The sequence below is a fragment of the Abrus precatorius genome, unplaced genomic scaffold (assembly GCF_003935025.1).
Source record: "Abrus precatorius isolate BTA unplaced genomic scaffold, Abrus_2018 Scaffold9, whole genome shotgun sequence".
Classification (NCBI taxonomy): Eukaryota; Viridiplantae; Streptophyta; class Magnoliopsida; order Fabales; family Fabaceae; genus Abrus; species Abrus precatorius.
In genome coordinates, this window is record NW_020874439.1 from 7774540 (window position 1) to 7918718 (window position 144179).

Sequence of the window (144179 nt, forward strand, 5' to 3'; positions counted from 1 at the left end):
AATTTGAAATAATCATTTTCAAAGATTTCCTATCAACCAATTCACACACTTCAATTTAAGTCAACTAAAATGCTGCAGAATGTGATACATATAGTATGCAATGCAATGTCAGTTATCCAGTAGAAATGTCATAGTTGACAGAGAAAGACCAATTCAGAGTATTGTCTATTTTATTCTTGAAGCAAATAATATCAAAATAGTTTCCCCAACTCTCATCTCGACATTTTCCAAAACACTACATGCTGAACACAGCTCAGTAGATAATTTCAGACTTTAAATTCAATATCTCTCAATCAAAACTCAAATTGAATCTCTTTTTTTTTTTAGGTCAAGGTAATTTTCTGCAGAATTTTGTTAATGTGAAAGATGCAATGCAGAAGTGAATCTTCTCAGAGAACTCAAATTACAGCAAAACCTAATCTCAGTATTTTCTATTTTCCAAATTGATTTAAATGCCTCGAACATTCTTAGTTACCCCTTTTTCAGCAACTTCCCCAAAATATTTAAACACATACAAAAAATCCAATCACAAATTTCAGAAATAAGGGAAGTGTACCTTGGTTGGGAATGTTGAATGATGTTTGAATGTGGAACAAGGAAGAAGAATTTTCTGAGGTGCAATGTAGAGATTGATGGTAGAGAGCTCGTAGGGAGGGAAGGGATTTTTTTGTTTAAACGCGTAAGTGTGTAATCACCCTTAGCAATATATATAGGCATGTCACGCACGTGACCACTTTTAAGAACAAAAGTGATCTTTATTTTTTTTTTAAAATTCAGCGTGATCACTATTATTCTTAAGAGTGAATGTTCCAAAGAGTGGATTTTTTTCAGAGTGGTCGCGCGTTATCACTATTGCTGAGAAAAGTGATAACGCGCAGCAAAATGATAACTTTTTTCAATAAAAGTATTAAAGCAGACATCTTGGAAGTTTACTCACTTGTGCGTAGCTACTTTTTTTCAGAAAAAGGAAGCATTCCAGAGAATTCATTTTTCCATCTGCCTCTATGTGATCACTTTTATCAGTAAAAGTGATTGTTCAGCAGAATTCCTCAATTTGCATTCTCTGCGTAGCTTCTTTCCTGCAACATAGTGACTCCTTTCATTACTCAAATTCATCTCAACTCTCAATTAACTCACTTCTTGCACTCTAATCCCTCAATTTACTGCTTTCAATTCCAAATCTCTAATTCTTTATCAGATTTGATTCAGAAAAGAAACAGTTGTAGCAACTATTTGCAGAACTTTGGATAAAATTGTAAAACATGGTTATACAAATTTCTAATTCTGCAAAAACACATTAGACATAGTGGAGTTCTATTCACATTTAAATTCGCCTCAACAGAGACATATTGGAACTCAATTCACATATCAGCAGAATCACATAGCAGAAAAACAAAAAATTTGCAAAATCTGATTATGCAGAATTTTAAACCCTTAGATTCACATTCACCTTATCACTTCTCAATTTAAGCATCCAAATGCAACTCAGGAACTCAGATGCAGCAAAATTTGCAGAACAAAAAAAAATGAATATGCAGAATTACAAATTGCAGAAACTACAGAATATTAATTGCAAACTCCTAAAACAATACAAAAATCTTAAATTGAGTTAGAAATGTGAGTTGCCTCTCACAAAGCGCTTCTTTAATGTCACTAGCTTGACATTAGTTGTTCCTCATTCAAGAGGAACCAATTTCAAGCACACTTGGGCTTTCTCAATTTGACCTCCATGATAGAATTTTAGTCTTTGTCCATTCACCTTGAACTCTCTCCCATCCTTTGGATCTGCTATTAGTACAGCACCATATGGAAATACTTCTTTCACCACAAAAGGTCCAGACCACTTAGATTTTAATTTCCCTGGAAACAATCTAAACCTTGAATTAAAAAGCAAAATAGACTGCCCAGGTTTTATATCTCTTTTTAGAATGAACTTGTCATGCAGCTTTTTGGTCCTTTCCTTATACATTTTGGCATTTTCATATGCATTGAGTCTAAACTCGTCTAATTCATGCAGCTGTAACAATCTTTTATTTCCTGCACTAACTTGATCAAAACTCAACCATTTCACAGCCCAAAAAGCTTTATGTTCTAGTTCCACTGGTAAATGGCAGGCTTTTCCATATACTAACTGATAAGGAGACATGCCAATTGGTGTCTTGAAAGCTGTCCTGTATGCCCACAAAGCATCATCCACTTTCTTAGACCAGTCCCTCCTTGAACTACTAACTATTTTCTCCGAAATTTGTTTTATTTCTCTGTTGGAAACCTCCACTTGACCACTTGTTTGAGGGTGATAGGGTGTAGCTATTCTATGCTTTACTCCATACTTCTCTAGGACTGATTCTAGATATTTGTTGCAGAAATGGCTTCCTCCATCACTTATCAGAATTCTGGGCACTCCAAATCTTGAAAAAATGTTCTTTTTGATGAATGCAATAACAGTCTTAGCATCATTGGTTCTGGTAGGAATTGCTTCCACCCATTTGGACACATAGTCCACTGCTACAAGCATGTACTCATTCGAGAATGAGGTAGGGAAAGGACCCATGAAGTCTATTCCCCACATGTCAAACAGTTCTACTTCAAGTATATTTTGTAATGGCATCTCATGTTTTCTAGATATATTCCCCATTCTTTGGCATCTATCACACCTTTCCACATAGTTCTTAGCATCTTTGAACAAAGTTGGCCAGAAAAGACCAGATTGCAAAACTTTTGCTGCTGTTCTTGAACTTCCATGATGTCCTCCATATTCTGAACTGTGACAATGCCACAAAACATCTTGCTGCTCTTCCTCTGGTATACACCTTCTCAGCAATCCATCTATTCCAATTTTGAACAACAGTGGATCTTCCCAAACATAATATTTGCTATCATGGAAGAATTTCTTTCTCTGCTGCCAATTCATCCAATTTGGAACATGGTGTGTAGCTTTAAAGTTGGCTATATCAGCAAACCAGGGCTGTGATTCAATCTTGAATAGGCTTTCATCTGGAAATTCTTCTTTAATTTGTTCCACTCCAAATGGTATGACTTCAAGTGGTAATCTTGACAAGTGGTCAGCAACACTGTTTTCTTTCCCTTTTTTGTCTTTGATCTCTAGCTCAAATTCTTGGAGGAGTAGAATCCATCTTAATAATCTGGGCTTTGCATCCTATTTTGTCAAAAGATATTTAAGAGCAGCATGATCAGTGTATACAATCAGTACACAGCCATGTACTTTGGCTGTGTACATCTCTGGTCTCTAAAAATTACCCTTGAAATCTTTTCTGAAAAGTACATGCTCATGTACACGATCATGTACCTTGACTGTGTACATCTCTGGTTTTGATGACGTACTTTAATTAACATGACCAGTAAGATACACGCTCATATACATGGGCGTGTACTTGCCCGTGTATATCTTTGGCTCTGATTATGTGTTTGATTGATGCAACCAGTGAGATACACGCTCAGATACACAGACATGTACTTGCCCGCGTATATCCTTGGTTCTGATTTTTGCTTCAATTCCCACTATCCTTTAGAACTTTCACTTCTTGATCATTTTCTTTCTTGAAATATGAACAAAATGGACTTAATAATGAATTCTCTCAAAAATTTCAATTTTCATTCATGAATTTCATTATACGACCAAGTGTGGAATGAATTTATCACGAGATTACTCATTTTTCTAATATTCTCGCTTGAGTGAGAACACTCTCGCTTGAACGAGATACAATTTTGCCTGAGTAAGCTCTATCTCGCTTGGGCAAGCTACTCCCAGCCTAAGCGAGACCCCTTTCTTGCCTGGGTGAGAGGACAGTTGGGACAACATTATCTCGTCTCGCTTGAGCGAAAGGATTCCGGAACATTCTCCTTTAGAAAATCTTGCGTCGCTTGAGCGAGATCTATCTCACTTGAGCGAGATACCTTTTATCCAAATTCCTATTTGTCCTATCCAAGAGTAGTAAAATTGAGGATGTTACATCCACCAAAAGGCTTCATATTAATAGAGATATCTACTATACTTATGTGCCTTGATCCTCCCCAATTCTAATAAATGTGAGACTTTGTTTGCACATCCAACAATAACATTTCCTTCTATCCCTACAGTTCTAAATTAACTTTAGAGTGTGGTATAATTTGTCAATACTAATTTATAGTGAACATTTCCTTCTATCTTTACAGTTTTGAATTAACTCTAGAGTATGGTGTAATTTGTCAATACTAGATTATAATGAATGACTTACGAAAAATCATTTCTTCTCTCATTCAATTATCCTAGAGATGATGGATTCCTTCTTCATTTGTCATTAATCTTACATATATTTAATTATATCTCATATCTATTTTACTAATACTATAAAGCACTTGTTGATTATTATGATAATCTTAACTCAAAGAAAATTTTATATTTCTTCTTGAGAATCTACCATTGACAATGTAAGGTAATATTGCCATAAAAATTCTAAGTTTAAATAAGTTGAATGACCATATTCATGTGTGTCATCTATGCATGTAAATTAATAAATGAGATTTATTAATATTTATCTAATAAATACTATCATATATATATTAATCTATTTAGATTATTAATGTTCTATTTATAAGAATCAACAACAGTTTAGATTAAAGTAGAAGAGACATATTTTTTATTTTTATAATCTCTATTATGATAATAAGTCTTTAATTTTAATAAAAAAAACTTTTATCAAATAAATAATTGTATCAAAATAGTATACATAGAATAAAAAAAAACTTTATTATTATAATTGAAACGAATTACATGTTAAAGTTGGATCTTGGTGATACATTTATTCCAAGAGTTTCAACTTTTGAAACAAAGTCAATTTTAGTATATATAAAATGTTATTTATTTTTAGAGATTTTATAATATTAGAATTTACTTTTTGTTATGTTACAATTATAAAAATAGAGTCAACAAAATGGGATGGCCCGATGGATTGGGCCCAAAAAACTCGTTAAATGGGCAGTTTTGAGCTTTAAAAAATAAGGCCCGAAATTATTTTGGGCCATTTTGTCCCGGTCTAAATAAGTCCGGTATCCGATAGAGCTTTAATCTAGTTGGCCCATGCGGGTTCAGACAGCCCGTATATATATATTGAGATTAAATCCTGAGTTTTAAAGAGTTTAAAAGGGAATATATTTTAGTTTCAAAACCTTAAAATTACAAGTCTAAATTATATACTTTTGCACCGCTACAAAAATAATAAAAAAGAGAAACCAATAGCCTTTTACAACTTAAAATAAATAAATAAATAATATAATACAAAAATTAGACAAAAAAAATGAGTGGTCTATTAAGTTCTTGCAAAAATAGCTTAATATGGTATGTTACAAACACTAAAAATAACAATAAAAATAATGATTTGTTGTTATAAAAACAATAAAAAAATAACATGTTACAAAAATAAGAAAAAAAAAATTATTTGAGTTATCGGACCAACCCACAGAAGCCTATATAGGGTAAGGCTTCGACAGTAAAAATATAAGTCTATTTTTATCTTGAGTTAATTAAGTCTGACCCGCTTGAACTCACTACCCGTATCAGGCCGAGCCGAGTTAGGCCAAACTGCCCATTTTGACAACTCTATATAAAAAGGTAGTAAGTGCTAAATTCTAACTAATCGCCATCATGTCACGTAACTAATTTAAGGAGACAAATCTCTTTAAATGCCTATTTTTTTTAATTTACTAAAATATTAAATTCAAAATTTTTAAAAATTATTATGAATATTTTCTATACATTAATATAATCTGTTCCTAATATTAAATTTTAATACTATTAAAGTTTTTATTTTAAATAGTTTTTAAATATTGAATTTAACGTACTATATCAATAAAAATATTACACGTTAGTTTAAATTATTCTGTTTTATTAATTTAAAAAATTTTATATCTTGAACTTATTTTTATTTAATACAAAAAGTATTCATTAATAACAATAGATATGTACATTTTTTAAGTTTCTTTTTATTTACACATTTCATTTAAATTCAATAAATTTTATGTAAATAATTTTATTTCTTTTTATTGATTGTTCTTGTATATTTATATTTTTAAAAAAATTTCTCCAAAAAATTGTTTGGTAATTTTTCTTTTTTATAAAATGTTTTCAAAATATCACTTTGAAAAGATACATCACTTTTATATTTTATTATCTCCAAATTATAATATTAAAAAAATAATTTTCATAAAATTGCTTTCAGCATATGCATCCCATTGTCTCCTAATGTTAATAATTTATTTTTTCAATTGCTTGGCTAGTCTATGTATTTTTGACGTACTACTTCAGTATTTGTGCAAGTTGGCACAGGCCGTAATTGAAAATACAATTAAAATTAAAGGTCTTGCAAGCGTAGACTTGAAAATCAATGTCGTCGTCGTCTTCTTCAGCGAATCATCGATGGATCTGCGACGTGTTCATCGATGACTCGCTTCACAAAGGAACGAAGCTTGAAGAAGAATCAAGGGAAGCAATAGAAGTTTCTCAGATAGCATTGGTTGTTTTCTCCAAAAGCTACGCCCAATCCCTTTGGTGTCTAAATGAGTTAACAGTAATCATGCAATGCCGCATAGATTACGGGCAAGTGGTTTTGCCCATATTTTACGATGTGCAACCATCCCATGTGCGTCATCACAATGGTGATTTTGGAAAACCTTTGGAAGAACTTGCAGCAAAAAGATACTCAAAGGAAGTGGTGGAACATATGTTATCCAGGTGGAGGAATGCACTCACCCAAGCTTCAAATTTGTCTGGTTGGGATATTAAGAGTCACAAGTAAATCACTGCTACTTCGGCTCTTTTTTCTTTCACTGTTAAGAAATTATACATGTATTAAAATATTATTGGTATTTTAAATTTGGGTCTTGTTAACTATAGATGATTAAAGAATTAACAATAGGAATATTTTTTAATAAAAATTATTTGTTATTCTGTAACTAAAAAAATTATTTTTGATCCCTTAATAAGTATCTTAGCATTTGGTTTTAAATTTTATAGAAGGTTATTACATAATAGAACCTTCATCTATTATAACTTATTTATTATCTTCTACGAAACAAACATTATTTATCTTTAAGAGTAAAATTGTAAAAACAAAAAAGCATTAGTTTTTCATTAATTCATAAAATGACAATGGGAAAAGAAAAAAATAAAATTGCTGTAAGTCACAAAGAAAAGAGAATGGAGGGAGTACATTTTATAGTCTATCGATTCTTATAATTTAGATTGAACTAAAGCATTTTTTTTTCCCTTTTAGTAACTCTGCTATTTTGGTCCTTTTTATGATTATTATTAAAGGAGTGAAGCTCAAGTAGTGAATCCAATTGTTTAGTACATCTAGACAAAACAACAAACATTATTGTCTACTACCGATTTTCCAGTTGGATTAGAATCGCGTGTGCAAGAAGTGATTGGTCTTGTTGGGACTCGATCAATAAGAAAAGTTAGTAAAAGTGAGATCTGGGGAATGGGAGGATCGGGTTAAACAACCACTGCCAAAGCCATCTACAATCAAATTCATCGCAAATTTGTGGACAGAAGTTTCATTGAAAATATTAGAGAAGTTTGGGAGAAGGATAGTAAAGGGCACATTAATTTACAAGAACAACTTCTTTCGGATATCCTAAAAAGAGAGGTGAAGATACGTAGTATTGCATCAGGGACAGCAATGATCGAGAAAATACTTGATTGGAAAAGGGCACTCATTGTATTTGACGACGTGACCAAGTTTGAACAATTAAAAGTCTCTGTGGAAGTTGTGAATGGCTTGCTTCGGGGAGTATATTAATTGTTACAACTTACAACCAGAGATATACGCATACTTAATATACTTAACGTTGACCACGTCTACAAAATGAACGAAGTGGATGAAAATGAATCCCTTGAACTTTTCAGCTGGATGAAAACGTAGTTGCTTATCGTGAAGGACTACCGTTGGCTCTTGAAGTTCTTCGATGATACTTATATGAGAGAACAAAACAAGAATGGAATTGTGCATTGTCAAAACTAGAGAGAATCCCCAACAATCAAGTGCAGGAGAAACTCAAAATAAGCTATGATGGTTTAGATTGTGAGGAAAAGAATATATTTCTTGACATATGTTGTTTCTTTATTGGCAAGAATAGAGCCTGTGTTACAGAGATATTAAATGGATGTGGGTTTTATCCTGAAATTGGAATAACAGTCTTGGTAGAAAGGAGCCTCATAAAGGTTGAAAAGAATAACGAGCTTGCAATGCATGATTTGCTATGCAACATGGGAAAAGAAATTATTCGACAAAGTTCATCACGACAACCTGAGAAGCATAGTCGACTGTGAGATCATGAAGATGTATTAGATGTATTGACAGAGCACACTGGAAGAACTTTCTGTCCTTACTATTTTGAAACTTTTGTCCTTATATTGATCACAAAACTTTTTTTTATATGTTTAGTACTTTCTAATTTTTCCCTAAAAATCATGGGATTCGTTATTCAGAGAGTATTTGTCTTGTAGTGTGCAATAGGTGTATGCATAGGCTATAGATTCATGCACACTTATTTTCAATATAGTGGAAAAGCAACCAATGTTCTGTTTTTATTTTCTTAATTTTGTCACACATTTTTTACCAGGGAACCGAAGCTATTGAGGGGTTGGCTTTGAGGTCGGAAAGAACTAGTAAAGTTTTCTTCGGTACTAAAACATTTGAGAAAATGAGGACACTAAGACTTTTGAAACTTGATAGTGTACAACTTGTTGGAGACTGTGAGTATCTTCCCAAACACCTAAGATGGGTCTGTTGGCAAGGATTTCCTTTAAAACACATACTAGACAACTTTTATCAGGAAAAGGTAGTTGCTATTGACTTAAAATACAGCAAGATTAAACTAGTATGGAAGGAGCCTCCGGTAAACATTACATGAAATTTTCTTAGATGACAATATTGTTTCTACCATTTGCTTCTCTAATTCTTCTTTTCAAAAAATTTATCGTGCAGATGTTGGAGAGGCTAAAAATCCTCAATCTTAGTCATTCAAGGTACTTGACAAACACCCCTGACTATTCAAAACTGCCAAATCTTGAAAAGCTCATTCTCAAAGATTGTCCAAGCTTGTCTGATGTACACCATTCCATTGGTGATCTAAGTAATTTTCTTCGGATAAATTTGAAAGACTGTACAAGCCTTAGCAATCTCCCAAGGAGGATATATCAGTCAAAATCTTTGCAAACCCTCATCATCTCTGCTTGTTCTAACATTGACAAATTGGAAGAAGATATAATGCAGATGGAATCCTTGAGAACACTGATTGCAAAAGATGCAGCTATAAAAGAAATGCCACGTTCGATAGTAAGATCAAAAAGCATTGGATATATATCCCTTTGTGGATACGAAGGATTAGCACGTGATATATTTCCTTCTCTCTTTTGGTCTTGGATGTCACTAACAATGAATCCTGTGTCCTGTATTCCTTCGTATGGGAGCATGTCATCATCTTTAGTTTCCAGAGACGTACAGCATAATATTTTGGGTGATAAATCACCAATGATTAGTAGCCTTTCAAAATTTAGAAGTGTTCGGATGCAGTGTGACACAGAGGTGCAACTATCTCAATTATTAAAAGGAATTCTGGATGACACATGTGCTGATGCAAAGTTTTCTGATCTGGGAGCAACATCGTTTGCATCATCATCACAAATATTAGGGCCTTCATTGAGGTTGCTTTTGATTGGAATGGGAAGTTACCGCCAAGACCTCAATGCATTTGGCAAGAGCATATCAAAGGTTCCATCTCTTTCCCCATGTTGTCAATGTGTACTATTTATTTATGTTTCTATTAATTAAGAGAACAGGGAATAATCTTTGCTTGGTTAAAATCTGAAGAAAAAAAAGTAATCTTGCCTTCCTTTAGAACCTTTATTCTCTTCTTTGAATACTCTGTTTCAACCAGACAGTCAATATTGTGCTCTCATGTTAAGCATTAGCCACTTGGAAATTTCTTTTCACTTTATTTTTGGTAAGTTGGTTTCATATTCATTATATTATTTTCATTGTAAAAGAAAAAGTGAGAGTTTTATGTTGAGAGACATGTTTTTCATAAAATTTCTAAACTTGTTATTGCAACAGGAATGTAACCTAACCCTCTGCAATTGTTAGACACAAAAATAAAATTAATTGAATTTGTTTCAATTAGTTACCATGTTTAAATTCTCAGAAAATTCACTAATTGAAATTCTGTATAAAATTTTAAATGCAGAAAATATCTTTTAGAATGGCATAATTTGATAAATGATTGCTTTTGTTCTTGATGCAGGAATTGACTACCAATGGGTTTACTGGTTTTTCTCTACCCAGCGACAATTTTCGTCACTGGTTAAGCCATACTGGTGACGGGAATTCAGTACTTTTCAAAGTGCCTCATATTAGTGATTGTTTCATGAAGGGAATGATTTTGTGTATTCTTTATTCCTCAACCATTGATAAAATGGAAAACAATTGTCTTATTAGTATCTTGATTATTAATTACACAAAGTGCACCATCCAGATATACAAGCGAGACACAGCTATCTCCTTTGATGATGAAGACTGGCAAGACTTAATATCGACTCTAGGACCTGATGACAAAGTGGAGATATGTGTTGCTTTTTGGCATGGATTGACTGTCAAGAGGACAACTATCTTGCTAATATATGATAAATCAATTAATGTGGATCTAGTGACTTAATCGAATCCGAAGAAAAAGCATCGAGAAGACTTAGAGAATGTTTTGGAACATGCAAAAGTCATAATATAGGATTCCCTTGATTTCTGTGTTTTGCAATATTTTTCTCCGAGCGGGAGGAGCAATATTTTTCTGTGTATTGCTATGTGCATAAAGGATAAATTTGTCATGCAATGCTACTGATGCTAAGGTCCATTATAAACTTTGTCTGCTGAGTGGCTAGGGCATAGGGTTATTTGACTTCATGACGTTCATCAGTTGTTGCTTCACAAGGACATTGTGAGAAACACTTCACTGTTAACTATTTGACTCACAACATGAAAGCTATTGTACTGTGTGAACTTTTATGTGTTAAGAAAGAATTTGATTCAAATGCTAAAATGTATCACTATCTCAAACAAATATTTTTCTCTACCTTTATTCTTCATATGCAGGGAGCAGAATCCTTTGAGGATTAACTTTGGTGTTGCAAAAACTAAGAGAGTTTTCCTCAGTAATAACACTTCAAGGAAATGAAAAAACCAAGACTTCCTATTTACTGCTTGACTATGTTGCTCACTGGAGAGTAAAGATATCTTTCTGATTAACTGAAATGGATCTGTTTCAAGAATTCCCCTTATAATATGTACCTAATAAATTTTATCAGGGAAATCCAGCTGCTATCGTTGACTTCAAATGCAGTACTATTAAACAAGTTTGGAAGGAACCTAAGGTATAACCATTTATCTTTCTTTTCAAAGGAAAAATCTAGGGTTGATTACAGTAGTAATATTTGCTAACATTTCATTTTCCTTTTTCTTCTCTAATTTTTTTCTTTTCAACATTTGTCTTGTTATAGTTTCTTATGCTAAAAATCCTCAATCTTAGTCATTCTGGGTACTTCACAAACAACCCTAACTTCTCAAAACTACAAAATGTGTCCAAGTTTTTTGCCAAGGTACTCCAGTCCATTGGTGATCTCTGTAATCTTCTTCTAATTGATTTGATAGAAATCTCCCTTGGGGAATCTGAGTTGAAATCTTTGAAAACTCTCGTCCTATTTGAAACAGAAATTTGTCCTAGATTTGGTCTCATCAACCCGGTTCTCTCTTCCCTTCCCATCTTTATGCTTTTTGTTTAGGCATAAAAGATATCGAAAATCTTCAAAAGGGCCTTCTGGGAATGTGGCTACACAGCATGCTGTGTTAGCATAAGTTATGGCGCAGGCTCGGTGATGGTGGTCGAAAGACTTGGGGAAATTTTGCACAAAATCAAAACGGGATTTATTTGTGCGTGGAAAAATCGTTGGTTGATGAGTTTATGAATCTGAAAAATTCCATCCAACTCAAACAATTTGGTCAGATATCAGCATATAAGAAGAGGCATTTGATGAATCCATCTTCATGGTTTTCTTCTGGTCATTCAAATTCCGCTAAAAGTTTCTGCTTGGTTTGTAAATTCCGCTAAAATCTTTTTAATTTTTTTAAGAGTCTTTCTTTATATTTTTTTTATCAAATAACCTTTTGTAATTTTTATTTTTCATTTCATCCTTCTAAATATCATAAATATTTCTATTTAATCCTTGTATATATCATACCATTTTTATTTTATTCTCATAAATATCATGAATTTTTCATTTGATTCTCCTAAAATAAAGGACCATTTTATAATAAAAAATATTTCATAAAAAACACATTTAAAAATTAAAAATAAAATAAAAATACATTTTTTAACAATCAAAACTTAATTAAGCACCAAAAAAAAAAAAAAAACTTCTCTTAACGAACATTCCTTTTAAAGAGAAAAAAAAGGAGCTTCTTCTACTCCCAAATTTGGAAAAACACTGGCTTATTTTTTCGCTCCTTCTTTCTACACCGAACCTGCTGCATTCCCTCTCTCCTGGAGTTCTTGGACGTAGTTCAAGCAACAATCTTTCTGCCCAAATTGAGTCAAACTCTGCTGCTACATTTTCAATTAGAACAATTGGTATGAATAGCCTCGACTCAATACCTTTTGCATTGGATGAAGCACCAAAAGGCTTCTTCTATTCGTTGCCAATATTAGATTTTTGCTATTTCTATACCTACCATTCTCTCCTACTGTCAAACTTCAACTTTGCAGGCATGAACTGTTCCTTGAGTCTTCCTATATTGGTTAGTCAACCCCAATTGGTTTCACATTCAATCTCAATATGATAAATGTGAAAAACCGTATCCTCGTTGCTTTAATTTACGTCATCATCTCAAATTTATTATGATAAATTATTAGCTAAGATATCATCTTGTATACATAAATCCAAGCAAACTGAGAAAGAAAAGCACCCCCAAACATGTATCATTAATCTTACCCATAAAACAAAAGCTTTCATGATCTTGGAAGCTCACCTTAGTTTGTTGTGGAAAACATTACGAGATTGGATTGTTAATATAGCAGCTTTTATCACTGGAAAATTCATATTGAGGAATATTTTAGTCTGTGAGGAAAAATGGAGTCACAAGTCACAACGGAAGAAAATCGGAGCATCCTAGCGGAGGAAACCTTTTCAAAACACATCATAAACACATAGCCATGTGATTAGAAGAAAATAATAACACCATCTTTGAACTTCATACTTTGAAGAATTAAAAATCCCTTCTTCAAAAGTAGTACCACCATCTCCTAAACCTTCACAATCCAAAAATGTAATAACCTGGCCACACTCAAACTTCCTTGCCGAAAACTCACTTTCTTCATGAGCTTACCCTGGATTTTCTAGAGAGCTATTATGCACAACGGCACCATTTCATGTGAAATTATTGTTTCTTCAAGGCACCCAAATTAAAGGATAATTTATTGACCATAAAGTAGGAAAACTACTGTCTTCTTGACAGTCAATCCATGTCCCAAAGCTACAAAAATCTTCACTTTATCACCAGGTCCTAAATTTGATATTATGTCATTCCACTCTTGATCATTAAAGGACTTTAGTATGCCTCTATTGTAGAGCTGTATGGTGTACTTTGTGTAGTTAATGATCAAGACACTAATACGACAATCTGCCGCCACACTTTCTAACATAGATGAACAAACAACATGCAATATCATTCCCTTCATGTGATAATCATTAACTTGAGGCACTTTGAAAAGTATTGAATGCCTGTGACCTTTATGGGTTGACCAATAAGGATAATTGTCACCTGGGAGAGAAAAACTGCCAGACTCATTGGTAGTAAATCCCTGAAACACGAAAGAAAACTTAAATTATGCTATTTGAATGAATTTGTTCATTTTTCCATTATATTGTCATTATGAATCCTGAAAGATGAAACTTGAAGATAATAATATGATACAGTGCAAATGAAAACATAGACATGATGACACAAATTAAACCAAGGTCAGCAAATAGTTTTGTAATGTGCCCATGAACAACATAAAGTTAGGACACATTTATTTTTCGATAGTAGTTTCAGAACTAATAAGTTATAACATCTCTCAACTTGTACTCTCCAATGCTTTTTGAGAAGCATATTTTCAATAATTGTTCTAAACTAAAAGTTTTTATAACTGGCACCTATGTGTATATTATCTGTTAGTCATCATGGTCTTTCTTTGAGCATTGTGTCCCATTTTCTATTTCTACATCCTTCTTTTTACTATTGTCATTAGTTTTTCCTTTTATCAACTGGTGACAGCAGTTCAATTAATTACTCTTCATCCTTACTAATTATGGCTTTTTCACCGAAGTTACTGTCCGCATTACTTGCCTCTCCCAAACACTCCTCTCAAGACAAGGCATATCCCCATCAATGTGCACTTCTGCCCAGCAAAGAAGCAAAGACAGCTGCTAATCACAGGTACCTTGAGCAAAGAGAAGAGTTGTGTTTCCAATATAACATTCCTTTCCTCCCCTCATACAAATGCTCAGATAAGAGCATGATGGTGATAACTATAGCAAAGTGTGAAGAATTAGAAGAAACTGATGGTGGTGATATCATAACATAACCATTGAGCCCAAGCCAATGTAGTATGCAGTGAAGAGGACGTGGGTAATTTGACTTGTAAAATGCTGGATTTGCCTTTGTTTTCAAAAGGAAGCACGACACATCCTACAATGATGTACTCATGATCTGGTGGAGAACACACTGGGTTTTGATTGATAGTAGAGCCAATCACAACTTCAATGTACTCGTACTTAGATGAGGGAATTGTGAATTCTCTTGGTAAGGCCCTCATGCCTTTTATTTTAGTACTCTGAGCACCCATGGATTAAACATTTATTGCATAGGGGTCACTTGCCTATACCTCCATTTTTTTTAATAATAACATCAGGATAACATATTTTACCACTAAACCCATTCATTATGCCTATATTAAGTACTTGGAAATTTAGTTTCACTTTGATCTTGCTAAACTTGCATCACATTTGTCATATTCCCACTTATCATCGTACACAACAGATATTTTTTACTAAGATTATTTTGTGTCTCTTAGTTGATAGTAAAGCTCAGGAGAAAAAAGAGAGTGAGAAGGTACCTGTGGTACGCACTTGCAAAGAGTGATGACAAATTGATGATAACTTCCCATTCCTATCCAAAGAGACCTCAAGGAATGTCCTGAGATTCTCAATACATCGGATGTTGCTTGCAACACAGTAAAAATTTCATCATATACATAATATAGAAGATTCTGAGAGCAGAATTGCACCCTAACACTTTGAAGTCTTGAAAGGCCTCTAAGAATCAATAATATATCACCCAAATTGATATTCTGCAAATCTATGGACACTAGAGTTGATGAAATGTCCCAAAATGAGCAACTACGGGATAGAGCATTTGTTTTGGGTGACATCCAAGACCAAATAATAGAAGGAAAAATATCATGTGACAATCCTTCATATCCACATAGAGATACATATCCAATGCCTTTTTTCCTTATTATTGACAAGGGGACTTGTTTTATAGCAGTACCCTTTGCAAGTAGGGTTGTCAACGATTCCATCTGTACTATATCTTCTTCCACCTTGTCAATCTTTGAACAACCAGAAATAACAAGTGTTTTCAAAGATTTCAACTTATAAATATTTCTTGGGAGATTGCCAAGTCTTGTACAGTCCTTCAAATTTATTAGAAGAATATTTCTGAGATCTCCAATGGACTGGTGCACCTCGGACAAGCTTGGACAATGTTTGAGAATGAGCTTTTCAAGATTTGGTAGTGTTGAAAAATCAGGGGTTTTTGTCAAGCTCCTGGAGTGACTGAGATTGAGAAACTTTAGCCTCTCTAACAACTACAAGAAATTAAGAAATATTTAAAAAAACAAAATGTGGAGAAGAAATGAGAAATGCAATGGTGGCAACAATAACTAGTGCATCATTAACCTTTCAGTTTAGCAAGAAAATTTCAATTAAATTATACCTGAGGTTCCTTCCAAACTATTTTAAGATTACTATGCCTTAAGTCAATAGCAACTAGATTTTCCAAACAAAATTCACTGGGTAGGCAGGTTGAAGGAAATCCATGCCAATGGACCCATCTCAACCGTTTGGAAAGATACCCATAATTGCCAGTTAGTTGTACATAGTCAAGTTGCAACACTCTCAGATTCTTCATTTTCTTAAAAGCCTTGGTTTTGAAGCATGCTTTACTGTTTCTTGGCAGTTTCAAAGCCAATCCCTTAACATCCTTTGTTCCCTGTCATGCAAAGAGAAGGGAGAAACTTAAGAAAGAAATTAATGTATCTGTACTCTGCATACTTGTACTGCAAATTACTAGACAAACACTCCCAACAATAATCGCACATTTTTCAGCCAAAAGTTCAGAAGAATAAAACGATTCAGAAACAAATAGGTTTATGATCATCATAATTGAGATCACGGAAGATGATTGCAAGTTAAAAACAGTATATAAAGAAGGTTCCTACACTATCTTCTGTCAATACATTAAGTACATCCTCTTGAAACCACAGTCGACTACGCGTTTCAGGATTCTTTTTTGATTCTTGACGAATGATTTCTCTTCCCATGTCACGTAGCAAACCATGCATTCCAAGCTTGTTTTTATATTCAACTTTTAGGAGGCACCGCTCAATCAGGACTGTTATTCCAATTTCAGCATAAAAGTCACAGCCATTTAGGATGTCTGTAACATAGGCTCTGTCCTTACCAATGAAAAAACAACATATGTCAAGAAATATCTCTCTCTCTGTATCATCATTTAAACCATCATAGCTTATTTTTAGTTTTTGTTGTATTTCATGATTAGGAATTCTTTTTAGTTTTGATATCACACTTTTCCATTGTTCTTTTGTTCTCTGATACAAACAAGACCCAATGACTTCAAGAGCTAACGGTAGGCCTCTGCAGTAAGCTACAACATGTCTTGAGAGTTCAACAAAATCTTCTCTTGGACTTTTTCCCTTAAAAGCATGCCAATTAAAAAGCTCAAGGGACTCATTGTTGTTCATTTCCTTCACTTCATAGACATAGTCAACTGTAAGGACATTAAGTATGTGTACATCTCTTGTTGTAACAATTATTATGCTTCCTCTACCAACCCAATTACGATCTCCACATAGTGCATTTAACTGGCCAGAACTATTTATATCATCAAGTACAATGAGTATCCTTCTGCTGCAAAGTCTTTCCTTGATCATAGTTTTTCCTGATTCATCATCAAGTATCTTCACCCGTCTTGTTTGATCTATGTCACAAAGAAGTTGTTCCTGTAAATCAATTTGGCCTCTAGGCTTTTCACAAGCTTCTCTAACATTTTGAAGGAAACTTGTATCTTCAAACTTGTGATGAATTTGATTGTAGACAGCTTTAGCAATTGCTGTTTTACCAGATCCTCCCATCCCCCAAATCCCTACAATACTAGTTGTTCTTGATCGCGCTTCTAAAAACAGAATCACATCTTGCGCGCGGGATGATAATCCAACAGGAAAGCTTGGAATTGACATGTATCTGTTTTCTACTTTTCTCAAAATACAGTCAACGATTTCTTTCACTAGCATGTTTTCAGACCTGCAATTACCATTATAAAACAGAGAAAACGAGTAAATTAAGAAAGATTATGAGCTTAAAATACACAATCACTGACATTTGAATACTTTTTGAAAGAAATGAAGTTCGGTAAGATCACAACCAGAAGTATCATACTATCATATTGCCTTGTACATTGTCAAGTCCTATGATTTTTCCCAACTATATCAGTCATGGAAACACTTGAGCTGTAGTAAACTTTTGGTAATTGGTATAACACAGAAAGGAGAGAATTTTACACATTTATTTGAGTTTCTAAGCTAAGATGTGGCATATAATCGGATTTTTCGAAAAAAAAAAAGTGTTTACCAGTCCCTTGTTTAAAGAATAAAAAATAAACAAAATTTATTGAATGATGTGACAATACACTTGCCTCAGAATTTCAAATACTTTCTTACATTATTTTTAGTAAAAACTTAAAATTCATTATTTTTATAACTAACCATAGCGGTTAGGAAGACCTCTAACTCAAATTCAAGTTCAAAATCCTAACTACTTAATGAAAAACTAGGTAAAAAGTTATATATATTATTTTTCTAAAATTTACTTGAAACTTTTGGCATGCCAACCAGCCAAATTTGCAGCATTTTTGAGTGCTCTCTTCCAACGCAACAACACATCGGTGACACCTGAGTACCCAATCGCATGTCCTTCGAAAGCTTCTTGAAAAATACCGGTCTGATTACGTACATCACATGGATCAACATCATGAAAAACAGGCATAACCTCCTGACCAATTGTTTCGTGGCATTCCATAATCTTTTCGAGTTCCATAAGGCACCAACTAGATTCAGCATAGGTATGCGAGAAAACGACGATACATATACGAGACCCTTCTATTGCTCGCAGTAGTTCAGGTTCTAGTTCCGTTCCCCTATCAAGCTTCTCGTCGTCAAGGAATGTTCTGATTCCGGCGTTTGAGAGGGCAGCGTAAAGATGAGACACAAAGTTCCAACGAGTGTCTCTTCCTCTGAAACTGAGGAACACGTCGTGGATCCATTGATCCAAGGACGAAGAAGACATTGATTCTGTAAGAAAAACAAAAATTATTCACAATTGGAATACAAGGTTGAATACACACACAGTTTGTCTACAAAGTGCCAATCAAGAAGTCTTCCCTCAGGTCTTCTTTAGATGCAAGTGCAACACACCTAGTCATAAGCTGTTCTTTTCTTTCTATTTTATAAATAATCATACAACCCATATTACAAACCCATATTTGAAAAGGAAAATATAGTGAAATTAATTTCTTTTATAATTAATCACATATTTTTTAGAATTAAAAATAGTGTCAATTTTACTCTCTCTTTGTAATATATTTTTTTATCAATATTTTTGTTAATTTTGTTATAAATATAAAATTTTAAAGGTAAAAGTTATTACTTAAATTTTTTTATTACTTTATATAAACTTTTATATTTATGATAAATAGATATATTTACTTTTATAAGATTTTTCTTGTTATTTTATATAAACTTTCAAATTTCTCATATATACTTATGCTTATATTTATAATTTTTCCTTATTTATTTATTTATTACTTAAAATATATAATTAAAAAACTATTGTTGTAATTATGATCAAAAAAACCCAAAGACAAAGATTAGAAAACAAAATCAATAAAACAATGCAATAACATGTAAGAAAGAGAGCTGTCATAGAGAAAGAGAAAGATTCACATAGAGATTTACGGGGTTCAACTTCTAAATTTTGGACTACATCTATGGAAGAAGCAGATCACTGACTTATTATTAGAATAATGTGTATTTATTACATCATAAGAGAACACTTTATATAAAGAAGGAAAGGCATGTATATAGGTAATTAACATAACAGACTGGTAACTGTAATAACTGTAATCTAAACACTGAATGGTCCTGAGGCATCTTTCAACAATCTCTACCTTGACTTAGGAACTCTACTTATCAGAGAAAAAAAGAAAAACATTGACTCTACATCCTCCAGTCGCAAAGGAGTATTTCCAACAGTCAACATTGAGCAGGTCCAAACAATGCATGAACTTGCTCCTAGGACCAATTTAGTGAACATGTCAGTTGGATTGTGCAAAGTGTTGATCTTTTGAACCTTGATCCTGTCTTCTGTCCTGATGAAGTGGTATCTCACATCAATGTGCTTGGTTCTGTCGTGGTGAACTTGATCTTTAGCCAAGCAAATTGCACTGAGACTATCACAGAAAATTAGAGCATGTTCTTGATGAACTCCTAGGTCACTAACAAGACCCTTTAATCAGATCACTTCCTTGGCAGCTTCAATGAGTGCCATGTATTTTGCTTCTGTTGTTGATAGAGCAATCGAAGGTTGTAAGGTTGCCTTTCAACTGATCAGACATTTCCCTAGAGTGAAAGCATATCATGTTAAAGATCTTTTCCCATCTTGGTCTGCAGCATAGTCTGAATCTAAATAACATGATATACGGTAGCTTGAACTTGAGCCATAGATCAAGCCAACATCAACAATACGTTTTAGGAATCTAAATATTCTTTTGGTTGTGGTTGGTTTAGGTACCTGCTAACCACACTGACAGCATATGCTAGGTCAAGTCTTGTGCATACCATTACCTACATAAGACTACCTATAACACTTGCATAGGGTACCTTAGACATGTAGTCCAAGTTCTCTTGTGTTTGAGCCTTAATAGTTGCTAAGAGCTGTTCTTTTGCTGATAAGGGAGTGTTGAGTGGCTTTGCACTTGCCATTCCAAACCAAAATAAAATTTTCTGAATGTAATCTTTTTGTGATGAGAAGAGCTTCTTCTGAGATATGTCCCTGTAGATTTCCATCCCTAGGATCTTAGTAGCTTCCTTCATATCATACTCTTCACTTAATAGTATCTTTTTTTATATTTTGTATGTTTGACATATTCCTTACTGCTATGAGCATGTCATCCACATAGAGTAGGAGATATATCATAGAACCATCCTCCACCATGTTGTGGTAAACACGGCAGTCATAGGAACTTCTTTTGAAACCTTGACTGGTGATGAAATTATCAAACCTTTTGTACCATTGCCTCTACCTATACAATGACCTCTATAGTTGATAGACATAATCCTTTTTACCTTGAACTACAAAACCTTCAGGTTGCTTCATTAGAATATCTTCATCTAGCTTTCCATGGAGAAAAGTAGTTTTGACATTCAATTGCTCAAGTTCTAGGTCTTGACTTGCTACTAAAGCAAGTAGAACTCTAATGGATGTCTGCCTCATAACTGGTGAGAAGATTTCATTATAGTTTACTCCCTCCTTCTGACTGAATCCCTTTGCAACTAATCTAGCCTTTTACCTTATTCCCTCAGTTTCTGTTATACCAAGCTTCTTCTTGAATATCCATTTACAACCTACCACATGTCTTCCTCTTGGCAACTTGATGAGCTTCCAAGTTTGATTCTTCTGCCGTAATTCCATTTCTTCTTTCATTGCTAGGATTAACTTATCAGAATTTATGTGATTGATTGCTTCTTTGTAGGTGGCAGGTTCACTTGAGTCTATTTCTTCTGCTGCAATCAAAGCATAAGCAGCCATGTTTTCAAAGCCGTATTTCTCAAGAGATTTCCTTCTTCTTTATGGTCTCAGATATGCTTCAACTTCAACTTTTTCTTGACCACTTATATCATTCTGATGTGAACCATCAGTGTTTATAGGATAATTTTCTGCTAAAGTTAGAACCTTTTAGGTCTCAGATATGCTTCAAATTTAACGTTTTCAGAGCACAGAATTTTAGGTTTTCGTACAGTTCTCTATAGAAATGTCAGCTAGGGCATTTTCTTCCTTCTTTACTATAGGATTTTGATGAGAAGTTGGGTTATATCCCTTCTTTCTCCTTAATTTGTAATAGAACAATAGCTTCTTACATTTTATATTCTACTGTAAGCTTTTTCTATTGAACATGATTTCCTTTTCTGCAATATATTTTAGTTCCTACTTCTTATTTCTATTATGTCTTGCTAATTTCCTTAGGGATGAGGAAGGATAAACTTATTCTTTTACCCATTGCAATGAACTAAGCATTGAATGTAACTCAAGATATAATCTTTAATCTAACATTTTGATTATGAACTTAATGCCTCTTTGTTTTACGTAAATGGGGTTGATGAAAAGGAGTTTATTACTGGAAAGTTATGAACTTTCTTAGACTGAGATCAAAATACTTGTTATAAATTATCTAGGAATAGAAGCTTATAATGATGTGGTCATTTAGATTTTAATCTTAATGTTAAACGTTTTTTATTTTATCTAAGGGATTAGGAAGCTAAATGTGTTTTAGAACCAACTAACCAAGGAATTGGGGTTAGGTATTTTAGAAACTTGATCATTAGATTGAGCTGTATTTTGGGTTATACACATATTTTATGTAAGGAAAAAAGGATAAGGAATTTTGAACTCAACTCAACTTTTAATTAAATTACAACTTAATTTCATTATCTTCTTTAGTTATATATTGCAGTTTAGTTTCATTATTAATTAGCTCCTTATATCTAAAATTTTATTTACATAGTTAATTATAGTTTACCAGTATTTGCGTTTTTTTATTTCGCACTTTAGTTAATTTTCCAGTTCACATTACAATTTTGTTTTTGACTCAATTAGTAATATTTTGTTTTTGACATTAATCCCTATGGACGATAAATCTATTTTGTTACTTCAACAATTTGGTGCACTTGTCAAAAAGTTATCAAGTTTCTAGCACCGTTGTGTAACACCTTAATTTAATTTTTTAAATAAATAAATTTCACAAAATTGAGAATAATAAAATTTCTCATTCAACAGTTCCCAATACACAGTTCGATAAAGTATTTTAAAATAAAGATGGATTACAATTTATATCAAGTCATTGCTACAAGACTAGTTCAATTACATCAGAGAGATAATAACTTTCTAAACCCTATAGCAGTTTTATCCATCCCTTCACTGAGTCTGGTGCTGATCGTTTTAGTCACCTGAAAAATAAATGTAAAAATGAGTATTCTACACTACCAAACACACACAAGCATAGAGACTCACCGTGCATACTTCCACACATTCTCAACATAATTTAAATCATTCATTAACAAACATAAAGTAATAATTTCAATATTCTATTCTCATTTATACACAGATGCGTTCACTGCATCATCAAACAAATCACACACACATGTGCTGACTGCACGTAGTCACGCTCACTGTGGCACTGTGATCACAGTTTTCCTAATGTCCTCAACCTTAGGGACTTACTCAGTTTCACAATATGGAGGGTGCATTTATGGGCGCAGTCTCGCTGTAGCGAGATTCTACAAAAAGCAGAGTGCAGTTTCTTCTGAGATTTTCACTGTAGCGAGAGAAGGTGTCGCTGCAACGAGGTATCTCGCTGTAGTGAGAGTGTCACGATCAGAGGAGTATTTGAAAGGTCTAGGGTTCAGGAAACACATTCCCACTCTTTTCTCTTCATTTCCCTTTTGATTCTTTGAACTCAAAACCCATTTTTATCGATTAAATTGCCTTCAAGGTTGTTTGAAAGTTAGATTGAAGGTTGGAATCACGTTTGGGGCATTTGGAGGTAAGTTTTAATGGTTAAGATTTTGGTTCTTGACCCCATTCTCTGTTTTCCCGGTTTTCCTTGGTTCTCATGGGATTCTTCCATGTATGTAGGACAAAATTCGTGTGGGGAGTACTTTCCTTGTTGATCTCATGTGTGGGTCTTCATTTCAAGGTAAGGGAGACTCTACCCTATCTCATTTTATGCTTGAACTCCATTAATTTGCTGTGTGATGTAATATGGATGATTGAAATGTAGGAAGATGTATGCTTTAATCAGATTTACTCGATTATGATGGATATTGAGTATAATGTGTGTGATATAGCAATTTGGTTGTGATGGGATTTGATATTAAGTGTAATTTAAATAAAAGTGGGCATACATGCCATGTGTGAATATGAATGTTATGATGTAATTAAGAATGTTGCTGAAAATGTGTGTGAATGGCATGCTAAATGCGGTTGTGAATATATTGGAAGCTATGAATGGTTCACCGATATACTGAGGGTGTAGAAGATGAGACAGTAGAAATACCTTGAGGAAGAGAGGGTGGTAGTGACACCAACAGCAAGCGTGAGTGCACCACAGACTATACACTCTCCTCCTGACTTGGCCTCTGACTAACATCTTTGTCGAGGGGCTCATGACTGCACACGAAGTATCCATGAGGCTGGAGCTAACCGACGACCACCCATGGTGTGAAACTATGATCACAATACCATAGTAAGCGTGACTTTGTACAGTGGGCACACGTGTGTGTAAAATATTACTGGTGCAGTGAGTGCATCGGTTGTGAATTGAAATTGAATGTGTGAAAAGTATTGTTTGTGGTTGATTACACTTAAGTAGAATATGTTAGAAAACTTGTAGAGCATGCAAGGCGAGTCTCTATGTTTGTGTGTGTTGGATAGTGTAAAGAACTCACCCTTACATTTATTTTTCAGGTGACCAAGACGATTAGCACTAGGCTCAGTGAAGGGATGGATGACACTGCTATAGGACTTAGAATATTTATTTTGTTTTGAAATTGAAATGTATTAATTAAGTCTTGTAGCGATTATTTGACTTAAATTGTAACTCATCCTTATTTTTGAAATACTTTGTTGAACTATGCTTTGGAAAATCATTTGAATGAAAATTTTTAATACTCTCATTTTGCGAAATTCATTTATTTTATAAATCAAATTTAAGGTGTTACAACTACACTCTGGTTTCTGCAAAATCTCGCTACAACGAGATTGCACTCAGAAATGCACCATCTTCTGTTACCTTCTCGCTATAGCGATGAGCCTCTTGCTACAGCGAGAACACAACGAATTCATGCCCTTCGCCAGTGCCTTCTCGCTACAGCAAGCATGCCTCTGCAGCACACACTTAACCTATTTATCAATCATTCTAACTCAACCACCAATCAAACATTTTCGATCAACTCAAGTGTAGTTATACACACGTATTCACATCACCATCCAACACATCTCATCATCATATAACTCAAACACACAAACACATGGCAATCCACATACATGTATATTAATAAATCAAAACATTATTGTTACAAATTCTAGGGCGTTACACATTGCCAAGGATTAATGGTTAATATCAACGTAATGAGAATATGTTAGCTTGAGTTAATAACTTCTGTTATGTTTCAGGTGTTTGATAAAGGACCTAAGTGCAACAGCTGAAACGGTTGATGCAAGGCAAGGAGAAGATCAAAAGGAGTGACTCATCTCCCAACCTTGATCAACCAATCATCAATTTGAAAAAAAGAACAAAAAGAAAAGGAAGAGTTTAGAAAAAGAAGAAACTCAAAAAGAAGAAAATTTTGTAGTAATGGCAGAAAATGTTAATGAAGTTAAGAGGACCTTGGATGATTATGCATGTCCAAGACCAAGAGGAAACTCCACATCTATTGTTCGACCTTCTATGCAAGAAAATAACTTTGAGATTAGACCTGACTTTATGAGTGTGCTCTAGCAAGAACAATTTGTTGGACATCCTTCTAAAGACCCCCACATGCACATTCAGAATTTCTTAACCATATGCGGAATGATTAGAATGAATGGGTATCCAATTGTCTCTTTTTCCAATTTCCTTAAGGGATAAGGCAAAAAGTTGGGTGTTATCCCAATCAAAAGGAAGCATAACTACTTAGGATGATTTAGAGAGCAAATTCCTAACAAAGTATTTTTCAGCCTCTAGAACAACCAAGTTGAGGCAAGAAATTTTGGCTTTTTCTCAAAGAGAAGATGAAACACTGTAAAAGGCATGAGACAGATTCAAAGAACTCTTGAGAAGTTGCCCTTATCATGAGTTACCCAAATGGCTCCAATTGAGAACCTTTGATGATAGGTTGAATGTAGCAACAAAGACAATGGTGGATACAACAGCTGGAGGTTCATTTGCTCAAAAGACTTTGAAAGAAGCATGCCAACTTATTAAAGTTATGGCATCTAATAATTACAATAATAGAGAAAGAGGTTCTTCAAAAAGAAGTGTGCTGAAACTGAACACCTTGGATGGATTACTAGCTCAAAATAAACTGATGTCACAACAGCTGAATTCCCTTAACACAAAGCTTGAAAACATGAAAATGGAAGTAAACAAACAAGTTTAGTTTATAGTTTCTTCAAGCCAAGAGGAATTTCATGAAAAATTTTATGAAGATAAAACTGAGTTTATGCAACAACAAGGGGCTGAACAAGTTAATTTCATGAAAAATATGCCACGACAACAGAACTTCAGTCAAAAACCATAGTGGCAGCAACAAAATTTTCAGTTGAGACCTGCATATCCACCTCAACAATAGCAGTTCAGACCAAATTCGAATTTCAATGTTAGATCACTAAATCCATCTTATTATCCTCCACCTACAAATAGACCAAATCAACAACAAGGACCATGGCAGCAACAAATTTCCAAAATCCAACACCAATGCAACAATCAAATCAACTAGCAAATGATCAAGTATCATCCCTTGAAAAAGCACTTGTGCAATTGAATCAAACTACGAATTTATTTATGTAGGACACAAGCACAGGAATGCCTAATCAATAGTTTTCCAGCATTTATGTTTTTTTTTTTTTGAAACTACAAATTTATTCATTATTAATTAGCTCCTTATATTTGAAATTTTGTTTCCATAGTTAACTACAGTGTTCCAACATTTACGTTTTTTTTTATTCTACACTTTATTTAATTTTTTTAGTTCACATTACAACTCTGTTTTTGACCCAACTAGTAATATTCTTGTCATTTGGTACTTGACATTAATTCCGGTGGTTGATAAATCTATTTTGTTACTTCAATGATTTGGTGCACTTGTCAAAAAGTTATCACTTGGGTAAGAGTTCCTCTATTTAGTCACAATTTGTGAAGTTAAATTTATTATTTGCACATGATAATGTTAGTGATGTCAATCAACCCTAATTGAGAACATGTATACTCATGGTTACATTCATTCAAATTTGTATATAATTTTATAAAAGATATGTTTACCTAACAATGATACATGGTAATGTAGAAAGTGGATACGAGGATCACAATAAGAAAATGAATTGAAAATTTTATTAGATAGTTCATTTGATAATACTGAGTTAGATTGGTGATTTTGATTTGATATTGAATATAACTAATAATTCACTAGAAATAGGTATTGGTAAAAATGTAATAAGTTAGTATTTATAAAATTGACAAATAATAGCAAAGAATAATTGTGTCATTATCATGTAAATGTGGTTGAAACTCCTTTTGGAATGCAAGTCCACACTATAGTTGTATTAATTGGGAACATTTATGAAGAAATGAAAAATTTAAATTTGTATACTTTTGAAACATGGAGAAAGGGAGACATTATATGTTAGGCAATTGTTTGAATATAAAGAGGATATTAAAACGGCTATAAAACACTATGTAATGAGTATAAATCAATGTTATTTTGTGGTGGAGTCAAAAGCAATGAAGATGGATGTTAAGTGTCCAAATTATACTAATATATGTCCTTGGAGAGTTAGAGCAACATTGTCCAAAAATTTTAACAATTGAAAAATTACAAAATGTGGAGGTATGCATATATGTGTTAATCCAATGATCTCTCAAGACCACCAAAAGCTAGATTTAATTTTCATTTTCTCATGCATTCTAGATAAGTTTTATTTAAATTTAACTAAGTTATTATTATAGAAATAATCTATTTTTAATGTACCAATGTTTGGAAAAATTTATATATTACATGTAGGTATAGTTGAAGAACAACCATCTATACTAATCTCATTAATTCAAGAAAAAATAAGTGGTCAATTTAGTTATAATACATGCAATTACATCCTACATTGTATAGAAGGTCAAACAAAAAGTTATTGTAAGCATATTCGGTGACTGGGATGAATTGCATGCTACATTGTCAAGATGGTTATAATACATGCAATTACATCCTCCTAAACTTGTTTATAAAATTGAAACCAATGAGTATGTGATTGAGCATTAAGTGGATAAGAAATTTAGAGTGTTTCATTGGTTATTTTGATCCTTTAGATAATATCATGAATCTTTCGATTTTTGCAAATCATTAATACAGGTAAATGGCACATTATTTTATGGTAAGTACCAACAAAAATTACTCATTGCTACAATTCAAGATGAAAATAATTGTGTGCTTCCAATAACATTTGTAATTATTGAAGGACAAAATTTATCAGCATGAGAATGATTTTTAGCTCTTATCTGTCTTTATATCATTGGAAAGACACAACTTTGTCTGATATCTAATAGACATCAAAGCATCATAGATGTAGTTTCTAATCCATATATTAGGTGACAACCTCCAAACAATTATCATGTTTATTACATTTGTCACATTGCAAACAATTTCAATTAATGTTTCAAAAATGTAAATTTGAAAAAAAAAAGATATAATAAGTTTAGGTATGATTTATGTTACAAATTTTATACTTTCATGTCTTAATTATTTATTGTTGTAGTTTCAATATTAATTTCAATACTATGTTAATAAGATATATAATATGCAAGCAAAGATTTGATGAGAAACTTCAAAGGTTTCGTAATGAATCAGAAGACATAAAGACCTAGATTGATTATAAGCAAAAATGGATGTTGACTTATGATGAGCAAAGACAATGTTATGGCCATATGATCACTAATTTATTTGAGGCTATGAACAAAATATTAAAAGGTTCAAGAAACTTGCTAATAACAACACTTGTGAAATGTACATATGGACGATTGCAAATATGAGGACTTATTCTTTTTTTCAAAAAGAAAGTAACAAAAAAAAAAAATACTTTTGTGCTTCTAAGTTTTTTTTCTTTTATATAACTGAAGAATTTCTAAAAAAAATAAAGAAGTAAAAAAAAAATTCAAGTTTGATATTCTATGAATAAATTTTCTACTTTATTTTGATAGTTTGTAAAATAGAAAAATTAGAATTTCTTAAAAAAAATAGAAAAAAAGAACTAAATATGAAAAAATTATATATCTATACAGTTGTTTATTTTGAAAATCGTGGTAAACAAGCATGTTTGAGCTTAATAATGGTAATAGGTATTGTTGTAAAATGGTGCAACAAGTGGAATGAAATGAATAAGAGCATCTTCACATCAAGTTTGATGATATGAAATACAATGAACATGGTTTAAAGTTGAAGAGTCATTTAAAATAGTGACATAATGGGGTAGTCATAAGTGAACTGTCATATTATTGTGATTTGATTTTGTGTGAATATGGTAAGTTTTAGACATATTGATTTACATACTCACATGCTATAAGCTACTTATGTCGTAGTCAATATAGTTTTTTTTGTAATAGGTTAATCCCATTTATTCGTTACAATATGCTATAAATGCTTACTCATTTGAGTGGTGGCCTCTTGAAAAAGACAAAACATTTTCACATTTAATAAATGAAAGTTGTTATCTTACGAGTATTGAGTACTGTTGATAAAGGTTTGTCCAAAGTCTATTCGTATTAAGAATGGATTAGATTTAGTAGACTCTCAACTATGACAGTGACATTGTTTATGCAAATATATTGGTCACAACTAACATTATTTTCCAAGACAAACCCAATGCAACCAAGATCATGAGTAGTTTGATGTAATTGTATTTTTGTGTTGGTTGTAAATTATTAATTTGAATATTTTAATGTGGTATATATTGGAATGTTAATCATGATGATAAGTTCAATTTGTCATATTTAATGTTGTTTAATTTATTATGAAATTTTGTTTTTAAATTATATTAAGCGTAAATCATAAATACGTTAAAAATAATAAGATATACTTATGAACTACATAATATAACATGAAAAATTACATATAGTATAGACTAAACTACAAATGGAAACAAATAATAAATACATAAAGCCAAAAAAGTCATGACATATATAATGGAAGTGAATATAAATGAAATAAGGAAAACAACAATAATATTGATTGATGTATCGGCGAGACCAAGACCCAATAATCCTACCACTTTTATATAACTTGACATATAATGTATACCTATTGCTATTAAGAGTCTTGGACTAAGGAGAATGGTTTTTTTTTTTTTTAACATGAGTGCATAGGATTATTCAACCTGGTTTATGAATACCACTATTATTCTTAAATATTGAGATACTTGCTTTTAATATATTTTAAAGTGACATGCAGTCAGGGCATAGATCTTGATTCTTCATGCACCTGATAGACAATAGTTTATAAAGATTTATGTCATACTCTTATTACTAATAATTATTAATGAGATTTTATTTTCTTCATTTACTCATAGTTAGAACTTTTAAGAAATCATAATATTAGTAAGTAGCACTTGAATAATATAGCCATACAATGTATTGATATAACTATACAAGTAGACTCCAATCTTTTTCACCTACTCATGAGCCAATTACTAATAATATGAGATACAACATGTGCTTTATCACTTCAACTATAACTCTCTTAAGGGAGGAACCCACAGAGTTCACATTCATTACATGCATGCATTGAAGAACCAATTTTTTGCCTATTTAATTTCATCCAAATAAAAATAAGAAGATAACTAATAACATAAACTTGGTCATATAAACAATCCCATAATTATCCAAGAATCTTAAAACACAATCCACGACTATCAAAGTACCAAAATAAAGTACATTACACCCACGCTACCAAAATAAAATATGAAGTATCGAATTCTCCACCATACAACAAATGGAGTCCTATAGCAGCGAAAAACAAAAGAAATAACTAAATAGCGGTCAGGACTCCTTGGAAGGGTCCCCCTCTATCTCCTTGGTATCTGAATGATCATCCTCAAATTGAGCTCAACATAGAAAATAGGATAGAAAAAGGCCATCCTCAAGATCTGTGAATACTAAAAGAAAATGTCCAACACCACAACATATTTCAACAAAGAAAAGAAGGAGTGAGATATATTTTCAAGTAAAGTAAATACGAGCATACGTCACATTAATGCCATTGTAACTTTTACAATCTAACAAAATGCAAGTATAATTACATGATGTATGATTAATGCAAATGATAACTCTTGATTTGGTAAAATCTCATTTTTATGCTTATGCGACTCTGGATCCATAACAATCCTATTGTTCAGAAGTTGTTGGGAGTTTTAATAGTCAACCTACATTTCGCATGTATGGTGGGAACTCGAATCTCCATCAATCGATCTAGCTCGACCAACAAGATAAGCCTCAGGAGAAAGTTAAGATAAAGGAGCATCGCGTGGAGACTTTTAGCCAGAGTTCTGGGGCCTAAGACACTCATAGGGCTATTGGTAAGTCACCCAACTCCGTTAAATCCCCTAGACGTCGAGATCCTCCCTATCTTTCACCAATAGCAGTAATAAAATAACCTCGTGACTTCCTTCATAGGGGAGTGGAATTTCACACATATTTGCGTTCTAAATAGTCATGCACACTTTTGGAGTTGCATTCCCTTAATCACACACACAGACGCTGGCCATATTTAAGATTTCGCATGATTTTATCAACTATTTAGAACCATATATATGTAGAGAATTAGCAAGTACTCATATTCGTGCCTCAATGCACTTTCTCTAAGTGTTCTAAGCTTACTAGCTTCATCTATTTCCTTGAGTTTCAACCATTACCCGACTAGAGTTACATTACTCATTTATTTTCAAAAAGAAAAAAACAAAGTTTTCACGAAGGTTTATTTTTAGTCATTAGATTCAATTATTGAACTCAAGGTTGAAACTGAAACCATGGCCAAATTTCTTAGAGCGCATATACTTTTATGCCAATTTATTGTCAACGTATCATCACGCATTTCCTACCCTCAAAGGGCTCAAATTCACAAATGGTGCCCACTCAGCCTGTATATGCCTATATGCATACTCATATTGGGCATTTCAATATAGTTTTTAGCTTTGCACCATTTTTGTAATTCATTTCGTAAGGTATTCAAACAAAGTCCAAAATTAACATAAAAATATGTGTTGGAAAGCTATTTTCATGTAGTTTATGAAAATCAATTTTTTGGGTTGAAACAACTCTGTACAGAGGGCGTAAAACTTATTTCTTTACACTGTTTCTGCAAAAAACATAAAAATGAAGGTTCTTACGTATTCGAGATGATTAAGGGGCAAATGATGTCGGATTTGAGCTCAGGATGCACTGTTGGAAAGATAATTCTGCACGGAATACATAGGGGTGTTGCATGTCAGGTTTGGAGATCACAGAAATAAGAAAAATAGGCTCCTTTGCTGTTAAAACACTGAAAACGTAGAACAAAGAGAGATCTCATTATTTTTACTATAACTTGTGATTTTGATGTTCGTTTTGAGTGAAACCACTTGTGTTTGAAAGCTAATTCTGTGAGGATCATAAAGGAATGATTGCATGCAAGGTTCAAAGGTTAGGAAAATGAAAATCAGTCTCCCATGTTGCTGTAACACAAAAAACACATAAAAAGGAGGAGTTTTATCGTTTTCCTTGTAACTCAATGATTCGATGTCTGTTTTTGGTGAAACAAGTTGAGTTAGAAAGATTTTTTGCTGCACAATCCAAATATGCAAAGGTTAGGCTAAACAAATTATGTTCAAATGGTCAATAAATGATCATATCAAAAAATACAAATACTTACATGATGTGTCTAAGTAGTAATTAAACCTTTAATAGATATGGGTATACATGTCGTAATCTTAATGTATCTTCACGATTTTAGACAATAAGTTTGAAGATTCCCTGATAAGAACAATAGCAATTAGTGATGGGCAAAGACTAGTATATTTTAATTGTTAAGTAAATAGAATTATAAGTTTAGTAGATAGAAATATCTTAGACTATTTATTGTTAAACACCCACTTTTGTGGTCTTGACATGAAAGAATGATTCATTCCAACAACTTAATCTATAGGAACCAATATAAGGTTATAAATACTTGTTCTTTTAGGGTCCTCCTTAAACCACAAAAAGGAGAAGCAACCTTGTTTATCACTAATATAAAAGACTAATGTTTCTCTACCAAAAACAATTAAATGTGATGAAGTAACTCTTCCTAAAAAATGGTTTATGGATAAGGCTATACGTTTTGTTCCTAGACCTACTCAATAACTATAAGAAATTAAACAAGATAACTAAAGTTAAAATAAATTTCAATAAAAGAAACTCATTTTTCTTCTAGAATAGAGGCCTCAAGACAATTTGAGTATGCGTATAGAAGAAGATTCTTCTCAATCCACTCGCAATCTTTACAACCTACGATATCCATATTAGTATCCCATATCCCATAACATATAAACCTCCATATACATCATCTAGCATTCCTAGAACAAGTTATCAAAATGATAACGAGGAAGACCAATAGTCTATCAAATCTCTAACTTATTTGTCTTTTAATGATTCTTATGAAATTGTCACATAAGTTCATTATAGATAAAGAATCCCTTTGAAAAAAATAATATTTTGCAGAATGGAAACCTTAAGGAGAATGATTTTTCAAAAATTCTAGGGGAAATAATAGAAAAGACTTTTAAGACAAATTTTATAAATTTGCAGAAAAGGTCAAAAAGAATATCTAATTTTATTATTAGTTTAATGCATACATAATTAGAAATAATATTGATTATCCATGAGAAGTTGACATTATTAGTGAATTATCTACTAATGTTATTACAACTTGATAAATTAAGGATGGTGAGATAATTCGGTATCAATTACCTCCCTTTACTCAATATTAATTTCTCAAAGCGAAAAATGATAGTAATAACCATGCTATGACTACACCTTTCAGAACAAAATAATTAGAAAAGGCAATATCCCCTAAAGATATTAAAGGCCTTATCGAATAGGTCAATTATACTAATAAATATCTTTAAGTTATAAGAAAAAAAAAATTAGTAAAGAAAAGATCTTTACAAAATTTAAAAAGAATGAGATATCTTTGTCTCAAACCCAACTAGAAAAATCTCTTTTCAAATCATTTAAAATAAGTCCCAAAGCAAAACAAAAAATTCTAGTAATTAAGATACCTAGTGAATTTTCAAGTAAAATTAGTAATTTACTTAAAACTGTTCTTGATACTCCTCAACTTTCAAAAGAATCTTCTATATATACCTAGAACTAGAAAAACTTCTAAAATAATAAATATTGTTAAGAAAGATATTACTCAAAGTTTGTATCAAGCATCCAAAAAACATCAACTTCTAACATTTAACGCTCTTACTTAATAAACTATTTTTGCATAGTTCATACAAGATATATAATTTTAATTAAATTATTAATTAACTTTTTCTAAAACATGATACGAGAAAATATCAGCACAAAGTTTTTTAAAATTTTAATTTTTCGCCATTTGATTCATAAAATGTTTAATAATGCTTGAAATGATAGAATTTCACATACAATTAAACATTTCCCGTTACAATAAAATCTGCTATATAAAATACAATTTGAATAATAGTAAATAATTATTATATTTAGTATCACTTCAATTCAGGAGTTTAGTATTTACAATCATAAACAAATATATTAGGACTTAATTTAAATAATTACATGATCAAAGTACATCAAGTCCTAATGAGCATATCTTTCCCACACCAAAATCTGGATAATATGATCTTAGGCTGGATCATTTCCATTGCTTGAAAATGTAAGTAAGGATGAGTCTTCTCCTCATCACTAAAACAAGATAATCAATTTAAAATTTTACAATAGCAAACAAAACACAATTACAATCATGTCTACAATGTCTTAACACATATACTAAAATGACACTATTCAATATGTATACACCATTTTCTGTACATTGTGATCACAATCTTTTAGTAGTTTGAACATTCTTCTATACTTTTATCATGACCAATCATTGCTGCTAGGATCTCTTGAGGTCTTCCACATGTATGGATGGTCAACGGTTAACCGTTGCATACAGATACAATGTGTGCAATACTCAGCTCCTTAGCAAAAGTATAGTCAGAGTCTAGTAGAGAAATAAATGTGTAGTCTGTGATGTTTTCGCTTTCATTACATTATGTGCAATGATGAATAACAATCACTATCTTATATTTCCCTTTAATTTCTGAAATCGTCTCCACCTTCCGTACTCCTAGTATATGGTTGTAACTATCCACACTATTCTTTTCATCATTTATTCCTCATCATTTGACTTTTCATAGTGAAATTTCTCCATTCTCATTATACATTAATCAAATCATGCCATAGGTTGGCCACCTCCGGACTCAATTCAAATAACATATTTTTAATAAATCACATTCCAATTATTCAAGAGACAATAAAACATTTATTATCTAGTTCATCAACTCAATCAAATAACCAAATCTTATTCTTCTCTTAACTTTCTCTAGAAAAATTTATATTCTCAAATGATCCTTGAGTCAAACCTTAGGTTTAGCATTCAAAGAATCCATTTGGAAACTTATACTAGTAGAATAAAAAGTGTATAACCATATACAGAAATAAAGAGTATATAGTCGATGGGATATAACTCTCCTTACCTAAAATAGACAATTTACTCAAAAGTTTTAGTGAAAGATGTTATCTGAAAGACTGAATTCTTTCTAAGTATCACAAAGTATAATAACTTTTGAAAAAAAATAAAATGATGAAATAGAAGTGAAATTGAAAGAAAAATCTGTAAGAAACTGAGAGTGTTTCAGTTTATGTTTTTGACAGTAAGAGTGTTTTCTAAGAAAAATATCTAAGAAATTGTTATACATTCAAGAGAGGTTTGAGAGTAAGACTATTTTCTAGTTGGGGAAAGAGAGTGACATAACTGAGAGTGAGATGAGAATGGTTACTTTCCTTGTGATCTATGTTTTTAAATGATAGGGTCACTTAAATGCTCATTTTCTCAAGAACTCTTACTTGAGCAAGAAAATTAGATAAAATTTTCTACACATTTGTTGATATTTTGCTTGAGCGAGACATTTCTCGCTTGAGCAAAAACCTTCTAAAAAACTCTCATTTTGGTTATCCATTTTTGCTTGAGCAAGACATTTTTCATTTGAGCGAGAGTACAGATGAGAAATTCTTATCCATTCTTGCTTGAACTAAAAACACTTTTTTTTAGAACTCTTCCATTTTGAAAATAAAAGTAATAAAAATTAGGATGTTACAACTTGTAACATATAAATAAACCCAAATATTACTACAGGTAAAAATTGGAAAACTTCATCCAAACTATGCGTATATGGTAGCCACAACATACCAAACAACTCATGACTGTTTTGAAGGGACTATTGTCAACTTACCTCAACATTTTGTTAGAGATTCATCTTTATAGAAAGATAGGTCTACAATATTACTATCTAATCTTAAGTGTAGAACTTTAGTTGATTTTAGATGGTATAGAGATATTTTCGCTCTAGCTTTATGTCTTTATAGAAAGATAGGTCTATTCAAACTACCGTCATTCCAACTCCAATCTCTATCTCCCTTTACTACTTCTGAGTTGGTTCTATCATTGCTTTCATTTTTTAGTAGTCCTGTCAGTACCTACATATTTTGTCACTATTTTATTTATCATTATCTAACGAGTATTTAAAATGAACTTTAAGATTGAAATTATAAACAAATAAAAAGCATAAAAAGAGATATAATAACGGAAAAATATAGGGATAATGAACAATAAACTTATCAATACAAACAATTTTTTTGTTTATTTTTACCTTTTCAAATGCATGTAGTTTTGGAAATAAGTATTTTTTCTAACCATAAAATCAAATGTAAAAAATAAAATAAAATAAATTTTATAAATTGTTGTATACAGATGAAAAATAAGGATCAAAAGAATGAAGGAAGAAAAAAGTAAAGCAAATTGTAAAACTTATAAGAAAGAAATAAATCATTCACCCCACAAAATAACCTATAATAACATAATGAAAACACTTTATGAAACCCAAAATAAAAAAGATATGAACAAACAGAATAAAAAAAGTACCACCATACTTTAACCAACAATTTTGTTTTTCTTAATTTGAATTTTTCACATTTAGTCTTTCTAATTTTTTAATTATTTAAAATAAGTATCTCACATTAAAAATTTATTTAATATTTAAAAATATATAGTATATTATTGGTTTACATAAAATAGTAAACAATATATAGAACATTTAAATATAAATAATAAATAATATGCATAAATAAAAATAATATTTTTATTTAATTATTTTATATTCATTTTTCTTTGTAAATCTATATAAATTAATAGTATATCATGTCTTTATTAATCTTCTGCTAATTATTGAATAGAATTTAAGATTGAGAAACTTAGTTTAATACTTAATAAAACTATGACAATTAAAAGAATATAAAAATTATAATAATTTTTTTCTAAAATATTTCTAAGGATATATAACAAAAAATTAATGAATAATAATTTTTTTTATTAAAAATAGTATTTAATATTATTAATAAGTTAAATTCTGTAATACATTATAATTTCTAATAACAGTTTATTATTTTATACTAAAAATATAAGGTTTGAGTTCTCAAAAGTAAAGAGATAATAAAGTAAAATTTTTTAAATATATTTATTCTTAATTTAAAAATAATTTTATTATAAAATAATTTTATTGAAATTAAATAGTCTATAGTAAAATATACTTGTAGTTTAGAAAAAATAAATAAATAAAACTTCACTTTAAAAGAGTTAAATAAAAAAAGTAACTTATTGATTCAATTTCTATGTATAATTTGTAAGTATTAATTTTTAAAACAAAATATTTTTAAAAGTATTCTAAAAAAAAAACATTTTTAAGGATTAATCCTTTACTTATTGTGTCAAGTGATATTTTTTTTTACATTATGCATTTATTTTTTAATTAATTTAAATTTTGAATTTTATCATTTATTTTAAAATTATATTCACTCTTAAGCATTTATTAATAATTTTAAAATTTACTCATATGTATATACTAAAATTTTTTAATAAATAATTTAAAATATATTGTATAACTATTTTTTAATTTTATAATTTTTAAAAGAGTAATATTATAATAAATTTCTTAAGCTGATTTAAAATTAATCATACGAGTATACACAATGTATCTTTTTAATATTTATTGTTTTAATCTAATAATTATCATGGATCCGGAAAATGAATTTTTAACTTTACAATAGAACATAAGTTTTATTGAAAATTATAAAATTTAATCTAATTAAATATATAAATACTAATAGTTATTATAATTTTTAATAAAAATAATATATTATTTTTAGATAATTTCTAGTAAGTCAAGAGACACTTTATGCTCTTTTAGTTAAAATAATTATCTCCATTAATTTTATATCAATAAATAATAAAATTAATAATTTATTAAAAATATAAATATTTTTAATTTTAAATATATTAAAAAAATTAAAATTGCTTAATTTAAAAAATGTACCCAATAGTAACCATTTTGTTTTATTGCGTTGAACGTTGTATATTGCAGAAAATATCCTCCGTAAAAGCACAGAGAGATTTATTTGGTTTTAAATAGCGTTTTTTGGCAGCCTCACGAGCCGTGACTTATCGTTGACGGTTTTGCATTCCTGCTTCTGACTTCTGTTCATCACTATTCACACCAAGATCTCTGTCCTCGTGATCGTGCCATAAATCTTGTGCGTGCTCATGCAATCTCTTTCACTGTGGCGATTCATCCCTGGTATGTTTGGCTTTTCTTAATTCCCTGTATCTTTTTAATTTTAATTTAATTTTTCTGCTTTTATTTTTGTAGAAATTAAGGTTCACAGCAATACTTTTCTTGAACCTATTTTCCATGTTTTGATTTTGCGTTTCGTTTTCCGGCCATTTGATTTGATCTTGATTGGTTTGTATTTTATTTTCCAGTGAACCCTGGTGAGGCCATTCTGTTATTCCAAGCATAGTTCTTTTACTGATTCACTTATTATCTTTAGCCCTCAAATCTAAACGAAAAAAATTGATGGCTTTAATGATGGAAGCGCTCTCTAATGCCATCAACAGGCTGGTTAGCCGAATTGTTTCCATTGATTTCACTATCAAACTCGAGTATTCAATACTGAATGATATAAGGATGAGACTAGTGACTGTTTATAAGGGCCTAGATAATGCTAAGGAGAATCCTATACCAATTCATCTCATGCGAAATTGGCTTCATGAACTCAAAAATGTCGTGTATGAAGTTGATAACATAGTGGATGAAATTGAAGCAAGGGCTTTGACACACAAGATAGAAGCTGAGTCAAAAACTTTTACCGGTCAGGTTTGGAATTTACTTCATACTCCATTCAGATCATCGTTTAACATGGGCATGAATGATGAACTAAAAACACTATTTTTAAGGCTAGATCTTCTTGTAAGTATAAAATGTGACTTTTTGTCGCCAAAAGATGTTTCTCAGGGTGTTTGGATTGAATCAACTACAACATCTGTTGTTGATCAGCCTGCTGTGTATGGTAGAGATGGTGATATGAACAAACTAAAAGAGTACTTGCTCTCATATGTTGCTTGTGATGATCGTGCAAGAGTGCTTACTATCGTGGGCATGGGAGGGATTGGCAAAACAACAGTCGCTCAACTTCTTTACAATGACCAACAAGTAAATAAGCACTTTGACTTGAAAGCTTGGGTTTGTATGACCAAGGATTCAATTGTTTCTACGGTAACTGCAACTCTTCTTGAGTCTGTTTCTTCAAAGCCAGTTACAAATAATTTTAGTGCTGTACAAGTGGAATTGAAGCAACGCCTACGTGGTAAGAAATTTTTGTTTGTATTAGATGATGTACAGGATACCCGTGTTTGGTATGGTCTACTGGATATTCTAAATTCCGGGCGTCAGGGAAGCAGGGTTATTGTCACAACACGCCAAGAAAAGGTTGCATTGGCTGTGCATACCTTTCCTATCCACTACTTGATGCCTCTATCAAGCGAAGATTGTTGGTGTCTACTTGCCAATCATGCATTTGGAGTGAAACATTCCGCTAAAACCCCAAAGCTAGAAATGATTGGTAGAAAAATTGCAGATAAATGTGGTGGTATACCGATTGCTGCAGTAGCTATTGGGAATCTACTTCAAACCAAATTTTCTGAAAATGAGTGGAATACAGTTTTAGAAAGCAACATTTGGGACTTGCCTGAGGACAACATACTGCCAGCTCTACAATTGAGCTACTGTTGTTTGCCTGCCCCATTGAAAGAATGCTTTGCCTATTGTTCAATTTTTCCAAAGGGTTACAAGTTAGATAAGGAGACGGTAGTTAGACTATGGATGGCAGAAGGTTTAATTCAATATAATAGTTATAAAAGTTTGGAAGATACAGGAAATGAATACTTTGATGAATTGGTTTCAAGTTCGTTAATTCTTAGAGACTCAAATTATGAAAACATGTTCAAAATGCATGACCTTATCAATGATTTAGCCACAGCTACAATGGCAGGGTATTGTTGTAGATTTGAAGACCCAAAGCTAAGTCCCAATCTTAATAAAGTTCGCCATTTGTCTTACAACAGGGGAAAATATGACCATCATGGTAAATTTGATGCTATTTTTGGAATAAAGGAGTTGCGTACCTTCATAGCCTTACCATTAGAGAAGGATGAATACCAAACTGACAGAAATTGTTACTTAGCTAAAAGTGTGCTACATGCTCTATTGCTACAGATGAGGTGCTTACGAGTACTGTCTTTGTCACACTATGACAATATCTTTGAGTTGCCTAATTCTCTTGGAGATTTGATTCATTTGCGATATTTGGATCTCTCTTACACTAAAATTAAAAGGTTGCCTAATGGGATATGTAAGCTTTACAATTTGCAGACCTTATTGCTATCAAATTGTGAGCATCTAATTGAATTGCCTCGAGAAATAGAAAAGTTGATTAATTTGCGCCACATCGATCTTACTGGAACTAAGCTAAAAGAGATGCCGAGAAGCATGAGCTTGCTAAAACATCTCAAAACTTTGACTTCCTTTGTTGTCAGCAAACACAAGGATGGATTAAAGATTAAAGATCTAGGTAATTTCCTACATCTGCAAGGGAAGCTTTCCATCTTAAACCTGCAAAATGTTGTGGATGCCATTGATGCTTTTCAAGCCAATTTGCAAAATAAAAAACAAATTGATGAGATAGTGTTCAAATGGGGCCCTAATGCAGAAAATTCACATTTTGAGAGAGTACTTGAGTATTTGCAACCATCAACAGAGTTGAAGAAACTAGCCATCGAATTTTATAGTGGCATTAGCTTTTCAAATTGGTTAGGAGATTCTTCGTTTTGTAACATGGTATCCCTTTGCTTAAGCGATTGTAATTATTGTTTGTTGCTCCCACCACTAGGGCAATTACCTGCTCTCAAGAGTCTCAGGATTTTCAGGCTAAAATCACTACAAATTGTTGGAACTGAATTCTATGGTGGAGTTTCCGCTTCATATCAGCCATTTCTGTCCCTAGAGTTGCTAATATTTGATGAAATGCCAAAGTGGGAAGAATGGCTTTCCATGAGTGATATAGCTACTGAATTTCCTTCTCTTCGAGACCTACATGTCTTCCGATGTCCCAGACTGAAAGGAAACTTACCCTACAATCTTCCATCCTTAATTACATTAAGGATATTTGGATGTGATCTACTTGAGTTACGAAGCTCAAATGAGGCAGATTTCCGGTGGACCTATGGTCTTCAAACTTTACAAGTTGCTCAGTCCCCGCTTGTGTTGTCATTACTAGAACTAAGGTCAATGCCCTTTCTCAATTACTTTAATATTGCAGGATACCATGATTCTCTACAAGTATTCCCTAGGATGATCAGCAGTAGCAATTATCTTCAAACTCTGTATATTCATAGCATTCCAACTCTCAAGTCCTTTCAAAATGATGGTCTACCAACTTCATTAGTGCACCTTGGTATCTTCAATTGTGAGAGATTAGAATTTCCACCTCCTAAGTTGTTGCATAACTATTCATCACTCGTGCAACTGATATTAAGTGATAGTTGTCATTCAATGGAATGCTTCCCATTAGACAGTTTTCCTGTTCTTGTGCATCTTGAAATCAAACATTGCACTAATTTGAAATCCTTTTCTGTCTCCGATAATTTGGCCTACAAGCTGTCACATCTGAAAACCTTGTATGTAAGAAATTGTCCTAATCTGAGTTCCTTTCCACGGGGTGGTTTATCCACTTTCAATTTGGAAAGATTGCTGTTGCGCAAATGTGAGAAACTCATCTCACTTCCTGAACGGGTTGACACCCTGACTAGCCTTCAACATTTGATGGTTTGTGAGCTTCCATGTCTTGAGTCTTTTGCTGAAGAGGGTTTGCCATCCAACTTAAAAAAGCTTGAGGTCTTCAATTGTGAAAAACTGTCAACAAAATCCGTCACTCAATGGGGTTCTCAGTGGCTAACTTCTCTTACAGAAATAACCATTGGAGGTGATGATCTTGTCAATGCCTTGATGACAGGGCAATTGCTTCCCACTTCTCTTGTGTCCCTGTGCATCCGAGACATTTCTTATTTTGATGGGAAGGGGCTTCCACATCTTACTTCTCTGGAAAATCTGCAATTTAAGTCATGTTTTAATCTTCAGTTTTTGCCAGAAATGGAGTTCCTAAATCTTCCTCTTTCAGTACTTAGTATCAGTGATTGTCCTTTATTACAAGAAACCTATCTAAGCAATGGGGGCATAAATTTCCCCAAGATTGGCCACATTCCGTGCATAGAGATCAATGAAGAAGTTATAATGTGAGCACTCAACTATGGTATCAAAATTTATTAAGGTCAAGTAAGTATCTTTTCATTAAAAATAAGTTTACATTTATTTTCAATAATTGTTTGAGTTGGTGCTCATGTTTCTTATTTGATTGATATTCAAATTGCCCCTTCCATATCTAAAAATTATAGGATACCATAACAATTTACATCATCATGCTGCACAATGTAGATATTTTATTGTTTAGTATCATATGGCAATATCTTTGCATTGTGTTCTTTTCAATCGTCTCTTTTTTTTTAACACCATTAAACAGTGTGTTTCAAAGGTTCTTTTACATTAAAATGGATTAAAATTCAGCACATTTTCATCTCGCAGCACATTTTAAATCTTGAGCTTGCTATGAATTTTGGGGAGTAATATTCCTTGTAATAAGGTTATAGGTTCTGATGATGTGATCACTCACATTCACAAAGTACAGGTCAACATGTAATTTATCCATTAAGAGTTGGTATTTTTCAACTCCAGATTCTTTATCTTTCAATACTGTGATGTCTGCAGAAACAGAACAGATTTGAGCATTAACTTGATTCTTGGTCTTACCATCTTTCCTTTACAATCTGAATCAGCATTCAACACCAATCTGATCAGCTTGACCTTGTTGTAGCTTGGACCGATTCCAAAACAATGTTGTGGCAAATAAAAGGAACATCCCAAGTTTTCAGTGAGCAATTTTAAATAGTGATACAAATGTATGGGTAGTAGTAAACATAATCGGGATTGAAGGAGACACTATTTTCGTTTTCCTGGGCTCTGACCACAATCTCTTTCTCAGTCTTCATACGGTCTGCTAACATTTTTTCCTTTGTGAAATATAAGGTACGCATGCTTTCATACTTGTTTACCATAGGTGGTTTTAATTATTATTTTTAGTCCTTATATTATTTTCGCATAAAAGATATATTATTAAGTTAAACTTTCATGACTCCTCAAATTTGTGATGGGGAGACATGCTTGATCACCGGGTAATATAAATAGGTATGGTTAATGTAAATATTTTATAAAATTCCCATTTTACTATATATTTCTTGTGTAAAATTATGACCGTTTGATCAACATTTAGTAAATAATTTTGATAATGTGAATGGTACGATATTTTAAAAACTGTCGGAACACCATATTGTTTTGGGAACACTAAAAATCTAAAATTAAATACAGTGTGTATGCAGATGTGATAAAGATGGTCTGTCTATTTGGTTAATTAAACGAAAACATCATATATATCAAAGCAAAGCACTAGTGGTTCGGACTACTGAAAACACAACACTGGTGGTATTGGGACTTGATTGTTTAATACGTCAATTCCTTTAAAAAGCAATAGTAGTGGCTACCAACTTTTAAGTATCTACATTTCTCCACGACCAACTAAAAAAAAGTGTCTACATTTCTCACCCAAGGCACCCAGTGACTTGAATCAGCATATTGTGCATTGTAGGTTGCACCCAAACATTCGTTTCTACCATGCTTTTGATAAAATGATTCTATGACGTCCTACATCGTGAATGAGGTCATAAGCATGTAAAGCAATACTCTTGTTGACCGGTAGTACCTAGCTATCTGAATTGCAAACTGATTCCACCTGAACCTACATGAAACTACTAATCTATATATTAAAGTTAACATATTTTTTATTAAATCATAACTATTACCAAATAACAGACCCTTTGGAAACAAGCGATTGTAAATAATCTGTTGAGGTAAGGCCTTTGGAAAAGGGGGAAACATATATGATGCCTTGGTTCAAAAAATGGAGCTTTGAAAGTTAGCAACACACGAGCCGTGCTTTGAGAGGAAATATAATACCGCATTCTCCTGAAAAATTATGAGTTGATGGCATGATATCACATGCTAGGTTTCTCCTTGAGTTAGTTGACTCATCAAAAGGCAAATGATCATACTGAGCTTGAACATGACAAAAACTAAATGCACCCTTCAGAGAAATCTAGGTAAAATTTGAAAGAACTTGTCTAGCACAAACAACATTCATGGCATATGCTCCTCCATTGAGAAGACTACATAGAAACCAAATCTCAAAATTTTCATTCATAGGACAACATACATTCTCAAAACCTGCCATTGTGAAATCTGTTTAACAGAATTAGAATTAAGAGACAAAATCATAGAATTTATACAAGGGATCTAGTAAGAAAAATTTCTGAAATTGAAAAACCTTAGAACTCCATAAAAGTACGTTGACTTAATTCTACTAGACATATCAAAATGGATAGGGCGCTAACTTGCCTAACCTCTGCATCCAAGATTATTGGAACCATCCACTAAACATACTCCATGGCTAATTGTGCTTGGCTCTACACTAGTATTTTCTTCTTTTGGATAGTATTCACGGCTATGTTTTTATTTGCGAGAAGACTAATAAATATTTAAGTTCGGCGTTGAGATAACTTCCAAGAAATTGGAGTTCTTCAAGCCATAAGTTTTGCATGACTGCCTTGCTTTGTCCTTGAGTTTATGGAAATTAATGCATTTGTAGTTAAATAAACCAACTTCTCTTTCTAAATCATTTCACTATTGTTATTGTTAAGTGATTGGTTGAAACATTGATTTTAGCATCATTTGAGATCGCATTCACATAATGAATTTTTATTTTTAAGGGATGTTCTGAAAGAGACAAGTTAAGAAGGTTCATGCTACAGTGCAAAATTGCATGTCGCAGCACACCAAGCTCTTTCCAGCATTCTGATACATCTTGAGACCACTTTGCTGCAACGATCTAGTTTCATGCTGAGGAGCACGCACACGTGCCAGCAAGTCTTGTTTTTGGGTAAATTGAGTTTTGAGAGGCTCGTTGGGGTATGAAGACAAAAGTTCTCATTTAGGTCCTTTATAGAGAGAAAGTCCGAGCTAGATCAAAGAACCCTAGAGAGAGAAACACAAAAGTTGAAGAGATTTAAGAATTTGGGAGGAAGATCAAGCTTGAAGACCATTCATTTTTTATTCTAATCCCTTCTCTTGTACTTCTTTAACGAGGATTTCTCTTGCTTTGGGATTTTATTTTTTGTTCTCATGGATTTCTAAACAATTCACGAGGGATCCCTTGGATCTCAATCATGTAGCTTGACTCTTTTATTAGTGTTTCTTGTTCCTTATTAATGAATTTTTTGTTTGCTTGTTCATATCTATACTTAATACACCTTGTTGTTTGGCCACCAATGAAGTTGATTTACGCAAATCTTTGATTCTAGAAATAGATCATTGCAATTTAGTGTGAGCAATGCTTCTTTGGTTACAACTTATGATTGGGTTAGTCAATTAGTCAATGAGATAGGAATATATCCATTGGCTTTGCATAGCCTAAAGACTTGCGCTTAATGAGAGGGAAGCTTAGATTAAAACAGATGGATACATTGTGTGTTAGGTAATGTTACCCAAAATTAATTGTGCTGTAAATAGGATTTTAAGTATCATAGTGTGTTGGCTAATAATTCAAACCATTAATTGGGCTAAGGAGGTTATCTAGAGTAGAGTAAAATGATTGGGAGAAAAGGGTGAACCTAGGCTAGTTCTCTCTGATTTTCGAATATATACCTTTGCTTCAACTTTGTATTTCTTGATTTCTTAATTTCCTATTAGTCTTTATTCAGCACTTAATTCTTATACTCGATTGCTTGGATAAGAAATTATTATACTCCCTTTGGAAACGAGACTTTATACATCACTTAACTACTTGTTCAACCCGTGGACTTGCCCTTTTTGTCAACGAAAGTTAATAGGATAAAAAAAATCAAATATAAATATAATTTATGACAAGTCCTGTAAAGAAGCAATTCCTATAACATTAGATAAAAAATACTAAAAAATAAAACTAGATTTAAGGGATAAAGCACTTTATGTCCTCAATATCATACACTAGTTTATAATTTCAATAAAATCATTTTAAAATCTCGTTTTATATACGCAATATTGAGCAATACTAGCCTTCTTCTATCTACACCAATGCATGGATCCTTAAGGATTTTAAGGAATAATTTAATGCTATCCTGGATTAAAAGCATTAATAGATTGACCTTCAAGTTGAAAAGAACCCTAAACCTTAAAAAAAAACTTCCTACAAGAGACTTTTAATGACATCAATTAATAAATAATCAATTTAATAAAAAGTGCAGTAGTATTTTTGAAAATAATAATAAAATTTTAATATCGATTGTATGAATAACCAATGTAGAAAGTAGGAAAAAAATTTTAAAGTGAGAAAGACGTTGAAAATTTGGAAAAAAAAAAAAATTTGTGCAAACACCCCTTTCGGATAGTACAAATTCATTGACAATAATAAATATATTACTTAGCATCTTTTAGAAGAGCAAAACTGATCCCAAAGAAGATGACTTGATTAAGACAGATGGAAAATGTTCTCAAGAATGATCAAGCACTGTAAACATGCCGAGCATGCATGCTTTCAATATTGCCAAATTGAAAATGAAGACGAAGGCTGCAATTCCATGGTACAGCTCCTGATAGAACATCAGATATGCACACAACATTACATGGGAAATATTTATTGAAACTCACAAACATACAGACTGCACAACAATGAATTTGATGTCCGAGAGACTCACGTCCACCGTCTTTTCAATCCCAAGTTTACAATTTTAGGTACGGAAATCATGTCAAATAGCATATAAACTCATTTGTAGATGAACTCAGACGAAATCGTAAATTTACACCCAAAATGACATTGTTTGGTATTAGTTAACCACTTTTCTTCTCCCTCAGCAAGTTGCTAAACACTACTGCAAGCAAGAAAGACTGAAAATAAACCTTGCTGCAATGTTTGTTAGGAAAAATATACTTTCTATCTAATACTATTACTTATGCAGTTATTTGCTCGTGTTAATGACTCAATGCTTGTTAAAATGAACCTTATAAACTTGTGTAAATGTTTTGCTATGAGCTTAAAAGTTGACATTTTTCATCATTTATAAATGATTTTAACTTGTTCTATAACAATGTCAATGTATGAATTGGCTATTTAAATATGCTTTTGGCTTTTTATTGTGCTTTCATCATTATTGTGGATTTTTTAATATTATTTTTGCATGAGGTAAACTTATGAGTTCACGATCTAAGTTTATGAGTCAAGTTAACGCTCCATGAATTTACATAAACTCTTGAATTTGACAACCTTGACGTTTACCACAGAAAATATTTCTCTGTTTTGAATCTTACAAATACAGAACCCTAACCAGTAACCACCCACTTAACAACCTAATCCTAAATTAAACATTACAAAGCATAACTGTCATGTGACATAACTGTCATTCATTACAAAACATAACTGCCTGCTCACACCGCTCATAAATTAAATAAAGAATACCTGTCACATGGCATAATTGTCATTAATTACACATACTTTCTTCTGAAATAAACATTCGGAGAATGGGAGATCTTGGAGCACCGTTTCCGTTGTCTCCTGTAATGTTTTAGATGTTAATATTCACAGTTTGCATGGTTACCCAATTGTATTGAAGCTTTACAGTTAAAACTATCAACAAGTATTTGTTAATTTTTATTTACATAATTAGCATCAAGAAAATTCTGATTCCTCATGAAAAAATTCTAGAAACTACAACAACTGAAGTTTTGGTAAATTGGACAAGATCTCAAGTTAAAAGCCAAAATTTGATCAAAGTTGAGGAAGGTGTTACTTGCAAGTTTCTTTCAATCCCTTTTCTAGTTGCCATTCAAACACACTGCATCATTAAATTATGTTTCAACTAATGTATGAAAACAAGTTATTTTAGCTCTAAAAGAAGGCACCATTTTGGTACAGGAACTACGCAAATACAAATATGTATTTGTTTTTTATAATTATTTGTATTTGTTTTTTATAATGATAATTTGGCTCAGACTAAGGACTTCTTTTGTAAGGCAATAAAAAAATCAACTAATAACATAAGATAATACCGTAAATTTGCTCCTTATATTAGCCAACCCTTTATTCAATATCTAATAGGATTAGTAATAGTTAAGATCTGATAGCCAAAGCAGAACACAATTGACGAGCAAAATATGTAAACTTGATCTTGGATATCCACAATCTAACAATTTCAAATATCTGCATTTAATAATATTTAATAATGGATTTCAAATCTGACTAACGAGTCCATGAACCATCTGAAACTATGTTGATTGATTGAGAAGAAAATTTGAATTAGAAGAAATTGATTTCAGAACCCAAAATCATTTGATCAATTTATCATATCAAGTGGAATTTACAACTCCAGTCTTAATAATGTAGTGGCAAGAAGCTAATCATTTTGAAATTAGTAGAACATTCACATTTATTTAGATATCATACTCGCACCCGAAAAACTTCTTTTAACTCATCAATCCCCCATCTTTACACATGATTACTATTATTGATAACATAATGCAAGGATTTCTCACTGTAATACTAAACAATACTTGTGTAAACCGAGCAGCATAATGACCTAAAATTACATAACAGCATAAATTCTTGAGAAACAGGAGCAGTTTGAATATCAATCGTCTAAGATACACACGTGTCAAAATCAATTATTCAAATAAATGGAAGATAATTTTCAGAAGAATGACAACTTACCTAGAGTAATTTTTGATAAAATCTTCATTGACGTTCATATTATTACTTCTTCATTGAACTTTATGCATGGAATATGGGAAATCCTGGGCCAATTTACTCCTCCATTCCTTTGATAAGTGATTTGTAATAAAGGACACTCACAAATACCAAGTACTGAAAGAGAAAGAGGAAGCAATTCCTTTTCTGGCAACAACTCAAGGTTTGGACAGTTTATAATCTGCAAATTTTCCAAAGAAGTGAGGTGTTGAAGCCCCTTGCCATCCAAGAAAGAAATGTTTCTAATGCAAAGGGACTCAAGAGAGGTTGGAAGCAATAGCTTTTTCATCAAGGCATCGACAAGATCATCCCCTCCAATTGTTAGTTCAATAAGAAAAGTGAGCCACCGAGTACCCCATTGAATGATGGATGTTGTTGAGAGTGTTCCACTATCAACAATCCCAAGTTTTTGTAAATTGCAAGGCAGGCCCTCTTTTGCAAATGACTCGAGACATGGAAGATCATAAACACTCAGTTCTTGAAGGCCAGTGAGGGTGTTAATCCATTCTGGCAGACACTTGAGATTCTCACATGTGTGCACAAATAATTTCTCTAGATTGGGTGTGGGCAACCCATCTTGTGGAAAAGAGTCCAAGTTAGGACAATTTGCTACATTGATGATTTTGAGATGTGTAAGGCTTTGTGATGCATTTTTATCTGAGATGGAGAAGGATTTGAGATTAGGAAAATTGTCAATATAAAGATGTTCAAGAACAGGAAAACTACCTAATGGAAAGGTTTCCAGTGAATGACAACTGTCACTTAGTGTAAGATACACAAGTGATGAATAATTATGCAACAGTTCAGAAGGTAGAAATTCTAATTTCTCACAATTGTGGATATGCAGGTGCATCAATGAAGTGGGAAGACCATCTTTTTGAAAGTATATGAGAGATGGAATTCTTTTGATATTCAAAATTCGAAGACAACTGTTGCTGATTGTCATCCTAAGGGATATCTGTATAGGATCATGATTTCCAACAGTAAAGTAGTTAAACAATGACAGTACACCTGGGGAACCAAAAACATGTAAAGAGTGAAGAGTAGAGATCCATTTGAGATCAGATGATCTTTTCAGTGGAATCTTAGTCTCACCAGTGTAGATGTTATCCACCTCATTTGAGTTTTGTAATTCAAGTAAATCACATTCAACTACTCTGAGTCTTTTTAGTGATGGAAGATTGTTAGGTAAGTTTCCTTTTAGCTTGGGACAGTAGAATATACACAACTCTTCAAGAGAAGGAAATTCGGTAGTTTTATCGCTGATGGAAAGCCATTCCTCCCAGCATGGTAGCTCCTTAAATTTTAGATACTTCAAGCACGCAAATGGTTGAAAAGAAGAGGAGCCTCTACCATAGAAATCAACTCCAACACAATTTAGTGATTTGAGCCTGTCAATAATGAGTTGCTTCAAAGCAGGTAATTGCCCAAGTGGTGGCAACAACCAACAATGATTACAATCACTTATCGTAAGAGATACCATGTTGCAGAAAGAAGAATGCCCCAACCAATTTGGGAAGGTGGTGCCACCATAAAATTTGATGGTAAGATGCTTTAAGTTTGATGACGGTTGTAGCTGGTCAAGCACTTCTCTCTCATTACGCGAGTCTTCAGTGTTGCAGCCCCATTCCAATTCTAACTCCTCAATTTTTTCCATGTTTCTCAAACCAGATTGAAAAGCATCATTGGCGTCCACAACATGTTGCAGGTTTAACATGGAGAGTTTCCCTTGTAAATGTGGAAAATTTGTCAATTCTCTAACCTTTAATCCATCCTCTTTTTTGCTAACAACAAAGCAAGTCAAAGTTTTGAGACATTTTAGCCTACTCACATTTGAGGGCATCTCCTTCAGCTTGGTTCCACTAAGATCACTGTGGCGCAAATTAATCAGTTTGTCCATGTCTTGAGGCAACTCAATTAGATACGAACAACATGATAGCAGTAAAGTCTGCAGATTGTACAACTTGCACGTTCCATTAGGTAACTTTCTGATTTTAGTGTAAGAGAGATCCAGATATCGCAAATGGATGAAATTTCCAAGAGAATCAGACAACTCAGTGATATTGTCATAATGTGACAAAGATAGAACTCGTAAATACCTCATCTTTAGGAACAAATCATGTGGCAACCTTTTTGCTAAGTAACAATTTTTGCTAGCTTGGTATGGATTCTTTCTCATTGGTAAGGCTATGAAGGTTCGTAAACACTTTATTTTCAAAATTCCATCAAACTTATGACAATAGTCATACTCTCCCCTGCTATAAGACAAATAGCGAATTTTATCTAAACATTCACTTGGTTTTGGACTGTCATATCTGAAACAATACCTTCCTGATACAGCTGTGGCTAAATCATTGATGAGGTCATGCATTGTGAACATGAATTGGAAATATTTAGTGTTCTTTCGTATAAATGACCTTGATACTAGTTCATCAAAGTATTCATCTCCTGTCTCTTCCAAACTTTGATTACTTCTAAACTGAATTAAACCTTCTGCCATCCATAATCTAACTAACATCTCCTTATTGAGCTCATAATTCTTTGGAAAAATTGAACAATAGGCAAAACATCCTTTTAAAGGAGGAGGCAAATAATAATAGCTCAATAGCAAAGGGAGCAGTACCTTGTCATTGGGCAAATCCCAGATGTTGCTTTTCAAAATTCTATTCCAATCCTTTTCAGACAATTTGGTTCGAAGAAGACTCCCAAGAGCTTCTGCAGCAAGAGGTAAACCATCACATTTGGCTGCAATTTCTCTCCCAATCTCTTCAAGCTTTGGATCTCTATTGGACTGGTTGGCTCCAAATGCATGTTTGGCAAGCAGATCCCAACAATCTTGGTGTGACAGTGGCATTAAATTGTGGATGGGAAAAGTATGCATTGCCAAGGCAACATTTTCCTGGCGTGTTGTGATAATGATCTTACTTCCTACTTCGCCGGACCTAAGAATAGCTTTTAGTCTATTCCAGTCATTATAGGTATCCCATAAATCATCTAATACAAACAAAAATTTCCTACCACTCAAACTTTGCTGCAATTCAACATGTAGAGCATCAAGATTATTAGTAACAACTGGCTTCAAACTAACAGACTCAAGAAGCGTCTTAGTCACCCTAACAACATCAAAATTGTTGGTGATACAAGCCCATGCTTTCAAACTAAAGTGCTGTTTCACTTCTTGATCATTGTAAAGTAGCTGAGCAAGTGTTGTTTTGCCTAGCCCTCCCATGCCTACAATAGTAATCACTCCTACATGGTTATCACAATCATCATCTGATAGCAAATATTCTCTTAGTTTATCTATATCACCATCTCTACCATATATTATAGATTGATCAACCACCGAGGTTGTGACTGTTCCATTCCATACACTCCCAGATACACCTTCTTTCAAACCAAGTATACCCTTCTCCTTTGCAAAATGCTCTAATCTTTGCATTAAGTTTTGCAATTCAAAATTCATTCTCCCACGAAACTGTTTGAAAGAGTAAGAAAGGAAGTTCCGCGCTTGATAACTAAAACTTTGTGACTTGGCTTCTACCTTGCGTTGCAAGGACTTTGTGTAGATTTCATCCAACAAGCTGTCTACATCATAGACAGAATCTTTGAGCTCATGAAGCCACTCTTGCACTGCAGGATTCCTTATCTGCTGCTCCTCAGCATCATTCAGAACTGCACGAAGGGTTAGCAATGTGATTTTAAGCTTATTGAGAATTGAAGGATCGAATTCCTCCCTGCAAAACAAATCTTTGAATTCAGTGGAGACAATCTTCTCAACCAGGGCGTGTACAGAAGCAGAGAGCAATGCTTCTCCAACCAAAGCCATCAATTATTTCTCTTTTCAGTTTGAATCTGTAGATATTTGTGATAAATAAAAGCAATGATCTGAAAATGAAAAACAGGGTTTTGTACAGATATTTCTCCAACCATAACGTAAAATAGTTTTTAAGTCAACATTTGTCTTTGATGACCTGAAACTTGTTACACAGGTCTGGTCTCTTATTTTGTTAAACTGAAACCCTTCTGTTTTAATCGGAATCTTCAAGGATAAGGGTTTTTCGATTAGGAAACATGATCTGACACAAGTGGGACAGAGAAACGATGTTTTGAAAATTATAGGATATAACGTGTCACACAAATACAACACCCCGCTAACAAGGAGATACTACAAATTTTAAAACATTAATCAATATACAAAATACTAAATACATGTCAATTATTAAAAATAACACTTAAAAAAAAAAAACATTAAAGACCGGTTCAAGCCCATTTTGGAGAGTGGTTCAGACAGCGCTATCAACTTTATTTTGAAGAATGGATCAAATTGTTCAAACAGGCACCGTTAAGTTTATAACTACTCTTCAAGCGTCACTCACAGAATTATTTAATTACTTTCGAAAGTAACAAACCGTTAATTTAAAATTTAAAACTTTTTTTTCATCAATTTTTCTATTATAAACCAGAATCATTCATTATTATTAGGAGTTCATTATTATTAGGAGTGTCGATTGAATCGGATAAACTAATAAACTCAATTATCCAAACAATCCAAACCGAAAAATAATCCAATCATATACTTAATAAGTTCAATCCAATTCAAATCGATCAAATCCAACGTATTTTAGTTCGGATAAAAGGTTGGCACAAGTCAACCCATAGACCCGATGATATACTCGATTAATCTGTTGACTTGCGATGACTTTTTTTTTTCAAAAAAAAAAAAATACCTTCACATGCAATAAATTGTGTTTTGAATTGAAACTTATTTTGAATTTGTGTATTTATGTTGAAATGTTGTATAATTACGTTAAAATAATGTGTCAAGAATTATTTGAATAAAAAAAATTGACATTTTTTCTATTTTCTTATATATTTTTTATTTTAGGTTATTTAATCGGATAATCCTATGATCCAAACCGAACTAACCGGTTCGTATTTGGTTTGAATTTTCAAATTTTTTTGCACAAATCCAAACCAAATTAAACCAATCTATTTTGATCGGTTTGGATTATTTTTTCTCCAAATCTGAACTAAACCAACTTGTGGATACCCCTAATTGTTTTGTTGAAACTCGAGTTGTATGTCTAAAATTCAAAAAGAGATTAGCCTAAAAGAAATATTGAGTTACCAATCAAAACATATATTAGGCAAATGATTACAAAATCAACAAAAATAATCACCATCTCAAAATCATTTTTCATGCATTAAGTCATCAGAAAATTAAGAAAAAGGAACAAAAGATAAATACCAATTTGTGTGCTCAAAAATTTTTAACTTAATGATTGAAGATATTGGACATCATATTCCACACCTCAAGTACTCAAAAAGCTTCAAGTTAATGGTTGAAACTATTGAAAATCATGGCCGATACTTAAAGCCTTCAAACTATCATAAATGTAGAGTTTCTCTTCTTAAAAAAGAGTTAAAGTATGTAAATCAAATGTTGAAAATTAAAGAAATTTGTTTGAGCTTTTGGATAATTTTATTGAGGGGATGAAAGAGTAAAATATTGTGTAAATAGTCACTTACAATCAAAGTAAATATACATCAACTGGTAAGTATTATTCTTAACTCTCAATTAATTTCATTTTAACATCTTGTATTCTTATTTCATTAGTTTCTCATTTTAGACTATGCAATTTAATTTTAGGTAAGTTTTTGCAAGACAAGAGACAACATTTGTTTTTAGACTACATGTGTTGCAACAAGTGTTGCACACTATTTTGATTTGATGTTCGAAAACATTGAAAAAGTAGTTACAGTCAAGAGAACAATACAAAGATGAGTCAATTTTGTAAATTTTATTTATAATTACTACGCCAAAAAGGAGATATGAAAGCGATTCTTTTTTAATTTAGAAAGCATTTATAACTGCTTTAAAATCTCATATTATCCAAAGTGTTGTACTTAAGAGATCAGTTAAATAAATGCTCTCAAACGTTGATATTAGACACGTGGAATCGCTCTACACTACGCTATAAATGAAATGTTAGAACGGTTTTGGTTGAACATAGAAAGCGGTTATAAGTGCTATAAAATCTCGCACTATACAATGTCTTGAATTTAAGAGAGCAGTTTCATGCTTAACCGCTCTTAGAAGTACACTTAAGAGAGCAGTTAACTGCATAACTGCTCTCTATACGTGACACTTTGGAGAGCGATTCCATGCTCTCAGAACATAATATAAGAAAAGGGTTCCACGTGGAACTGCTCACAGAAGCTGTACCAAAGAGAGTGATTCAGAATTAACATCTCTCTAATCTTGAACTTATGAGAGCGGTTCTTTTGTAACCGCTCTACAATATCCACTTCTGCGAGTGGTTATGGGTGAACCGCTCTTTTAAGTGGACTTTGCAGAGCGATTGTTCATGAACCGCTCTCCAAAGTTAAGGAAATTTTTTTAAACCATGTACTATTCAGATTTTAGCATACCTGATAAACCATGTACTATTCAGAACTAGTGCAATTAGAATAGAAATTACAAATAGAGCCTAATATACCAGAATTTCAAAGCAATTGCACATTACATTATTCAATTACAAATCAAAGGTAACACTAAAGACGTAACATCTTGCATCTGTACATATTACAATCACAGAGTTTACATTGATAGAGAAAAATAATCTCATATATACACTTTTTTCCTATTGCCTTGAAAGAAAATTGTCTAAGTCTTGTAAAAAAAAGTACTATAAATCCATTGTGCTTAATGTGTCCTTTAAATATCTATGATAGAGATATGCACACCACTCCTTTTGCACTTGATGAATTCTACTGTCAGGAAAAGTTAGCATCTAGAACTCTAGAAAATACTGTAGACAAAATAATAAAACACAAAGCTTAATTAATTAAGTTAAATAATAAGCATATGGCAAATAGTTAACATGATGAAATAGGTTTTGTGATATTGGTTTAGCATATGGAAGGGGTCTTATATTAACTGGGATTACAGTTTGTCCATGGCGCAAAGGGTCCCCAATGAATAGACACACATAATATGCACAGTGTTACCTAAACAGTGACTCATATGCTAAAAATTAAAAACAAATAAACCAGCATTAACAAAGAGAGATATATAGTGTAATTGACCTTAACCTAAAAATTAAAAACACATTGTATCATAGTATTACCTAAACAGTGACCCATTTTATTTGACGCATCTTTATCCTGGAGGAATGCACTTCCTTCTCTGCTCAATATGTGATAAGAGCACTAACAATGGTGCACGAAAGAAGTTAGATACATTTAAACCACTTAACATTAATCATAGTTGTTTGACATAAATGCATGCTTACTTATTAAATAGGTTCTGCATATATGTTCCGGAGGTAAGTTATACATTATTAACATCACGGGTTGATTCATTTCATCGATTATCAACGCAAAATGTATATTCCTTGTTTCAATTGCAAAGTCTTTATATTCATCATCAAATGTTTTTCACTGCGGAGAATCTAGATGCCTAAGCTTCCTATCTCTAATTCTACCTTCAGCATGTCAAGTCATCTACTTGGCATTTTCTGCACTGTGAAATAGGCGTCTTAATCTAGATATTACTAGAAAATATCACAGACCTTCGCAGGTGTTGATTCTTTCTTTAGGTATCGTGACTCATTACACTTTGGACATTGACTTAATGATGCATACTCATTTCGAAACAAAATGCAATCATTATGACAAGCAAGTACTTGTTTAGCATTATATGCTCTCGTAGGTAGCACATTATCCTCTAGTAGCATCTCATGCAATAAACTTAGCAAGTCTGTGAAGCTTTTGTCAGTCCATCCATTTGAGGCTTTTAAGTTATAAAGCTTTAACACAGAACTCAATCTTGTGAACTTTGTGCATCCATTATACAATGGTGTTTCTGCATCATCTTTCAGCCTCTCATACATCTTTGGACAATCTCTAATATCTTCTTCAACAACATTTGGAATGTCTTCAGCATGATCACTTTCATCTGTTCTAAATATTTTTGAGTAATAGACACTCGATGTTTAAAAAGTAATTGACAAGAAATTCAAAATTTTCACAATATAAATTTCTCTTTTCACTTTAAACAAAACATGGTCAATGTTTAAAAAATAATTATCTAAAGAAATTATGGAATAATAGTTAATATTTTTTTTTTAAACTTTCTAATAATAAAAAAAATTTGAATTAGAGATATAATAAAATAATTTATATAAAAATAACAAATAATTTAAACTAAATATTAAATCATATTTTATATTATATGTTTCCTAATCAGACTTAACACGAGAGATTTTTTTTTTTATAATTACTCTAACAGTTAAAATTAAATCAAAATAGAATGTTTTCAACATGATCACTTTCATCTGTTCTAAATATTTTTGAGTAATAGACACTCGATATTTAAAAAGTAATTGACAAAAAATTCAAAATTTTCACAATATAAATTTCTCTTTTCACTTTAAACAAAACATGGTCAATGTTTAAAAAATAATTATCCAAAGAAATTATGGAATAATAGTTAATATTTTTTTAAAACTTTCTAATAATAAAAAAATTTGAATTGAGATATAATAAAATAATTTAAATAAAAATAACAAATAATTTAAACTAAATATTAAATCATATTTTATATTATATGTTTCCTAATCAGACTTAACACGAGAGTTTTATTTTTATAATTACTCTAACAGTTAAAATTAAATCAAAATAGAATGTTTTCAACATGATCACTTTCATCTATTCTAAATATTTTTTAGTAATAGACACTCGATGTTTAAAAAGTAATTGACAAGAAATTCAAAATTTTTACAATATAAATTTCTCTTTTCACTTTAAACAAAACATGGTCAATGTTTAAAAAATAATTATTTAGAGAAATTATGGAATAATAGTTAATATTTTTTTAAAAATTTCTAATAATAATAATAATAATTTTGAATTAGAGATATAATAAAATAATTTAAATAAAAATAAAAAATAATTTAAACTAAATATTAAATCATATTTTATATTATATGTTTCCTAATCAGACTTAACACGAGAGATTTTTTTTTATAATTACTCTAACAGTATATAATCAAAAATAAAATTAAATCAAAATATAATACCTTCAAGAAGAATAGTAATATTTACTAATTATTATAGTATACCCTATTATTTTTTTTTAAACTTTCTAATAATAAATTTTTTTTTGAATTACAGATACTATAAAACATTTTAAATAAAAAATAATAAATAGTTTAAACATTTTTATTAAATCATATTTTATATTATATGCTTCATAATCAGGCTTAACAAGAGAGAATTTTTTCCTACAATGACTTTAATAGTGCATAATCAAAAATAAAATAAAAATAGAATACCTTAAACAAGAATAATAATATTTACTAATTATTATAATATATTTTATAATTCCTTTGATGACTATATTCATATATTTTGTTATAAAATAATGGTCACACTCACACTAATAGCACCTATAATGATTAAAAATAATCAATTCTATGATATTCAAATATTTTATTTCAATTATAATATTGTAATTTTTTTTATAATTTTTACGAAGGAATTGAATCTTTTTCCTATAATTACTCTAACAGTGTGTAATCAGAAATAAAATTAAATCAAAATAGAATACCTTAAACAAGAATAATAATATTTACTAATTATTATAGTGTACTCTATAATTCCTTTGATGACTATATTCATATATTTTACTATAAAATAATGAGTCACACTCATACTAATGCTCCCATAATGATTAAAAATAATAAAAATAATCAATTCTACAATATCTAAATATTTTATCTTAATTGTAATATTGTAATTTTTTCATAATTTTATGAAGGAATTGAATATTTTTCCTATAATTACTTTAACATTGCATAATTAGAAATAAAATTAAATCAAAATAAAATACCTTAAAAAAGAATAATAATATTTACTATATTTTAAAATTAATTATTCATAATTTTAAAAATATTTCCTATAATCATTTCTAGCTAAAACCCAGTTTACATGATTTGCTATTAAATGACCATTATTATTCATTCTGAACAGTGAGTGTGTTTGTACTTGGTGGGTAATTATTGCGAACCTTCATCACAACTTTCAAGTGAATCTAAGAAGTTTGTCCAACTATTTCTATAAAGCTTTATGCTTTTTCTATCTTCCATTTTGTTTCTTTGTATTAATTAGCTCACAGTCTATTTTAGAATCATAATATATAACACTCAATAGTGTTTCTATCCTCTTATTTTAGAATAAGCATATTCATTCATACTTCATATATTTTATTTAAATATATGGTTTGACTTTTTTTTTTCTTAAACACTAACAATTGGTTAGGTTACTTTTTGTCCCTTAAGGTTTTAATGATTGAAAATTAATTTGGTAGGTAATTTGGCTCTCTTTTGATCATGAGAAGATGACTCCCAATTTGAACAAGATTTCCAACATTTCTCCACTCAATCAAAATAAGAAAATTAAGACATGAGTAATTCGTAAGTGGAGTATGACCAGATATGATAATGAACACGATATTGTTTTTGTTGAGATAGTTTTGTTCGATGTCCATGTGAGTTATATTAGTATTGAATTAGTCATCATTTTGCAAGGGGTAATCATAATATTTTGAACTAATTTATTTTCCTTAACAACCTCATAGGAAGGTTGAATATAACACTATGCCAAAAATGAGCTTTTGGAGCGTTAACTTAGATAACAGTTAATAGAAGCTACTTTGTAACAATACATTTAGAGAGCGGTTAATGATAAGTCTGTAATTAGACTCTATTTTACAGTTCATATATTCATATTTGACTTTTATTTTATTTGGGGTTTATACTAATTTATATATTAATTATGCAGTTTGGTATAAAGATGCTGCAAGTAGACTTTGGGTGCATTTTGGGCTCAAATTAATTGAAGATTAGAGCTTCACAGCAATCAGCACGCCCAGATCCTTTTAACAAGCACAGGGGTGCTTCAAGCTCATGCACGGTCATGCTTAATGCCTTGGACGGCCGTGCTCATTTGCGGGAAGCCCAACTATGAATAGTCTTTAGAGTTTTCAAACTCTATTAAAAGGAAGACCTCAGGCATCGTAGGAGACACTGTTTTTTACATCGGAACTTTTGTTCTTTGATACACCTTTCATCTCTCTCTCATGAGATCTTTAGCATACTTTTGGCAAAACTTGGAGCTTTAAGCGACCTACTCAAAGACTAGGAACTCATCTCATTCTAGTTTGCTTTTCTCTATGGCTTTATTTATGATTGTTCTAGTTGTTTTCTTTAGCATGAGTAACTAAATCTATAGTTAGGGATAAAGAAACTATTGTTCATGAATTTATGATATTTTAATGTTTGAATCTAAATTTGATTTTTGTTTCCTGATTAGATTTTATCCTATTGTGCTTCTTTCTTAATCCTAAATTAATTATATCATCAGGTGACCATACCTCAGTTAATTAATAGATCTGTAGGGTAAAAAGAGACAAAGGATTAAGTGGATCAAACCAATCTTTCTCTTCTAATCATTGTTAAATTAACAAGTTCATAGGCTACTTAAGCTTTCTTAAATTGATGTCTTGCATGACCATTGGAGATGTTAATTTAGAGAAAAAATATTAATATTGCATGACCATTGGGTATTAATAGTATTCGTATGAATGATTGGTAATCACAAGTAAGTCAAATTTAGAGTTAAACATAAAAATAACATAAATGATTGAATGAGAAAACCTATACGTCCTAGGTTCCTCTCTGATAAGTTTAACCAAGATGTGTATTGTATTCCTTGTTCTTAATTTTATAATCGATTTTATAAATTCTTGCTTTAATTAATCTCGTATTTTTGAAGCTTAAATAATTGAATTAGAAAATTTTTAGTAATTAAAAATCAATCCTTGTGAGACGATATTTTAGGAACTTAATTTAAGAACCCTTTATTACTTCTCGATGAGTACACTTGCTCTCCGAACAGTTAATGTTGAACCACTTTCTAACATATACTTCTGAGAGCGGTTCTCTGCTCTCTAATCTATATTTCTAAGAGTGGTTCTTTATTAACCTCTTTCTAATCTATACTTCTGAAAGCGCTTCTCCATTAACCATTCTCTAATCTATACTTCTAAGAGTGATTTTTCATTAACCGCTCTCTAATTTATACTTCGATTCTCTATTAATCTTTCTCTAATCTATATTTCTAAGAGCGATTTCCATTAACCACTTTCTAATCTATACTTTTGAGAGCGATTTTCTCTTTGTCTTCTTTGCGTTGATAAAGTTGCTCTTTTTCACATCTGTAGATAACTTTCTCACTGTTCTCTCCATGTTTTTTTCCTTTCTCTACTAATGGTGAATCATCCTACTAATTTATTCTCTTTTTTTACTACTTACCTGTTTAATTCATGCAGATGTTGACTGTTTGGTTAATACAACATATAAGCTTAAGTTTCAATTTTGATTTGCGAAAAAAATAAAGAAATTTCAAATGACAAACATTTGAATTCAAATTTAAACATAACAATAAATTAATTTTAGATTGTAATAGAAAACTCACAAAGAAGAAATTTTAACTTTCAGATTCGCGGTTCATATTCATATTTTGGAGAGCGTTTATATGAACCGCTCTAAACGTAGTATCTTTTCTATCAGTTGAGCTGGTATTGGGACATCTAAATCCTATCTAGCTCAGGATTTCTTGGGGTGGGCTTTCTCTCAGGCTCGGAGGTTGGCGCTCGAATTAGCTCAAATGGGCTCTCTAGGGTCTACTGACGAAGTTTCCATTGCCGAATTTGCAAAATCATAATCTGTAACCAGTCCTTCTTGTCTCAGTCCAGACATCCACTTTGTGAGAGCGGTTCCAAGTAAAACCGCTCTCCAATATCGACATTTGAGAACAGTTATTTTAACCGCTCTCTTAAATGTAATGTATTGAATAGCACAAGATTTAATAACGATTTTAAACATTCACTAAATTAAAACAGAATTGCTCTTAGATCTCTTTTCTGACATAGTGCATGCATCTATAAGGAATATTCCTACATAAGTTTAAGGGCATTTTTCCTGAAGGTAAACTTTATGTTTTGGATAACTTTGTAGTGGGACAGAATACGTAATCGTTGCACTAGCCACACTTTCGAGATCAACTTCCTTTCTTCAACTAAGAAGTTTTGGATAAACTTTTATAATATTTTGTCGATTGATACAAATTAATGATATGTACTTACAAAAGTCTTTTTTTAATAAATTTTCTTTCCATCAATAATTATTATTTTCTCATAAAATTTCATACACTGCATGAATGAAATACTAGTTAATTTCTAATTACTTTAATTTTTAAAGTATAATTTGATAACATTGTATATCAGTTTCTTTAACTTTAATTTTTAAAATTGAGTTTATTCATATAAAAATAATATATAGTTTTAAAAATTATAATATATTTCTATACAAAAAAATTTTCAAATATTGATTTCAACTTTAAGAGTTGAAATTAACCATTTTTTTTTTAATATTAAAGCTTGCTTTAAAAATTAATGATTTGTTAAGTCCTAGCGGTAGAAGAGGACATGTATTGGTGGTTTCAATAATAACGATGACTATCTCAAACTCTCGTTTCATGAACTGTTCGGATAGCTAAAATAATGACAGTATTGATGCTGCTGCAATAATGACATCTAAATTCTTGAACAAACAGTAAGATATACGTTATTTTTTATTAGTTTAAATAGTACTTTCCTCTCGATACTTCGTTAATATTTATAAATAAATTATTATTATATATATTTAATTTAATTTCTTTTATTATATTTAAATTAAAATATATTAAAAAATAAGAGACTAAATTAAAAATAAATTTATATATAAAAATTAATTTACAAAATTCTTATACATAAAAATTGACTTACAAATATATATGTCAAATATGTAGATGAAAATATCATTTAATTTTTTTTAAATTATTATGAGTTTGATTTACACCAATGTACAAGGCAATGTTTAATTAATTTAATATAGGATTGTGTTTATTTTAGCTCATAAATAATTAATAATAATAAAATTTTATTAAAAAATATTAATTAAACATTTATAACTTTATTACAATTAGTATATTTTTTCTATAACCAACTCTTTTAATTTTTTGAATGAAAACTTGTCTAATATTTAACTGATTATGTGAGATATACTAAATTATTGTACTTAATTAAATGAGTTAAATAAGTAATTACTTGATTGATTGTATTAAAATTTGTCAAATACTTGACTAATTACGTAAAAACTGTATTTTATAATTAACTAATTTATTTTTGTAAACTTTGTGAAATTACATATCCAACTATTTACTTTTTATATCATAATCTATTTGTGACAAAAGAAAATATATTTTAAAATGAATATTGTAATTTGATTCAACACATTTTTTATTTTGATTAATTTATAGAAACATTAGAATTACGATTGCTGATGAGTAAATAAAAAATAATTCTTCAAGGCAATAAATAAAATGATTGTGGAAGTACCCCATGGTATTATCTACATCAATAATTTTTTTATATAATATATTAAAAGATAAAAGATAACATTATTATTGCAGTTATTAGATATTACATGATTTAATTTTAGTTTTGATTTATAACTTTATAAGTATTTAAGTAATTAATTTTTCTATTTTTTAATACATTTAACAATATAATTTGATATTTTGGGTATAAATTTTAATAATTAAAATTTTATTTGATTTAATCCAAAATATTATTTATTTATTAATTTATTTCTACGTTTTCAAAAGATAAAAAAATATTAAAAAAATATGTTAAAAGAAACATGACATGAAATTTAAATAAAAAATTTACTTTATTCGTTTCAATATTTAAAAAATATTGAAACAATAAAGAGAATGTCCCGTTGAAAGAATCATTACATTTATCCATTTTCATTTTGGATTATGTGTACGCGCATGCAAGAGTTATTATTTTTGTAATAATAATAATAATGATAATAATAATAACAATAATGATGATGATAAAATGGTGAAAGAGATTAAAAATTAAAAAATAAAATAAGAACCAATAGAATGTGAAACGAAGTTGATACTTTTAATAAAGAAAATAGAAGGCATAAAAAAAATTAAACCTTATTTTTGTAATTTAATACGAATAAATTTTTATTTTAATTTAATTTAAAATATTATTCATTTGTTAAGAAAAGTACATACCTTTGATTAAAAAAAATTCGTGGTATAAAACAAACCACATGAAATTTAAATAAAAATATTAGCTATGTCAGTCAAACCATCGTTTCTAAGTCTTATTGGTTCAATGCTTTGATCTTATCTTCAATCTAATACTATGAATATATAATAAAGGGTAGCCTCTAACACGAGGTAACCATTAATTAGTGTAGCAATGAGTGAGATTGTTTCTGCAGTTAGATATAAAAATAATTTAATAAAATGTTGAGATTAATCACCGTCACTTGGTTTTCTCGGTTCTGCTTACGTTTGCTGTGTAGTCGCCTATGAGTTAAATTGCGGAAAATTAGAAAGTGATTCGTTATCCATCTAAGGGAGCAAAAAGGTAGATGTGTACGCAGTGACCATTAAATTTACTTTATTAGGAAAGAAAAACATGTTTATTGCCACAAACTCGTATATCTATTATCACTCTTTTTTATGTGATTTTTTTAATCTAAAATATATTCTTTTCTCTCTTACAACTACACTAAAAAAGTATTTAATGTAATTTTCTTTTAAATTAAAGTGGCAGGTGTAACATCTCTCAAAAATAAAATAAAATTAGGAAGAAGTTGGTGTTTGTGTTTTGCACCGTAAAATATGAAGTTTATCTAATTATATGCATGTGTATGCAACAAGTAGTTATTTTGACTTTTTAATAAAGAAATATATTAAAAATTAAAAAATATTTTTTGAGTACATGTAATATTAAAATATAATAATTTTCTTCAACTGCTTACAATTAAAATTTATTTTTGATAATAAAATATAAAAAATAAATTATCAAAATTAAAATTATATTTTATAAAATGAGTAAAATATTTTATAAAAAAATTATTTTATTAAAAATATATCTTATTATGATATTTTCTCCTTTTATCATAGTCACCAAAGAGGCCTTTAATATAATATTAGAATAAGTCCTTTATTTATTTATCTCAATAATAAATGAAATATTATGGATATTATTTGAAAATTAATTATTCGATCAGGAGGAAAAAAAATACAAATGTCTTAAAAGACCTGCTTTTATATTCCAATTTCAATTAGATGCTTCAACTTTTGCCATGATTGAGCTCATTGAGGCAATTAATTTGCCACTATACTTGTTACCATCGGTAAATAAAACTATTATTATTTAATAAATAGGTCTGATTTTAGAACTTCATGAGTAGTGACAAGGATGAAATGTGTATTATCAACAAAACATGCTTACGAAAATTATTTTATAGATTTTAGTCAAAGAAAATGTTAAAATCTTTTAGTTAATGAAGACTAGTCCCACCCATCTTCAGTTTTTCCCATCAACAACATAAATTATTTGAGGTATGTCTTTGGCCCTAGTTTTACAAATCCGTGAATTCTCCAAGATATTTTTAGGGAGTAACTAGATAAAACTCGCCCTTAAATCAGATATTTGTTGGCATTCCATAACACTGTGCTGACTGAAAATTTGAGACAAGTTAGGAAGTACTGTATACAAAATGTTCTGAGGCTATAATATGATAAGAAAAAATTGGTGAATAGGCGATATAGGACTAACGTAAAAACAAAATTACAGTATTGTCGTCTTATTTGTTTTTTTGTGAATTCTTCATTGACTAGATAATATTTCAGCCTGTTGTGCTTACCGATGGGTTGAGCAAGATGCTTATCATGACCTAAATAAATATTCTGTGAAGGCTACAAAGGAGATCACTCATTATATTTGGAGTTCTCATATGCTTGAATTTTTAATTAGTTCAAGACAAAAGCCCCTTATGAAGTCTGCGATGGACGGAAATTTGTTAGCAATTTTTATTTAGATAGATAGATAGGAAAAAAAATGGAAAGTGAGGAAGAAGAAGAATGAAGCGTGGTTTTGAACTGTCTGTCTCACATGTTATAGATGATTTTTTAGTCTATAACTACTTTAATGAAATGCAGCATTTTCAAATCTCAGTTACAGACAAGTCTTTTTGTTTGTAATTTCATTAATTGCAGTTATAGACAAATATTTCTGTTTATAACGAGTTATATGAAAAGTTAAAAATATTTTCAAAATATGTAGACAAATCTTTTTCTTCTATAATTCTTTCTCAATATTTCCTGCCTTATTTTCAAATTATAGATGAAAAAATTTATTTGTAATTTCTATTTGTGATGTTGCGTGCACCAAATGGCAAGTCGTTTACAAATAGATTTTACAAGAATTGTTTGTCTCTATTATAGGTGAACTTTTCCAAAATATTAAAAAAAATTATTATGTTTATAATTTGGATGATTTTAGTAGTGATTAGCTTGTTTGAGTATGTTTTAATTGACTTTGACTCCTTCATTTGCAACTTTTCAAACTTTCTGATTAAATTCAACACTTTCATGCTCTTGATCCCCTCATCTCCTTGATACTTAGTCTTGAGATAATCCTAAATCTCCTTGGTTGAAACAAGAGTCCTGATTTTGGTGATGATGTCTGATGAAACTGCAGCATATAAGTTATAACACCCTCTGCCATTTCTTCAGCTTGGGATAGGGCTTTCAAGGCTCCATCTAGTTGAACTTCAAAAGGGATCACTAAAAATCTAGTATTAACCTTAGTGACTGGATCTACTTTCCTTTCAAAAGAAGGAAATTCTTCATCATACTTGGAAAACATCACACTAGGTGATGGCCATGTGATTAAGTCAGGATCATTGGGTGGTTCTGACAAAAGACCTTCTTTTAGGATTCTCAATCCTTCATGGTAGATAGAGAGGTTCTTTTTTTTGCCTGATACCTACCCAGGGAGAAAATCCTGGGTCCCTCCTCGAGGCTGAGGAGGAGGTTTGCATGACTTTTTCTTCTTCCTTCTAAAATTATCCTCATCATCATCTGAGTTTTCATTAGATGTGTCACCAAAGTGCATCCAACAGTCACATTCAGGATCACACATTAAAGAATCAACATCCCACATGAAATGACCATCAAATTTATCAGAAAAGATGGCAGATCCATCTGGTCTAAAACTGTATACAAGGTGGCTATGCCAACTGTAACGTTCTGAATTTTTGTAATATTGATTATTGTGTGTGTGTGTGAATGGATGTTGGAAAGTGCACTTAAGTGCGTGATAAGTTTGATAGGATAATGATGAATACTGAATGTGATGTGGATGTTGATTGTGTATCAAGATTTATTTTCTAGACTGTTTTGAAATGGGCTATGTGTATGGTGCAGAGGGTTCTCGCTGCAGCAAGAGGACCTTAGGAGGAAGGCGTGAAACTGTCGCCTTCTCGTTGTAGCAAGCTTTTGCAGAAATCAGAGTGCGGTTTCCTCTGATATTTTCACTATAGCAAGAGAAGGTGTCACTGCACCAAGGGAACCTTGCTGTATTGAGAGTGTCGCAACCAGAGAGAGGGGTGCAATTCTGGGTACAATCTCGCTGTAGTGAGCTTCTGCAGAAATCAGAGTCCAGTTCCCTCTGATATTTTTGCTGTAGCGAGAGAGGGTGTCGGTGCACTAAAGGAATCTCGTTGTACCGAGAGTGTCGCGACTAGAGGGGTATTTAAAGGGTTAGGGTTTGTGAAAAATCATTTTTCCACTTCTCTCTTCGAGCTCTCTCTCATTTCTCTCGATTTTCAAGTCATTTTTGTCGATTAAGTTGCCTCCAAATCCGTTTGGGTGTAAGATTGAAGGTTGGAAACACGTTTGGAGATACGGTTTCGTTTTTCGTCTCTCTTCCTTGTTTTCTTGGTTCTCTTTGACTTCTGATGGAGTTTTTCATATGTTTTAGGGACGAAATCTGAGTAGGGACCTTTTTCTACCATTGTATTGTGTTAGGTCTTCAATTTGAGGTCAGGGAAGACTCCACACTATCTCACTTTGTTTGGAAATCCATTTATTCACTATATGTTGTAATGTGGTTGAGATTGGATGTGGGAATATGTGTGTTTCGATGAGTTTCACATGTTGGACATGGCGTGTTAGATGTCGATTGATATTATGTGTACTGAAATGGTTGATTTGTGATGTGGATTGTAACTAGAAATTGTGTGTATGGAATGCAATGTGAATGAAAATGGGTACATGTGTTGTGTACTGTGAATGAATATAGGCCTGTGTACCGTATGCGAATATGAATGTTGTATGTGGCTAAGATGGGTGTAAAATGGCATGTTAAATACGGTTGTGAATATGCTCTGAATGGTTCAGTGATACACTGGAGGTGTGGAAGATGGGGACGATAGAAATACCTTGGAGAAGAAAGGGTGGTGGTGACACTAACAGTGAGCGTGGGTGCACTATCGGCCGCACACTCTTCTCTTGACTAGACTTTTGACCAACACCTTTGTCGAGTAACTTGTGACCGCACACTTTGTATCTGTGAGGCCAAGGCAACCGGCGACCATCCATGAGGTGAAACTGTGATCATAATATCACAGTGAGCATGGCTACGTGTAGTGAGTACACGTGTATGTGTAAAATGTTGTTGGTGCAGTGAGTACATCGGTTGTGAATTAAAATAAATTGAATGGAAAGTGTTGTTTGTAATTGATTATATTTGTGTAAAATGTGTTAGAAATTATGTGAAGTGTGTGTGAGGTTATTCTCTATGCTTGCTTGTGTTGGACAGTGTAGAGTACTTACCCTTATATTTATTTCTCAGGTGACCAAGACGATCAGCATCGAGCTCAGCGAAGGAATGAATGATATTGCTATAGGATTTAGATTTTATTTTGAAAATATGATGTATTTGGGTTAGTCCTGTAACAGTTACTTGATTAAAATTTGTAAACCTTTATTATTTTGAAATACTTTGTCTAAACTATGCGTTGGAAAAGTCTATTTAAAATGAATATTTTATTATTCACATTTTGTGAAATTTGTTATTTTGAAATTAAATTTAAGGTGTTATAACAACATGCTCATAATGAATATAAGTAGTGTCAAGAAGAGCAAGTCAAGCTGTAACAGGTAGATTTTTCCTACCATGTAGTGATAGGACTAATCTAATTACTTCAAAGTGTAGAGAAGTATATCCTTCAGTTCTCCAGTGATTAATGAACATTTTAGGAATTTTAAGATCAACATATTGTTCTTCTGAAGTAGCTGGTAATTCACACTAGTTCATTCTGATAGACTGGACGTTTTGCTTAATAGGAGATTGTTTTTTGAGAATCAGCAAGTTCATCCTGTTGGCAAGAATTTTTTTTCTTCTAAACACATTGTAGGGGCTTAACAAAAGAGCTATGGATTCATGGAGTTAAGCATCTTCAGGAACATATGTATATTCAATCAGATTTTCTATTTTGTCTGCAGCAATTCGAATACAGCTTTTTGGTAAGGTCATGGGTGAATTTAAATAGTGTTTGTATTTGTATTCATGGTATTAAACATCTTACTCACTTTATTTATAATGATTATCACACTTGTTAATGACGTTAGGTGAGAATGAACAAAACATAAAAAGAAAAATAGTTTGTATAAAGACTAAAACATAAATATGTCATATCTTCAAAATTTTTAAAATTGCAAATTTGTATAAAACTAAAAGTTATATATTTAAGCAAACTTATACACAATATAATTTCATATCCTAATTTTCTTTTTAAGAAAAGTATTTTTAAAATATTTTATAAAATTTATTATAAAAATATTAATATTAATACTTTATTCATTTATTTGAATGTACAATAAAAGATATACATATAAAATACAAATATTATTAATATAAGTTTTTAAGTTGACTTTTGTTAATAAAAATAAAAATAAAAATACACGCTTGCTTATCGACTATAAAAAAAAATTATTTTATTTTATAGAATTGTGTAAACCTTAGATATTTAAACATTTAAAACTAAAAAAAATTAATTGAAAAATAATAAATACATTATATTAAAGTTATAAAAGCAAAAATAAATGTTTTTCATTTAAATAAAATTTTATTATAATTAAAATCTTAAACTTATTCTTAAGAGTTACAATTGATATTTGTTTTGTTTTATATTTTATCCCTTTTAAAATTTGTATAATATATTCTAATATTGATCGTGTGATTAATGACCTCTGCTAGGTCATCAGTTTGTGGATAATATACTGAAAAGAAACTTCAAATTAGTTCCTAACTACGACGTCCTTAGCTGAATAGTGATGGCTCAAAGGAATGAAATGGGGCGATTTTATTAGTCTAACCAAAACTACCAGAATAGAATGTCTACCATATGATTATGGGAGCCCAGTCTCGAAGTCGACTGAACGCTCTTGCCAAACATGAGTAGGAAATCAAAAGGGTTGACGCTAATCCTTTATACGTCCTGGTTGTTTCCAAATGGCCATCCATGGAGAATGGTAAAATTCAGCAAGGCAATCCTATATTATCTGATGTGGGATGCCTGACCCAAATGGTGGAAACATCTATTGAGATTCAATCCTACACATTCTCATTTTCTTTACAAGTCTTACAAACGCATCTTCTTTAGCTTTGGGGAAGGATGACTTCTCACATCAATTGATTCACCATACAATAGATAGACCGCTATCTTCTTGATCATGAATCCAGGTTCAGCATCTACAATAATTTCTACTTTGTTACCAGGAGCTAGATTTCGTGCTATGACTTTCCAGTCTTCGTCATTAAAGGAAATTGTTGGGTCTTGCTTGCATATATGGATGGTGCACTTCGTGTAATTAATTATCAAGACACTTGTTCGAAATTCAGCTATCACATATTTTAGCGTAGACGAATAAATAATACACAGAGTCATTCCCTTCAGGTCACAATCACCAACATTAGGTACTTTGAAATACACTGAATGTCCTTCACCTGTATGGGTTAACCAATATGGATAATTGTCGCCCGGGAGAATATGATCAGCAAACCTATTGATAGTTAATTCCTGTATCAGAACAAAACCTTAGTAATTGTGCGGTTGTGCTATTCAAATGGACAATTTTGTGCCATTTCTTTGTCATTTCAATAATAAAAGAAGATGGATAAGGTACTAAATAAAAGAATATATAGATATGATAACTAATTAAAATATTCTATTTGTCAAGCTATATAACGAGAGTGCAAAAGGGCAGTTATTAATTGTTAGTTAGTTGCACTAGCCAGTTGAATAAGGACAGGTATTAGTCACTAGTTAGTTGCACTGGTCAATTAGTTAGGAAAGATTAGCTATAAATAGGAGAAATCAGATTGGATAAAGTGTAGAGTGAAATTGATAGGAGATATCCTTTGTGAAGGGGAAACCCTTGGCGAGAATTTTATTCATTTTCTGTTTTGTTCTTCAATAAAGTTGTGTTTCTATAATTCTTCTCTACTTTTCATTTTATTTTCTCCAGGTTCCTAACAATTGGTCTGACCTGCTGGATTTGTGTTGATTGAGAGATGGAATCAATGGTAGAGGCTTTGGAATTGAGGATGGAATCGTTGGATTCCAAAGTGTTGGTGACTCAAAAGTAACTTGTGCACCGTTGGCTGGGATTAAGCAGTACACAATTCAATGGGGGAAGGCACAGGGAATGGATTTCACGGACGAGGAGTCTCTGCGGTCAAAGTTGAATGAGAGGGTAGAACAACATGAGGGTGAATCAGAAACAAACATGGTGGAAAGGCAACATTGGATCCAGAAGGTGGAATTACCAAATTTTGATGGCACTGATCCATTACGATGGATTGTGTTCTTTGACATACATCACCCAAAATCAGAAGAGAATGTGCAGCTTGCCTTCATCAGTATGGGCAAAATTGCAGCGCATCAGTCTGATTCTTTAAAAAACCGATTCCATACTTGGGGTGGGAGGACCCAACAGCAGCCTTGATTCAAAGATTTGGAGGATGGAACTTGGGTTATGTGTATGGGTGACGTAGCACTTCGCTGCAATCATCAGTGGAAGAATACATTCAGGAGTTTGATGCGTTAACAACAGAGATGACGGGAACAAATTGCTGGGATATTACTTGGGAGAACTGCGACAAGAGATGAGGTGCAGAGTAAGACCTCACAACCCTGAAGATGTGATTCAGGCAATGGACTTGGCAATTGCTGTTGTAGAAGAGTTCAGGATTTAACATGGGCTGGGGAATTTACAACACCAAACCCAAGTGACTGGATATCAATACCTAGTTGTAGGGAGTCTTGTTTCATTTGGTGTTCCCAAACTAGTAGCCTCCCCAAGTCCGACTCAAGAACAAGAGTTGTCAAGGTCATACACGACGACTTTGGGCACATCCATCCATTTAGATAAAGGTATACAAGGAGAAAGAAAGGAAACAACTCAATTAACATCAAGATCTAGTTTTGCTAATATGGTTCCCTCAAGGGCAAGACAATTATCTTATGAAGAGTACATCAAAAGATGGAGGAAGGGAGATCTTTAAAGTGAGGCCAACCATTTAGTCCTATGCACAAATCCCCAAAAAAAAGTATGCAGGTCCAAGGTAGTTAAAATCGGGATTTTACTTTAAATCGTAAAGGAGAGTGAAAATCGTAAATCGTAAATTGAATCGTAAGATTTTATAAAATTCATATATATGATATAAATTCATATTATTCATATAAAATATCATAAATTAAGGGAAAAAAGCTTCAAATCAGTAAAAGTACTTAAACAACGTAGCACTCACAAATCATAATTTATTCCATAAGAATGTAATGCATTTACATGAATAAAAAATAGACCAGAACAGAAAAGATGCAAGAACAACAATAGATTTAGTTGCAGACCAGGTTGCACGCACTAGGAGGACTGTTGAATGTTGACAACAATGTTAGGGTTCAAAGCTGCTAGAGGCAAATTAGATTCCATAAAAAGGAGATATATGAAAGAGGCGTACGATAGGGTTCAACAAAATAGACTTTGCGAGAAATTTTCAAAATCGAAGTGAAATCGTAAAATCCCACAATTTGAGGGATTTTATGATTCAAATCGGGATTTTACTCAATTAGGATTTTATCCACGATTTAAATCGGTGAGACTTTTAAAATCGTAAAATCGTAAGATTTTAAGATTCAAATCGGAATTTTAACTACCTTGTGCAGGTCCTTATCCTAACAGAAGATAAACAAGCAGATGAGAACGGAGAAAAGATTTCCGCCATGGCTGCTATGTGCATTACAACCACCATGGCACCGCATCCTAAATCCACCATTTTTTTGCCATGGTTGCGGTGGTTTGGGCAAAAACTGCCACTAACATCTGCCATAACCGTTATTTGACAGCACTGACTATATGTTTCAAAGTTTGGTACCAAAAAAGTCAAAGAAAAGAACGAAATAGGTGTAACTGTGAATAATACTTCGCAAAAGAATATGGTAGAGATTAAAAGGACTAGAGATAGGATTACGTCCTTGAAGTTATTAGTTGCACAAGACACTATTAATATCATTAGTGTTAAATTGCTTATGCTCCACAAGTTGGCTCAAATGCCCTTTTGAAAGCAAAGTTTTGAGAGGTTTTAGAAGGGTTGATCCAAGACATTTCACAAATCAAAAAGATTTTCATAGGTGGAGACTTTAATGGCCATGTTGGTTATGAGAATGGTGGTTAAAATTGCGATTTTGCATGTAAGATTGTACAATTTACAATTTTCTCATGCCTAAGTGATCTTGATCACACACTCTAACTCATTTTGCTAGGATTGGTAGGATCGTAAGATCTTACTTGTAAGATCATAGAATCGAATGATTTTTCTGATCCAGCTTGAACTCATTTCTTTTGAAAAAAACCAACAAATCTGACCCAATTTTCATTGTCTCGTTAGATTAAAGACTTCAATTCATTCATTTTGGCACTTTTTTCCACCCCTTTTTTCGCTCTTATGCTCACAAAAGTTGTAAACCCCTTCTTCATTTTTCTACTTCCGGGTTTGGCATTGTTCAATTCAGTTCTTTTGCTTTTGGGTTGAACTCTTCGTTCATTTTCTTATGGATTCAACTACTCCTTACTTTGGTTTAGTTGCTACACTATTTGGGACCCTAGATTCAAGTTTCTGATATTTGCTAGGTTACACACTCTTAATCTGTTTAGTTATTTACAAAAGTCTTTTATGTGAAAAAAAAGCTGCTAGGGTGGGTAATGGGAGTTCAGGGGCTGCTAGAGTTGGAAGCAGGCAGGATGATGCTGCTGGTGGGAGTGTTCTGAATTTGGAATTGTTGTGACTTGTAAGTTTGTGGCTGTTAGTAATTTAAGGTTATTTTGTCTTATTTTTATTAATTTTTATGCATATATATGAATTTAAAATCATTTTGTATTTTAAGTAGGATGATCTTACTATCCGTGTTACGATTACATGATTTACGTGTTTCCCTAACCTTTCCGATCTTAAGTAAGATCTCGATTTTGACTACTTGGTTGTGAGGCAAGACAATTTGCAAAGGTTCATGATCGTTTTAGTTTTAGAAAGTTAAATGAGGAAGGGAAATCTATCATTGATTTCTCAATGTCCTACAACTTTAAGATTATGAATATTTGTTTTAAGAAGAAGGAGAAACATCTTATCACTTCTAAGAGCAGAGTTTCAAGGTCACAAATCAATTTTTTCTTGATAAGGAATCTAGACAAAGATACCATTTTTAATTATCTACATATTTTATTCTTTTGTCTGCACACAGTCAATTCTAGCAAGTAAATCACTTCTTCGTGAGTATAAAAATGCTGCAACTCAAGCATAATGAAGAACTGCTTACGCATATATTTTGTTTAAACGGTGATACTATGGTCATATTTTATTTATAAGGGTTTTGGAATCCGACTAATAAAGAGAGGGAAAGAACAGAGGATTTGGGACATGTCACAAAAGATTCTGATGGTTTCAACACTTTAGTGGCTATAAAGAACATAACTAGCTACCTAGTTCTTTCGCAATTGTAGTTATAGGTATGTACTAAAAAATTAATAAAAAGCAAACACATGTATCTATAAACTAAAATAATGAAAAGAAGAAACAAAGAAATAAATATTGACAATAAACTCAAAAAGTAATGGAGATAAGGATGAGTAAAAAATGGATTATAGAAATGAAAATAGGATATAATTTTCTAAAAGTGAGATCTTTTGGAAACTTTCAGCTTTCAAGATTAAAAACACAAATGGAAAATCATTCCATGTTCCTTTCATGAATAATAAAGAAATGTAAAGGCTCGTAGATAAAGATGAACCTGTGATATACTCTTGGTAAAATAATTGATGAATTTGTCGTAGCTTCCCATTCCAATCAAAAGTGATTTCAATGAAAGATCAGAGACTTGTGATGCATGTGTTGCTGTTTCTAATTTAGTAAAATTTACATCATATAGGATATCAAGAATTGTTCTTAATTCTTGAGTTAGTTCAACCTCAGAGCCACATTGCACCCAAACACATCGAAGATTGGAAAATCTTTTGAGCAACAGGGCTAGAGCACACAAATTATTATTCTGCAAATCTAAGGAAGTTATATATGATGACATGCCTGAAAATGGGTGAATATGACCAAGGGAATTCATTGTTGGTGACATCCAAGACCAAATGAGCGAAGGAAATACATCACGTGATAATCCTTCATATCCACAAAGGGACACATATCCAATGCTTTTTGATCCTACAATTGAATGGGGCACTTCTTTTATGGCTGTATCTTTTGCCATTAGTGTTGTCAAGGATTCCATCTGCACTATTTCTTCTTCCAATTTGTCAATTTTTGAACAACCAGAAAGGATGAGAGTTTTCACAGATTTTAACTTGTAGATCCTCCTTGGGAGATTGCTAAGGCTTGTACAATTCTTGAAATTTATCAAAACAAGATTACTTAGATCTCCAATGGATTCATGTACCTTGGACAAGCTAGAACAATCTTTGAGAATCAGCTTCACAAGATTTGGTAGATTTGAAAATTCAGGAGTGTGTGTCAAATACTTCGAATGACTAAGATTGAGGATTTTTAACTTATCCAGCAACTGCATGAATTGTTTTTACCAAAAGAAGAATTAGAAAAGCAAATGGTGGGAGCAATTACTATTGTCATTAAAGTAAAATTCATGTAAGATTTACCTGAGGCTCCTTCCATACTAGTTTAACGTTGCTGTATTTTAGATCCATAGCAACTACATTTCTCTGGTAAAAGTCATTAGGTATATGTTCTAAAGGAAATCTTTGCCAATAGACCAATCTCAATTGTTTGGGAAAAGACCCATAATCTCCAACAAGTTGTATATGATCAAGTTGCAAAAGTCTTAGTTTCTTCATATTCTCAAATGCTTGGGTATTGAAGCAAAGTCTACTAGTTGTTTGTGACTTCAAAGCCAAGCCCTCAATAGCTTTGGTACCCTGTGAAGAAAAAGAGCATAGAAAATATAAAAAATAAACAACAAACTTTGTCCATTTCTCAGTAGAAAGCAATATGAAATATCTGAATTTGTATCCTAAGCAAAATCTAGTGCACATCAATGACGGATACTCTCTAAATAACGAATCCCATGATTATTAGCCAAATGTTATTAGAAAGAACAAAATGATTTTCAGAAAAGTTGTGATTATGATAAGATCATGCACAATGATCAGAAATTTCAAAGTAGTATATACAGAAAAGTTCTTACAGTATGTTCTGCCAATACATCACATACATCCTCATGAGCCCACAATCGACTACGCTTCTCAGGTTCCTGTGGTGAACTTTGACGAATGATTTCTCTTCCCATGTTACGTAGCAAGTCATGCATTCCAAGTTTGTTATGTTTCTCAACCTTTATAAGGCTCCTTTCCATCAAGGTTGTTATTCCAATTCCAGGATGAAGCTCACAACCATTCAATATGTCTGTAACATAGGCTCTGTCCTTGCCTATGAAGAAACAACATATGTCGAGAAATATTTTCTTTTCCATATCATCTAAACCATCATAGCTTATTCTCAGTTTCTCTTGTATTTGATCATTTGGAATTTTCTCTAGTTTTGATAACACACTTTTCCATTCTTCTTCTATCCTTTTAAACAAATGACATCCAAGGACTTCAAGAGCCAGTGGTAGTCCACCACAGTATGCAACTACATTTCTTGACAATTCACTGAAGTCTTCGTGTGGACTTGTTTCTCTAAAGGCATGCCAACTGAAAAGCATAAGGGACTCATTTTCATCCATTTCCTTCATTTCATAGATATGGTCAACTTCAAGTAAATTAAGTATGCGTACATCTCTGGTTGTTACAATTAATACACTTCCCAAACCCATCCATTTGCGTTTTCCACACAGGGCTTCTATTTGCTGAGACTTGCTGATATCATCAAGTACAATGAGTGCTCTTTCCCCACGAAGTTTTTTCTCAATCAAATTTGTCCCTGACGCAATGCTGGGTATCTTCTTGGCCTTTATTTTTAGGACATTTGAATAAAGTTGTTCTTGTAAACGAATAAGCCCTCTACTATCTTTCTCACAAACTTCTCTAATATCTTCAATGAAACTTCTATGCTCAAAATTGCGATAAATTTGATTGAAGATGGCTTTGGCTACTGTTGTTTTACCCAATCCTCCCATTCCCCAGATCCCCACTGTACAAACCTCGCTTGATTGATTTTGAATAAACCCAATCACTTCTTCTACACGAGATTCAAGACCAACAGGAAATTGGGTAATGGACAAAAATGTTTCATCTAGTTTTGTCAAAACACCATTGACAATTTTGTTCACTGCTGTAGCTTCATTGCTTAAATAAAACAGAGTGAAAATAAATTAAGATAATTTTAAGCTTCAAGTTAAACCACGCATCATTTTCAAACAAAATAAGCAAGAAAGTATGAGTGGAGCTCATTAGAACCACTATTACTATTAGGCATCACTATATAACACATTCTTTCTAATATTCTATCCGTTATTAGTGTCGGTTAAAATTTATGGAAAACAATGAAACCCATTAAATTAGGTAGTGGACCACATATTTTGTGATTATCAATAAATTTAAGGCGTTAGGAAGTGTATTTGTAGCATTTTTCTAGTTTTAATTTACCTGAAACTCTTCACATCCCAACCAGACAAATGTGCAGCCTTATTGAGTGCCCTCTTCCACTGGGGCAATTCCTTAAAGCTTTCCCTATCCTTGCCCCGTTTTCGTGCAAGTGTTTCCAAAGCTTCCCCAAAAGCACCCTTTACATTCCGTACATCGGAAGGCTCAACATCGTAAAATATGGGTACAACAACTTGCCCAAAACTTCTGCGGCATTGAATGATTTTGTCGAGCTCGATAAGACACCAACCAGATGAAGCGTAGTTTTTGGAGAAAACAACCAAAGCTATCTGAGACCCTTCTATTGCTTGCCTTAGTCCTGCTCCAAGATTTGTTCCCTTTCGAAGTTCCTCGTCGTCAAGGAAAGTGTTGACGCCAGCATTGGCAAGGGCTGCATAGAGATGAGAAACGAAGCACTTTCGAGTATCTTCTCCCCTGAAATTGATGAACACGTCGTATTTCCATTGTCTTTTGGATTTTGAGGAAACCATTAGTTCGATTCGATGGAAGGAATTGAAGTGACCTTTGAGTTAAAAAGCACAATGCAGTGTGTAACGATCGTAGCAAACGCTTCACGCTGGAGTGGGTTCGACCTTAATTTCACTTAATTTCTTAAAGTAATTTTATAATTCCTCGTTTTTAAATAAATAATTTAAAATATATTACATTTTTTAAAAATTTTAATAAATTTTTAAATTTAAATGATTGTAAATATTATAATTATTGTTAATAAATATTTTCTTTTTTCAAAAAAATCGATGAACTTTAAATTAAAAAGTATAACAAAATTTAAATTTAAATTTAAATTAATATTAATATTAAATTTAAAATAAATATAGATAAAATTACTTCACATGTTTAGGTAAAAGAAAATCTCAAATTACTCTAGTTTAGATGAAGCTTTTAAGAAAGTTTTTATTTAAAGATTTATACTTGCAAATTAAATATAAATAATGATCATTTTATTTTTACAAAAAAAAAAAGTTTTAACAATAAATCTTTCTATTTTTTATTATATCACTTATTTAATTATTTTCTTTCTTTATCCTTCTCTTATTTATTAAAAAATACGATATTTTTTTATAAACATATAATTTCTCATTTCATAATGATTAAAGTAGAGTTATCTATCGGGTTGAATTTCCTGAACACGTTTCTTTCGTGAATATTTATCTCTGAATTTTCAATTTTTTATGATAATACATACTTATATTCTATGAAAAAATAAGACAAATAAATAAATTTATTTATCTTTTGTAGAATTACTATTATATTATGCGTTGCATTTATATTTTTATTAGTCATAGTTAATTTAATAATTTAAATTTTATATTTTAATTAATTTTATTAAATATAGTAATAATATTATTTTTTCAAAGAATGTAAATAATCTAGGTACTCTACCTAAACAAAAATATTTTAAATGAAAACAATTCAATTATTCTATCTAAATAAAATAGTTTAAAATAAAAAAATTTAATAATGTAATTTAAATTATCTTGTCCAAACACAACGAATTTTGAGTAGTATAAATGCATTGATTCAATCATGTAAGAAATGAAGTTAAAAAAAATAAAAATATAAAAACAAGTATAAATTAAAGTTTTTTTTTTTAAAAAAAAAAGGTGTCCCATGATCCATCCATCTACCGACAAAACAAGAAAAGAGAGAGAGGGTCAGCTAAAACAAGATGCTCACTACACAGTCCTTAAATTCATTACGGGTAAATTTCATCATAGATTGAACTTAATAACTGTGCAAAGTAAGAAAATGAAGTTTATCTACCTTTAATTTGAATTAAAATTATTTATAAATATAATTAATTCTTACTTTCTCATTCTATACATTAGCTAATTTTAGAATAAACAAATGTTTCATCACTTTCGTGCCTACATAGTCTACTGTAGGCATGAAGTTTCTTCAACTAAATAGGACAACCACCATTGTAGCACATTACTTTTACTTACCTCAATTTGCAGATACGCTAATCCCAGCAATGCACCAACTATGGTATTTAGTAATACCTAGATGAGTAGGTTTTAAAAAATTATAGAAATATAATGTTTAAAAATCGTAAATAGTAATTTTTTATGCAGATATATAGATTCAGAAATGAAACAATTAAAAATTATAAAATATTAAAAATTATCATTGATAATTTTTTTAAAATATTAAAAATTCAAAACTCGTCAATGAAGATTTTTTTTAAAAAATTATATACTAATTTCATGAGACTTATTGCAAGTTGTTGTTTGCATTAATTTTTTTAATATCCTTAGACAAGAAAAAGTAATGAATGAGGCAATTTGTTACGAGTTCAAATCATTCTAAGGATAGATTTAGAAAAAAAAAACATCGAAATTGTTGATACATTTTATGTTATTAACAAAGTTAACTATTTTTTGTAATTGTTGTGAGGTAGTTAAAATGGATAAAAAGTAATATTAAGCAACCACGTTGTGAATTTCAATACAAGAAAATCATGCACCATTATCTGTTGCCTAGTACAATTCTGACCAAAATAATTGTCATAAATCTTTCAAAGATCTTAATAATTACATAATTAAAAAATTTAACACAACGCCAACTTTCACGACTTTGGTGAACCACAGTTAGTGTAATATTCCTAATTTATTTACATAATTTTTCTTTAAAGAAAATAGAAATATATGTATATGATGGGATTAAAATAAGTAGGGATGAGTGAATAGAATAGATATTCGTATGCGTAAATTCTGAATCATTAAAAATGAATAAAATTTTAAAATTTCATATATATAAATCTCGTTCGTAATAGAATTAAGAATATAATTTTGAGATTATCAATTTATAATTACAGGAAAGTTAATATTTCTATATTAACAACTAATTATTAAATATTAGACATGTTGACGAGCGTTTTCTTGTTGTGTTTAAAAGATTTGTCATAAATCCTCATCAAAATTTAAACAAATTAATGTAGTATTAGGGTTAACCTAGATTGTCTCCCGTAAAAACTGGCTATTAATTTTCATTAAACATGTTAAAGACATTAATTGAACAAGCAATTAAAATGGGGGGGATTTGTGGTTTCAAATCAATATAAAGAGCAGCAAGCAAACAAGTTTAATTAATTCAAACAATAGAAAGTAGCAATCCTTAGTTCATCCACATAGATTCTATCCTCATTCCACTCAAGATTTAACACTCATCCTCTCTCCCATGAATTAGGTTAATTTAACAAGTGAAAATCAACCTTATGGTCCTAACAAAATTACGCAATTTGTTAGGCTCTAATCCCTCGTCCCAAGATTACGCAACCTTAGAATTAAACATAGGATTAAGCAATCCGTAGTTTAGAATCTCCTTAAAATGAATTAGGGTTAATTAAGCAATGTCCCTCTCATTCACCATTAATTCAATTCAAGAGGCAAGGAAGAAGTAATTCATGAAAAGAAAGGAGTTATATTATCATTAAAATCAAAGAACTCAAGAATCCATGTGAACTCACTAAGGATTACACAAAATTTAGCCCTCCATGGAAATGGGGGTCAAAAATACAGTTTGAAAATGCAGAAAACTCACTGGCATTAATGTAAAAGCAAGAGAAATGAGAAACCAAACCCTAGGTTGGACCCTTGGCTATCACCCAAGGTTACCCTAAGCTCTGAAAAATGTCCTAATTTAGTAAAGAAGAGAAAAGGTACGAAAAGTGTAAGAGCTCTCCTGCCCTAATTTGGCAAAAATCTATTTATACTAAGGTTGGCACCCTCCAAAGTGATTACTTTCATTCTTTTATAGTAAACACGTGCAGCATCAGTTGGTTTTTGCCGTTCTGTAGTATCCACTATCAACTTTGATAGTAGACACGCGCAGTACTGGTACATTTTAGACACTTTGGAGTGACTACTATGAACTTTGATAGTAGCTACGCGCAACACCTTCAATTCTGCACACTCTGGAGTGACTACAATGAACTTTCATAGTAGTCACGCACAGGCTTAGTGGATTCTGGGCTGCTGTAGTCGTCACTTTTAGCTTTGAAAGTAATCACTTTGGTCCCTTTGCTAAAAGTAGCTTGCTGTAGTGATCACTATCAATCTTGAAAGTAGTTACTTTCACCTCAAATTCCTCAAAATCCAATAATTCTTCAAAATAAGCTTGAGGATTCCTGCCACATTATTCAAATGATCAAAACATGTAAAATAAACTATTTAAATCAATGTAAATTAACAAAAAACTAAGAAACCTATATTATTTAGCTTAATTGGAATATTCATCTTATTTACACTATCTAAGTCTATTCTTTTCTATAAAAAGTAATAAATGATGTATAAAAATTTAGTAAAATGTGGATTCATCACAACCCCAAACTTAAACTTTTGCTTGTCCTCAAGCAAATCAAAACTCAAGAAAGTTACATGTAAAAGGGTTGGATTTATCTAAAAAAATTTCTCAAAATTTTTCATTCCAATATTAGACCGTAATTGACACTTCCAATATTTCCAAAATTATGGAGTCATTCAACAAAGAAAACGCACTCATATCAATTAATTTTATGCAAAGTCTCATACAAGTTAAACAAAAATTCAACAAGGTTCATTATACTTCACACAATGCAAAGAAATTATCTATCTCACAAGGTGGTGTTTCACTCTTCACTCGTCAGTGTTTCAGGCTAGGTATTTTCCCTCAATACATGCAAATTGCTCTACCCTACCATATGCTTGCCCATATTCTCAATCTCCTTTGCCTTAATACAATGATTTACCTATCAAAAGGACTTGGTTGGTCACAAATAAGGATAGGTAAGGTTCAATTTGATCAAGGAGGGTCAAAAGCTAAAGTGAGTTTTCAAGATAAGGGAATCATTTTGAGTGAGTGAATACAATCAATTAGAATGAAATGCATCAAATGAGGTAGCCTAAGAGGTTCAAGCATTCTTTCACCTTGTTTTTCATCATTTTTCATTATGTGAAGATCTCTTCAATCTCTTGGACCTTTCTTTCCTTTTTCATTCTTTCTTTTATGATTTCTTGGACTTTGGCAACCACTCTTTTTCTTCAAATTTAAGCAATTTCATTTTTACATGTATTAGTAACTTGTATGATGTCCACCACCCCAAACTTGAGAGGTTGCTTGTCCTCAAGCAACTACAATAAAAAATAACACCCCAAACTTAGTGTTTGCATTCACTCTTGATGTTACTCAAAAGAAATACGTTCTTGATGGAAGAAAAAAAAATGTTTTGGCAGACTAAGTTTGGCAAAAGAAAGGAATGTAATACAATAAGGTGCAAGGGTGGGCAATGGTGAGTGGTTGTGTGTAAAGGAGGCCTTAATCATCTAGATAAAAATTGCATAATGCATATTCAACTAAGAAGCAGGACAAGTTCTAGAAGATAGATGCAAAATTACATGAAATATACACACAGAAAGGAAATTAGGGGCTCAATTCTCTACCATGGTAAAAATGGTGATAACTACTTAACATCATGTGAGGATAATTCACCTTGCAAGAAAAGATATTCAGCATGGCATGGAGAGAAAATTATTTCAAAAGTAGAGTGTGTTAATGAATTGAATGAAAATTACAGTAAGAGTCTAGAATTGGAATTACAAAATTAGATTTAATGAAAAAGAGAAAGAAAAAAGAATTATTTTTGTATTTTGATGTATAATTGTGTAGGAAAAATGAGGTTAAGAGTATATGAAATAGAGGCAAAGAACTTCACCCCCTTTTCATGAATGATAGTGCCTCAACTCATGGGCAAAAAATGATGTTCCTCTTAATGGAATTAAGGGCATTCTCTACACAAAGAGACAATGGATTCAACACTAGAAGAAGCAAAATAAACTCAAACTCAGATATAATAACAGGAAAATTAGTAGAAAAAATATGTACAATGAAATGGAGGGGTAAATAAATAACATAAATAGAAATTTAAAGCTAAATAGCATCCTCATCAGAGTTGGAGGAGAGGTTATGATCAGCTGAGTCAGAGTCTGTGTCTTCATCATCCTTCTCCTCTGCTGCTGCAATTGGGTCTGGTACTTTCTCTTCCTTTGAGCTGCTATCTTCCTCTTCTTCCTCCTCTTCTGCTGTAGGTGTGAAAGGTGGAAGATCATTCTGAACAGCTGCTCTAAGATAAGGGGCTGAGAAAATGGGAGCATGGTAAATCTACTGTGCAGTCATCCTCATCTTCTTCCCTATGTTGAGCAACATAGTCTCTGTAAGGGTCAGAGCAGCCTTTTGACCAGCATGTATGGCATCCTGTTGCAAAGCTATTTTCTTTAGCTAGTCCTTTATGTTGGGAGGGAAGCCTTTCTTTCCTGTAGCTTAGGGAGGCACCTCTAGGGCTGGGCTCTTCTTAGCCTTGAACAGCTCCTTCACCATAGTTGTGGTGATGCAAGGAGCTGCTATGATTCTCTGCTGATACTCCCCAAAATCAACTCCAGCATCCTGGCAAAGCATAGTGATGATGGAGGGAAAACTCATAGAATCCTTCTTCCTAGCTAGGATCTCCATGATGGCATTGCTGATAACATTGCCAACATGGATGGACATTGTTGTCATAATAGCATAGACTAGCTCTGTTCTCTTCACTGTCAGGGTAGATGAATGCAGAACTGGCATGAAGGAGCTCACGATAAAAATGCTCCAAACCTTGGCAAGTGGGAGGAGATGCTTTGTAGTCAAATTCTTGGGTTGGAGCTTCATATCAAATTCTCAGTTCTCTTCAGCCTTGCATATCTCTTAGAGGATTGGATTGTAGTCCTTCTACTCCAAGTTGCTGAAAGTAGTGTAATCCAGCTGCCCAGGCCTCTTTTCAAGAAGAGGAATGTTGAGGATCCTCTGGATGTTGGCAGGGTTGAAGTCTATCACCTTGCCTCTGACCATGGAGTGTCTGTATGGGAAATCATCTCCCTTAACCCTGAGGGCATTAGCATAAAACTCCTAGGTAATGTCTTTCCACCCATGCCCAGCACACGTGGTAAACAAATCTCACCCCCTCTTCTGGATTTCCTGCTCAAATTGGGGGTAGGTCCCCTTTTACATGTCAAAATTCTTGTCTTGCACAATGTGTCGCCTCAGAATATTTGCCTTGAAGTAATTCTCGAGGGCCAGGGACCTGAATTTGGGATCATGGTCAGGCTGAGGCCTGGAGGAAGAAGCAGCAGTTGTCTTGGCCTTCTTGGCCCTGGGTGCGTTATTCCTATGAGTGTTTGCCATTAATCTGCACATAGAAAAAGGATAAATCAGTGATAGTGCAGAAATAATCATGTAGCAAGAATTTCACATCATTTGGAAAATGAAAGAGATAAAATTCAAGCAATTTACAACATTGTTGCAGAAGAAAGTAGCTACTATGCTAGTTGAAAGTAACTACTTTGACAGTTACAGAACAAACAGTTAGGCACATGCAGAGGAAATGAAATGAATCATGCAAGTTCTTGCAATGTTGAAATGATAGAAATGGTCATTATGAAGGTGAACACTTTCAGTGAAGTTTATCAGCATGAATATAGCATGTAGACACAAAACACTGTCAAATTCAAGCAACAAATTAGGTCCAGTGTAGAAGCAAATAATTTTCAGTTCAAGGTGATCACTATGTGTTAGCAAGGTAACTACTATGAGGTTCACATTCTGCGATAGCACGTTCAGTTTAAAGTCAAGTATTGCAGAATAAAGTCAATGACAGCAAAACAATTTCAAAATAAAACACATAATTCATGTGTTTAAAATGCAGAAAAACACATATCCTATATTGAATCATGGTCTGCAAAAAGGTTCATTTGATAGTAGTTTGAATGTAAAATTTAAACATAGAGTGCATTTGGATCCAAACAAACTAATTCCCAATTTCTAAATCAATCAGCAACATGTGGAATGCAGAAAGCAAGTTATGCACAAGATGAATGCAGCTAAATCAGCCAAAGTAAAAAGTATGTGCAGCAATATTGGTCCAATTCAATGCAAGTTTCTAGAATTCAAAACATGGAGTGGGTGAAAATACGATTACATAGTAATGCAACTGAATCAGATCAGAAAATGAGTGTAGAAAGTGGGCAGAACACAAGGTATTCACAGAGAGTGGTCACTATGAATGTTGATAGTGACTACTCCAGAGCAAAAACACTTCAAATTCAGAAAGGAAAAATGCAAATCGATTTCTAATCATATGAGAATTGAAATTTCAATACATAGAAATCACATTCAAGACTAAAACGAACCTAAGGGGAGCAGAATTTCAGCATTACACACAAAGTAATCACTACGAATTATGAAAGTAGCTACCCTAGGGTTTAATCATGTCAATTTGCACAAAATGAATCAAATTAATCATCCACTAACTTTAAATCATGTAATTATCCTTACAGAAATCGATTCTAACCAGTAATTTCAACAAAAACTGGTCCTAATAAAAAATTTCCAATTTAAAAAGGAAGAACCCTAACGCAAAGAGTGAGGAAGAGGAAATTACCTGGATTGGAGTTTGAATCAATTGCAAAGGTGCAGGAAAGTAACTTTCGAATGCAAGGAATTAAACTCGAGGGAGTGGGTGCTTAGAAAATTTTGAAGGGCAGTGAAAAATTCTCAGAAATGAATAGTGAGAATAAACGTGAGAGGGACCCTATTTATATGAAAATGATAGGCGTGGTCACACTAAAGAACCATAGTAGACACGCGCAAAGTGTTTTACAAAAATGGGGTGCGCGTGGCTACTATGAACTTTCATAGTAATCACTACAGGGGCACCTTTTCTCAGTTATTTCGAAAGAGACTGCGCGTGGCTACTATGAACTTTCATAATAGCTACGCGCGTCAAGTGTTCAAAAATGTGTTCTGTAGTGGTTACTATGAAAGTTCATAGTGAGTACTACAGAGGTTCCTTACATGTGTATTTTTCCAGAGTGTTGCGCGTGGCTACTATGAACTTTCATAGTAGTTACGCGCAGACCAACGAATTCAAAAGCCTTCAAAGTGGTCACTATGAATGTTTGAAAGTGACAACTACAAAGAGTAAAGTCACATACCTTGGTGGAAAGTGACCAATATGGCTTAGGGAAAGTGATTACCTTCATGGCAAACCTCAAAATTCTTTCCTAAAGTGAATGCTTGGTGCCATTAAAATGATTATTCCTCCTTCACAACTTAGACTTCCATGAATATATGCAGAAATTGAGTCCAAATAAAGCAATATTTCCTCTACAAAAATTATGAACAAATCATCAATCAAATAATGAGTCAAGTGTAGAACAAAGTGTTTGTGCAGCATAAACTAAGCAACATGACTAGTAACACAACTCAAATGAAAGAATGCTTATTGAAATCAAAAGAGAACTAGAAAGTGCTATAAAACTGTGAGTTACCTCTCACAAAGCGCTTCTTTAACGTCACTAGCTTGACGTTTTATGGAGCTTTCACTCCAAAATAACCAAAGAATCAAGAACAGTTGGAAGTTGCTCTAGGAAAACTTCCTCCACATTAGCCTCAAGTGTAGGATTCCCATGGAAGGACTTTAGGCGATGGTCATTCACTTTAAAAATCTTGTTTGTGGATTCACTTTTTACTTCCACTACTCCACAGGAAGAAATGGTGGTCACAATGAAAGGTCTGATCCATCTAGATCTAAGTTTTCCAGGCATGAGCTTCAAACGAAAATTGAACAACAAAACCTTTTGACCTATTAAAAACTCCTTCCTTGCTATCCTTCCATCATGAAAGGTCTTTGTTTTCTCCTTATAAATTCTGGAGTTTTCATATGCTTCGAGGAGAAGTTCTTCTAATTCTTGCAAGTGCAGTTTCCTTTGTTCCCTAGCTTTGTCTAGGTCCATATTGCAAGCTCGCACTGTCCAATAAGCACGATGTTCTACTTCCACTTACAGGTGACAGGCTTTTTCATAGACAATTCTATAAGGTGACATTCCCAAAGGAGCCTTGTATGCTGTTCTATGAGCCCTCCAGTCTTTCCTATTTGGCTGAACAATCATTTCCAAAATCTTCTTAATTTCTCTGCTGGAGAGCTCAGCTTGCCCATTGGTTTGGGGATGATAAGGTGTAGATACTTTGTGCACTACTCCATACTTTCTCAGTAGAGTCTCAATGGTTCTATTGCAGAAGTAGGTACCCTGGTCACTAATTAAAGCTTGAGGTACTCCAAAACTACAAAATAAATGAGTACGCACAAAATCTGCAACCACTCTTGAATCATTAATTCTTGCGGATTTAGCCTCTACCCACTCAAAAACATAGTCCACAACAAGCAAAATATATAAGAAACCAAAGGAAGGAGGGAAAGGACCCATGAAGTCTATACCTTAAACGTCAAATACATCATAGTATAAAATGGATTGTTGAGGAATTTCATGCTTTAAGGTGATCACCCCTCTAGTTCTTTGGCATCTCTCACATGCAGAATACACTTGCCAAGAGTCCTTGAAGATTGTAGGCCAATAAAAACCTACATCCAATACTTTCCTTACAGTCCTTTGGGGCCCAAGGTGGCCTCCTACAGTGGATGCATGGTAGAAATGCAAAACTGATGCAGCTTCTTCCTCAGGAATGCATCTCCTAATCACTTGATCACTACAGAACTTTCACAAATAGGGGTCATCCTAGAGGTAATGCTTAGCGTCATTCTTGATCTTTCCTCTTTTAATCCTTGGTGCATTTGCTGGAAAAACTCCTGTAACTAAAAAGTTTATAATGTCAGCAAACTAAGGCAACTTTGAAGTACACAACTCTAATAGTTGCTCATTAGGGAAATCATCTTTTAGAGAAGTGAATTCAGGGACTCTCTCTATCCTGCTCAAATGATCTGCCACCAAATTTTATGCTCCACTTCTATCCTTTATCTCCACATCAAATTCTTAAAGTAGAAGCATCCACCTTATCAGCCTTGGCTTCGAATCTGTCTTCTTCAAAAGGAACTTAAGAGCAGAATGATCAGTAAACACCATAACTTTTGACCCTAGCAAGTATGATCTAAATTTATCTAAAGCAAATGCTATGACTAATAGTTCCTTTTCAGTTGTGGTACAGTTATACTATGCAAGATCCAAAGTCCTAAATGCATAATAAATGACATGTGGATCCTTACCAAACCGCTGTGCTAAGACAGCACCCACAGCAAAATTGGATGCGTCAATGAGCTCAAATGGAAGTGTCCAGTTTGGTGGTTGAATGATGAGAGTTGTGGTCAAGGCTGTCTTTAGGCAATCAAACGCCTCCTTGTACCTGGCTCCAAACTCAAAATCAATATCTTTCTGCAGTAACTTGGAAAGAGGAAGGGCTATCTTAGAAAAATCCTTGATAAAGTGCCTGTAGAAACCTGCATGGCTAAGAAATGCACGCACCTCTTGCACACAAGAGGGGTAAGAAAGCTGTGAAATGACATTAAGCTTAGCAGGATCTACCTCAATTCCTTTCTCAGATATTATATGTCCTAAGACTATCCCCTGCCTAACCATAAAATGGCATTTCTCAAATTTCAGAACAAGGTTAGTCTCTATACATCTTTGTAAAACTCTATCCAAGTTTCCTAGGCATATAGAAAATGATGACTCATATATAGTGAAGTCATCCATGAAGACTTCAATACAATGCTCAACCAAATCAGAAAATATGCTCAACATGCATCTTTGAAATGTACCGAGAGCATTGCAAAGCCCGAATGGCATTCTTCTATATGCAAATATATTGAATGGGCATGTAAAAGTGGTCTTCTCCTGATCCTCAGGAGCTATGCATATTTGAAAATAACCAGAAAATCCATCTAGGAAACAGTAGTAAGACTTACCTGCCAGGCGCTCCAGCATCTGATCAATGAAAGGTAGAGGAAAGTGGTCTTTCCTGGTCGCCTAGTTAAGCCTCCTATAATCAATACAGACGCTCCAGCTGTTTTGCACTCTAGTGGACAAGAGCTCATCCTTCTCAGTCTTCACAACTGTAATCCCTGACTTTTTGGGCACAACCTGCACTGGACTCACCCATGTGCTATCTGATAATGGGTAGATGATGCCTGCCTGGAGTAGCTTGGTGATCTCCTTCTTCACCACCTCCAAAATGATCGGCTTTACCCTCCTCTGGGGTTGTCTTACTGGCATGGATCCCTTTTCCAACAAAATCTGGTGCATGCACAGGGAAGGGCTGATTCCAGGGATGTCAGCCAAGGTCCATCCAATAGCCTTTCTATGCTTCCGAATCATATCAAGCAACTGCTCCTCTTGGTCATCATCAAGCTCAGTGGATATGATCACAGGGAGCTTCTCACCTGCTTCCAAGTAAGCATATTTTAAATGCTCAGGCAGGGGTTTAAGCTCCAATGTGGGAGGTTGCTTAACTGAAGGAAGTGGTTTAGCACTCTCATTTGAAATGATCTCTGCAACATTTAAATCATAAGGATTAGATTCAACTATACTTGTTGTACTCAATGAACCACATTCTATCCCTTTTGACTTTTCAATGTCATTAATGTCAGAAGTTGCAGAATTTAAATCCAGAAAATCAGAAATACAAGTATCACACAAAGATGAATTAGTACAATATTCATAAATTTTAGTATCTATGGTATGTACACAATCAGAAAAATCAAAGAAAAAGTCTCCTAAAAATTCAACAAAATTATCATCTATCAAGCTATCAAAAACATCAATGTGAAAAATTGAATGCTCCTCAGGTGAATGCTTCATAGCATCCAGTATATTGAAGCGAACCACACTCTCTCTAAACTCCATAGTGAGAGTCCCAGCATGCACATTAATCTTGATCCTGGCTGTCTTCAAGAATGGCCTCTCCAAAATGATAGGTGGAGCTCTTTTTATTGGCTCTTCTTTTTACATGTCCAAGATGTAGAACTCAGCAGGAAAGATCAAGTCATTCACTCTCACTAGAACATCCTCCACAAGGCCGGCTAGATTAGTGGTGCTCCTATTTGCTAGCTGGATGATGACACCTGTAGGCTGCAATGGTCCAAGAGACAAAAATGTGAAGATAGATAAAGGCATAACATTAATAGATGTACCTAAATCAAGCATGGTATTATCTATCCTATTATTGCCTTTAATGTAGGGAATAGTAAATGTCCCTGGATCTTTGCATTTCTCAGGTATAGAAGTTTTCTGCCTCTCAAAAAGGGTTGATACATTCCTCCCCATGTTCACTCTTTCATTACCCTTTAGCCGCCTTCTATGAGTGCACAAGTCCTTAAGAAATTTGGTGTACTTTGGGATTTGCTTGACAGCATCTAACAAGGGGATATTGACTTCAACCTTTCTGAAGGTATCCAGAATTTCTTTGTTAACCTCTTCTTGCTTCTTGCTGGGCTGAGCCGTTCTTTGAGGGAAAGGAATAAGAATGGACCTCTCTTCTTTGTCTACCACTCTTGGTTGACATGGTGTAGGCGTAGGTGCATGCTGCTCTTGGCTCTTAATCTCTCCTCCTTGATCTTCCGCAGCTAGAGTGCAACTAGGATTCTTCTCCTTAGGCATCTCCGGCTCTTGCATCACCTTACCAGATCTTAAGGTAATGGCACTCACATTCTTTGGGTTTGTTACAGTTTGTGCAAGGAGATTACCTGAATCTTGAGATTAAAGTTAATTCAGGAATGAAGCAAGTTGACCCATTTGATTCTCCAAGGTCTTGATACTTACTTGAGTCTGTTGCTGGAAGGCCTGACTCTTTTGCTGGAAATTGAGATTACTCATAGTGAGTTGCTTCACAAGGTCTTCCAAGGATGACTCACTCTTTTGAGGTGCAGGAGCCAATGAAGAGGATACTTTATGGTGCTGCTGAGATGAAGATGATGGATGGTGATGTTGCTGGACTGGATATGGCTTGTTTTGTCCAGCTTGATGCGGCTAGAAATGGTTGTTGGTTGGTTGGTTAGAGCTAAGTTAGGATGGTTCCTCCAACCGGGATTATATCTATTAGAAGATAAATCTCAGCTTTGTTGTTGCTGCGGCTACTGAAAAGAAAATTTATTAGCAAAAATATTAGCAGCATAAGCTTGAGGATTACCTTCTGAAGATTCAGTTTTTGCAATGTGGGGCAACTATCAGTGAAGTGATCCGTAGATGAACAGATCCCACAAAGCATGGCTGGAATGGATGGATGTGGAGGTGTATATGCAGCAAAATTCTTTTGGATAGATGCCAACTGTTTTACCATAGAAGTCAACTTATCTAGCTTATGCTCCAGCTTGTGTGAATCTGAAGTTTGAATTTCATTGATACTCCTGGACATGATGAAATTTTTCCTTGTAGCAAACTGTTGAGATTTAGTTGTCATATTCTCAATGAGGTTTCTAGCAGCTGCAGAAGTCTTATCAACTAGGGCTCCCCTACTAGTTGCGTTGATCATGCTCCTATCCATTGGGTGTAACCCTTCATAGAAGTATTGGATTAGCAGCTGGTCACTTATCTGTTGATGGAGGCAGCTAACACATAGTCTCTTGAAACGCTCCCAATATTCATACAAACTTTCCCTCTCTAGCTGCCTAATACCACATATTTCCTTTCTTATTGAGGCAACCATTGAGGCAGGGAAAAATTTTTCCAGGAACAATCTCTTGAGGGTGTCCCAACTTGTAATAAAGTCAGGTGGAAGATAATACAGCCAATCTTTAGCCAAATCCATAAGAGAGAATGAAAAAGCCTTCAATTTCATATGCTCTTCAGGCACACCTTGTGGTCTCATTGTAGAGCAAACAATATGGAATTCTTTGAGGTGTTTATGTGGATCTTCACCTGCAAGACCATAAAATTTAAGCGAAAGATGGATTAGGCCAGTTTTAAGAACAAAAAGGGCATCCACATCCGAGTATTAGATACACAAAGTTTGGTAAGTCACGTCCGGTGCGGCAAGCTCCTTAATTGTCAGGTTATTTTCTGCCGTTTCTAAAGGTTCAGAATTTAAAGAATGCAAGAAGAATATATAGAAGATAGAGAAGATGATTCCTCAGTATGTGCAGAGTTTTGTCTATTTGTCCTAAGGTTCCTAAGATTCCTAAGGGATGTCCTATCAATTTCAGTATCCAGAGGATATAAATCTCCCAAATTTGATCTGGTCATTCATTAGGAATTAGCTATGGAAATTGAAAAGAAATTGAATGAATGAGGTAACTAAAGTGCAGATTATGCAGGAAACTATTATGCAGAAAAATTAAATACAATGTGCAGTGAAAACAAAACAACAATTGTGCAATCCTATTGATTAAATCCTGCAGAATTCTGCAGCAGAAACAGGGCAATTGTGCAGCAAACGAAATGCAATGCAGCAAACTAAAGTGCAGAAATCAGAATTCACAAAATGCAGAAAACAACAATTGGTTGTACCTAAATGCAAGATATCTCTACTTACCTATGAAACTACAACTATACTAAAGTATTCACAATACAAAAGTTCAAAGAGAATTCACAAAACATGCAGGAAACGAAAATGAAAATAGAGCAAATAACATGTTTATGAAAAATCAACACCAATGTTCCCCGGCAACGATGCCAATTTGATGAGCGTTTTCTTGTTGTGTTTAACATTTAATTATTAAATATTTCTATATTAACAATTAATTATTAAATATTAGACACGTTGACGAGCGTTTTCTTGTTGTATTTAAAAGATTTGTCACAAATCCTCATCAAAATTTAAACAAATTAATGTAGTACTAGGGTTAACCTAGATTGTCTCCGTGAACATTGGCTATTAATCTTCATTAAACATGTTGAAGGCATTAATTGAACAAGCAATTAAAATGGGAGGGGTTTTGTGGTTTCAAATCAATATAAAGAGCAGCAAGCAAACAAGTTTAATTAATTCAAACAATATAAAGTAACAATCCTTAGTTCATCCACATAGATTCTATCCTCATTCTACTCAAGATTTAACACTCATCCCCTCTCCCATGAATTAGGTTAATTTAACAAGCGAAAATCAACCTTATGGTCCTAACAAAATTACACAATTTGTTAGGCTCTAATCCCTCATCCCAATATTACGCAACCTTAGAATTAAACCTAGGATTAAGCAATCCCTAATTTAGAATCTCCTTAAAACGAATTAGAGTTAATTAAGCAATGTCCCCCTCATTCACCATTAATTCAATTCAAGAGGAAAGGAAGAAGTAATTCATGAAAAGAAAGGAGTTATATTATCATTAAAATCAAGGAACTCAATAATCCATGTGAACTCACTAAGGATTACACAAAATTTAGCCCTCCATGGAAATGAGGGTAAAAAATATAGTTTGAAAATGCAGAAAACTCATTGGCATTAATGTAAAAGCAAGAGAAATGAGAAACAAAACCCTAGGTTGGACTCTTGGCTGTCACCCAAGGTTGTCCTAAGCTCTGAAAAAGGTACGAAAAGTGTAAAAGCTCTCCTGCCCTAATTGTATACTATGGAGTGACTACTATGAACTTTTATAATAGCTACGCGCAGCACCTTCAATTCTGCACACTCTGGAGTGACTACTATGAACTTTCATAGTAGCCACGTGCAGGCTTAGTAGATTCTGGGCTGCTGTAGTCGTCACTTTTAGCTTTGAAAGTGATCACTTTGGTCCCTTTGCTGAAAGTAGCTTGCTGTAGTGGTCACTATTAATCTTGAAAGTAATTACTTTAACCTCAAATTCCTCAAAATCTAATAATTCTTCAAAATAAGCTTGGAGATTCCTGCCACATTATTCAAATGATCAAAACATATAAAATAAACTATCTAAATCAATGTAAATTAACCAAAAACTAAGAAACCTATATTACTTAGCCTAATTGGAATATTTATCTTATTTACACTATCTAAGTCTATTCTTTTCTATAAAAAGTAATAAATGATGTATAAAAATTTAGTAAAATGTGGATTCATCACACGTATTTTGAATTGTTATTTACAATAGATTTATTAAAATACTTCAAACTCTCATTAAAAACTTAATTAATATAATTATATTCTTCAAAATAACTGGTCCTAATAGAGCAGTCTCTTTCCTAACATCCCTTGTGAGTATGATCCTAAAATGGATCAATCCCCTTTTTATCGCTTTGTTACCTGAAAAAGTTTATAAGGATGAGCATCCCTTGCCCCACTAAAATTCTTATTTTATAGAATAATAAATAATAATACAAAAATATTTTCTAATACAACATGTAACCGAGCAGCAATATTTCATACTTAACAAATTTAACCAAACAAAATCATTCATATACATCTTTCATTATTGTATTTACTGATACGTATTTCATTTCTTATTTAATTAACCCATTTAAATTCAATGTCTAAATTCATGCCACTTTACTTAATCATTCAATTTCAATCAAATGAAAGTTATCCGTGAATATTACTCCATATTTAACCAATTATCATTATCCAATCCATATCTTCATACCACTTGATAAATGCTTTCTATACTTGATTCTACATTGTAATTCATGAATGATAATTGAGAGTTTTAAGCTATTCATTGAGAAAATTTACTATTATTAATTTTATTTTATTCATATTTCAGGAAAAAAGATCAAGAAGTGAAAGCCTTAAAGATGTCAAGAATTGAAGAAAAAGAAACCAGAGATATACACGGGCAAGTACATGCCCGTGTATATGAGCGTGTATCTTACTGGTCGCGTCAATTGAAGTGTATCATCAAGACCAGAGATGTACACTGCCAGATACATGGCCGTGTACATGAGCGTGTACTTTTATGGAAAGCTTTGAAAGGCGTCTATTAGAAAACAGAGATGTACACAGCCAAGTACATGGCCGTGTACTTGGGCGTGTACTTTTACGCGCGTCAGAAATTTAACTTTTGCGAGAAAATTAACCCTAGGATAATTTCTATAAAAGGAGAACTGAACTCAGAGACGGAGGAGGAGGAGGTTTTTGGAGACGAAAGACTCAGAGACGGCAAGAGGATGGGATTAAGCATTTTATTTCATCTCTTTTGTAATTTTAATTTGAAGATGTTTAGGTTCTAATTTTCCTTTGAGTATCAAAACGTAATGAATCCTAATTGACTAAATTTTCTGGAATTCTTCTAATGCTATTTCATGTTCTTTACTCTTGGGTTTAATTGAGTAGTATCAATTTTCTCTATCTTGTTTTCTTGTTTGAATTTGAGTAAAATTCCTGCATGAAATTAACATTGCTCAATTAAAAAGACTTGAATGTATTTCTAGAGATAGAAAGACGTGAGTTTTCTGTATTAGGATTAACCCTAATTATGGAATTCATAATGAACTTAATGCAACCTAGGGGTATTAATTAAGGAAGAGATTCTGATTAATCAACTGAGGGTTAGGAATCATTATCCTTGAGAAAGGTATTGATTTAATTTGGAATTTCCTGCAGCGATAAGGGTTTGGAACTAAGTAGTTGAAGAAGAATTTCAGTTATTTGGACACTTAGGGGGATTTACAGTCTAGATACTTGCCTTTTTACATTGAATACCTATATTCATAATTTTCTATAATTTATATTCACTAGAATATCTGTTCCTTTTAATTTATTATTCTTTTACTTTTAGCAATTTCATCAACAAGGTTTATTTTTCATATTTATTAACAATTACGCAATTAAGGAAAAGTTTCTTAATAACAGTCCCTGTGGATACGACACTTGGTACTTTAATTTTAATTTTAATAATATTACTTCGACAACGGGTACACTTGCCCAGTGATCAGATTTTTACACACCACCACTATATTCATATCAAATATGAACATCTCATCAATTAACGGTACTCTAGGTACTCTCGGAGCCCTAACTTGCTGCCAACGTACTTTTCTTAATTATGAAGGATTTACGCAGCATAGATAGTCAATGGTAAGTCAAAACACACACGGATACAACATGTGCATTCATAGTCTTCCAAGCAAAGGTATAGTTAAGAGCTCGGCTAAGAAATAAGTGTGAGGCCTGTAAATGCATCTCACTTTTACATCGTGTACACATCAGTGAACCACATTTACTACTCTCATTTTCACCATATTTTCATATTCAACTTCAGACCCCATACCCCCAGTATATCCTTGAACTATCCATACAGTATCTCAACAGTGGCACATCAAGTTATACTACTCTAACACATATGTTGCAAACACACTAATCGATGTACTACAACAAATGTGTTATAATCTTACCTGTCAGTGTATTACAACACATATATCATAAGCGCACCAATCATTGTATTTGACACACGCACTAGTATTCCTTATTCCTTTCTTTACACATATTCATCACTTTATCATATCACATAATTCTCTTTTCTTTTGATAACATATAAAATCTCCAATTCACATACTTGATCTCATTCATTATTTTCAATTACACATATAATCACAAGGCAGACACATATCATTACAGGTCCAATACATTTATCATGTTCGGTCATTTAAGCACATGTTTACAAAATAGTAACATATTATCACATAATTCCATACAATATGCCGAGGGTCGAACACCCTCAAACTCAGCCCAAATCGTGCAATTCAGAATATACTGCCGAAGGTCACATGCTCTCAGTCTTAATAGAATTTTCTAGCATAAAGTTCATCATATTCCACTTTTTCACCATTTAACACATATATAAAGAATATAGTAATGTACTTATAAAACTATTTAACTCATTCTTACTTATGACTATTTAAGATAAACTTCATCTCAAGTGATTTTAAATAGATAAAAAACCTTTTATACCAAAAATCCATTTCAAACTTATATAGTTCAAGAAAACTTTATGGATTTACTTTTTAAAATAAGATAACCCTCTTCTCTAATGATTAATAAACATATTTAGGTAGAACATAGGGTTCAGGAGTAACTCCCCTTACTTGGAAATGGATCTCAAGAACCAAGTTCTTCGTATTCTCTAGGGAGAAACTTCACGTCTCGACCAAAAATACTACTCAAGGACTAGAGCTCTTCCTAACATCATAAGGTAAATTTCTATTATAAAAGAGAGAAAAGAGAAATAGGAACAAGATTCAAAGGATGAACTTCAGAAACTTACTTATATTCGAGTGAAATAGATGTTTAAGCTCAGATCCAAGAGAGATCCAGAGTTATTGAAGATTTTCTCTGAGAAGGGGAAGGGAGAGGGAGAGAACGAAGAGGATGGAGAGGGATAGGTGATTTGGTTGAAAATGAAGTTTTTAGGCGCGAGAGTTCTTTAAATATCTTTCAAACTTGTGATTTTCTCGCTACAACGAATAGTTCTTGCTACAGCGAAAAAATCAAAAATTTTCTTCCTTTGCTATCTGTCATTCTAGCTACATTGAGAGCTCCTTGCTACAGCGAGAGATTCTAGCTATAGCGAGAGGGCTCTAGAAGTTTCATTTTCACTGCCTCATTTTCGCTACAGTGAGATATCCTACAATTCATATCAATTAAACACTTCTAATTTCAAATAACATGCTCAAATAACTAACATAATTTGCAATAATAATAAATTACAAAATGAGGGTGTTACAATTAGATTCAAAGATAATTGGATCAAGTGTTCATAAATTGTTTTATCAAAAGCAAATTTAAAGAGATTGTTAAAGCAACTATAGTTATAAAGTGTTACAACACCAAATAATAAACACTAATGAAGTGGTTTAGTAGCAAATAACTGGCTAAGGAATAACCTTGGTATGCACCAAAAACAGAATCATGGAGATTAGTAGCTTTGGGAAGGAATCTAGTTACAAACACAACTTGTCTTCATAGTGATGATGGAAAAGAAGTAGTTATTCATTTGCTAAGGATATGTTTGGGAGAGGGATTTTGGAGGGGAAGGGAGAGGAGGGCTTATTTTTAAATTTTATACTAAAAGAATTATATATTATTTAGAATGACAAATATATTATTAATACATTAAATTTTTGTTGTTATATTAATTTATATCTTTTATTTTTAAAAATTATTAATTTTAAATATATTTATTTAAAATATAAAAATAAGTTCTCCCCTCCCTTCCCCTCCAAAAACTCTCTCAGAAACATACCCTAAGAGATTGTGATTTCTCAAAATAGATTTGGCTTCACATTCCCCTGCTACATTCACTTTAACACATCTCCTATTATTATTGGTTATAATTTATTAAAAATTACAAAATTATATAGATCGTATTTTTTCACACTCTTAAATTAATATATATATTTTTATATTTTGATAGTTTTCAATAAATTATACCCAATAATAAAAAATGATCTTTGCGTAAATATTACATTTCATCAAACATACTCATACTTAATATTTAATGGGCCTCGGTGTACTTATACTTAATACTCGTCAAAATTATTTTTTTCAAAATAATTCTTTGTACTGATAAGTCCAATTAGTATTGGTTAGACTCTTTTACTTAAAAATAAAAATAGAGAAAATTTCTGAAAATTTTGAAATTATTTATCTTTCATTTAATTTTATTGTATTTATTTCTCTGTTCACTCAAATCCATTTGTTCTTTTCAGGGGATGTGAGATACTGGGTTTGTTAAATTCTTATTATTCACCCAATTTATCATAAGAAAGAAATTTGTTATTATGAAAGGTGGGAAACATTAAGCATAAGAAAAAGAAAAAAGAGGATAGCGGATTAGCAACATCAAAATTTAAGCTTTTTATTTGATCTAATGATTGTTATTAATATCTTTCACCTCTCATTTGAAATATTCCTTTATTTATATTATTAAAAATTATATTAACATATTACCTTTAATTTTTTAAAAACATAAATACTCTTTTGGTTCCTATATTTGAATTGATGTGCATTCTAATCTTCTCAATTTTAATTGTGATAAACTGTAATTCTACCATTTTATTTAAAGAATTTTAACTTATTTTATCATTTGAATTAATATTTTATTTTTTTAAATAGTTAAATTTCTCTTAAATTTTATTGTGCAAAATATTAACAGTGTAACTTAGATAAATCATGTCAAATTATGAAGAATAATTACAAAAAATATTAAAAGAATGGGGGGAAATAAAATGCAGCACCCCTCTGCTAGCATTAGTACGTCCTGTACTAAATTATAAGGAAGCGAATTTGCATAGTGCCTTTTATGAGAGTAGTTCAAATCACACTTTAAAGTGAAACAAACTGCTCTTTAAAATGATATGAACAACTCTTTTATCTTACGATGTAGTGTGTTATCACATGAGTGACGAGAATCATATGTTCCTCAACCACATAAAAATTATTCATTTTATAAGAGATTATTTCGTACTTTTTAATGTTCATTAATATAATAATCATTAATAAAATAACAATTCTCAAATTTTCATTTAAATCGACTAATAATTAATACTAACTCAATATATTTTTCACATTCACAGACGTCATTTATGTTTCTGCTTTGCAATATGATATTGTTTAAACATTTCTAATAATATCAAGCTTTATTTTTATTTTGGCATTTCTAATTTCTAGAATTTTAGCCTCAGATTAGTAAAAGACCAGAAAAACTTTCTAGTTATAAATCGGAAATAGAACCAATAGACAATTCCTAGTTATAATTTTGAATCTGTTATTATATGTTTGCTCTCGTTTCTGTTATTTTTAAAGTTGAAACAGTTTTTCTTTATCCGTGTGCAATGAGTGTCGACGTTGATACCAGTTTATTGCAAGAGTGAAGGCAAAAATATCAAGCCGTAATAAATATTAGTGATTTTGACCTTCTCAAAGGGGAGAGTTCCTTCGACCAAAAAAAGAAAGAAAAAAAGGAGATTTTTCCTCAGACTATCAGTCAGATACTAAAGCAAGAGTTAGGCATTGGTAGAAGATTATTGTACATCATTCAATAAACTACATCTTCCCAAGCGCGCATTGACGATCCCATTCTAAATTTACGGTACTAAACAAAGATCCACAGTTCACTAATTGTAATCACAAGATGGTAAAATATAATTAACCAATGAAGACATTTTACTTACCAAATGCCTACTTTTCCCCTTGAACATTACCCAATACTGATAAAGAAGTTATTTTAAAGTTGTGCTCAAAGTAAGAATATTGTATTCTATAAAATATTTCCTAGCAACTGTATGGCATGACACCTTGCTTTGTCAAGATAATGAAAAATGAATTATTGATAAAATTTGCTTAACCTTCCTCATGTAGGGAGGAAATTGAAAAGTGTAAGAAATTTTTAATTTAACCTTAAAGTAAACAATAGCCACGTGAATTCTCCATTGTCAAAATACAACATAGCCCTGTTCCCTCCTTCCCAGAAAATATTGTAAAACGAGAAAAACAACAAAATCCTACATTATGACAATGGCATGCTGAATAAAAAATTTGTTGAAACCTTTATTCTGATTCATGAATAACATCTCTATTCAAGCATAAACATTTTCCCATTCTCTTTCTTAGTCTTGTGTGGATTTTTTTCTTTGGCTTCGAGGATGAATTTTCCATGTGAGGTGATGGCTGCTCATTCACTTCAGGTGATGGATCCATTGTCACATTAGTTGATAGCTCCATTCTCCCATTAGGTGATCGTTGCAAGATCACTGTACTTGATGGCTCTATTTTCACAGCAATTGGTTGATCATATATTAGATAGATGGCAGTCTTCATAACAGTCAAACCAGGTCTAAAAACTGCAAAAATTTCCACATTGTCACCAGGTCCTAGATTTGATGTTAAACCCTGCCAATCTTCATTATTAAAGGAAGTTATTGTGTCTCGCTTGCAGACCTGGATAGTCTGCTTAGAGTAATTAACCATCAAGACACAAACAAGGCTTTCATCTGCTGTGATTTCCGGGGGTGATGAATAAACAACACACAAAGTAATTCCTTTCATGCAACAATTACTACCCCCAGGCACTCTGAAAGGCACTGAATGTCCTTCCCTCGTATGGGTCGACCAATAAGGATAGTTGTCACCAGGGAGAAAAGCATCCAAAGATTCGGTAGTTGTCAATCCCTGTAACATGAATAGAAAAACTTAGACATTGTATTGTCATTTCAAATTCCAAAATGGGCATTTTTAAGATAACAATGGTAGATTGTATACCGAAAATATGGTCATAGTAATAAATTGAAACAAATTTAGTTAACAGTTCTTTGGCTTATCCATCAACAGCAGAACATTAGGATGCATTTCTCCTTTCGTCACACAGCAGGTTTTTCAGATTATATTTCATTTGTATCTTTTCTTCTCTAGATGATATAGATTTTTCATAAAACTCCACCTATGGTCTTATAGTCGGTCGCAAGATCTGGTAAAGATGAAGGGTTGTGTGCAGCCTTTAGCAGTTAACGTAAAACTTATTAAAACATAATTCACATAGATCACTCCTGATGATATTTTTATAAATATTTTAACTATAAACTAAATAAAAATATAAAAGGATTAGAAATTAGAATAAATAATCTAAATTTGACATTATCAATTAAATTTGAGTTAGAAAAGTAAAATAAGATCTTAAGAGAACGGATAATGATAAAATAGTCAACCTTAATAGTATTCCTATTAAAGTTTAGAAATGTATAGTGGGTGACTTACTATTTTCTTTAATGGAATATTTTAAGATCTAAGAATAATGTTAGATGAATAGAGAAAGAAAACTTGGGTCCTTGTATACAAGAACGTGAGTGATATCTAGGATTATACGAATAGAGATAAAACTTTTGAGTCATGCTACGAAGTTGTGAAAAAAGGTAATTAAATATCGACTAAGAGAAGAAACTAATATTGCAGATAATAAATTTGGTTTTATGCTAAGAAGGTTTATAACGAAAGTTATATACCTTATATGAATGTTGATAGAAAAGTACTAGTACAAAAAGAAAAGATTTGCATATGATTTTTATTGACTTGAAAAATGTAAGTGATTGAGACCAAGAGAGATATTGTGGAAGGTTTTAGAAAGGAAATAAGCATGTGTAATATATGTTTGAGTTATACAAGACATGTACGAGAGAGTAACTACACATGTGAGAACTCCTAGAGACATATCTAAGAACTTTTCTATAGAGATAGATTTACAATAAGGCTTTGCATTGTGCCCTTACATATTTAATCTAGTCTTAGATGTGCTTATACTTATGAGTGATATACAAAAGATTATTCTTTAATGTATACTCTTAACATAGTGTTGGGTGAAGAATAAAAAAAAATATTAATTTTAAACTTGAGTTATGGAGAGAGAGTTTAAAATCCAAGACTTTTTGATTAAGTAAAAGTAAAATAGAATATATGCATTACAATTTTACCAAAAGGATAAGATAAGAACCATGCATTAGAAATTAAAATTTGAGATGATATTATACTACAAATTTCCATGTTTAAGTATTTGAAATTGATTTTACAAAATGATAAAAAATTAATAAAAATATTACTTATAAAATACAAGTAAAGTGGTAAAAATGAAGAAATGTATCAAGAGTTATTATGATTGTAAAGTATTTATCAAGATGAAAGAAAAATTTATCATACTATTATACAACCAACTATTTTATATGGTAGTCAATGTTAGATTCTAAAAATAAAATAAAATAAAATAAAATAAAGTGTTGTAACATAAATAAAAATGTTAAGATGAATGAGTGATGACATACAAAATGATAGGATAATAAATTAATGTATAGCAAGAATATTCAAATATTTATAGTAAAAAAGATGATAGAAAAATTGTTCAAAATAATTTGGTCACGTACACAAAATGCAGTAGAAGTGACAGGAAGGAGAGTGAATAACATGACATTTAGTCTGTATAGAAAGGGCAAGAAAAAACAAGGAAGAATTTTAGAAGACATTATTAAAACATATCGAATAATAAATAATACTTTATGAGAATTTAGTTTTTAACATGGTAATAGCATTTTCTTATCATGTAGTCGACCTCACATTATATATGGCTTCTTCATAAGAAACAATCCTCCTTGAACCAAGGACATTCACAACCTAGTGGAGTTAACTCTCCTTATATTGGAGTTTTTTTAAGAACAAAGTCTGAACTTGAGATCATACTCGAAGGAAATCAAACATGTATCGCTCGAAGCAGTCTCTTGTTGGTTCAATTGTAATTTGATAATCAATGGGAATACAACAAATGTCAAGCAAAGCTTAACAAGAACAATTTGGAAATAAATTTCCTAGTGTAGTGTATGAGCCTGACAAGATGCCTTACTGAATGTTGAAATAGGATAAGGGAAAGCATTTAACTTTCCTTTCAATATTTTCAACTAGATTATTTCATGTTCCCTTATATTAACAGAAAAAATGAATGGTAAAGGTAAGAACATAGAGACATCGAAAAAGAACCTTTAGTGTGCTCTTCTTGAGGATATTGAAGACCTCTCCGCAGCTTCCCATTGCAATCAAATTACACCTCAATGAATGCTCTGGGATTTGTGATGTAGATGCTACTCCTTCAATAAAATTTGCACCATATATGTCATTCATAATTGTTCTTAATTCTTTAGATAGCTGAATTTCCATATCACATTGAACCAAAACACTTCGAAGTTTTGACGGGATGCAAAGCGTTGGAGCTAGACCATTCAAATTGCTTGCTTGCACATCCATGGAAACTAACGATGATGACATAGCCCAAAGTGGATGGATTTGAGATAGGGGATTAATTGTAGGTGACATCCAAGACCAAATGATAGAAGGAAACACATTACGTGATAATCCTTTGTATCCACATATGGATATGTATCCAATGCTTTTTGATTTTACTATCAAAGAGGGCACTTGTTTAATAGCTGTATTGTCTGCATATAGAGTTGTCAAGGATCCCATTTGCACTATCTCTTCTTCTAGCCTGTCAATCTTTGAACAACCAGAAATGATGAGAGTTTTTATAGATTGCAACTTATAGATACTTTTTGGGAGATTGTTGAGTCGTATACAATCTTTCAAATTTAAGAGAACAAGATTGCGGAGATCTCCAATGGACTGGTGTACCATGCACAAATTTGGACAGTCTTTGAGAATGAGCTTTTCAAGACTTGGTAACTTCGAAAAGTCAGGGGTGCTTTTCAAATTATTGGAATGACTAAGATTGAGAAATTTTAGCCTTTCCAGCAACTACAAGAAAATTGTTTTGAAAAGAAAAATTAGAGAAAGAAATGGAGGAAGAAATTAATGCAACCATATAATGTTATGTAATATAATATATACCTGGGGCTCCTTCCATACAAGTTTAAGATTATTGCGTTTTAAGTCAATTGCAACTGCATTTCCCTGATAAAGATCGATTGGTATGTATTCTGAAGGAAATCCTTGCCAACAGACCCATCTTAACTTTTTGTTAAGATACTTATAATCTCCATAAAGTTGTACATGATCAAGTTGCAAAAGTCTTAATCTCTTCATATTCTCAAATGCTTTGGTGTTGAAGCAAATTGTACTTGTTTGCAACTTCAAAGCCAATCCCTCAATTTCTTTTGTTCCCTACAGAATAAAGAGAGTAAAAATATTAAAAAAATATAAAGTGAACCTTTGCTGGTTTCTCATTGAAAAAAAACAAATAAGCAATACAAAAAAGCAGTAGCCAAAACATACATCGATGCTGCTCATTTAGATTCGTTATTCATATTTTATTTATCTAACTCAACACTTAGGTTGAGTTGTCAATAAGTTAGCTTAAAAATTCTTATATCTTCAAGCAACATACTATTTGTAGACATAATATAGGGAAATAATATTAATTGGAAATATAAATATAACAAATTATTATATTAACGCAATTGAACTAATGAAATGTCAAATTTAAGTAATATTGTTTAAAAAGATTCTTAACCTATTGTAAAATAAGTATATTTGAAAACCAACAGAAATTTAACGAACTTGTATTTTTCACATTATACATATTCAAATGCATTTGAAGTAATTCATTAAAAAATATGAAGGAGCTTATGATCATACTAGACAATGAATATCTACACACACAAATTGACTTAAAGTTTTAAATATGTTAAATCAACTTTTCATATTTTATAACAATATCTTCTTACTCACTTCTTTGTCAATACATCTGTGAAGAGATGAAATATATATAAACTAATAGCACCGTTGTTTGAATTGATGAAAGTTCTAATATATATGGTTTCGTTGATCATTCAAAATCTCTTTACTATTTTTCCTTAAACAGCAACCATTTTGAACACTTCCTTATAGTAAAGGTATTCTCTCTTTGTATAAGAATTAAAAAAATGGTATTCTAAATTTTATTAAAAAAAAAAGTATTATCTAAGTTCTTAATATTCCTTTTATCTGTTACATTAATTAAAATATCACTTAATCATTATTTTCTTTCAAACAAATTATTAATTGTTAAGGCTCACTGATTTTACAAAATAACATTAAAAGCAAGGTGTGAACAGAAAGTTCTTACATTATGTTCTGTCAACACATCAACGACATCCTCCAGAATGCATAATCGACTGCGTTTCTCAGGTTCCTTTGGTGAACTTTGACGGATAATTTCTATTCCCATGTCACGTAGCAGATCATGGATTGCAAGCTTGTTTTCATTTTCAACCTTGATGAGACTCATTTCTATCAAGGTTGCTATTCCATCATCAGCATGTAGTCCACAGCCATTTAGTATCTTTGTAACATAGGTTCTTTCTTTACCAATAAAGAAACAACATATGTCAAGAAATATTTCCCTTTCCATGTAACTCTGTAAACCATCATAGCTTATTCTTAATATATCTTGAACTTTCTTTTGGGGAGTACGTTCTTTCAGTTTTGACAGTACTCTGTTCCACTGTTCCTCTTTCCTTTTAAATAAATGAGATCCAAGAACTTCAAGAGCCAGTGGTAGTCCTCCACAGTAAGAAACCATATTTATCGATAGCTCGGTGAATTCTTTTGTTGGTTTTGCTTCCCTAAATGCATGCCAACTAAAAAGCTCAAGGGACTCATTTTCGTCCATTTCCTTCATTTCAAAGACACGGTTAGCTTTAAGGAAATCAAGCATTCTTATATTTCTGGTTGTAACGATTAATACACTTCCTGAACCTATCCATTCAAGGTTTCCACATAGGAAATTTAATTGATCAAAATCATCCACATCATCAAGTACAATGAGTGTTCTACTCCCACAAAGTCTTTCCTCGATCATAGTTATCCCCATTGCAACGTTATGTATCTCCACCTTTGTTTTTAGGACATCTGAAAGAAGTTTTCCTTGTAAATAAGCATACCCTTTGTCAGCCGTTTTGCAATTTTCTCTAATATTTTCAATGAAACTTCTGTTCATGAATCTGCGATAAATTTGATTATAGATGGCTTTTGCTGTCGTTGTTTTACCCAATCCTCCCATTCCCCAGATCCCCACTACACAACCTTCCGTTAATTGATTTTCAATAAACTCAATCACTTCTTCCTTACGGGACTGTAATCCAACTGGAAATTTAGCAACAGACAAAAATGTATGGCCCAATTTTTCCGAAACATCCTTTAAGATATCTCTCACTTGTTCATCTTCATTCCTTCAATAATAATTATAAAAAAGAAACAATGAGCATAAATTAATTGCAAAAATTATTAGATCAAATTAACTCGTAAGTTTCACTCTCAAATAAAACAACCATAATCCTCTCTATTTCATGTTATCTGTCCACTTTAACAGATATAGCACATAAATTAAAAGATTAATGTAATAATTATCCTTATTTATATTAAAATTATTCTTAACCATTAGTATGACTTTCACTATTATTGATTCTCTCTAGTTAAATTATAATAAATACATAAAAAATATTTAAGAATTAGATATATGTATAAAAGCATAAGTGAAAGATAGTAATCAAGGTTGAATGGATATTAATAGAAGATTTTTTTTAAAAGTGAAGATGTAAAATAAAAGAAATCGAGTATTATTTTGGGCAAAACTTAAATGCACCCTTATAAATATTTGTTTGCCTTAATTATTAATTGAAAATTAGAGTTTTACCTTAAAATATGTTTTGATACAAAATAACACTTCAATTCTAATTAAAAAATTACAGTACAAAAAATGCATCTATAGTACAGCATCACATAAGTTTACCTGCAATTCCTGATATCCCAACCTACCAAATCTGCAGCTTCAGAGAGTGCTCTCTTCCACTTGCCCCACGCATCTAACATCTCTATCCCGGAGTATGTATTTCGTACAAGTTCTTCCAAAGATTTTCCAAAAGCACCCTTCTGATTACGCACATCAGAAGGATCAACATCGTAAAATATAGGTTCAACAACCTGGCCATAATTTGTGTGGCACTCCATGATCTTCACCAGCTCATTAAGACACCACCTAGATTTGGCATAGGTTCTGGAGAAGACAACCAATGCTATCCGAGAGCCTTCTATGGCTCGCATTAGTTCTGGGCCTAACTCTGTTCCCTTGTGAAGCTTGTAATCAATGAAAGTGTGGATTCCTGCATTTGAAAGGCCAGCATAGAGATGAGGAACGAAGTTGTTACGAACATCTTCCCCTCTGAAGTTGATGAAGACCTCGTAGATCCACTCATGATGGGAGGATGACATTGGTAATTAGATGAAAGGAATTGGAGTCAACGTTGTCGCTCTTAAAACTTATTCAGCTTCGCTGTTCCTAACTGATGTGAAATGTCTTCGCTCTTAAAACTTCCTTGGCCTCGACAAGCATTGGTGGAAGCAATCATCTGCATTTTTTATAGCTAAAAGTACAAGCGCGTGAAAAAGGAGTAAAAAAAAGAACGCATAACTTTATATGTTTATGTGAGAACAGTGTCCCACTTGGTGTTATTTATGCTTAACAGGGCCAAGGTGTGAGACTATCCATTGTAGAACGCGCCTTTTTGTCTCAACCCTTGGGCATGTGACCTGTGCTGAGCTAAGTTAACTTCAAATTATCACTTAATTTTGCAAGTATATTTAAAAACTAATACCCGAGAAAATAAACTTTTTTAAATAGTAATACAAAAAATTTATTATAATTTTTTGTTGTATTTTTATTATTTTAAAATATAATAATTTTTCAGAATTATTTTATAACTCAACAACAACCTATCAAATCAAATTTCAAATTCTTATAATATCAAAACTAAAACATTTAACTTCTTAATAACCACAAAAAGTTGAGAATAGCAAGAACAATCTCATTATCTAAGGATATGCAAATAGTAAATAAATAGGGTGAATCACATCAGAATTATATCATAATTTTTGACAAAATAAAATAATAAGAATTAATTTTTCATAAATTAAGTATGAAAATATGATAATATTAAAATTTTCTTATAAATAAGTCCATGCATAAAAATATATCAAGATATTAAAATAATGAAAGATAAATTATACCTTAATAATTAAATTTACACTAAAACAATAGAGAAATATATATGTATTGAATTTTATTTAATATTTACATACTATTTGTAACGCCCCAAATTTTTATAATATTAATTATTGTATTTATATAAATCTAAATATATATGTATGTGAGTATTTTTGCATATGTGTTGTGGATATGTGTATATATATGTGTATGCATGACTGGATAGGCTGAAAATAGGCTAAGTGCCTAAGTGCAAAGTGTAATTCTGGACTATTCTCACTGTAGCGAGAGGGCCCTGGGAGAAAGGACTGAAACTGTCACCTTCTCGCTGTAGCGAGAGACGTCTCGCTGTAACGAGAGAGCGACAGTTTGGGGTGCATTTCTGGGTGCAGTATCGTTGTAGCGAGAGGATCTCGCTGTAGCGAGATTCTGCAGAAACCAACGTGCAATTTCGTCTGAGATTTTTGCTGCAGCGAGAGGGCGTATTGTGACCAGAAAAGGATTTAAAGGGGGTTAGGGTTCGGGGAGGATTATTTCTCCCTCTCCCTTCGAAATCTCTTGGATCCTCTCATACCCAAAGCCCTATTCTACCGATTAATTGCCTCCAAAGCCGTTCGGGAGCTTGATTGAAGGTTGAATCCATGTGAGAAACGTTTGGAGGTGAGTTTTAATGATTATGATTTCCATTTTTCAACCCCATTATCTGTTTTTGTGGTTTCCTTGGATTCTCATGGAATTCTTCCATGTGTTTAGGCCGCAATCCGTGTGAGAGAGCATTTCTTGGTAGATTTAGTGTGTGGGTCTTCGGTCTAAGGTAAGGGGCTCTACCTATCTCAAATGTGTTGTAATTCTTGTGTGTTTTGTTAATTAATGCAATGTGGTTGAGATAGGGAGTAGAAATCGTGTGTTTGATGGAAATTGGTGTGCAATGTGATGTGTGCTAGAATAGTTAGGCCCCGTGGAGAAAATTGTGTGTGATAGAATGCCAATGATTGGTGACTTAATGATATTGTGAATAAATGAAGGTCATGTGCCATATATTGTGGATAAAATGTGGGCTATGTGCCGAGTACTGTGAATTGAATATAGGTTGTGTGTCGTATGCAAGCATGAATATTGCGTGCGTGAATAAAATATGTGTGAATGAGCATGTTAGCGCCGTTATAATGTGCTGTGAATGGTTCAGCGATACACTGGGGATGTGAGAGATAAGGACGGTAGAAATACCTTGAGAAAGAGGGAGTGGTGGTGACACCGACTGCGGAACGGGTGCACCACGGGTCACACACTCTCTTCCTAACTAGACCTCTGACCACTATCTTTGCTGAGCGACCAGTGACTGCCCACGTGGTATTCGTGAGGTGGGGGTAACCGGCAACCATTCATGGTGTAAATTTGTGATCACAGTGCCACAGTGAGTGGCTGGCGTGCATATGCATGGGTTTATGTATTGTACTTATGAATGTGAAATGCTACTTGTGATTGTGTTTGTTTTAATGTATTGGAAATGTTCTGGAGGTGAGACTCTACATGGATTGTGTGTTTTTGGGTAGTGTAGAGTACTCACCCTTACATTCATTTTTCAAGTAACCAAGACAATTAGCACCGGATTCAGTGAAGGGACGGATGGACTGCTATAGGACTTAAATTTTATTTTGAAATTGTTGTAATTGAACTAGTCTTGTAGCAGTTATTTGATATTAATTTGTAACCCTTCACTTATTTCCAAATCTTTTATGAAAAATTTGGTTATCCGATTTGCGAAATTATTATTTAATTAAAATTAAATTTAAAGTGTTACACTATTAATAAGATGCATTAGAACTTAGAATATATAATTACAATTTCAAAATAAACTAAGTTTTAAGAGCAGTTTTTATCCACATCTAAAATGCTAAAGGCCCAATCCATGTCCTCATCATCGTGCCAACCCTATATCTTAGTTAGATCCTCTAAAATCAAGTCTTCAGTCTCGCTAAGATTATCAATATTGGCCACCATCTCAATGTCAGTCTCCTAGTCTAAGGTGAACCGAGTTGGTTTTCTAACGTAGTCATGATCAAGGAATGTATAAACATAATTCATAATTGCTGAGGTTTTGACTATCCCTCTATAAATATGGATACTAAAGGTGTGACAGATCCTATTATTTACAAAATAATCAAAAGGAACACTGTAATCTAATGTTATTTTTAGGGTAGAAATATTACTCGATCCATTATCATAGTCTACAATAAATTTAAAATAACACAATCACTGGTATTCTATAAATACATAATTTAACCTATAATTCACAAGACAATTTATTAGTCTAAATACTCTTTGAGATTCAGACATCCTTGTTCTCTCAAATGTTTAGTAATGATGAGCATGGACTAATAAATTGTTACACATCACAACATCAAACATATAACAAGTACATTAATAGTTTTCACAAATGCATACATACTCAAACACAATTCCATATAATTCTCTCCCTCGAATACACACTTTCCATGCACTGTGATCACAGATATTCGATGCCTCCAGCACTTCATGAGGTCTTACACATATAGGTAAATAGTCATTGTAGGAAATGAGTGTGATGCCATGTAACGCATTCATTTTCAAAAAGAGTGTGTGCAAGTACGCGAATGTTGTTCACCACTTTACGTTTCGCCTAGATTACCTAATCTTCTCCAAACTCTATACTTCCAGTGTATCTTTGTAACTATTTACACTAATTCCTTTCATCAATTATACCCATCATACACTTCCTTTCATCTCATTCTCATTATTCAAATAAACAAGATCGTGCTTAGTAAGTACTTCCAGAATAAGTCCATGTAACACATATTGTGAAATATGATACAATCATCTAAAACCAACCAAACATATATCATCAACTTTTCACAACTATATAATATCATTCGAATATACTTTTTCAAACAAAACAAAGAATACACAACATTACTCTCATAAGCCCAAAATATTAACTATGTTTTAATGATGAGATAGAGCTCTCCTTATCTTAAAATGAAGATTTGAAAGAAGATTTGTAGAGAATATCATTCAAAGAATAAAGCTCTTCTTAGAGTCGATCAGATTGAACGTCCAAGTTCGGATTCAAGGAATAAACAAAGTTTTTTAGGAAAGAAAGTAAGAGTCCAGAGAGAAATGAGAGAAAAGGTAACTTGGATTGCAATGTAAGTTTTCTGGGTTGAAATTCCTTAAATACCCTTCAAATTCGCGCTCTCTGGCTTGAGCGAACTAATTCTTGCTAGAGCAAGATACCATTTCACCTGGACAAAAACAATAGACAGTGGTTTTCTACACTTTTTGTTTTGTTATATTCTCGCCTTAGTGAGAAAGGGTCTAGAGAGCTATTCATTTTTCTTGCGATTCCTTGCCTAAGTAAGCCCATCCTGCCTAGGCAAAAGGACAGTTGGGACAACTTTATCCTATCTCACTTGAGCAAGGTTCATCTTGTTTGAGCAAGAGTGCTTTGAAATCATCTAGTCTAGAACACTTAGTATCATTTGAGTGAGACATATCTTACTTAAGCGAGACCCCTACAACAAACATCATTCAAAGATTTTTAAATTAAAACACAATTTAACCATAATCTATAACAAACAAAAAATTTTAAAAAAAAGAGTGCTACAAAACAGACTCAATGAATTCATAATAACTACAAGTAACAAAAAAAAAAAAGAAAAAGAAACAAATAACAGACGAGTAGTTCACAAATATAGAATTTACTTATAACACATTATTTTAAAAGAAATTTATTCAACTATTTTTTCAAAAGCTTTGGTCATGATCAAAAGTTCACAAATTTACGCCATTAATAAAATTATCATTTCAACACTTGTACTCTAATAAAGTGTGCATATGCAAAATTTAATAAAAAATTTTTCCTTTAACATAAAAAAATAAAATAATGTCAATAAATGACTTGCTTTCCCAAGCATATAATTTTAGGCAATAATACATGACAAATATTGGAAATAATAATAATAAAAATATGTCATTATGATCACTATCACCTCACAACAATGAAAAACTACTTCATCGCTTCCTAAAATTATTTTAGAACTGCAAGAGAGCTAGTGAACAATGAATTTGGACATAATGCAACAAAGCTTTAGGAAATTATTTGGATCTATTTTTATACTCAAAATTTAAAAATATGCCTTCTAATAAATTAAAATGCTAATAACTAATTTTTATATTGTAGAGTTGTAAGCGTACCTTATGAACTCAAATAAAAATTTTCTCTCCAATAAATAACATATTTTTATCTTTATAGAATTATCCCTAACTCTAAAATTTCTTCCAAAATTATTTATGTTAAAGAGAAAAATAAATGAGATATAAAAGCTTTTTCAAAATCTCAAAAAGATAAATAAAAGCAATAAAATTACCTAGAAGAATGAGAGAAAGAGAGAGGAAATGGAGCAAGATTGTGAAACATGTGGTGTTGCCACTAGATTGAATAATAATTAATTGGGGCTGAAGGGGCTATGGCTTCGTGTCTATCTTGACAACATAACTATAGATTTATCCTTAGATTTTATTGTTATGCTAGAGGGTAAGGATGTAATTTTGTATTAAGACTTTTACTTTTTAACGTGATTACTTTTGAATTATTTGTTTGATAAATATAAACAACTATGACAAGTATACTAATCATTTTAATGAATATAGAAAGTTATCGTTCTCATGAAGATTTGACCAATTAGTCAATAATATATCTTTAAATATTTGATAAAGTTTATAAAGAAAATACAAATGTAAATTATACTAGTAAGAATTATCTATAAGGTATTTACAATTTTGAGAATTAATGTTGAAGGATTAAATGTAGAAATGATGCAAAAAAATAAAATTAAATTGTAATGAACAACACAACATAACATAAACACATAAACATAACACACATATGAATTTTTCTACATCTCACTTCATGCAGAATAAGTGTCCATCTTAGTGTTTATCCAAGCATTGCATTATCTTTGATTATATTGACTACATTAAAACTCTAACTCTTATATCTTGGCAACTAGCACAATAATAAAACTCACTTTAAATTTAAACATAAAAGAAATGTGTATATTGTTAATTATCCTCTTAATCTATCTAAAGGAAACATAAAATACTAAAGTAAAATCAATTTCTCATGTAAAACTAAAACTAAAACAACAATCCTAAAAAAAGTGTAATCAAAGAGGAAGGAAGACGTGGCCAATGCTAATAGGGACGCTTAGTTTTTTATTATATATATATATATATATATATATATATATTATAAAAATGGAGGAAGAAAAGGATGAATATGGGTTCACTCCCACTTGGTGCTTTTTTGTCACAACTAAAACTGAGCATATAACTATTGTTGAAATTAAAGTTAATTAAAAATATTACTTAACTTTGCAAGTATATTTAAAAATTAATATGTGAGTCAATAAACTTGTTTAAATAGTAATATAAAAATTTTGCGAAAATTTTTGGTTATGTTTTCTCTAAATATTTTTTTATTCCAAAATATAATAATATGTTAGAATTAATCTATAACTCAACCTCAAATTCCATGTTCTTATAATATCAAAATTAAAATTAAAATTCATCTTCTTAATAATTACAGAAAGCTCAAAACGTAACAAAAATAAAACAAAATTAATGTCCTTGAAACAATAAGGTCCACAAATAGAGATTCTATTGGAATGAATTAATGTTTCTAAGAGTGTTCGGAATGTAAGTGTACTCGTCGAGAAGTAATAAATGGTTCTAAAATAAGTTCTCGAGATATCGTCCCACAAAGATAATTTCTAATTATTAAGAATTTCTTAATTCAATTGTTTGAGCCTAAAAGATGTGAAATTAAGTAAGAACCAGAATTTAATTATAAAATTAATTATGAATAAAAGCAAATAACACAACATACATCTTGGTTGAACTTATAAGAGAGGAATCTAGGGCATATGAATTTTTTCATTCAATCATTTGTTATTTTTCTGTTTAACTCTAAATTTGATTTCCTTGTGATCATCAATCATTCATACAAATACTATTAATATTCAATGATTATGCAATATTAATATTCTTTTCTCTAAATTAATATCCTTAATGATTATGCAAGACATTAATTAAAGAAAACTTATAGCACCTATGAACTTGTTAATTTAATAACGATTGGAAGAGAAAGATTAGTTTGGTTCACCTAATCCTTTGCCTTGTTTTATCCTATAGATTTATTAACTATTGAAAGATGCCTTAGGACCACTCAGTGTCTATATTATAATTACTAATTTGTTTTGTTAATTACCCATATGCATGCCTTTCCTCCTATATATATGGTTTTCGCTTATGCTGTAATAATACACATATTACTCTAATAATAAGTTAGTGATCTGCTCCTCCCATAGATGTAGCCCAAAATTCAGAGGGTGAACCAAACATAAATCTCTGTGTGAACCTTTCTCTCTCTCTCTCTTCTCTATCATAGCTCTCTCTCTCGCATGTTATGTAACACCCCTATTTTTATTATTTATTAGTTTTGTATTTGGTATGAGATGTTAATGCATGTTGCTTAACATTAGGAGAGTTTTAGATGTTTAAGTTGTAGGATTTTTTGCTGTAGCGAGAAATTAGCGTCCAAAATCAGGCATTCTGATGCTCTCTTGCTGTAGCAAGGATGATAGACAGCAAAGTGCAATTTTGTCTGGTCTTTTTACTGTAGCGAGAGAAGGTCTCGTTGTAGCGAAAATATTGCGAATTAAGAGGTATTTAAGGATTTTCAAGTTAAGAAACTTGGATTAGGAAAGTCATTCTTAGCAGAGATGTTATCTTTGATGAGTCACACTTGTTTCACCTGAGATTGGAGATTTCTATTTCAGGAAAATATAGCAAAACTTCTAATCAGACAATGCAATGTCAGACAAAGCATCTGAATTATCTCAAAGTGAAGGAAAATATGAAGATATCAATACTAATGGTTCACATCAAAATGATACAAGTGGTCAAGAAAACGTTAAATTTGAAGCATATCAAAGACCACAAAATAAAAAGGAAACCTCTTGAGAAATATGGCTTTTAAAACATGGGTTGCTTATGCTTTGATTACAGCTGAAGAAATAGACTCAAGTGAACAGAAGCAATCAATCACATAAATTCTAATAAGTGGATCCTAGCAATGAAAGAAAAAATAGAACCACTGTAGAAGAATCAAACTTGGAAGCTCATCAAGCTGCCAAGAGCAAGACATGTGGTAGGGTTGTAAATGGATATTCAAGAAGAAGCTTGGTATAACATAAACTGAGAGAATAAGGTACAACGCCAGATTATTTGCAAAGGAATTCAGTCAGAAGGAGGGAGTAGACTAAAATGAAATCTTCTCACCAGTTGTGAGGCATACATCCATCAGAGTTCAACTTACTTTAGTAGAAAGTCAAAACCTAGAACTTGAGCAATTAGATATTAAAACTGCTTTTCTCCATAGAAAGCTAGATGAAGATATTCTAATGAAGCAACTTGAAGGTTTTGTAGTTCAAGGTAAAGAGGATTATGTCTGTCAACTATAGAGGTCATTATATGGGCTGAAACAATCACCAAGGCAGTGGTACAAGAGGTTTGATAATTTCATCACTAGTCAAGGTTCCCATGACTATTATGTTTACAATAACAAGGTGGAGGATAGTTCTATCATATATCTCCTACTTTATGTAGATGACATGCTCATAGCAGCAAGAAATATGTCAAACATACAAAATATGAAGATCCTATTAAGTGGAGAGTTTGATATGAAGGATCTTAGAGCTGCTAAGAATATCCTAGGGATGGAAATATACATGGACAGATCTCAAAAGAAGCTCTTCTTATCACAAAAGGATTACATTCAAAAGATTTTATCTAGTTTGGAATGGAAAATGCAAAGCCACTCAAACTCCCTTGTTAACAAAAGAATGACTCTCATCAATTACAAAGGCTTAAACATAAAAGGACTTGGACTACATGTCTAAGGTACCCTATGCAAGTGCTGTAGGTAGTCTCATGTATGCAATGGTATGCACAAGAACTGGCCTAGCATATGCTGTCAGTGTGGTTAGTAAGTACCTAAACCAACCACAAAAGCAGCATTGGCAAGCAAGCAAGAGAATATTCAAATACCTAAAAGGTACTGCTGATGTTGGCTTGATCTATGGCTCAAGTTCAAGCCACCTTATATCAGGTTAATTAGATTCAAATTATGTTTCAAACCTAGATGGGAAAAGATCTCTAATAGGATATGCTTTCACTCTAGGACAATGTCTGATCAGCTAGAAGGCAACCCTACAACCTTCGGTTGCTCTATCTGTAATACCTTAATTCAATTTTCCAAAGAAGTAAATTTCCTAACAAGTGGGAATAATAAAATTTTCATTAAAAGGATTCCTAATACATAGTTCAATAAAGTATTTCAAAGTAAGGATGAATTAAAAATTTTGAATTAAATAATTACTACAGGACTAATTTAAATACATCATAGTTTCCAAAAATAAACTTTCTAAGTCCTATGGCAGTTTCATCAATCCCTTTACTGCACCTAGTGCTGATCGTCTTAGTCACTTGAAAAATAAATGTAAAGGTGAGTATTCTACACTATCATACACAAGCAGAGAAACTCACTTTTCCCATTTCACATATTTACTAACATAATTCATATCAAGCATCAACAAACACAAAGTAATACTTTTCAATCATTCCACTCCGATTCACATACGAGTGCACTCATTGCACCATCAAACAATCTACATAAAACACACACGTGCACACACTACATGTCAGTTACACTTACTGTGACACTGTGATCACAGTTTCTTAACGCCTTCAACCTCAAGGACTTACTCAGTTTCATACCATGGATGGTCGCCAAATAGCTCTCACTCCAGCGATATAATGTGTGCGGTATTAGCCCCTAGCAAAGGTGTTAGTCAGAGACCGAATTAGGAGGAGAGTGTGTGTCCTGTGATGCACCTACACTTACTGTTGGTGTCACTACCATCCTCTCTTCCCTAAGGTATTTCTACCGCCCCCATTTTTTGCACCCTTATGTACATCGCTGAACCATTCATAGTTTCCAACTAATTCAAACACAATCTCACTCAACATGCCATTTACACACATTTTTGCCCATTTCATATTGTTCAACATCAATCAATAGCATGTCTACACATACATTCACCCACATTCTCAATCACATCATTATATTTACTTTCACACATGGCACGTATGCTCACACTCAACCATTCTCATCAAATACACATCATCCTACGTTTTATCCTAATCACATTGCAATCTATAACACAATAAATGAATTCTAACTACAATGAGATAGAGTAGAATCCCCTCTTACCTTGGATTGAAAACTCAACACAATTTAATGCTAGAAAATGCCCCCCACACAGTATTTCATCCTAAATACATGGAAGAATTACATGAGAAACTGAGAAAATGGAAGAAAGGGACGAAAATCAAAACCCTAACTCATAAAACTCACTTCCAGTCATCCAAAACACAACCACAATCTTCAATCTTGCACCCAAACGGCTTTGGAGGCAGTTTAATCAGTGAAATAGAGCTGAGAATTGAGAGAATCGAAAGAGGGATGAAGAGAAAGAGTGGGAAATGAACTTCCCAAATTCTAAACCCCTCAAATACCTTAGGAGTCACGACACTCTCGCTCTCGCGAGACACATTCTCACTGCAGCGAAAATCTTAGCGAATCTGCATTCTAATTTCTGCAAAATTTCGCTACAGCGAGACTGCACCCCAGAAATGCATCCCCCTTTGTTGCCCTCTGGCTATAGCGAGAACGCAATAGATACACTCCTCTCGCCTAGGGCCTTCTCGCTAAAGCGAAAATGCCCCTATAATACACATCTAGCCTATTTTTCAATCAATTTCGGACACACCTAGCTATCAATCCACAATCAATATCCATAATTATACTTATATATATTCATCTACACATATACACATATATTCACATACATCAAATGCAAATTCAATGAGAATTCCACAATTATATCAATAATGAAATAGATTACAAAACTCGAGGCATTACACTATCAACAACAGAAGTAGAATACATGGCACTCACAAAAGCTACCAAGGAAGGGATCTAGCTAAAAGGTCTTGTTAGTGACATAGAATTTCATTAAGAACATGCTCTAATTTTATGTGATAGTCTTAGTGCAATTTGCTTGGATAAAGATCAAGTACACCATGACAGAACCAAGCACATTGATGTGAGATACCACTTCATCAGGACAGAAGACAAGATCAAGGTTCAGAAGATCAACACCTTGTACAATCCAGGGGAGATGTTCACTAAACCGGTCCCTAAGAGCAAGTTCATGCACTATTTGGATATGCTCAATGTTGATATTTGGAAATAGTCTTTGGAGACTGGAGGATGTAAAGTCAAAAAAATTTCTTCCTCTGATACCTTGAGTTCCTAAGTCAAGGTGGAGATTGTTGAAAGATGCCTTAGGACCACTCAGTGACTATATCATAATTATTACAATTACCAATCTATTGTGTTAATTACCTATATACATGTCTTTCCTCCTGTATATAAGGTATTCTCTTATGCTGTAATAATACACACATTACTCTAATAATATGTCAGTGATCTGCTCCTTCCATGGATGTAGCCCAAAATTTAGAGGGTGAACCACGTAAATCTCTGTGTGAATCTCTCTATCTCTCTCTCTCAATCACAACTCTCTCTCCCATGTGTTATTGCATTATTCTGTTGATTTTGTTTTCTTCTCTCTGTGTTTAGGTTTCTTGATTATAATCACAACATTAACTAATCAAGGTATAGTTGCCTAACGATATAATTAATTAAAATTATAATCATGCGTAATAAGATAAAAGCTACTCACGAACGGAAACTAAATATAGATTGAAACATCAAAATTTCATAGATTCATGAACAATAGTTTTCATAGCCTTAGCTATGGACTTAATTACTCATGCTAAAGAGAAAAACTAAAATAATCATACATAAAGCCATAAAGAAAAGCAAACTAAAAAAGAGATAATTTTTTGATCTTCAAGTACAGTCGCTTGAAGTTATTCATGATCTATAAATATTAATTTTATGAATAAAATATTACCTTTCTTGTGCCGCAATTTACAAAAAGCATTCTAGAGTATTCATTTCTCTTTCCCAATTCCCACAGGTTTGATAATCCTTATATCTTCTTGCCTACAACTTTTTTAACATTGATCCGGTTTAAATTTCATCATGGGTACATAAACAACTCTTTTTGTTGAATTTTTACTTCATTCCCTTTTGCATTATGTCATTGCTCTAGGTTTGATATGTGATATGTATAAAAATTAGTTTAAACTAAGCATAAACAAAAGTTGCTAGGCAAATGTTCTGGCCAAAGCCAGGCCAAGGAATATTTTTTAAGTATGCAGATTCCGCACCCTAAATATTTTAACAATAACTAATACATCCTTGACGCACATAGATAATGCAAAAGCCCACTTTGCTGCCATACGCTTAAATTTAATTAACTATAGTAGTATTCCTGTCAACACGGGAAAGAAAACCAAAATGCATTCAATTTTTATGCCAAAAAATAAAAAGGTGGCAGGAGAAAATTGCATCAATATTTGACACCTGCCTATATGTTGGAAAGATTTATGATAGTATAAACTATCAAAAATTGAGGCAGAGAGAATAAAACTTCTCAATCCAGAGCATTTCATCATCAAGTATCCAAGATATCTCTGAGATCACTCTTCAAATTATAGCTATCAAAATGAAGGGCCTATATTATTTCTTGATTTAGAGCTCAGCAGCTCACCTTTTTCCAGAAACTTTACTAGATAGGAAAAACCTTCATTAAGAATCACAGATACAAAAGTATTCATATTAGCATGAAAAATAATTTCCAACAACATGAACCAGAAAATGGATATGGATCTCAAGTCCAAAACTATTATCATAACATAAAAAGTAACTCAGAAAGGGAATCCTCTATGACAGGACTTCTTCGACCACTCTGCCAACCTTTTCACCTCTTTGGTACTTCTATAGAATTCCATTAATTCATTGGCAATATCATTGGGATGGCAATTGACAAACTGCTTCAAAAACCTCTGCTCTGGCATCCTCAGCGAACTAAGTATTTTGGATCCTATGATTCGCAACGTAGGATCCATCTCTTGCAACTTCAATGCTAGAAGCACCCTTGGTTTCAAAACAGTATCCAGATTAGCATACAAGAGATTTGGCTGCTTCAGGACCACCTTAGCCTCAAGCTTCATTGTGCCCAAAATGAAAGTCATGTTCCTCTGAACCTTCTCAGTAGACAATGTCAAAATATATGGAGACCTCCCCACAAGTTCAAATAACTCCTTCTCAGAAATACCAAACTTTGCGAAATTTGCCAGCTTCTCGCGAATAGTTTCCACTCGAGATACCCCTATCAATGTCACCACATACTTATACAACTTCGAATCCTCAGAAAGCCCCGTCATTCCTAAATACTCCAGCTTCTCAGCATCAAACGAACTCCTCAAAATAATCATTGGCCGCAAAAGCAGCATTTGAGTCAAGTCCCTCTTCTTAACTCCCATCTTTTCATACATTGCAACCGTACCTTTAAAGTTGTATCGATCATCAACTAGCAGCAGCGAAGGATTTCTCACAATGGCCTTATGAAACATCTCTTTTGACTCAAACAACGAAATAAGATGCTCAATCCTCTCATCGAAATTACGGCTAATCCGAGACCTAAAAAACTGTGGCCTACAATTAATAATCTTCACAAGTTCAGATGAGCCTAAACCCAAATCACTTAACAAGCACAGTTTAGATTGAACCTGAGAAGGCTCAGCATTGCGCAATGAGGGGCAACGGGTAAATATTCTCGTCAAATCAGTGTCACTACAACCCCATTTACTCAAAACTTCAGTGGCATCGTTCCATTTGTGTCTAGCATCTTCTAATTCAACCTTGGGTTTGGTTATGCCAATGGTCGAATAGGTGGTGGACGTGAACAATTGCAAGGCTTCTACACCCGCTGCGCGGGTGAAAGACTGAAAAATATTTGAACCAAGTGAAAGAAACCGAAACATGAGTGTGTGAGATCGTTGAAACCGGGTTGAGGATAGTGCAAAATTTTGGATTATCTTTTATTTTTTCGGGTATTTTTTTGGTTTGGTGTTCAAAAGAAGAGGGTTAGAATGCAATGAGGGGTGGAGGGAAAGAAAAGGAGAGCGATTTGTAGCTTCAGCAATTGCTACTGAGAGTTAGTTACATGGCGAAGTGTATTTGATTGAACAAGTTGAAGAAGGATCTACCGAACAAAGCTGGAAGGGGGCATGTGACAACACGGATTAGGTTAGAGTAAAACGAAGCGTTAGTACATGTAAGATGAATGAATTAGGCTTGTCTTAAGGGAAATAACGTGGAGAGTGAAAAAATAATGCTTATTTATTAATAGAGTGGTGTCATTTAGTGAGAAAGTTAGTAAGAAAATAATCCCAATTGTATTAAGTTGAAACGGTTTTCATCACTTTCGAATTAAAAATAAAAATAAAAATATCAATATTTTAGTGTCTGCAAAAATATCACTTTTTAAAATAAATCTTTATAAAAATTTTAACTTTTTTTACTCTTTTAAAATGTAAAATGTAATAATTTAGTTCATATCCTCTGCTATCTTCTATTAAATGGTGAATTAAATAGTAAAATTTTTATTGTTAGGTCATTTAATTATTTTTAATATTTTAAATTTTAAAATTAATTTTATAAAAAAATTCTATAATCTTTTAGTGTTCCTTCATTTTTTATCAATTTTTTTTAAAATTAAGAATTGTGATTTTTAATATCTTAAAAATTAAAATGTATTAATTATTTTTAATTATCTACTATTTATTAATATAAAATTAATTAATTATTAATATAAAATTAACTCTAAATATTATTTAAATGTAAAAAAGGATACTAACCCTTTAAATGATTATAAGAGTAAAATAAATTTTAAACAATAGTTTTACTTCTTTCTTCTTTTATTTACCTGGCAATATAATATCTTCCTTTGTGCCCACACATGACAGAGGTACAAACCCAAAACACAAACCCATATCAGTACTGCTCTGCTAGTCCAAATTCAACCCCCTATCCTCGGAACACTCATATCGCCGCATCGCACCCTCCCCTCGTCGCCGACTGGTAGCACGCCAACCAGACAGGCACCAACACCTCCCGCTCTGACTCCATTACCGATGAATATGTCGACCTCCACTACTTCCAGGCGACTTTATGCATTTTTTAATGTTTTTTTACGAACTAATTACTAGAATAAAACAAAAAAAAAAAAGACAATTTTTTATCATGTTAGGTTATGTTTCGAAACTATGAGATCATAACGTGTAATTATTGTGCTTCATTATGTAGGACAGAATTAGTCTTTATCATGTGGTTAAAAATTTATCATTACACTCGTCCTAGAGACATAGATGGTGATTTTGATTTAAACTTAAATTTACTACAAGAAAATATTAGAAGTATTATTAGTTAAAGAGTATATTTATTAAATTGTATATTTTTTATAATGATAAATAATATTCGTTTATATGTAAGTGTAGGTGAAATACCTTTTTAAAATATATGTCCATACTACAATTATATTAATTGTAAACACTTAGACCAAGAAATTGAAGTAGAAAAAATTAGTGAAAACATTTCATGAGTTATTAGAGATCCCTTACATGTGTGTTTATTATTTAACTCCAAAGATGAAGTTAAAAATGTCTTAAAACAGTATACTATAAAAATACATTAAAGTTATTTTGTTATTGAGTCAAAACCAACAAAATTGTATGTGAGGTGTTTAAACCATAAAAATGGTTGTCCATGGAGAATAAAAACATCATTGCTTAAAAATTTAATAAAGCAAAAAATAACAAGGTGTGGGGATAAGCATACATGTCTTAACCTTACAATATTTCAAGACCATATCAAACTAGATTCAGATTTGATTTGTCCATGCATCACTAGTAAGTTTTTATTATATGAATGAAAGTTTGCATAATATCTTATTTCGTGAAGCCTTTTCAGAATAAAGATACTTACCTATGTTGTTGTGTTTTATGTAGGTGTGTTTTATGTAGGTATGGTTAATCTTGAACTATCATTGCCTATAAGTCTAATTTAAGAAAGAATGACAACTCAATTTGAATATAAAATTTTATACAAAAAGGCGTGGAAGGCAAAACAGAAGGCAATTATAAGAATATATGGTGACTGAGATGAATCATATGCTACATTATCAAGATGGTTAGAGTTCATGCAATTTCATTGCTCAAGAGGACAACAAGCATTCAAATTTTGCAAACCTATTATTCAGGTAAATGGAACAAAAGCCTGACAACTTAAGACTTTTCAGTGTGCTTTGTCCTCACTTATATACTTTCTGTGAACTTTCCAGAAGGTCACCCATCCCATAATTGCTCCAAGTTAAGCACGTTTAACTTTGAAGTTCTTAAGTGATAAGCTAGCGAAAAGTAAATGTATTTTGTTGGTATATGTAGTTCTAATCAATTCCTTTAAGCTATCCTCAATTGTATAATCCCATATCTACATATGCTCTAGATCCATCTCATTCTGGTGTTTATTCGATTCATTCATGTGTCTCTTACTACTGGAAGCTTGCCAGGAACCGCTCCTTGTTTGTGCCACATTGCACTGGTTGGTTCGTCTTGGAACCACATCGTATTAGGAGAGGCCTGATCTGATACCAATTTGTAACACTGTACATTTCTCCATTTTAAATATATTAATTTTATAAAATTTTAGAAAGAATAACCAATTTTTTCTTATAACCATTAATCAAAATTTATAGAGATAAAGCCTTTTACAATAGCAAATTCATATATGAGACAAATTTAAGAAAATAAACTGCATGAAATATATTACAAATTAATATTTATATATCATTATCCATAACATATCAAAATTTATAGCAGTTCATACTCATCCCCACATACTAAGGACCTGAAACTATTCATCTATATCATGTCATCCCTCAATCTCCGCCAAGTCCTCAGTGGTTAATTCTCATCCTCTCCAAGACAGGTGTCACCAGAGTCCGCCACCATTTCTATATACTAGATAATCTCTCAAATGTATAGCTATTAGATCTTCGTAGTAAATTATGATCATGATAAGTAAATACATTATTTATGATCCAAGAAGGCCTTTTTATTCCCTAGTATAGATAAAAACTAAGAGACTGATGAATTTGACCACTGGTTGGGAAATCAAAAGGAACTGCATAATTATAGATTAGTTCTAATGTGTACTCCTCATCGTTTTCAAAATATACTCTAAAATATAAATGTACAACACGTCTCTATCCCCTAAATACATAATTTAATCTACTACTAGCATAAACATCTATTATATCAATCCACACGGAATGTATTGTTATCCTTACTACCTGCAGAATAGTGTAAGGGTGAGCATTTACTCTATTTTATATATATATATATATATATATATATATATAATACAGAAATATCATAATAATATTGTGATTATACAATTAAATAACAATTCATAGAACAATATCACATATCATATATTTCTTTCATCACACATGTTCGCACAACTTCATTGACATTTCTACTCCCCAGGTTCGCACCTTAAGTGCATTGTGATCACAGTCATTCGAGCCTCTAGCAGTTCTCAAGGTCTTACTCAATCATGTAAATAGTTGCTGATTAGCTTAGGCAACAACAAGAAGTCTCAGGTGATAGTTTTTCACCCCCACAACAACAAAATTTCTCACCAGAGTCTACTCCAAGACGAGTTAGATCTTTGGTGGATATATACAAGACCTATAACTTGGCCATAGTTGAACTTGAGAGCTTTGAAGCAGTATCAAAACAAGAAGTATGGATCAAGGCAATGGAAGAAGAGATAAAAATAATTGAGAAAAATAACATATGAGAGTTAATAGATTGCCCAACAGATAAAGATATCATTGGGTTAAAATGGGTTTATAAGACTAAGCTTAATCTCAATGGCACCATACAAAAGTATAAGGCAAGGCTAGTAGCTAAAGGATATTCACAACAATTTGGAGTTGATTACAATGAGACATTTGCTCCAATTGCTCACCTGGATACTATAAGAACTATAATTACTCTAGTTGCACAAAAAGGATGGAACATTTATCAACTCGATGTAAAATTTGCCTTCTTCAATGGCATTCTTCAAGAAGAGATTTATGTGGAGCAACCACAAGGTTTCATTAGCGAAGGTAATGAAGAAAAAAAATACTAAAACTGAATTGATCAATACTTTATAGATCAAGGATTCATGAGGAGCAAAAGTGAGCCAACTTTATACACCAAGTTCCTAGGTTAATATGACATACTCATAATCTCCTTATATATAGATGATCTTATCTGCTCAGGGAACAATGTAGAGATGATATCTAAGTTTGAAGAAGATATGATGAAGACCTTTGAAATGACCGATCTTGACTTGATGAACTACTTCCTTGGAATATAGGTAAAACAAAAGAAAGAAGGAATATTTATCTAACAAAAGAAATACGTTGAAGCATTACCCAAGAAATTCAAGATGAATTAGGGTAAGACTATTAGGACTTCATTAGTAACAAATGAGAAATTGAAAAAAAATGATGGAGCACCAAAAGCTGATGCATCATGCTACAGAAGTTCGATTGAAAGCTTACTATATCTTACAATCACATGACCAGACATAATGTATGTTGTAAGTCTTCTTTTAAGATTCATGCAAAGTCTAAGCCAAATCCACTTTGGAATAGCAAAAAGAATCCTAAGATATTTACAAGGCACCAAGAAGTATGGTATATGATACCAAACCATGAGTAATTCAAAGCTATTTGGCTACACCAACAATGACTTGGTAGGATCGATCGATGACATGAAGAGCATGTTTGGTTTATGCCTTTTCACTAGGATCAAGAACAATCTCGTGGGCTTTGAAGATGCAAGTACAATTGCACAATTAACAACAGAAGAAAAATATGTGGCAGCTGTAGAGACTACAAGTCAAGCAATATGGTTACGAAGAATACTTGAAGAAATGAGAGAAAAACAAAACAAGCCTACTATAATCTATTGCGACAACAGGTCAACTATAGCAATGATAAAGAATCTAGTGCATTATAGCATAACAAAATACATAGCAATCAAATACCACTTTATGAGGGAAGCAAAAGGAACTAAAGAAATCAAACTTGAGTACTACACAACTGAAGATCAAGTTGCAGACATTTTTACTAAAGCACTACCAATACCAAAATTTGAATAGTTACAGAAATTTGCATAAAAGAGGAGTATTAGAAAATGATACAAATTTATAAAATAGTCTAGAAAATACTAGGAACAATCTAGGAAAAATCATTTAAATCTTCTACTTTCAAGATACTTATAGAGATAGTTCTAGAATATTGTAAATATTATAATATTAAATCACCCAAACATAATGGTGCAGGATGCCTATAAATAGGCATGCTAGCTCACTGTGAAAGTTAAAAGGAAGAATAATCAGGGTATCAATTCTCTATCTCTTGAGTGTCTTACTCAAACTTCTTCAACTATCATTTTTAACTATTTCAACTAATATATTTCAACTATCTTACCCATCTCACCTACAACTAAAACCATCACTACTTGATTAGTATTCTAGTCTTTTAGCACATAATTGGAATTAAACCTTTATTCTCATGCCTATTGACAAGGCCGTAATTAAGCCTTTTTCTACAACTCATATATTTATGTTTAACCTTTATTTCAATTAGGTTTTACACTGATTTATATGTTAAATATGCAGTTTAGTATAAAGAGACCACAAGTGGATTTTGGGTGTGTTTTTGGCCTAAATTAATGAAAGATCAGAGCTTCGCAGCAGTCAGCACGCTCAGACCCTTTCAACAAGGCCTTGCACAGCCGTGCTCATTTGCAGGAAGCCCAATTATAAAGAGTTTTTAGGATTTTCAAATCCTATAAAAGAGATACATGAGGCATCTTGTTAGACACTGTTCACATCTTGTCTTTTACTCTCTGATACACTTCTCATCTCATTTTACTTATACGGGATCTTTAACATATTCTGGGCGGGACTTGAAGCTTCAAGTAATCGTACTTGAGGACTGAGAACTCATCTCAAATTCTAATTTGCTATTTATTTTGATTATGGCTTTGCTTATGATTATTTTAGTTCTTTCTTTTAACATAAGTAAGTAAGTCCATAACTAGGACTATGAGAACTATTGTTCATGAATTTATGGGATTTTGAAGTTTGAATCTATATTTGGTTTCCGTTTGTGATTAGCTTTTATCCTATTGCACATAATTATAATCCTAATTAATTATATCATTAGGCGAGCGTATCTCGATTAGCTAATGGATCTATAGGGTAAAACGAGACAAATGATTAGGTGGACCCAACCAATCTTTTTCGTCCAATCATTATTAAATTAACAAGTTCATAGGTGTTTTATACTTTCTTTAATTGATGTCTTGCATGATAATTAGGAATATTAATTTAGAGATACAAGAAAATCAAATTTAGAGTTAAATGAAAAAATAAAATAAAGGATTGAATAAGAAAATCCATATGCCCTAGGTTCCCCTCTTATAAGTTCAACCAAGACATGTATTGTTTTATTTGCTTTTATTCATAATTAATTTTATAATTAAATTTTGATTCTTATTAAATTTCACATCTTTTAGACTCAAACAATTGAATTAAGAAATTCTTAGTAATTAAAAATTGTCAGATCGATGTATTCATACGTACTTATTATTCCATTTGAATTGTGTTATGTATGCTTAAAATGTATGAATTAGTCATATATTGGAATGTGAATGTAAAAGTTGTATAATTGTCGGGTAAGGAGCAGTATATTTTCAAGTGCTATTTTATGTTGTTGAGTGTGATGTGCAGAGCGAGTTAAAGATTGTTTGTTAAGCGAGTTGTACATGAGATAAGCTAGGGAGTATGATCGATAACTAATATAATCTCATCCGAGAGAGATTGAGAATTCTAGGTGTAGGGTGTCTCGCTCAAGCGAGGGTAGTCTTACTTAAGCGAAAATAAGTCGTACAAAATTAGGCATTCTGGAGCATTTTCGCTTAAGCGAGATCAATCCCGCTCAAGCGAGGAGTCGCAGGAAAAATGGATAGCTCTTTGGACCCAATCGCGCTCAGGCGAGAATGCTGCTCGCCCAGGCAAGATATAGCTCGCTCAAGCGAGGTGTTCGTCGCTTAAGCGAGAATAACAGATATCTAAGAGGTTCTACTATCTGGTTTTCTTGCCCAGGCGAGGGTGAGCTTGCCCAAGCGAGAAAAGAGCTCGCTCAAGCGAGAGCGCATGGATCTGGAGTGGTATTTAAGGGGCCTTAGCGCCTAGAAACGCTCATTTCTCACCAAACAACTTTCCTCTCTCATTTCTCTGACCATCTTACCTTAGAGAAACCTCCTCAAGACCAAATTTCTTTTCTATCCAAGTGAAAATAGTTGTTTAGTATGGATCTAGGTGAGATCTAGAGACCTTGTTCTCTAATTCTGGGTTTTATTTCTTGGGTTCCTCTTCTCTAAAATCTCTAAATCTTAATAGTGGGAACAATCTAAATCGCTAGCGCCGTTTCTTGCATTAGAGACTCGTGTGAAGTTTGATTTGAGAAAATCCCTTCTAGGTAAGGGGAGCTTACCCTAGTTGGTTTTATCTACCTATCTAATGTTGAAATGTGTAGATACATACGTAAAGATGTCATTCTGGCTAAGGATAAGTTGATATATGAGCAAAATCTTAGGATAAAACCCAAAGTAGTCATGGCTGAGCGGTTTGATTATTGTTGATGTATGGGATGAGCCTGATAATATTTATTATGTTGAGAAAATCGTCAAAAAATAGTTGTATATTATGTTGAGACCGACTAATGAATATCATGAATGATGTATTTAAATGCTTATTATATGATGTTGAAATTGTATGGAAATGTTGTAGGCAAATGTGTTGAGCTGTAGGTTCCTTCTAGACTTGCTAATGTGATATGCCAGTGAAGCTGAATTGTTGTTATTATTGATATTGATATTGTTGTTATCATTGTAATTGTTAGCACTCAGTGAGTTAATAAAAGGGTTGTATTACTGAGTAAGGTGTTGGGGAATTGTTGAATAATGAGCTATATGAATAATTATATTCACATATTTCTTCTATAATCATGATTATTATTTCATAAGCTCACCCTTATTATTTTTTCTATGCTAGTGTATGTGTGTGTCTTGCAATGATCGTACTGTAGTACGTGAGCAGATGTAACAGGTATTGTAACTACTTCTCATGCTGGAAGGTTTGGCTGAGGAAAGCATGGAGTTAAGAGTTTTGTGAAGATTGTAACTTTATTTTGTTAGTCTAGGTCTGGGTAACGAGTCTAAACTATTTAGTTACAGTCTTCAATGATGTAATTATTATTATTCAAATTTAATTAATTCGAGCAATTCGTGTTTTGCTTTTTTTAATTTTGTTCTTGTTTATTTTAAAAAAAAATTCTTTATTTTATTATTTTTTTAATGTATAAAATTTTAGTGTTTGCTCACTTGTTTTAAATGCTTTACAACTTTTTTATTTGATCTGTAAATTGATAAGATAACATGTAGGCTAAGGAAGGAGTGCAGAAAGAAAAAGTAGATGGTAGAAGAACAATCAATTTTTTCATAGCCTTCAGATAGAGCAACAAGCCCAAACAATGAACAAAAATTTCTTAGAAATAAGCTCTGACACATCTGAGATAAAAAACACAACTTCAATAACTTACTAATCTTCTGAGTCAAATAACATTGGGAACACTCTCATCTCAGCCAAAACCTAATCCGAGGGAGCAATGCAATGCCATCACCCGTAAAAGTAAAAAGAAATTACAAGAATTACAAAATAGAGGCACATGCATGCCTATGCTTGCTGAGAAGCACGCCCATGCTGATTTTACAAGAGCCTATTCATATCAAAATATCTAAATACATTTAAATATACACATACATGTTGGATAATTTATCCATTCTATAGGTCTAATTGGTCTTAGATAGATAGGCTTTTATCAATCCCTTATCTTGGATTGCGTAACATGTATACCCAAAATGACCTTACAAACATCATACATGAACCATATTAACACAAGTCATACAATACTTTTCTTTCCTTTTCTATAATAACATAATCAAGTGGAATTTACATAATCGAATACTAGAAATGCATTATAACATAAGGAGATAAAACATAACTCTTTAAAGTTTCACCACTAACCTAGAGAATTCCAAGCAAATATGCAGTCTACTCATCATCTTTCAAAGGATCCTCGAAAAGGATGGAACTTCCTGTACAGGGAGAGTTGGACAGATTTTGGGTGCAAAAGTGTATGTGTTTGGGGAGGTAAGTGGCTATAGAGTTATGTAAAAAAGAAAAACTCATCCACCACTTGGTTAATAGTGGTTTCAAATTCATAGGTAGAGCTGTATATATAGATGCAATCAGAGATTCTTGTGTGAAGTCGAGGTCTTAACACTGATATGCATCAAAGGGGCAATGAAAGTAAGGTGGAGAGGGGTTTCTAAGTAAATTTGTATAGGAACTAACCTATATTGGACTTCTGTAAAGATTATGGTAACCATACCTCAAAAAGTGTTCTAGTAACCTGGGATATGCTCCTCATATTCCCCTCTATCTTCCTTGAAGAGTACCTCAATATTCATGAAAGTACGAGGGATCAACATCTTTGCAGTTTATAAATACAAACAGAAAAATAAACTACAAATACAATTTCCTAAAGAAAACTAGGAGTGAGATGTAGCATCGTGTAACAAAATTTTGGAAAGAATAAATGAGATAATGCTAAATCAAACATACATATTCATTCATTTCGAGTTCAGGCAACGCAATTTAAAATAATGATGCATAATTAAATCCATGGATGCAATTTTTCTTTGGTTTGGCTTTAAAGACTTTTCAATAAATTTTCAAGCGATTCTTGGATCCATTCCTACAATTAGAAGTTGTTAGAATTTTTCCTAGTTAGCCCACAATAGTTTCGCGACTATAATTACAACTAATTCCACTAACTTAATATGTCTCAAGAACATATAAGGATTAAAGAGTATCACGTAGAGACTTCCAACCAAAGGCCTTTGCAGGGATTACTCATATGGCTATTATGGAGGCTCAAACTCTAATGATCTCCTAGATCACCTTGGAGTCCCTGCATACCATTCACAGTGCATCACTTTGTGTGATACATCGACTTCCTTTTCGATAAGGGAGAGATATACATACACATCCATCGTCTGAATGGCACAACTTATTTATCTCATTTCATAATGAACTTTACAGGTACCAACAATTCTTTTTGAAGCACATCCCTCTCAACCATTCAAACTTGTCACAAATTAAGATTAGCAAATATCTATCCCCATGCTATTAAGCACACTTATCAACAACTTTTAGTTACCAACCTCAACTTCTTCTCTCGCTTCGCCATTTTATATCTTTTGAAGTATTTATTTGCACTTGAAGTCATGGAGATTTGGCATATGCATGATACAATGAAAATTTTAGCCTTGACATGTTGTGAAGTGGTGGTCATGGGGAGTTAACATTTTTTGGGCTATATTTTGGGAGTGAGAAAATCATATTCAAAAGATTAGAGTTTTAATAGTCATTAAACTCGAATTTTAAATTTTCATTTTTTTTCTTTTTGAAACGAGGAATGCTTCATTGTGGTTGAATGATTCATTAAATCACTAATCTCCTTCGGACACATAAATATTTGGTGAAAAATTCTAAGTGGTGTCATTAAATGCCAATACAAATTTTCACAATATAAATTTATACTCGTCTTACTTACAAAAGAAAATTAAAATTAAAGCACAAGGATGAAAAAAGCGAGATGTTACATTGTATTTACTGTAGTGGATCACCTGAAAATAGATATGATCACAAGCATTTTTTTTTGAAAGAGAAGAGAGAGAAAGTGTCGTTCGAGACGAAGTAGAAGAAAAAAGAAGCTCACACTACAAGAAAATAATGGTTTACCCATGGTTAATTATGACATTAACGAGGGTTTAAATCGTCGTAAATGACATTACCCGCAGTTGACAAAACCGTAGTTAATTTAAGCGTGGCAAACAGATTACTGGCGGTTTTGAATAACCGCAGGTAATTTTGGTATTTCTCATGGTTAACAAAACCTCTGTTAATTAACAACGGTTTCTAATAAACGTCGTTAATTGCCTGTGGTTTATTAACCATCGTTAATTGCCCACAATTCATTAACCATCGTTAATTACCCACGGTTTACTAATCATCGTTAAATACCCGCGATTCAGCAACTGTTGTTAGTTAGCATGGGTTTGATGACCATCATTAAATACTTGCAATTTTTAAGCCATTAAATTTCGCGTGGATTACCTGCGATTTTGAAACCCCCGTTAAATGCATGTGAATATATAAAATTTAGATATTTAAAATATAACTTATTTTTAATTCACCTGTATATCATATAATATTACGTTAAAATCAAATAATTTCCTTTAGTTGATAAACATAACAAATTTTAAAAACCACAAACACTTATATAAAATCAAAAGTGACACAAAGATCTCATTATACACACTTATAATAATATTCTAGTTAAAATAAAACATGTTATGTCTTTCATTCATAGATGAACTATTACTATAATTCCTAAGAGAACTACTCTTCAGCTGGAGAATTTGAAGGAGAATGATCAGTCACATTAGTTGGTTGTGCACTTCCTTGATCAGACACTTGAAATGTATTAATTAAGAACAAGTTAAAAATTTGAATTGTCATGTAATTTATATAATATATTATTAAAACAATTAAATTTAAAAAGATTACTGGTGAAGTTTGAAACATAGCTAAGTCTAGAGGTAGTTGACCTTGAAAGTTCTGAATGAAAAAATTCATCACTACATCAAATTTTTTATTTTGTTCATCCATTTGTGACTTTAAAATAGTTACTTTATTCTGCAATTCCCTGTAAGAAGGAAGAGATAAGGACATTCCACTATATGAACAAGAAGGATATCCAAAGACTTGAGATGGACAAGGACCTAATCCCAAACCTCGGACACAGCCACAATGCTCTTTACTTCCTAAAACATGAGCTAATGAATCTTGAGTAGATATTTCTTGGGACAAGGATCTGCTTGATTCATATTCTTGAATTTTTTCCTATAAAAGCACCATTAAAATAGTCAAGCTCAAATTACGCAAACAACCAAATGTTAATGTTAACATACTTATGTTTTGTGTTTAAAGATAAAAGCAACATATCTCAATACCAAATATAAAAGTGTACATCATGTAGCAAGTAGTTGAATAAAACATAACATACACTAATTTCTTTGGCCTCCTGGCTAACAAAATCTCCATTTGCATGTTTATATGTAACAGTCCATACTTCTCCCCTGCTAACTTTTCAACCAAACTCTAGTTCATACAAAGTTGAAAAAGAATGTGAATTTTATGTTAAAAGCAAAATTATATTTTCATTATTTATAATTTATGCTTACCATCTATGCCCTCTTTCATGCAATGCTTTTGGTTCCGCCAGTGTGAGGAATTATATGTTTCTTTCTATTATCTCTATTTTTCTGGGCATTTTTCTAATAATCAACAATGAAAAAATTATTCTCAATCACAAAAATCATAAGGTAAAAAATATGTTTTTTTACCTTTGTTTTTAAACTTAGACGGTAATCAACAAAAGAAGCCCAATGGTCTCTATTTACTCCATCTAGGACCATCTCAATCAACTGCTCTCTGTTACGTGTACTATTATCCCTTTGTTGCCACAATTCTTTCATATACTCTCTCCAATTTGAGTTAAGTGATTTGAAGATATAACTCTTATAAAGGTCAGAGTCAACTTCAAACTTCAGCTGCAAAATAAAAGATAAAAATTAATTGATGTTCATAATATAATTGAAATTAAGGCATAAATTATTAAAACATAAGGTTTGGTTTAGCATGTGTGAGTTAAGTAATTCTAACCTGAATGGTGTGATTGAATACATATTCTTTGTAATCTTTGGGAACTTTTTTCTAGCTAGTGTAATTGATTGGGAATAGCTGAAAGTCCCTTGCAACAGGACCTAAGAACCTATTAAACAATCCCGCACCATCTCCAATTGGTTGTCCTTAATCATTCCACTTCAATATGATTTGTTGATTGAGAGGAAGAGACCAAACATCATTGACTATGAGTTGTTTGGTCTTTCTTGTGCCATTTTCATCTGTGAATCAAAAGTTAGCACATAGATTTAAAAATATTAAATTTAATTCCATTATAATAGGTAGCAATTTTACCAACTATGTCAACAAGCCAAACCGATCAGTTACCATTAAATTTAATTCCATTATAATAGGTAGCAATTTCTACATACAATTTAACCAAATCGATCAGTTACCAATATTTGTAAATGACATGATAATTACCTAAAATAAAAGATAAATTACCTTAAATTCTTCTATGTAGAAAAACTATTAAATTCAAATTTATAGATGCACCTTTTTCTTTTTTTTAGGAACGTTATTAAGTTTCCTATGATCTTTTATGAAATAAAATGATGGATTTAACCAAATACCTTCTTCATGATCATGTTTTGCATAAAAGTCTCATTATCTATCAATGTATCTGCAAATGACATGTGTTCTACACTTCTTAAAGGATCATCCTCCACATTAACTTCTTCTTCCATGAATTCGCTATCAGTTAAAGTATTGATTTTCTTAGAGAGAAAGACGATTGACCATGACTTATCAATAGGATCTGGGACGTAAACACTTGTTGAGCCAGTGATGCAAGGATAAATGAGTCATTTTGATAACTCACCTTCTTAAAGTCGACTCTTATAAAATCAAACTCCACTTTTGTTGTCAACCCACTTGCATCTAAACACTGCTACTTAAAACTTAGTGTCATCCAACTCTCATATGTCTTCAACGACCCTAAAGTATGACATGTTGACATAAATGGGATTTCTATCATGTGCACTGGATATATGTAATAATTAATCAACAATAGTTACCCTACTATTTTGCATTGTGCTTTGGTCATCGTGCTCTTTTGTGTAAAACGTGAAGCCATTAATGAAGTAAGAAGTGTATGAAAATGCATCAATACAAGGACCTTTTGATAACCATTGAATCTTCTTTATAACATTATTATTCTCTATCAACTGCTCACCCACATGTTCTTATAGCTATGGAATGAATCTCTAGTTATGTTCTTTTATAATCTAATTCTCACCTTTGTTAGGATTTCTACGCTTTAATATAGACTTGTGCATGTTGATATAAGGTTCTATTTCAAGGGTGTTTTGTAAAACATACAAGGGTGCTTGATCCCATTGTAGTCTAAGAACCTCTATTTGTTTACAACCAGTGCTACCTTTCCCTAAAGTTCTGCCTGTGTGATGCGATTATGGAAGACCAACTAATTCAACATTTGATAGGTATTCATTACAAAATTCAACAACTTCTTTGACTAAATATCATTCAGCAATACACCCCTCTAGTAGGCTTCTATTTTTAACATACCCTTTTAAAATCTTCATATATCTTTCAATGGGATACATCCATCTTATATATGTAGGGCTACACAATTTTGTCTCTTCCACCAAGTGAATGGTCAAATAAACCATGATATTAAAGAATGGAGGTAAAAAATACATTTTAAGTTCATAAAGTTTCAGCTATCTAGTTTTGCAAAGTTGGTAGTCTTGCAGGATCAATCACTTTGCTACATATTGCCTTAAAAAAAACACAATTTTGTGATTGTCACGCCAACATTTTTTGGTAAAATAGACTGTATAGTAATATGAATTAAATTCTCCATTAAGATATGATAATCATAAGACTTTAACCCTTTTAACTTTAGGTCCTTCAATAATATGAGACTTTTAATCTTTAATGAATACCCCTCAAGAACCTTAATTGAATAAGAAGCCTCACAAAAAGCATGTTTCTTATTTTTAGAAAGGGTACATGCTGTTAGTGGTAAAAATGTGCATTTTCCCTTCTTCATTGGTGCTAAAATGGATCGTATTCCCATCTTTACCATGTCAAGTCGTGCATTGATGTCACCTTTTTTTTCCTATAATGTTTAATAACGTACCAACAATACTTTCACAAACATTTTTTTTCAACATGTATAACATCAACGAAGTGTCTTTACGTGTAATGATTTTTAATAGAGTAACTGAAAGAAAATTAATATCTTCTTATAACCTGCAGTTGAAATTTGTTTGGCAAATGGTTTACCAAAAGTAATTCTGATGTCCTTAACCTCTTCAAAGATTTGTTCACCTTTCTTCAAATAAGGACATTGTCATTATTCACAACTTCCATTAAAAGCTTTTTTCATATTTATGAAAAGATGACTTCATGACAACTATCTACGATGCCCCATGAAATTATTTTTGTGACAATGTTTGAGTCTCATATAATCTGTTTTTTCAAAACATATTAGGCATGCACATTGACTTTTTTGCTATAACCAGATAGATTTCCGTATACAGGAAAATCATTTATTGTACCATATAACATTACCTTCAACATAAAAGATTCATTTCTAAACCCGTCATATAGTTCAATGCCAAATTCCCACAACTTCAAATCTTCCATTAAAGAAGACAAGTACACATTAGTGTCATTTCTAGGTTGTTTAGGACCAAAGATTAACAAAGAAAGCATCATATATTTTCGCTTCATGTAAAGTCGTGGAGCTAAATTATACATTATCAAAATCATAGGCCATGTGCTATGGATGCTACTTTGCATGCCATGGGAGTTCATTCCATCGGTTGGCAAAGCAAAACATATATTCTTTGTTTCTACAGCAAAGTCTTCATATTTATCATCAAAATTTTTCCATTGAGGAGAATCTGCTGGATGCTTGAGCTTACCATCTCTAATTCTGCCTTCAGCATGCTAAGTTATCTGCTTTGCATTTTCTGCACTGCAAAATATGTGTCTTAATCTAGGTATTATCAAAAAATACCGCACGACCTTTGCAGGTGTATATTCTTTCTTCAAGTACCATGACTCGTTACACTTTAGACATTGACTTAGTGATGCATACTCATTTTGAAACAAAATGTAGTCATTAGAACAAGTATGTATCTTCTCATGGGTCAATCCAATTAAAGCAAGTACTTGTTTAGCATTATATGTTCTCGTAGGTAACATATTATCCTCTGGTAGCATCTAATGTAATAAACTTAGCAAGTCTGTGAAGCTCTTATTAGTACATCGATTCGAGACTTTTAAGTTATAAAGCTTTAACACAAAACTCAATCTTGTGAACTTTCTACATCCATTGTACAATGGTGTTTCTGCATCATCTTTCAACCTCTCAAACATCTTTGGACAATCTCTAAGATCTTATTCAACAACATTTGGAATATCTTCAACATGATCACGATCCTCTCTTCTTAATGTCTCTAAGTAATTGAGTCCGGATTCCATGTTAGGTGATGTACTTCCACCTTGACTCTCACCATGCTTTGTCAAACAAGTATATTTTTCGTCAATCCTATTGTACATTAGATGTTCTTCCAATTCTTTTGCATTTACTTGCATCATATTCAAACAATACCAACAAAGGCATGGAATAAAATTGACATTAGTAGCATGCTTAATCTTAAATCCAATAAACTCCTTCACTTCATCTTCATATTCTTTAGTCAAATGATCTGCTACCATCCAACTTCAATTCATATTTGCTCAAACTATGATTATGATGGATGCATTTGGCATATACTTATTAAGTCTCACATGGTAGGGCCCTATCCCATTTGAGAACAACTTTTTTCATGATTTAATTAACAATTGTTGCTTAAATCTTGTATTTTATACTTGGCAAAATTTTGGCAGCATTTCGCATTAATCTCCTAGAACATAACTTGAATATGAGATGATTTACCTCAATTAAGCATGCACCAAGAGACAATGAGAAATGCTCAAAACCAAAATTTTTACAAGTATAAGATACAACATTATAAGAAGCATTTGCTAACCAATGAATGTAAAACTTTATTCACAAACTGTCCAACTTGGACAATTTGAGATTGAAAATAATGATTTATTCAATCATTACTTTCAATCTCAAATGGAAAACTAAGGTTTCACTCAAATTTAGATTTCTTCACATAATTCCAAAGTACAATATTCATTAACAATTTACATGCATCCATAACATTTCATAGGGCATAACATCAATTAATCTCAAATGGGAAACTAAGGTTTCACTCAAATTTAGATTTCCCCACTTAATTCTAAAGTACAATATTTACTAACAATTTACATGCATTTATAACATTTCATAGGGCATAATGACAATTTCATTTATAGCAAACAGAGCAATAACAATGTAATGGGGCCAGAGCATTTATATTGGTCACAGATCACCTCAACCTAAGGATGAGGGAGGGGACTTTTGTAACTATTCAACATAAAAAAAAAAGTGTCTCAGTGAACAGAGGTTCTTTTCACGTTTTTCATGTCTAAACACACTCAGACAACATAGAAACGATGATGAATATACCTTCGTAGTGCAAATGTGATGTCACCAGCGCAAATGGTGGTGTAGAAGCTTCTCAGAACACAGTGAACAGAGACAAATTTGGAGGTAAGAGTGGGTGCAAGGATACAGATGACCAAATCTGGGGCTAGAGTTTATTTTGAAATAACACCTAAGAGAACGATTACCGTGGAACCACTCTCCAAAGTCCACTTCTCAGAGTGGCTCCACATGTCAACCACTTTCTAAAGTCTACTTGTAAGAGCCTTTATTTAATAACTGCTCTCCAAGTAAACTTTAAAGAGCGGTTCCCGGTGAACGGCTCTCATAAGTATAAATTAGAGAACGACTGTAAATGAACTGCTCTCAAAAGTGGACTTTGGAGAGCAGTTCGGCGCTAACTACTCCCTTAGTGTTTTATAAAAAGCAGTTTTTACTAACCACTATTCAAGTTGGTGCTCTAAAAGCCATTTTTTTGGCATAGTGCATGACAGTTGGAAGAATTTTCTTTTTGTTACCTGTTGCATTGCCTGGTGTTCTGAATGTTATAATGCAATTTTTAATAAGTCTGAGTGAAGTTGTAGTCCTAGTCCAATTGCCTCACACATACCATGAAATTTTTGTGTTGCAGCCATATAAAACATAAATGGTTGGGTGCAAGCTTGTGTCACGAAATCTAGTCTCTATATCATTCGAGTACAACTTCACGTGGATGTTTATTTGCTATGAGAATTAAGAGGTTTGGTGGGTTGCATGACTATTTAAATTTTGGTACAGTAAAATTCTGCATGTTTGATAAGTCTGTAATTAGGCTCTCTTTTACAACCCATATATTCATATTTGACCTTTATTTTATTTAGGTTTTACACTAATTTATATATTAATTGTGCAGTTTGGTATAAAGAAGCCGCAAATGAATTTTGGATGCATTCTGGGCCCAAATTGAATGAAGATTAGAGTTTCGCAGCAGTCAGCATGCCCAGACCTATTCAGTAAGCACAGGGGTGCCTCAAGCCCATGCACAGTCGTGCTTAAGGCCTTGTATGGCCGTGCTCATATGCAGGGAGCCCAATTATGAAGAGTCTTTAGGGTTTTCAAACTCTATTAAAAGGGAGACCTCAGGCATCGTAGTGGACTCCATTTTTTGAGATTGGCTTTTGTTCTGGGATACATCTCATCTCGTCTCTCTTACACGGGATCTTTGGCACACTTTTGGCGGGATTTAAAGCTTTGAGCGATCGTACTTGAAGATCAGGAACTCACATCATTCTAGTTTGCTTTTCTCTATGGCTTTGTTTATGATTATTTTAGCTCTTTTCTTTAGCATGAGTAACTAAGTCCATAGCTAGGGCTATGGGAACTATCGTTCATGAATTTATGGGATTTTGATGTTTGAATCTAAATTTGATTTCCGTTTTGTGACTAGATTTTACCTTATTGTGCTTCTCTCTTAATCCTAATTAATAATATTGTTAGGTGACCGTACCTTGATTAATTAATAGATCTATAGGGTAAAAAGAGATAAAGGCTTAGGTGGACCAAACCAACCTTTCTCTTCTAATCGTTATTAACTTAACAGGTTCATAGGTTCGTTAAGCTTTCTTAAATTGATGTCTTGCATGATCATTAAGAATGTTAATTTAGAGAAAAGAATATTAATATTGCATGACCATTGGGTATTAATAGTATTCGTATGCATGATTGATAATCACAAGGAAATCGAATTTAGAGTTAAATAGAAAAATAATATAAAACATATGCCTTAGGTTTCTCTCCGATAAGTTTAAGCAAGACGTGCATTGTATTTCTTGCTCTTAGTTTTATAGTTGATTTTATAAATTCTTATTTTAATTGATCTCATATTTTTGAAGCTTAAACAATTGAATTAGAAAATTCTTAGTAATTAGAAATCAATCCTTATGGGATGATATTTCGGAAACTTAATTTAAGAATCCTTTATTACTTCTCGATGGCTACACTTGCCCTCCGAATAAGTTTTTGGCGCTGTTGCCGGGAATTGCTTTTTCAATATTAAGAAAATCTCAAATTTAATTGATTTGAGAAATTTTTATTTTTCATTATTTTAATTCTATTTTGTTTATTGTTAAATCTCTTTTTATAATTTTTGTTTTTTATTTTATTTTCTTTTATTTATTTTATAATTTCTTTTAATGTATGTTCACTCGTCCTAAGTGCTCCATAACTTGTTTATTTGATCTGGAGATTAAGAGAACAACATGTAGACAAAGAAAAGAAGTGAGAGAACAAAGAATGGCAGAGGGAAGAAGATTAATCCAAGATTACATGACACCTACTGCTAGAGGCACCCCTGGAAGCATCGCGGCCCCTAATGTGGAGACCAACAATTTTGAACTTAAACCAACACTCATAACCATGGTCCAGAACTCCATACAATTTGGAGGCATGGCTAACGAAGACCTCAATCTCCATCTGATAAAATTTCTCCGATTGACGGATACCATCAAATATAATGGAGTCTCCAACGATGCTATTTGACTCCGCTTTTTCCCCTTCTCAGTATCTGAAAAGGTGAATGCATGGTTTTCCTCACTCCTAGCCAATTCCATCACAACTTGGGAGGATCTCACTCAACAATTCTTAGGAAAGTACTTCTCCCCCATCAAGGTCCTCTAAGCTTATGACAGAAATATGTTACTTTTAACAATATGAAGCTGAATCCTTATTTGAGGTATGTGAGCGATTTGGAGAGCTTTTGAGGAGGTGTCCTCATCATGATTTTTTGACATAGAGACAGGTGCAAATCTTTTACAGTGGCTTATCAATTTCCACTAGGCTACAATTGATGTCGCAGCAGAAGGGTCCCTCATAAGAAAAGATCTAGATTATGCATACAAGCTAATAAATGAGATGACATCTTCCAGCTTTTAGTGGCACATTGTTGACTCTTACAACATCAAGAGGAAAGAAACTGCCCAGTCTTCGAAGCAGAGAGCAGCAGCCCACCAATGAACCAAATGGCAGCCATTGCAAAGCAACTAGAATCTTTAATGAAGGCTCAAGACTAACCTGTAAGGGCTCCTGCAAGCCCAAAATTTAAGCAAGAGGAGGCAAATTTCATGGGCAGTCACAATTCAGGGTGAAGGAGTAATCCTCCTAACGCTTGGAGGAATGGTTTGGAAATTAAAATTCAAGCGTGTATTGCCCTCCCTATATGCAAAATCAAGAAGCAAGACCAGAAGGGAAAGAAGCCCCTAGATCTCAGTCCAACTTTCAAGAACAAATGATACAATATGTGCATTACTTTGATAAAAGGATGACAGAGATTGAATCCAAGTTGGACTAGCATATTGAGAGAACTGATGAAAAGTTTGCAGAGGTCAAATCTGAAATACAAGCCAACTCTTCTAAGATGAGTGCACAATTGAAGCAAATTACGAACCTTCTGAGTCAAAGAGTGATGAGAACACTACCATCTCAGCCTGAACCTAACCCAAGGGAGCAATGCAATGCCAAGACCCTTAGAAGTGGAAAGAAATTACAAGAATCGTAGAACCGAAGCACATGCACGCCCGTGCTTGTTGAGAAACACGCCCATGTTGATTCTACAGGAACATCCGTGCTTACTGATGAGCAAGCCCCTACTACAATAGAAGCATGACCGTGCTTATACAAGCACGTCCATGACAATGATAACAACACGGCCGCGCATCACCGTGAGCAAGGCCATGCTTTAAGCACAAAGCCTGAAAAAGATAAGAAGGAAGAGCCTCTTATTCAATCAAGGCCCTATGAGCTTAAAATACCTTTTCCACAGCGGCTGCAAGGTCACCCTCCTTATGATGAAGAGTTTCACAAGTTCTTGGACTTATTGGGCAAAGTGCACATCAATATGCCTTTCATTGATGCTATCTCCAAAATGCCGAAATATGCTAAATTTTTAAAACAGATTTTGACTAATAAGAGGAAGTTGGGAGCACATGAGATTGTGAAGCTCACCCAAGAGTGCTCAGCTATAGTCCTTAAAAAGTTTCCACCTAAGCTTAAGGACCCAGAGAGTTTTACTATTCCTTGCACAATTGGAAA

General features: G+C 32.5%; 6 protein-coding genes, 2 non-coding genes and 1 pseudogene across 9 annotated transcripts; 2 read left to right on the top strand and 7 right to left on the bottom strand.

Annotated features, from left to right (window-relative positions):
• Positions 1-6380: 6380 nt before the first annotated feature.
• Positions 6381-10713, top strand: LOC113850726 (annotated as a pseudogene).
• A 2203-nt stretch (positions 10714-12916) lies between these two features.
• On the bottom strand, positions 12917-18860 carry LOC113850288 (TMV resistance protein N-like). The gene is made up of 5 exons (XM_027480764.1): positions 18255-18860; positions 16588-17689; positions 16083-16358; positions 15202-15954; positions 12917-13905 (listed from the first exon to the last, which is right to left on the bottom strand). The coding sequence occupies exons 1-5, from the start codon at positions 18728-18730 to the stop codon at positions 13519-13521; spliced, it is 2994 nt and encodes a 997-aa protein (XP_027336565.1). The 5' UTR covers positions 18731-18860; the 3' UTR covers positions 12917-13518.
• A 6589-nt stretch (positions 18861-25449) lies between these two features.
• LOC113851704 lies at positions 25450-25556 on the bottom strand. The gene has a single exon (XR_003502274.1). It is a non-coding gene; the product is annotated as a small nucleolar RNA R71 (small nucleolar RNA).
• A 13121-nt stretch (positions 25557-38677) lies between these two features.
• On the top strand, positions 38678-45596 carry LOC113850727 (putative disease resistance protein At3g14460). The gene is made up of 3 exons (XM_027481279.1): positions 38678-42478; positions 43036-43285; positions 45079-45596. The coding sequence occupies exon 1, from the start codon at positions 38678-38680 to the stop codon at positions 42440-42442; it is 3765 nt and encodes a 1254-aa protein (XP_027337080.1). The 3' UTR covers positions 42443-42478; positions 43036-43285; positions 45079-45596.
• Positions 45597-47556: 1960 nt separating this feature from the next.
• On the bottom strand, positions 47557-52960 carry LOC113850186 (putative disease resistance RPP13-like protein 1). 2 transcript variants are annotated; one of them, XM_027480600.1, is made up of 3 exons: positions 49914-52952; positions 49047-49739; positions 47602-47894 (listed from the first exon to the last, which is right to left on the bottom strand). In XM_027480600.1, the coding sequence occupies exons 1-2, from the start codon at positions 52906-52908 to the stop codon at positions 49081-49083; spliced, it is 3654 nt and encodes a 1217-aa protein (XP_027336401.1). In that variant the 5' UTR covers positions 52909-52952; the 3' UTR covers positions 47602-47894; positions 49047-49080. The 2 variants fall into 2 exon arrangements, with proteins under 2 accessions (XP_027336400.1, XP_027336401.1); XM_027480599.1 differs by having other exon boundaries at positions 47557-47894; positions 49047-52960.
• A 17336-nt stretch (positions 52961-70296) lies between these two features.
• On the bottom strand, positions 70297-78821 carry LOC113849275 (TMV resistance protein N-like). The gene is made up of 5 exons (XM_027479052.1): positions 78237-78821; positions 76835-77936; positions 76290-76565; positions 75419-76195; positions 70297-71152 (listed from the first exon to the last, which is right to left on the bottom strand). The coding sequence occupies exons 1-5, from the start codon at positions 78722-78724 to the stop codon at positions 70715-70717; spliced, it is 3081 nt and encodes a 1026-aa protein (XP_027334853.1). The 5' UTR covers positions 78725-78821; the 3' UTR covers positions 70297-70714.
• A 22680-nt stretch (positions 78822-101501) lies between these two features.
• LOC113850728 (TMV resistance protein N-like) lies at positions 101502-109678 on the bottom strand (the record flags this gene model as incomplete). The annotated part of the gene is made up of 6 exons (XM_027481280.1): positions 101502-102122; positions 104466-105236; positions 105330-105602; positions 106546-107650; positions 108211-108691; positions 109654-109678. Coding segments are annotated over 6 exons (3276 nt in total), but the record flags the coding sequence as incomplete, so codon positions are not given.
• An 11296-nt stretch (positions 109679-120974) lies between these two features.
• LOC113850217 lies at positions 120975-122866 on the bottom strand. The gene has a single exon (XM_027480655.1). It carries the CDS (start codon positions 122581-122583, stop codon positions 121465-121467), a length of 1119 nt encoding a protein of 372 aa, XP_027336456.1. The 5' UTR covers positions 122584-122866; the 3' UTR covers positions 120975-121464.
• Positions 122867-142767: 19901 nt separating this feature from the next.
• On the bottom strand, positions 142768-142874 carry LOC113851770. The gene has a single exon (XR_003502335.1). It is a non-coding gene; the product is annotated as a small nucleolar RNA R71 (small nucleolar RNA).
• Positions 142875-144179: the final 1305 nt, after the last annotated feature.

Excerpts from the sequence above, each read along its gene's own strand:
- LOC113850288 (XM_027480764.1), bottom strand. The coding sequence starts at position 18,730 with ATGTCTTCTTCGTCCTTGGATCAATGGATCCACGACGTGTTCCTCAGT. Across the intron at positions 16,359-16,587 it reads ATGTATTGACAGAAGATAGT|GGAACAAAGGATGTTAAGGG; the intron begins GTAGGAACCTTC and ends TTTGCATGACAG. Across the intron at positions 15,955-16,082 it reads TAGTTTGGAAGGAACCTCAG|TTGTTAGAGAGGCTAAAGTT; the intron begins GTATAATTTAAT and ends AATTTCTTGTAG.
- LOC113850727 (XM_027481279.1), top strand. The coding sequence starts at position 38,678 with ATGGAAGCGCTCTCTAATGCCATCAACAGGCTGGTTAGCCGAATTGTT.
- LOC113850186 (XM_027480599.1), bottom strand. The coding sequence starts at position 52,908 with ATGGCTTTGGTTGGAGAAGCATTGCTCTCTGCTTCTGTACACGCCCTG.
- LOC113849275 (XM_027479052.1), bottom strand. The coding sequence starts at position 78,724 with ATGGTTTCCTCAAAATCCAAAAGACAATGGAAATACGACGTGTTCATC. Across the intron at positions 77,937-78,236 it reads TGGGATGTGAAGAGTTTCAG|CAATGAAGCTACAGCAGTGA; the intron begins GTAAATTAAAAC and ends GTTTTATTTAAG. Across the intron at positions 76,196-76,289 it reads TAGTATGGAAGGAGCCTCAG|TTGCTGGATAAGTTAAAAAT; the intron begins GTAAATCTTACA and ends CAATTCATGCAG.
- LOC113850217 (XM_027480655.1), bottom strand. The coding sequence starts at position 122,583 with ATGTTTCGGTTTCTTTCACTTGGTTCAAATATTTTTCAGTCTTTCACC.